Raw genomic sequence first — 144,179 nt, 5'->3', positions numbered from 1 at the left:
TGGGGAGCAAGCCATGTAATCACTCATCAGCGCTTTCCCAAGCTCTGAAATAGGGCCAAAAAGCAAAGAAAAACCCAAATCCCCTAGACCCATATTCACTTTTCTACCCCACAGACAGACTGTGTGAGTGGACTGATGAATTTCTGTGAAGTGCTCAGAAACTACAGCATTGGATCCTGATGGCAAACAGCTATAGAGACCCACAAAGCGATAGACACCCCCAATCCCACACCCCTACACACAGGGTCACATACAACATAGGAATCTGGATTCAGTTACAGTGCTCAACATGTCAGGATATCTCCTGTAGCCCTTATTTAATGCAAATCTTTGATACAGTACAATAAAGCAGTCATCCATAGTGATTTTCAAATGGGCCCTCTGATCCTGAAAAAGCACTGTGAATGATAAGTTATTCTTCCCAATATCGCTAAAGTAAAATTTACCTCTTTTTTCTCCTTTAGCTCTAGCCAGCAGCAACTGTTGGCTGCTGATAGCTACAGACAGCACATTTCCCTTTCAGGAAACAAATATTGTTTTATTTTGTAGAAAAAAATATCCCTCGTAATGTCAGCTATAAAATACAGTAACTGGTCTTCAGCAATACATTGAATTATACACACCTAACTGTATTGGAGACTATAAATTCATCAGATGGTGCAGGCCAGGGGGCTTGTGGAGTGGAAGGGATTTGTCTCTTGTGCCCCTCCAGGGAGAACTGTCACCCTAGCGCTGAGATATGGCTTGAGCGGTGGCTCTCCAGGGGCAGAAAAGGCAGAACTTGCTGAGTCTGTTTGCGATGTGCTTATCTATTATTGACATTCATATCCCATAATAACTCAGGGAATAAAAATAGAAAATGTGCCCACTCAAAACGTCTTTGGATCCCAAAATGACAAATTTCTACTGCAGGAAAGAGAATGATTGGATTCCTGCCAGCCCAATCCCCCTGGGCAAATACCATGCCATCTTCTGTAGTAAGTTTTTAGAAATGCACACTATTGCTGGGATGTGTCAGAAAACGTAGAAGAAAATAACAAACAGTGTTAGTGTCACTGACATGGCATTAAAACCTACTAGCAGCTGTTCAGCACAGTTACGTCATGCACAGTGATAAAGATGATTTTTTTATGTTTCCCAGTATTTACTACTTTTTTTTATCTCTGTTTTGGGGAGTCTGGTTCTGTTACCTTACTTCCCATGACATTCTCCTCTGACCTTTTGTTCCAGCTTCTCTAAGTACTATAAGGTGCCCTCTTAATGGCTTTTGAGCAATATTTCATATCAAGTCAGCTTTGTGTCGACAAAAGAACCTTAAATTTAAATCTCTTTTTTCACTATGCTTTAACAGAGAAAATGAAAATTAACATGGAATGTAACAAAACATTTTTCAGGCTAAAAAAGCAGGTTCAGGTTTTGTTGGGGCTTTCTCCATCCTGGTGAAGATGTGTTTCTATGCTCTTTTATTTCCATTCTGGCTTGCATTGTAATTCCTAATCCATGTCAATTTTGAATAACTAGTTGCCAGTTAAAATAGAATATAGTATTTTTAACATGAGAAGTATTCTATATACTAATGAACAGCTTTGCTTGATGGAACTTTCTACGATATTTTTTGCAGTGTCTACTGCTACTTTACCTTCCTGTACTTCTCCCATCAAGTGAATTTCATTTTGAATAGTTTTGTCAAGACCAACAAAAGTTACCTGATATGAAACCTCAATAAAATGATGAGACTGTTTCTTCTGTAGTTGCCTTTTTGGAAGAGTTTTAGCTGCCAAAATATGGATCACATCAGCACACAGCTCATGTAACAAGGAGTTCTTTGGTCCCTAATTTCTGTCAAGCCTATCTGACTAATTCAGTGGGTTCGGGCCAACGTTGAGACTAAGGCCTTATTGCTTTTAATAAGTCATTTTTCTTATAAATGTATGCATCATGTTGATTATTTTTATTCATAGAATTTTCTTAGAGTTCTGTGCCCAAGACATACACATCACTCATTACATGATAATTGATACATTATACTTGTTATAAATTATGCAAATTTGGGGACAAATTTGATCTAATGTAGTCTACAATATTAGTTCATGAAATGATAACGTTGGGTTTATAGCCCCTGCTGTATGGGAAGCTAGTATGTGGAACCAGAGGTGTAAGCTAACACAGGGAGAAAAGCACAGTAGACCCCTAATTTCAGTCTATGCTTCTCTATCTTAATGCAAACAATCAATCATTATAGAAGAAAGCATGATACTGATCCTTTTCCCACTGAGGTCAAGTAGTGACTTTGAAGTGAGAGGACTAGATTCACTGATAGAAATGACAGACAATTAGTGTGTGCTATGTTTAATTGGAATGAATGCACTTGATTATTTGGTTTCCAATAAAGCAAAATAAATGGTACATAAATCCATTAATAATGAAGAATCTTTGGTTGTTTCTTTGTTGTTATTTTTGATGCTCAAAAGTGGGTCACTTGGTATGTGCATAAACAAAGAAGATAAATGGCTAGAAGAGGAATGAATTTTCCATAACCTGATTAAAGGATACGTCTGGCTCCTCAGAGAATGTTACAGTGCTTAATGATTTTGTTGCTGCTATTCTTAATGTGTCTAATGTTTGCTGTTTAAGAAAATAAAGAAAAATGTTAAAAGGTTGCTCCAGAAGGGAGCTGTCAGCCAGGAGGAGGAGACAGCCTTGTTTAGCCAACAAATTCTCCACTGGTAAACCAAAGAGGGAGAGGAGACCCCTCCCACCCCTAGTCCAGGGGAAAACCTCACTGGATCTAAAACAAGGGGCCAGCAAACTATGCGATGTAACCCCCAAACCCTGTTCCCCTGGCTGCAACCTGGAGCCCCAGTTGGAGCATGTATGGTGCAAGCTTTGGGTACATGTCCCCAGTACCTGGAGCTGGGGAAGAAATACCAGCAGCCTCAGTTTAGATGTACCCCTATAGACCCAAGATGCCCCATTTTTCAGCATCTTCTTCCTCAGAACTGAGTGTCATTGCTGCTGAGAGCCAAATCACCCCTACGCTGGACAGGACCAGACCTTACGCACGTGGTCTGACCTCGACCTTGCATCCTGCACCTAGGAAACCAGGTTCAGCCTCTTCACTGTTTGCCTTCTCTCAATTCGTATACAACAAGAAATGAGTCATGGGCATGGCGCTGCTGCCATGTCCAAGCCATTGAGCTGGCAGCTCCCCAGGTGGGTTGCAGTCCTGTGGCAATGCCTCTGCACTCCCCATCCCTGGAAACTCTTGCAAGGAAGAGACCAAGGACAACCTGCTCTTAGCACAACATGCCATTTTGTTGGTGCTCTGATACAAATTTAGATGTGGATGTCCCTGGATCCCACTGTTTAGATGCAGGCTCTGCAGCCTCATCAATTCTCATCCATTCTTGGTATCAGCATCCCCCAGACATTGCACAAAGTTCACTTCTCTCTCTAGCTGCTTATCAAAATCCAAGTGTTCCCAGGAAAATGCTCTTTCGGCAGTGGCTGTGAGACTAGACTTAAAATACTAATGGGTTGTGTTATTATTTAGTACAGTTCTGCGCAGTGCAAACTGGGGGAGGGAATTGGCAGATGCTAAGAGATCATAGCAACAAAAGTTGAGAAAAGATGCATCAACAAAGAAAAGACAGTTACCGAGCCTGAAGGGCTTTCTGCCTGCCAAATTGTTAAAATCTGCTAGAGGCAAATGGAGCCGTGAGAACTTCTGAAAGAGAGGCACAAAAAAATCCACACAATATCAAACGAAGGTTCCTTTTTAGTATGAAATGACAAGTACCTTAACCAGAGCAGCTGTTATTAGCGATCCCCGCAATGACAGTTAGGAGGATGATGACAGTAATAATATACCTTTGAAGGATAAAGCCTTTATTAAGGAAAAAATAAATAATTTAATTCCTAGTATTTCTCAGTAATTTGTCTAGGGTCACATAAAGGTTGAATTTGACTCTCTTTAGAGTAAATACCTTTCAGGATTCTGCATCTCCTTAAGAAAAGAAGCTTTATTTATTTCCTGCAGATCTGTTTGCACTTTGCATAGTTACTGCCATAATATCATCAAGCTGGTCTTTGTTAGCTAAGGATCCTTTTCACATCACACACCATTTTAGTTCCCATAACAACAGAATACATTTGTGATATGGAAACTCAGCTTCTCTCTAGTCTTTTTAGATTGTTTCCTCCACTTAAAAAGAAGCTTGGAACATGCTAGAGATTTGTGCAGACCTGAAAAATTGTGGGAACATGATAAGTGATCTGATGAAAAGTGCTTAACTTCCATATTTAAACAACATGTTCAAGGGAAGTGACAATTTCAAATGCCTGCAGCTTTTGGCATTGGTATAGGCAGACATTGCTATACCATATCTGCATTTTCTAATTAAAATATGAACCACATGTTTTTGAATGTGCCTTTTTAGATTCCAACAAATTCGTTGTGCATTTATGAAAACACACAGCCATACCAAAGTTGGCTAGCCTAGCAAGGTTTATCTTCAGCCTATAGCTCTTTCCCTGAATTCAATACTGCAGGCACAATTTAATGCAAACCCAATTTATGACTTAATGCTCCAGGGACCATAGTGGGAGATTGTTACATTATTCTTTTCTAATCCTATTTGTGTTTTAATTTGCTAAGTCTGTAATGAGGTGCATGCCTTGAATAGATTCAAGATCTTTCACATTGCTTTTGACTTTGTTTAATATAATAGATTGTACAGTTTGCATTCAGAATTGAGGTGTTCCAATCAGTACTATCTCTTCATTTTCAAAACTAGAGTGGATAAAATTATGTTCTGAAAGTAATTGTATCCATGTTTTCTTGTTTATCACTTAATGGTTTATTTCCTGTTATAATTTTCTGCTACAATATGTGAGGTCACAAAAATCAATTTTCAGTGTACTCTGACTTGACTGTTCAAAATTATTCCCCAAAACACTCTGAAAATATTATGGAGAAAATAAAGCACTGGGTAGTAAGTGGCTGGCGGTACTGATTCTTTTGTATTATTGCTTCTTTGTATTTTTGTGCTGATGAAAGTCTAGCAGAAATATAGAGAAATGGAGTAAAATGTCAGCTACAAGAGATACTCAAGTGATGACAATCAACATACCTCTATTTATGCCAGTGATTTATGGTGATAAATCTACCCCAATATACCCAGAGCATTTTTGTTCTAAAATTTATTTTCTGTGATTCCAGTTTCCATGCCCCTACATGGAGAATAGAAATCCCATTTCAGATCATCTCTAGATTTCAACTTTGTTTTTGTTTGATTTCGAAGAGAAAGAAAAAAGAGAAAAGTCCACAAAATATTTAATTTTATTTTCATGACCATATTATAAAACATACTATAGCACAAAAATGGTACTTGAAAAGGAAAAATTCATCCAGAGAAGGAAGGAAGGAATGAAGGAAGGAAGGAAGGAAGGCAGGAAGGAAGGAAGGAAGGAAGGAAGGAAGGAAGGAAGGAAGGAAGGAAGGAAAGAAGGAAGGAAGGAAGGAGGGAGGGAAGGAAGGGGGAAGTAAATTGTAAAGTGAGAGATGGATGATGGAAAGCTATAATGTCGCAGTGAGCTGGATTCTTTTGGACTCTTTTATCAGACAGCATGCAGTACTAACAACCTTTTCCTGATTGGTTCTCCTTGCTATATCATACAAATCTGTCTTGAGTCCTCTTCCTCCTCTAAAAGTCATACCAGGATGAAATCAGGTTTTTGTTTCCAAATGCATGGTCAGAGCCATTTGTCGTTTTCTGAGCCCGGGCACTGTAGTAGTGTCTATTAAACTCACAAAATGTAGCTAGAGCAGCTACAGCATCACTGGTCCGAAATGAGCTGTGGGTAGACACTCCACAGAGTGCAGGAAACTGTGTTTGCAGTGATGCTCACCTTTCAGTGTTCAGTAGTGATGTCAGGTCTCATCTGGATGAATCCAGTGAGGATGTGCCCCCGACAAATGGTTTCTTGCAAGACCAGTCAGCCATCCCTCTTGATTAACTGGGTAATTCTTGGTACTTTCTCCCATGTTTTCCTTTCCTGGACTTCGTTTTGCCTGGATCTATGCCCTTGGGAACAGAAGCCAAAAAAAATCCAGGATTTTATGAAAATCAAAAGATAAGGGTAATCTTTACCCATGTTTTTCTCCCTAACGAATGTATCCATCCAAAACCTGGAGACTATTGCAACAGTACAGCACAATCATGCCTTACGAGTCACAAATGCACAAGTCCAGATATGCCTCGGAATAGTGAAAGCTCTTGTAATTGAATTTCTTTTTCAAGTATGCGTTCTGTTCATTTTACTTATAGCCTTGAGGACTAATAAATCAGAATAATGGAAAGCTTACAGAAATCTCGCATTATACTGAGAGCTGCTCTTAATTTGCGAAACCTCCACTCATGCCAACAGATCCTTCAGTTTCTTATTTCATCAAAGCAAGTGTGAAACAACTCCAGCCTTTCTCAAATTTCAGGAGAAGGAGAATGAGGGGTTTGGATTCATATCTCTGGCTCTGAGCAGATGACTGCTGGATTGACTGTTGCAGTTTGGCTGCAGATAAATGTTTCATAAAATTCTTGATTTTGGTAAATCCAGACAGCGGGAAATTCCTAAACACCTGTGAGGCCCTACACTGTCTGACGTTTTTGAGCTGTGAGAAATTATCTCTGGATGTAACAATACCATCTAAGAAAACTCCAGCTCAATTCTTGGTTTAATACAGAACACAAGGCCTGAAACCCTAGTAAATACCTTACACGTAAACGAAAGCAATCTTCATTTCAAATGGCTGAGAATGGAAGTTGAGTCTTATCAAAATATTTTTGGATGCAGTGCTAATTTGTTACAATGCTCCCACTCACATCAGGTAGACTCTGGTGATGATACTCATGAGAAGGACACAGAGAAAGCTATAATATATGGGATATACTTGGGGGGTGATGTAACATATACACAGACATAATTAATAGAAAACACACAAGTCTAAATGGAGGGTTTTCAGATAGTCATCATCATGGACTACAAGTGACCTTTGCAGTCCTTCTTGATCATTTGGAAAATAAAATAAACTCTTCATTTAATTACTGGTGCAATCCCTCAATATTGCTTCATTGAATCCAGCAGACATAGCAAAATGGCTTTTGAAATTGTGGCAGATGGCTCTCAGGAAGGGCTGCTGGCCATGAGTTAGAGGAGGAACCCATCAGATCCATGGGAGAAACTTAAAAATGACACTTCTGACTGACTCACTGCCTGCTCCCTCTATCCCCCATGTAGTGATAGGGTTAAGAGCACTGAAGCTCCAAATATCACTTCAGACAACATTAAAGGGTTAAGTGGCATCCAGCATCTAACCCTCAGCTGTGTGTGCTGCAGACAGCCAAACCCCCACCCTGTGTGGTTTCCCAGGGAGAGACTATGAGGACTTCTGAAGTGGATCTGTGGTGAAAACGAGCTGCTTGATTCCAGCAGTGCAATGCTTGAAACCTCTTCACAGCTTCCGCCTTGCCTAAATCCATCAGTGCCGCCTCTCTATTTCACTTTCACACAGAGCTGTGTCTCTCTACTCTGCCCTGACCGAACCAGGCTGAGAAATTAGGTAAACTTCTACACTGGTTCCCAGAGGGCAACCTTCAGACATGACTAACACACCACTGGGACCAGTCTGTGCTTAGCCGGCTACTTCACTGCTGTAGAAGATGCAAATTTGAATCTGAGAAAAGAAACAAAATGAATGCATGTTTCCCACTCCCTCGGTAAGTGTTCTGTCACCCAGCTTTTCTATAAAAGCAGGACAGGGTGCACTTTTCATATGTTGTCATTCACAAGAAAGCAGCAGCATCTACCTCCTCTTTGCTCCAAAATTTCCTATGAACCCCAGAACTCCTACTGTGTTCATTTCCTGTGCAAATGACCATTGGACTTTGATAATCCAAGGGTTTTAGTTAGAGCAGAGGTCAGTCTCTGTGTCTTGGACAGTCCTGGGCCAACTGCTGAGCTGTTCAGGATGGAAAACACAACCCAAGGGACAAGGGTGGAGGATACATGCCTTCACAGTCAGGAGACAAGTAAGAAGGTCTTTAGGCATGTGTGTTACACATTACTTGAAGATGGGCTTCAATCTGACTTAACATTAGACTTCTAATGGTTGAGAACCTCAGTTATACCCGTCCTGACTACTCCTTGAGTTAGCAGGGAGAGTTTGGTGCTTCCCAGAGCAGACTCACTTATCAAAGGAGACTCACTTTTGCTTTATGCAGGCACTTCAGGATGTAGTTCTACTTTTCTCTGGCAGCAGCACGGGTTTAAATTCCTTGTCCTTCCCCATTCACACTTGAAGCACACGTTGGCTGCCCTGGCCACTGCAGGGCTTGCAGATTGCCTTCTAAACAGGGACAGTGAACTCATGCTAAAGCAAAGTCAGAATTTCCCATGCCATTGCCTCTGTCATGTCGAGGTTTAGTTTTGACTTCCTTCTGCTCAGGAGTGTCCAGATAGAGTAATTATTTTTCTTTGATGGTAGGAAAATATAGTAAAGGAGTATGAGGAAAGGATGGCTTTTTTCTGCTAGTGTTTTACGAGGCATTTATGAGAGAACACATCTTGTTTATTGTAGGACATGCATATTAAAGCATTAGAATAAATCTGTGACTTGACAGTTGTCAGTGTGTGGTGAAGAGCGACCTCACAGTGACAATGCAGTCAGTAAAGCCTGTGGGACCCTCTGTCTAAAGAACAGAGAGTACTGGAGCTACAGGAGAATCCCCATCAACTGGCAGCAAAATGCACTTGGAAAGAGCAGCAATGCACATTTGTCCAGGGAATATTTCCCATTGTGGCCTAGGAGGGATGCAGCAGCCTTCCTCACCCCACTCACAGATTAGTCCTGCCCTCACACTCTGGGTCCCACACCCCAAGAGGGCCAGGCACCTCCACGGCACACTGCCACCTACTTCCACTCATACCACACCAGTAACAAGCACCTCTTAACTGCAGGTCACAGCAGCTGAGGTTGCTTTAACAGAAGGTAATCAGGCTGCTGCAGACCATGGAGAGACAGGCAGGAAAGCACTTCCAACAGTGAAAAAAACCCAACCAACCAAACAAACCAAAAACAGTGCCCACAAGATAAAATGTGTTCAGTGAGTAATACGGTGCCTGCATGCTAAAATTCCTGGAGGTAATTAGACTTCACTTTTGCATATGCTTATTGTTTAGTCTCAAGTAATTTTATCCTAAAAGTATTAAATATTTAGTTATAATTTCTTGAAGACAGAAAGCGTCTATTCCTCCACAAATAAAATCAGATATTTGTGTTAGTTCCTTTATATAGATGCATGTAGGAAAGTGTGGGTGTACATCTATACCTCTCTATTGAACATAATAGTGTGCTATAGAGGTATCTAACCTTACAGTGGTTATTAAAAAAAGACAGCTCTTAGGTGCTCTTTCCAGAAAGCTTAGAAAGTGGTAGCTGACCTTTGTCATGGCGCTAGCATGTATTAGCCAAAACAATACTTTAACAGTTTTTTAGTACCTGACTATATGTTCTGTTATAAGGAATAGCAAATGTTTAATCATAAATATTTTAATGGCTTCAGGGATTCATGATATTCAATGACTGTGTTAAATGATAATAATCACATCTGGTTTATTACTATAGTAATTCAGCAGCTTCTCTTCAGTAGTTATTTTTTATTGTATGTGCTGTGCTACTGTCATGGTCATTTATAGCAGTAATATTTTAAAGTGGCTCATTTGTTTGTTTAAGGACAGTTTCACAATATATTTCTGTATTAATATACATTTTGTACTATTATTTCCAAGCTGCCACTGGAAAATTGATCCTAGCTTGTTACGATGAGAGGGGCTGAGACTTGTGCAGAATGCCAACGCTGAGAGGGAATGACAGAGCAGATGGGTAGTGTACTGGTCTCCACTGGGGCTGTAATTGCTGTTGAGTTTTATTCATAAATGAAGGGGTCCATTAAGAAATAGTTAACTAATAATAAACATGAGGGGAGGATTTGAATCAGGCAGGGCACAGGCAGAACTAGAAAAAATAGCATAGTTAAACAGTCAAAAAGCAACCGGATATGGCCATTTTACACATTATTACCCAATAATACTCCAATTTTTTGCATGCTAGTGCACTTATAATGGAGGGACTTTTACTGAGGACACAAGGGAGAGCTGATTGATTTTGCTGACTGTTTTATTCAGATACCTGCCCACTCTCAGTTGCATCAGGGAAGTCTCATTTATCTTAATGGGATCACTCATGAGAGTAAAGGTTTGGAGGATCAAGCCGTATATCAGCACAAATGGGCAGAAAGTAGCAGGAGTTAGTTATCAAATTAGAAGAGAGAGTGCTCAAGACTGAAAAGACCTTCCCATCATTGTTTTCTCCCCTTGGAATTGTGATTTTCTAAAACTTTGTGTTCTGCAGGGTGATGTACTTCCTGGCCATGGCATCCTGAGGCACCTGGGATTCAAGTTATTTACCTGGAGAAAGCCACAGGAGAACACAGAGCACAATGGAATGTCTTGGAGGGTGGCATTTGTGAAGATGTGACAATGTCTCATGGAGCCCTTACAGCACTGGTGACTACTCCCTCTCTTCGCAGCCCAGCCCTGGAAGGTTTAGGTTGAATTTAAGGGCAGCAGAGCACCTCCTGGCCATGATGGCTTATATCAGAGCTTGCCTGGTGTATTGAGACCTTGCTTTGCATCTATAGCTGGTACAAAATTATTAGGAATCACATTATGAAAGATAGAGATAAAGGCAATTTGTAAACCTTGTTTGTGAAAGAAAACTGGTAGAGCAAGGGTTAACTTTCTGCTCTCTCATTTTTTGCTCCTTTCTCTGTGTTTCCCCTCCCTCTCCTGCTTTTAATGACCTGGTGAAGGAAGCTCTGTTTAGTTCAGCAAAACCTCTCAGCTATCCCACCACACAGGATGTATTGAATTGTTGCAGCAAAAGTTAAAAGGAAACTAAGGACAATTGTTAGTGCTTCTTTCCTGCCCCTTTTTCTAGTTGGTTTGATTGGTTGGTGGGCTAAGGGTAAATGGCTTTTATAGCATTGAATGATGAATGACTCTGAAATAGTCTGTAACCAGAAGTGCCGACTGACATGCTGCTGATTTAACTGACATACAGGGTTATGTTTGTATAGAGTCACTTAAATAAACATGTGTTAGGCTGGAGCCAGCTATGCCAGCACTACTTCTTTGCTTCCCCTCCACCCTCCATTTATCACTGAAAGATAATTATTTGATCTTCCTATCAGTCATTCATTATATTAATTAATTCAAATGTAATAGTTTTAAATGCCTCTCCATTGCTGTGGGTACTTTGTACAGCACTTAAAGCACACACATTATCAGAGGACAAAATAAATCCTCAATAAAAAGATACACTCATCAAATGGGCTCCTTCAAACTAGCAGTCCCTTTCATCCCGCAATTATCTCCTTAGCCTTCAAAGCAGACTCTCCCTAAATGCTCAGGAAAATAAATGGGTCCAGAAGCTTGACAAGGAGTTCAACTGTTTCCAGCTCTTACAAAGGAGTCAAAACAAATTCCTCAGAGAAAAATCTCTTCTAGGAGATTCCCCCTTTCCTCTACTCTTACTTACCTTTGTGCAACGCTTTTTCCTTTGTGGCCTTCTGTGAAGCTTCATCAAACCTTATAAAGGTCTTTATTCCTCTTTATGGCTTTTTTGTCTCCCAAGTGAAGTGCAGAAATAAATTCCCAATCTAAGCTTTAAAAATATATGTACTTGCTTTGAAATTCACACTTCTGTGTGATTATAGTAGGCAAGTCACTATGCAACAATCTGTTTTTAATGTGTAAATCAGGAAAGAGTGCAAAACCAGGATTAGAATTTATGCAAGAGCCCTTCCTCTGAGTAGTTCTTCAGCTTGTCTTTGGGATCCCTGGCTGACCTAACACTCAGCCAAACTTTATTGCAAGATTCAGGCATGCTTAAGTTTTAATAACTCACACATTGGAAATACATGGTTACTCAAAGTGCCACTGTGAGGTGGGATGTATTATAAAACTGGTTTAGCCTGCAAGGACAGATTCCTATCACAAGAGGGATTAAATGTAATTTAAAAATTCTATCAATTGCATTTACTCTGATTTTATTCTAATACTCGATTTGTTTATTTCCCATCATTATGCACTGGGAGTGAACTCTGCCTTGCCACAACCACTTTTCATAGCAACCTCCACATTCCATGGGAGGGCAAAAGATTATATACCCAAATTAGAGAAAGGCTGGACAAAATAATGCACTGCCTTGTTTGTCTTAAACATTGTCTGATATTGCTAGGTTTTATAAAATACTCTGGGTCTGAGTTACCACAAAGTCTCTCCCTTGGGTTGCCCATGGGTGAATAAAGTCATTTTTCAGACCATTCTACCCACACTGCCATACAAAGCAGAGAACAGACATTGCTAGTGACCGCACCTGTATTTTAATGCACTGCAGAAAAGCCTCCTAGCCCTCTCTGAGATACTAACCCACACCCAAGCCTTCAGAGTATTCCCGTAAAGGGCTTCCTAATCCTGGGTAGCTGGACTAAGCAGGAAAGGAGCTGGTGACTGGCTGCATTATGGCTTGAAGTCAACTGCTGGGCAGAAGTGGAAGGGGAAGGAGAAAAAGGAAAGGAAAGGAAAGGAAAGGAAAGGAAAGGAAAGGAAAGGAAAGGAAAGGAAAGGAAAGGAAAGGAAAGGAAAGGAAAGGAAAGGAAAGGAAAGGAAAGGAAAGGAAAGGAAAGGAAAGGAAAGGAAAGGAAAGGAAAGGAAAGGAAAGGAAAGGAAAGGAAAACTCTACAAAGCCTTCAGGGCTCCAACTGTCTCCTCTTTCACCTCTATCCAACTGAGTTAGAGAAACCCTTGCACCCAGCAGGAGCTTTCCCAAACTTACACCACCTGCTGCTTACAAACCTGTGTTTGAGATAAGTCAAATGGAAAGGAAGATTTTAAAAAGCACATAGTGGGTTTGTGGTATGAATCAAAACTGGGAGCAAATCGCTGTACCTGCTCTTGAGAGCTTTGGTTTCAGTCTTAAATGGCCATTTTATTATGGTAGTGGTTTACCCTTCTTTTCGTTGCTTGCTCAAGACACAGGGCTGGCTGTTGCCTTACTTTACTCTGAGCTTGCTTTAATGATGTCAGCCCATTCCTTGGAATGAGATTGCTAATTAACTCACCCCCTTCCCCTCTGTTGTCTGTAAAGGGCCTCTTGCACTGGAGACCTGAAGAATTACAGGACATAGCAGTAGCTGTTGCATTTAATATCTTGTCAGCAGTGTGACAGATTTAGCATACCCTCGTCTGGCTATTTGGATTCTGGAGAACACTGTATGCCTGATTTCTATCAGGTCTAAGCAATGTCTCATAGGGGGTCTAAATTATGGGACAAAACCCCTTTAAGGGAAAAGGAAAATGAATACCACCCTCTATAAATTAGATGGAACAAACAAACTAGTTGCTCAAAGTTACTGTACTCCTGCCAGGAGCCATAAACTAGCTAGCTGTGTTTAAGAAAAGTAAAAACTGTTTTTCCTAGCATGGAATAAACAGTCTCTGGGTTCTATTCCTAACCACAAATGGCAAATGTATGCAACTCTTCGAGAACCAAATTCTGCTCACTTTCCAAATTCGCTTAATCTCCAGTCCTCAGAGATTAATTAACTCAACGGGGAAGACAACACTGAAGTTGGAATAGAGGTGTTTTTGAAGTAAGTGCTGTTCTGTTCATCTAAAGAAGCTGCTCTGCTGAGGCCAGCAGAAAAATCTGCAATATTTAACCTAGATGCTCCTGTTTTCTAGTTTTGCAAGTCTTGATTTTAAGTAAGAGATCCAAGAAGTAGACGCTGGGCACAGACATGACGATCTTTTAAGTGGAAGCAGAAATGCTTATCTACCTCCAGAATTAATTGCAGAGATTTCTAAACAAACCACAGAGTGAGCACACATTCGCAGAGCACACACAGTATATATATGTCCTCTGGGGAATTAGCATTTTAGCTTTTCCATGGAAAGAGCTATTAGCTTGGACATAGCATTCATTGCTGAGTTATATGACAAGCGGTTCTTACTCTGTCCTAAAAGTCTCTATTGGACTGGTTTCAGATTTCCCTTTAGGGGCATCATCATGTTGTGCAGGTCAAACTGATCCACTACCCACCTATGTAAGCACAGCCTTGAGTATCTCTGAAGTGAAAAAGACCCACAGTAGTGCCAAATAGTGCTGAGATATGTTGGATGGCTTTGTGATGTGAATTGTGATTCAGCTGAGGCTTTGTGCAAGAGTACGTTTCTATTCGTGTCACATAGGTGAAAGAGAAGGGCTTCCCTCACCAATTTTCTGTGCTGCTGGTTAAAGATTTCTATTCCAACACAAGATTTGATAAAAAATAACCAGAATTTACCAGCTTCTTACTTGCTTCACACATCCACGTGACATATCTCTTGCCTGCACCTACAGGCCAATGTGTAGAGGGCTGCCACAGGCTCAAAAATAAAAGTATGCCTTCATAAGAGGAAGTGAGGTCAGTAATGGGCTTTTTCGGGGCTACAGACTCAATAATAGGTAATATAGTGTCACGGAATCACAGAATGGTTTGGATTGGAAGGGACCTTAAAGATCATCTAGCTCCAACCCCACTGCTATGAACAGAGACACCTTCCACTAGACCACGTTACTCAAAGTCCTATCCAACCTGGCCTTGAACGCTTCCAGAGATAGGGCAGCATTTTCTCTGGACAGCCTGTTCCGGTGCCTCACCACCTTTGTGGCAAAAAAAATTCTTCATTATATCTTATCTAAATCTACCCTCTTTCAGTTTAAAGACATTACCATTGTCCTATCACTACACGCCCTTGTAAAAAGTCCCTCTCCAGCTTTCTGGTAGGTCTCCTTTAGGTACTGGAAGGTTGTTAAAGTGTTTCCCTGAAGCATTCTCTTCTCCAGGCTGAACAACCCCAACTCTCTCAGCCTGTTGTCACAGGAGACATGCTCCAACCCTCTGATCATCTTCATTGCCCTTCTCTGGACCCTCTCCAACAGGTTAATGTCCTTCTTATGTTGGAGGCCACAGAGCTGGACACAGTATTCCAGGTCTCACCAGAGAGTACTAGAGAGGGAGAACCACCTCCCTCGACCTGCTGGCCATGCTTCTTTTGATGCAGCCCAGGATTTAGTGCACATTACTGGGTCATGCTGAGCTTCTCATCAGCCAGCACCCCTGAGTCTTTCTCCTCGGGGCTGCTCTCAATTCATCCACCTCCCAGTCTGTATTTGTGCTTGGGATTGCCCAGACCCATGTGCTAGACCTTGCACTTGGCCTTGTTGAACTTCATTAGGTTTGCATGGGCCCACCTCTCAAGCCTGTCAAGGTCCATCTGGATAGCACCCCTTCCCTCCAGTTTGTTGACTGCACCCCACAGCTTGGTGTTGTTGGCCAACTTGCTGAGGGTGCACTCAGTCCCATTGTCCATGTCACCAACAAAGATGTTAAACAGCGCTGGTCCCAATACTGACCCCTGAGGAACAGCACTTGTCATTGGTCTCCACTTGGACATCAAGCTGTTGACCACAACTCTTTGAGTGTGATCATCCAGCCAATTCTTTATACACCAAGTGGTCCATCCATCAAATCCATGTCTCTACAATTTAGAGACAAGGATGTTGCATGGGACACTGTCAAAGTCCAGGTAGATGACACTAGGTGTTCTTCCCCTTTCCACCAGTGCTGCAACCCTGCTGTAGAGGGCCACGAAATTTTTCAGGCACAATTTGCCCTTAGTGAAGCCATGTTGGCTGTCACCAGTCACCTGATTATTTTCCATGTGCCTTAGCACAGTTTCCAGGAAGATCTGTCCCGTGATCTTGCCAGGCACAAAGGTGAAGCTGACTGATGTTAATTTCTTTCCTGGTTTTCTGCACCTCCCACCCCTCTCTCTTGGAAATACGAATGAATTCCAATGTCGTTGAGGGAGCCTTAGTATTCAGAAGTATTTTCTCAAACGTTTTTATTGCAGCAAGGTTGCCAAGAGGCAAAGTCACACTCTATCCATGTCCATTTTTTTGAATCACCTGACATCAACCTGGTTGTCCTGGTTTCACAAGAGGCCTTGAGATACTTCTGAAATTGCAAACACATCTTGTCCTCAATACCTACATCCATACCCAGTCCATGGCTTCCTCCTAACTGATTCTTCAGCTGTGCATGGTTGAATTCTTGGGGCTCATCACAGTTCATTCAATCTCTCTTGACCTTGCCTTACCAACAGTTGTTCAAAAAGCCATTTAAGTGCTTTTGTGCCTTTATGAACAATTCTGCAAGCAAGCTACATTAGCAAGTGGTTGAGATGTTAACTTCTTTCAGATTAATTAGAAATAGAGGTTTGATCTGTATAGGCACCTTTGAAAATTCTCTTTGCACTTAAACCTCTTCACAAGCCAAAATACATATCAAAATCTAATCTACTGTGTCTAAACTTATCCAGTTGTAAAAAGAACATGGAGTTATCAGTTTTTCAGTAGGTCTTGGTTAACAATTAGGACTTTGAAGAAAAGTTTTGTCCTTCTCCATAGTACTTTTAACACTCTGAGTGTTCTTCTCAAAATAGTCGGTCTCACACTAAAAAGGAGAAACAAGAAGCCCCATGCTGAATGTAAAATTAATCAAAAGTTTATGCCTTGTTCCTTTTTCCCTGCTCTGTTATACTTAACATTGGTCCTTTCCTTTTTCAACCTTTTGAGCAATGCCAGTGTCAATTTTATCAGTATCCTGTGTATTCTCCAATCATATTAAAGAAAATCTCTCTCAACAGCAAATACACATCTGCATTTTCTCCTGCTTCTTGATCCATTAGAAAACTTGCCAACTGTTTGTTGCAAGTGAGTCATTTCACTTTTGAGGAACCATTACCTCATGTTTTTAACCAATACAATACGGAAAGCAACAAACTAGTATGGATTTCAGAGGGAACTTTTCAATCAAAAGCAGGTCTGGAGGTCAGCACCTGAGATAGGTGATTTTGTAGCACAGGATAAGATATTAACTCCGCTGTTTCGTGACATGCCCTCTAACCCACTGCTATCTGAATAAAACATGCCCTTTTTCAACATGTATTTCTTGGTCTTTGAGCTCACTTCCTTTTCTTGGACTTCATACTCTGCTCTTCACAGATTTCTTGGGAAAAGACAAAGGCAATAGGATTCCCCAACACAGAATGAAAAACATTTCTTCACAGGAAATACGAAATCTTGGTGTCTACACTGTAGCAGACTGCTGTGTGTGGTCATTCTGCCTTCTGGCTGGTATTGCACACGGGAAACAAATTGAGAGCTTGGTGATTGATGTGGGCTGCTGGATTTGGTCAGAGAAAAGATGTACATTATGTCCCTGATCTAACCATGGAGAAAAACTTTTAGTACCTCTAAAAAGTACCCAATTGCCCAATTTTGCCAAGGTAGTTTGACAGGTTATCTTTTTCATGAGCTATCATTTTTATCCCAAGAGCATGCAAACTGGGTAGCATAGAAAGGCATGTTCAACTGCATAATTGCTATTCAGCTGTGCAGAAAGAAAGTGGGGTGGGAAAAGGTCTGGTTGCATATCAGTGGCTTGGACTGGCTGCCATATCCAAAAGCCAGCAGATGGTGTATTTCTTTCCTTCTTTATAGAATCCAGTTTGCAATTAGCAGGAATCCTCCACGTATTCCGTAAGACCTATAATAAAAAGTGGAAGGGAACAACAATGTAATGAAGGTAATGTGGGCAGCAAGGCAACACTAGTGACCTCATCAAATGGTCACCTTTGCCTTTCTGGGAAGGCTGTGGCAGCTTTTAAAGTTTTTGAACAAAGTTACAACAATGTATTAAAGAGACAAATAGTTCTGTGCATCTGGTGATTGCAAATAAAGCAATAATATTTGTCATAGCAGCATGTTCCTTTTATAATCAGTTAGCTAAAAAGCCTGACAATTCACACATAATCATTTAACATATATCAGTATGAAAGCTTTTGTACCTCACTGCAATCTGTCTGGCCTGTGAACATCTTGTTTGGACTCGCAAGTTCTTCAGTACAAGCAGTGTCTGTACTTTGGACTCTGTACAGCAGAGCATAGAATATATTTTTGGTGTTTAAAAAGGAAATGATTAATATTTTCCCTATCTACCATACTAGGAATTCCAACAGATGCCATCAAACTCTCTCAACTAGTCTCTGCTAGCGCTAGTTCAAAAACCTTTTGTCATAACTGAAAGTTTTCAGCAAGAAGCACTGGGAACTGAAAAACAACCAAAAAAATCCCCAACCCAACCCCAAAAAACACTAGAATTTCCCTTAGAGTGAAATACTCCTCTCAGACACTGAAGTACAAAGGCCTTTAACATGGGAAAGTGGGATACTCCGAGTTATGTTACTGACCCTGTCCTAAAACTCCTAAAACTGAGATTATCATAAAATGTGTTCTTCCTAGGCAGCATTGAGAATGAAGCTACCCCTGACTGTTTTGCTACCATGTGCTGGCTTTCTGGAGTAGACAGGTCACAGTGAATCAACATAGGTATGGACTGAATGTATGGACAAAAATGTAAAGGAGAGTGATATCATGGTGTAGGGAGGAAAACTCCATCTTGAGACCATCATTCAGCAAACATTCTCAATTCCTGGTCATTCTACAGTTTTCAAAAGCCTGTGTGTATAGCTAGGTCTGATGTTCATCTTGCTCTGCTGTCACACCTTCCATCCAGTGAAAGACTCCCTCAGAGTACTCAACAGTATGTGCCACCAGACTCTCTGCAGGAGTGGTGGTGAACGCACGCTCCCCCCAGCCCACGCATGAGATGAGGACTTGTCAGAAAGCCATGTTAAATTTATACAAAGAGAGGAAGAACACAGATTTATCAGGAAGTCCACTGTGGTTCTTCACAGTGGGGCTTTGTCACAGACTTTTGGCTCAGCTCTAGCACTCTGGCTCTGGACATGTAGACAGATGACATTCCACAGTCCTGAACTCTTCTTTCAGTCCTTCAGTAATCAGCCTTACAGAGGGAAGATGCTACTGCCAAATGGTTGACATTTCCTTCATGAATTAAAGTGTTTGCAAGGTCTGGGTCTACACCTGCAACAATCTCTGCCTGTTTCTGTCCTATAAAGGGATGAAGGCAGAGCGGAGGGATTGGGGCAGGAAGCAAGCATATTTGCTGCGGGGAAGTCTTGTCCAATGTAACTGTTTGGTTTGGTGGCTTGGAGAAGCAAGACAATGGACAACTCTACAGAAATTGCAGACAGCTGAAGGGGTGATCTGCAAAGCCAGAATCAGAGACACTTCCTTGGACTTGCCTGGACGACCGGGGAGTTCAAAAGCCCATGAGACAGATGTGTGTGCCAGATAAAGACACACTGTCACTCTCACCAAAGCACCATCAAAACCGCTGTGTCTTTGTCTCTCTGTCAGGATTTTGATGGCAGGTTCAGTGAGAGCATAGGGGTGGACAGAGAGCTCCACACATCAGTACTTCAGAGTAGTACACACCACTACATGATCAGGTTTTACAGGTATCCTGGATGTCTCCAGTGATATATGCACCATCAAAACATAAATATACCCTTCTGAAGTGATTTTCAGCAATAGGAACCTTAAATCAAGTTCTTGAAATTATGTATAAGATGGGAATTTACACGTGTTTTAATAATGTCTCCAAAGTAATGCAACTGCATCTGAAATTTCTCCCATTAGGTGAGGGTTTTCCAGATAAGTGGTCTGGGATTCAGCCACGCTGGAATCAGCTCCCATGGCAGAGCCAAAGAGCAGATTGACAGCCTAAAGCTACATCCTTTATTTTCTGGAAATCTCCGAAACACTCTTCACAAATGAGATTTACTCGTCAGATTCTTGGAGGATGGAAATTGTCCAGTACAAACTGTGTTGAGACCACAGTTTTGCAACATTAGAAGTAAAAAAATAAAGCCTATACTCATGCCAACCTTGTAACCACACTGGCTGTACACTGTCTTTATTTAGAAGCGTAAGTCTGTGGTGGTTCAGTCAACCCAGGGGAACTTCTCCAGATTTATGCCTGCATACCTGAAAAGGTTTTGGCATGACATCTGTTGAAAGGAACAGAGGAGGACAAGGATGTTCAGAGTTTAATTTATATAAACCACAGTAAACAACTAAAAATTAAACTAACGCCTGAAACAGCCTCAGTCAAAACCTCCCCCTCCTTATCCTTTTCCTTGTGACATTTATTGCAGGGCCCTAGAGAGGACTGGAGAGTATGTGGTGATCTGAGTGTTAACACTGGAATGTAAAACATTTTCCAAATGGGTGAGGGGAGAAAGTTTTCTTTAAACATGTTCCAGGAACAGACCTGAGAAAAATGCCTGATCTGAAAAGGCCTGATGAAGAGTTAGCCTTTCATTAAACAGCATTTCCTTTGAAGCGGAAGAAGTGTATGTGATTGAGGATGCATTTTTGTCACGGCTGCCTTGGGAGTCACATATCCTGTGATCACTGTATTTTATTTTATTTTAATCTGTGATGTTTGACATTTTGAAGGGTTTGCATGTGGTGGACGTGATGGTAAACAGTCAAATCGCACGAGGAACGTTGAGAGCTGCCAAGTCAAACAGCAGAGCCGCATGGGAGGCTGAGACAACAAGGTCTCCAGTGATCTGTTGCTGGTGGTGGCAGTGGGGGCCATGGGCTCTCTCCTGCCTCTGGGTTTTGAGAGTGAATCAGGCAACACCAAAGTCCTGCCTAGGTTTAAAAGATTTTATCAGTACTGGTCAGTATGTCCAGTTGAAAGATTTTGCCTACAGTTTCCTGGAGGGAAATAAGCCATTGTGAGAAACTACACTTTTTTATTGTTTTTCCTACATTTATACATTTATCTACACTATGGCATTTTGCTGTGTCCACTAGGTGCATTTGCAAGCATAAACCTTTCATGACTTTTCATTTCTGCTTTTCAAGTATGTGCAGCTCTGTAATGGCAAATGCCAGACTTGCCTATCCTGCTAAACTAATTGCACTGGGGCAGCAATTTTAGCCAGTATCAAATATTCAGTTAAATGCTATTCAATTTCTTTGAACAGTCCTAATTGCAAACTAGAAGCTGTATTGATTAAAATACTGTGATTTGTGACCTAAGGAATTTTACTACTAATAGTTTGTGACCTTTTCTTTGGATTTCCCTGCCTTTTCCCATGCCTCTTTTATTTTCTGTGTCAATACACTCTTCCCAAATATAGTTCAAAAATTAATCAAAACACATCAGTCACCTTTATAAAGTCTATTTTCCTAATATTATTTGTACATATGAAGAAAATCCCTGCTAAGGAAAACAAAACAAAACAGAACAAAACAAAGCAAAACACAAATGGCTTACATATGCTGCTTTTTTCAACAAGAGCCTGTAGGTATTTCAAACCTGGGCCTGTGTTTTCAAAAGTAAATAGTTACGATTTAGAAGTAAATAAGTGATCAAAACTTGGGCCATTGACAGTGGTGGTAATGAGTGGGGACTGACAGAATCTTAAAAGTTTCTCTGAAAAAAAATTTCTTAAAACCTAGATCTTGCTAGCTTCTCTTAGCCTACATTCTCATGTTTTATGTGGGTTGACCTCAGATCAGGGAGCGTGAGGAAGAGGATGTGCCTTCCCTGATCAATGCCTTATCCCTGGGTTGAGGAGGCTGATGAATTTGGACTCTCAGAGAAGAAATGATTTAGGAGAGTTCCTCCCTGGGGAGCTTATGGAGGCACTGAAAGACATTGCAGAGCAAGCAGGATGGGAATGGACCTCCCGTGTTTTCCAGCCAATGACTTCTTAGCACAAGCATAACACATAAAACCTTTCACATAGTAATCCACCACATCGTGACAGCAGTTTGGTTTTGCCTGCTGCTGCTGCCATTGGAAAACAGTTCCAGGACCTCCCTGCGCTGCTGATAAGGACTTGCTTCTAATTTCCAGCCTAAATTTATTTGCGGCCAGTTTATAACCATTTGTTCTTGTGCCAACATGGTCCTAAAACTGAGCATTATCTATTTATTTGTTTGTTTGTTCATTTTTAGATCTCTTCTCCCTCCCTGTTGTTTACGCTCGACTTATTTATAGAGAGTGAACCTATCTCTTCCCAGCCATCCCTTCAATAGACTAAACAAATCCCTGTGGGACATCCACTGGTCCCACCACCCTGCACCAGCCTGAGGGTGTCCAAAGGAAAAAGAGAGGCTGAGCCAGTGACGCCCATGGCTGCACTGAGGGGAGACAAGATGATTTTGCTGGTTGTCTTTGTGCAAGCAACTTTCAAAGCAGTGCAACAGCTGCACATGCACCCTCTCAGCTTCATGTGCCGCAGAGAAGGCCCAAGGCACACATGCACATTTTACCAAGTATTACAGGCAAGAACTTTCAGCTTATCACTTTACTGGGCAAATCATACAAGCAAAGCACGACTGAGCAGCTCCGGGCTTGGCATGAATAGCTCTCAGATAAATCATGGTAGCGTGTGGCTTTTTTGACAAGCTACCACCAAAAAAAGCCCCAGAGCATTCTGAAATACTGCTAGAAGCAAACAGGGCTTGACCATATGTGACTGAGAAAGTTATTAATCTACTCAGAAAAACTTCTTCCACAACACACAGGAAACTATCTGGGCTTTTTTTTTTAAATGTTGTGGTTTGGGTTTTTTTTGTTGTTTTTTTTTTTTTTTTTTTTTTTAATAATTAATGAGTTAAACTGCAACAAATAGAAAAGGTTAACTGCTGTGGGATGACTAAGTCTCTTTGGGTTGATGGTTGAATAAAATGCCAAAATAAAAGCAAAAGTAAGCATCTTTCAGTCTGGCTGGCAACACAACACTTTGCAAGCAAGTTGTCGGGGTGTTTCTGACTCCCTGCCCAATTTTGCCCCTGACTGTTATACTTGCACTGCTGGGGGGCAAGCACAGGGACTGCTTGGTAGGAAGCAGCAGCACAACAACGTCTGACGGCTTAGGACCACAAGTGGGGAATGCTAGCTCGGTAACTCCAAGGTGTTTTCTGCTATAAATTATACTGAATTTACTGCACTAAGAAATTACCAGGTTTTGGAGAAAATTATAGGCAATGTGTCAGCTATAAATGATTTATGCATAATACAACCTGTACTGCAGAAACCCAGGGGGTATAATAACAAGACAAAAAATCATTTAATCTTGTATGTAAATTTAAGCAGGCAGGAGTTTGGGAAGAACTGCTTGTTTTTATTCCATCTTGTGTTGCTGCCAAGTAAAGACAGTACTTCAGCAGAAAGGCACTGATGTGGAACAGGTAGATAGGCTTGCCAATTTCCAGCAAGATACATTTTAAACTGGCTTTTTGGTTTCAGTTCAACACCCTCTGAGAATTGATTGGTTTCCATTTGACAAGAAAGGAGTCAGAAAAGCAGAAGACTCTTTCTGGGCTAAATAAACTCAGCATGAGCAATGCTGTCTGTGGGCCAGATGAATCTGAAACACACCCACATCCAATGAAAACCCCATTCCTCCCCCCTTATTCACATGCAGTAGTCTATTAATTCTTAGGAGACTCCTGTTGGAGTAAGACTGTAGGGGAGCAAAGAAACCTGAATCAGATCAGATCTGAAGAATCAGCTTCACTGGCAAACAGACACTTCGCATCAAGTAAGCATGATTTCAGATAGGCGGCCTAAGGCAACAAAGAAGTGGCATCAGGTTTTCTTCAATATTTTAAAAATAATTTGCTGATGAGCTGCAAGGAGCAAATCTGGTTTTACATAGCAAAAATAGATGTTCCTACTCCAGCTAGACCAAGCCCATGGGCACTGCAGGCATGCAAATCAGTAAGGCAGCTTGCGCCAGGCGCTCACTTTGTCAGGGGAACAGCTTTGGGCTGTGCAGAGGAGGCACAGCCACCACTCCAGCTTTGCTCTATCCATCCTCACTGTCCCTCTCACTCTAAAATGAAACAGAAACCCCACAGCTCACCCAAGCACTGCTCTGCCTGCTCTTTGTGGCACAGGGGTTGTTTCCCCATAGGGGAAGAGAGAGTATCCCCTTGCTCTGCTGTCACCATTGAGGAATAGCACAGGGAGAAGCCAACTGGTCGACATGGAGCCAAACCCTGATGCTCTTGTCCTTTTCTGTTCAGGTAAAACTTCCCTCAGTGGCTTCACTAAGGGCTAAGACTTAAAGAATGAGGGCCATGAAATATTTACCATTACTATACATGATAACAAGTTTAATGCATATCTATATGCAATACACACACACATATAAATGCAGTGCGTGCACACACACGCACATATATATGCAATGTGTCTGAGTTATGATAGCTGTGGGAGTGATTGCCTGGAATTGTCTGCCCATTGTAAATCAAATATGACAGTTCTATATCTGCATTAATGTCATTACTTTTTTAAGACTCTTCTTTCTTAGATGCTGGTATTTGTCTCACAGTCTGTGAGTGTAGGTCACACTCTTCTCTATTTTTCTTCTAGTAGAATAGCTACAGAGGAGGTTTTATCTTCTTCACAGTCTTGCAGCTGGGATCTAAAGAAGCCAAGGAGGGTGAGGAAGGTTAGGAGATCTCTGGAAGGGACCACCTAAAGTAAGTTTACAGCAATCATGCTTGTTACTCTATTCCAGAGAAGAGGACAGAACCAGGGTGAAATATAGAATTTGGCTTTGCAAGGGTAAGAAATTTGCGTTAACTCCATCCTGAAGGAAAATATATGTAGAACAGTAGAAATTCTTCCAAAGAGCTGTGATGCAAGAACATACTTTTCACCAACATTGTGGTGGTGCTGTTGTACCATGGTTCATTAATAAAGCATGCAGTCATCAAGGTCTAGAGGTAAAGCAATAACATACCACGTAATTATTCAGGAGACACAAGCTTACTACTGAACCTCCTCAGTGCCCTGGATACAGTCTGAGCAGGTCTCCGGGGCTGAGGTCCATGCTTGTGCTGAAGGCAGCCTTGGCATTTCCCTGCCCTGGAACAGGAGGGTAGAGAGATCTTTCCTTCCACTACCCAGCTGGTCCATCATCTCCCCTTTTCTTCAGTTTCATGACATTAAAAGATGCCTTAAAACTCAAGTAGGACTCTGCTGCCCTGCCTTTCTCTGCAATGGCCACCATGTTTTGTTTCTGCCCCTCATTTCTTTCAGATGAAAACAAAACACTGGCTTTTGAGTTCCACACTGGAGGATGACTGGGGTAAGTTTTACCACTTTTCAAATCTTTTTATCATCTTTTTTCATCACTTCTGTGGCCATACTGACCTCACTGGTTTAGGGTTCATCTCACCCCCACAGGAGAGATCTTACATTCACTGAAACTGGCACAACTTCCTCCATCCCAGAGCATTCACTCAGAAAAGGGAATCACTACCTGCCGTCTAAATATTGTAGGGTTGTGCCAGATGCATTTCCCCTTTATTTCTCAATCTTGCACTGAGAAGCATTTTCCTGAATATGTTTACACATTTCTTTAGTGATTTCTGTAAACACATCTTATATAAGAAGTTACTAATAACTGTGTGAATTGATTGGTGCCAAAAATATCATGGGAGGTTAGGGGAAAATGTCACTCTCATGGTGTGCTACTCACAGGCAGAGCCTTTCACTGAGGGTTAGAATGAGCTAATTATTACAGAGCTCTTTGGAGTAAAAGGGGCCTTATTTTTAACCTATTGAAGAATTTTGTGCAACTCTTAAAAACAAATGAACATCTGTAACAAGAAGCTCAAATGGAAACCTAAATTGGTTTACTCAATGTTTAACAGTTTATATGGTCAGGGAGACAGCTCAGGATAGAGCCAGTTAACAGACTGAGGTCAGAAATTAAGAGAACAAGAATTAACTTTCCATAGCAACATGTTTAGACAGGAAGAAAAAGATGTGGTTTGTGTTTAGTGAGCACCTAGTGAAATGAAATATGCTATGTATATGTGTTAGTATACCCTGATTCCCTGACTCACTCAATTTTCTGCTAAGATACCATAAAGCTGAGTTACTGGCCAGCTGCAACCAACTGTGCTGCTCTTTAAACATTATTATACTATTCTAGACAAGTAGGTAAAAAAAAGCCCAACACACGAGCTGCCTAGCATGAGCTCACCAATGCAGAGTCTGAGCACCAAAGGCTTCAGCTGTGGCAAGAACTTGGCCACAGTCTTGTGTTCCCAAAACTCTAATGGGAGCAGAGACCTTACAAGCATCATTTTTCCCACTTTTAAGCCAATGTCACGGTGTACCACATGCCAAGAGTTGTGGTATGTCCCCAGCTGAGGAACAATGCTGTGGTTTCTTCTCTGCTCCAAGATCATCACACCAGTCACAGCTGGGTAGAAGATTGCGGCACTCTGCTGCTCAGGTGTGCCTGGTCTGAGGTAGGAGACAACCACAATGCCCTGCATAAAAATATGGGATGTAGCTCATTCTGTGGGAAAGGCTGAAGAAGAAGCAGCCTGTTATGTGAGTTTCCTACTCAAAGTCTGAGATGTGCTTGGGAGGAGAAAAAGGTGCATATTGTCTCCATTGGAACAGCCAATGTATAGGATCAAGAACCAGCATCTATTTAAAGGCTTTCAACAAATAACCCCAGACTTCCTCAAAATGTTATTATCCTCTCACTGACAAACTGCTACTGATTTTTCTAGCAGGATCTGGATACAGGGACTCCTGGCAATATGGTGTTTAGGTCCCAGACAACTGAAATCAGTCAAAGTTCTGCTTTGTATTTCAACAGAAGAAGATTTAGCCCTATATTAAATTGGTTCTGAAAAGGGAGATTACCACCTAACTTCAGCCCAGTACATCCCAGTGTAGGAAACCTTGCATTTTTATGTTCCGAAGGAAACAGCACAAAGCACCGATTCACAAGTGCAAAGCATCAATTCACAAGACGTGCTCATAGGAAAGTATCACCTGTCCTGCACTCAGCTACATGCAGCATGAATATCCTAAAGAAAATGTGAATAGAATAACTTTGAGAATAATAATAACAACCCTAAGGAGAGATGTACTTGTCTCCTATGTTTTAAGGAATATGTCTATACTCAGTCTGGCAGCCTTCCCAAAATGTAGGCTCTTTTTTTTTCTAATTCTCATCAAATTTTACTGCATCTGTATGATATGCAATTAATGAGCCATAGAATCATTGAAATTAGAAATGGAAAAGATGCATTAAGTCATCTAGTCCATCCCCTGACAGTGCAGGATTGTTCCCTACAGTGTATTTTTATATTTTCTAATGCTCTGTACAGTCCAGATTTAAATGTCTCCAGAGATGGAGCTTCCACCAGTTCATTTAGAGTACTGGTCCATGTTCCTGTAGCTCTCACTCTCTGGAAAATTTTCCTCATAAGGCCACGTACATCTTCGTTTTCCCACTTCTTCTGTTTTAGCTTTAGTCCCTCTACCAACTCAAATAATTCCCCTCCGTCCCTGATATTTATGCTTTATGTCATCATGCTCTCTTCTTAAACATTGCTTACATAAACTGTCCGTAATTAGTTTTCATGCCTTACTTACATGTTCAAACATTTCCCTCCAGCCCTTTTCCCTCCCATTTTATGTTGCTCTCTCTGAACAACCTCAACGTTGTCTGCTTCCTTCCGATAAAAAGGCAGCAAAGGCAGGATTCTAGGTGTAATTTTTTGAAGTTTGTACAGGCAAATGGTGTTACCCACCTGCTCCACACTGTTCAATCACTGTGGCTCCTCAGCTGCCCTGTTGCCTTGAAAATGCATCTGTGAGTTGCTGCCCACTTGTACCCATATTGCAAAGACATGTTATCAAGTTGATTGCAAAAGCAAACCTTAGTAAGATCTCTGACTTCAAAATGTCCAGCATTGTTAAATGATACATCTATGTTGTCAAAAAAAAAAAAAAAAAAAAAAAAAAAAGAAAGAAAGGGAAAGTAAGAAGCAATACCATTTATTTGTTCCACAATTTTGAGAGGTTTCTAGAGACATTTTAAAGCTCTAGACTTTGTATTTATCCACTACATGACTGCAGGTCACCATTTTGAGATGGCAACCTGGTCTCATTATAAATTCTGTGAGCTTTGTCAAAAGTGCCTCTTCTTCTGAGCCCTTGACTACAAGTGAGACAAAGTTTTAAGGGGTGGGAGGTTTCATCATTGCATTTTAGGGTCCAGGGATGCCCAGAGTTAATCAGTTTTCCCCTCATTCCAGAGAGTGCAAGATCAAGCCTTTACTTTCAACAGTGAGACAAATGCTGAGAAGGGCTAAACCAAAATCAAGAGGCATAAAGACATCAAAAAATGCCACAGTGGTGATGGTATAAAATCCTTAATGGAATAAAATAGGTGGATGCTATAGCAACAAACCCTAGTCGTGGTATTTCAAGTGAAGTGATTCTTTCTTCTGCTCTAAATCCTTTTAATGTGCCTTCTATTGAATACCCCATACAGGTGGAATACTATAAATTCTGCTATCTAGCAGCACACACCGTTTGTATGAACACTTTATCCCAGCTGAGACACAAGTATTAATAGCAACACAGATCCTTCCTTTCAGCCCCTTCTCTTCCCTGGAAAAATTTATTTCTTCTGCCTTTGGCAAGACTTGCTCTGAGGGAGCTCCCACAGAAGGAACAGATACAGTGAGTGAGAAGTAATTCTAAAACCCTTTTTTATGATAGACATTTCACATGTAAAGCTGTCTTGACCTATCTGTCTGTTTCTCTTAGGCTATACCATTCCGAAAATTAATTCTTAATGAATCTTTAAATGTGTGAAGAGCAGAGCCGTGTGCTCTAGCAATAATAATTAACACAAGTGAAACTGTAGGCTTCTTAGGGCTGGAGTGAACATTTTTTACTTGTCTGAAAAGTGTCATCCACCTCTGTGAACTGAGTTAAATAACAATATAAAAGAGTAAATAACCTGCCAGCAGGGTGTTGTTCTACATAATCTCATCACTTAACTTTCCTGTGCATCAATCCTGTGCACATTTTCAGAAAAAAAATGGGATTTTTTCCAGTCATGGCTGGTTTTTGATGGGATCATATCAGAGCAGCCACACCTTGAAAAGACCTGCTAGGCCACCCGTTCTCTTTTCTGGCTCCAGGGCCAGTACAGCCTCTGGAATGGGACCAGCACAAGGACCGAGAGCATGTACTAGTGAAATAATTCACAACAACTGAAAGTGCCTGCATTCAGCAAAGCAAAGATGGATTGAAGACCCTTGTAGCTGACTGTCGTCCCTGGCTCCTTAGAAATGATTTCACCATGGGACAGTCCAGGTGGCATATTAATCAGCTCATTGTTCTTTCGTGGCTAAGTACTTAACAATTAATAAGCTAAATTCAAATATTTGTGCTAGTTCTGGTGGAATAATTTCTAAACTGAGCAACAAGAAACTCAATGCCAATGGAAGAAATTATCTAACCCTAGGAGGCAATCCCAACCTAATACACCTACAACCACGCTTGCAAACCAGAATTTCCTTAATAGCACTGTGATTCAGCAGCATTTCAGTGTTTTAGCTGTTTGTGCAAGTTGAGCACAAAGTAAAACTTTTCCATCCTTTCTGACACTTGTCTGCACTCTGGAATGTGCTCCCATTGTGTCATTTTCCCCAGGTATCAACTGCACAGAACTTGCCCTGAGACTGAATTCTCGCTGATTCTGGAAGGAGTCACAGGTCTGTGGAGAAGTGCCCTGTTGCTCTGAGGAGAGGATGAATGGATCTGTTTTTACCTAATATCCTGGCCCGATTCATTATGGCCCTGAATCAAAGGCTGAACAAGCCCAGGCATTGGGAAAGTTTGCATCTGGACGTCCCGCTCCCAGTTTTGCTCCCACTAACGTCAGTTAACACCACCGAAACTGTTGTCATCTCTGAAGCAGTTCCTGCTATACCGTATAATATTATACATACTGCAGATGTAAACAACATGACTCATTAGCACTGGCAAGGCTTTCTCTCCCATCCCATAAATGGCCTGCATTTACACCGGAATGGAGGGGCCAGCAACTGCTTCAATGGGCGGGTTTCTCAGGCTGCCAGGGCGCAAAGGTGGCACTGTGTATCACTGGAAAGCCCTGGCCTGGCCAAACCACCTCGGCAGACAAATATTTGTATACTTTAGCTCCAGAGAAACTGTGAAAGCAATCCTCAAGATTACCAAAGGCCAAGTATGAACAGAAGCCATGCTTCACTGGCAGTAGGAGAGAGGGGAGATGCGATGCTACAACGTTTCCCTTAAATTTTCTGATTATCCCTTTTACTTTCTCTACCTGTCAGATGACAAATGCAGCTTTTACATGGCAAATCTATCTATTAATTCCAAACCTGATCCCACTGCCAATGAAGGAATGAGGTGTCTGTTGCTAACAAAAGAGGCTGCCTACCTTTGAACTTCAGGTTTTCATGGGAGGGAAGGCTCTTTCCTACCGACACTTAAGTATCGATTTCATTTTCACATGTATATAAATGATCATATCTTGTTATGTGTATCTTGTTGTTGAACGTATTTCATAGATGATAGGAAACCGCTATGCATCTCTTCATGTTAATTCTATTTGAAATACTCCCAACCATCATCTTAAAACTCTGCTATCTAATAAGTGCAGCCAATTTATTGATAGTAAATCTAGGACAAGACAGACTCACATTGATGTGGGCCACAGGGCATTTAAATTAAACAGGAACTCTCCAGCCATCTGTGTTTTAACTTTTTTATGCCTTGATAATAAGCCCTGTTTAGAATAATTTGCTGTGGAAACTGGGACTTCGTGACTGACAGCGAAAGTCTGGGTATAAACAATCCAAGCAGGCCCCTGAATTTGCGAGAATGTCAGGCGAATTTAGACTCATCATAAAAGAATTCTCAGTGACTGTATTTCAATATGACACTTTTATGGTTTTTTATTTTCTAGCCCATTGCAACCCCAGAGCCTTGGCATGATTTATACAGCCTGGCAGTGCATAATCTTTTGTATAAGATATACAGGCCTCCGGAGGTTTAATTTCTTTCCTCACTGCCACTGACAGCATTTGTGCTTCCCTTCTCTTCTATTTTCATTTCTAATGAGATATTGGACTTTGCTCAGTGAGAGGTGATATTTCCACATTTGCAACCTGACAGGCTAAATCACCAGATCTCAATGGTGAGGATACAAACCCATTTAAACTGTGTCAAAATATTCATGGAGCCCCATTGATTTGGGCAACGGTTATTAGGAAGCTATTTGGAAAGTTCAGGTTTAATTTTTGGAGCTTTCTGCTGCAAAATCACTCAGTTACATCACAGAGAAAACGGTATCAAAAGGAGAAAGCCAAGTCCAGGATATTTTTTCAAAGCAGCAATAACCTTTTTAAAAACTATTTCTTTATGATGCATTTATAAATGTGCTGCATGAAGCAAAGTAAATTTTTCCTATTGCATATAAATGAATTATCTATCAAGCTGTAGGAATAAAAAAGCAACACGAAGAGAGACTGACACCATAGATTAATGCACCTCATTGTTACACTGACTTTTACCTCTGCCTTGCCTCTTAAATCTAACTGAAGCTATCGTGGTAGAAATTTGTTAGCTCGTACGTGGAATGAGTTCAAATGGTCTCAGCTTCGTTGGTGTTCAGAAAGAAGGAGAGTAGCTGCCGGAGACGGCACCTACAGCGCAGGTGTTTGTCTGAAGGGCTGTCAGAGCCAGAAGTGGGAAATGAGAGACCAAGGGGTCTCTGTGTTTGGGATGAGCTGAACAAACTGCTGAGAAGGAGGCTGGGACCTCCTTGAACCTGGCCGTTCCAGTGTCTAAACACTTTGAAACGTCTGGACTGGGCACTGGCAAGGGACCAAAGTAATTAGACAAACAGTTGTATGAAGCGTTTGACCTAGTGATACAACTTTTTGTCCTACCAGCTTGATTTATGTTCAAGGGCCTTACCTGAAGTTTATCTGCAAGCACTCTCAAAGACCACAGGAAGCCATTAGAGAAGGCAAAACATGTTCTAAAACATAATAAGCACCTTCCACAACTTCAGCACAATAAAGTGCTTTCAGGAACACTTTACAATAAGTGGGCTTTAATCAATGCTAATTTACAATGGAAGTTCTGTGGAACAGTATATTACACTCACATTAATATCAAATGAGTTAATTGTGAGAAATGTTATTACAGAAAATACCACAGGAATTATCAAGGCATTAGGAATTACCACACTGATTATGTCCTGACTGGAGGGCTTGCCACCCAGTCCTGGCTTTCAGACTTTTGCCTCTGGTCCCCTGCTGCTACCTTGAATGCTCAGAATTCCCAACCTGCAAAAAAAAAAATGGGCCAAAGGCCTGCTATTTTGCAAAAAGAAATACAGCAATAGGCATAAATGGCAACACCATGGCACATTAACTGCTTGACAGATAGCACAAATTCGCTGGTGTGTGTTGTTTTGTCCGCTGATATCCTGGAAACCAGAGGAGACAGCAATTAAATGCAAGTGCAGAACCTCACCTGAAAAAGTTGTAGAGCATGTTATGAGCCTCTTTGAGTTGTTAGTGATACTAATGCTAACAAATATGAAGTCTATATTAGCATATAATATGAAGCATCATAAATACATGCTGTTCTGAGGGATGCTTACCAAAATCGTGGCCTCCAAAGAAAGACAGAAGATATAGGCTTCCCCCAGGAAAACTTATAATTGAAATAGAGGACTCTAAAAGAAGGGAAAGGGCAAGTTTTTCTGGTATAGATCTGTTAGGACTGTAAAGAAACCAGTGGTCAGCAATGAGACGTGGCCAGCAGAGACACAGCCTGGCAGGGCGCTTGGGACCACAGCTCTTGTGAGAAGCAGAAACTCCAGCCTGTGCCAGGCTCTGAGTGCAGGAGCTATTGACTCACACAAACAGGAATATCACTCACCAGGTGATTGACAGCATCTTGCCTCTCTAAGAGTCAGCATTTCCTGACTCCCACTGAGTTTCTGTTGGCTTACTTAACCTCTAATTTGGAAAAGGAAAATACAGGCTGCTACACCACCTTGACATCTTAGCCCTACCTTGTGTAACTGTACCAGTAAAAGACAAAACCAACAACAATAAAGTCTTTCCACTGGCAGTTTCTTTGCCATGGAGAGTGGATGAATTCACTGTCTCAGCAAAATAATTCCTTTGCCATTATGAACTGTTTGTCCACTAGTGAGCTCTACCATTATAATCACCCTCACAAAGTCTTTGTAATGCTGATGCTGACATTTTAAGAATGATCCATCAAGGTCAATCATACCCATAAGGACTGTAAATTGTTTTTCCCATGTTGAAGTCAGCTAGTCATGCTGACCTACACCATGGAGAGAGCTGGTGGCTAACACCAGTCACAAATTCAGTCTGAAGAAGCTAGAGGAATTACCCCACAGGAATATTTCTAGTGACAGAACAGGCTTTGCCCAAAAAACCTTTCCTTGTGTCTTAATTGCCAGAGGTGTAAATGCATGGAGCAGATGCAAACACTTGTTCACAGGGGCTTGCTATGGATTATTACAGTGCTTTTACAGTCCAGTAGAAAGTAGTCTTTGTGTCTCCTTCCATTTTATTATTTCAAGGAAAAATTTTTAGTCATTGATTGTTATTTCACACTAGGAAAAGCCTCCGTCTTCCTTCCTTAGCTGTTGTTGAGTTTACAATGTTCTCAGATTACTGTGGTTTACATATTGCCTACATGAGTCTTGTACCTGAACAGCAAGCCTTGAAAATGCATATTGATTTTCCAGCACGAGCTCAGTGTGGTGGAAGGGTGCTAAGCCCTAGAGACACCAACTCAGCAACAGGAGCCTGTTCTCCTGTGGTCATGAAACCCAGCACTGTCTTCTGATTCACACAGCAATTTGGCATCTTCTCTTCAAACACAGCTTTTTCCTACCACTTCCTATACCGATAAACAATTAATGTTGATCACCTTCATTCCTGGCCAGCGGGACAAATATCGCTCTGGCCATACTCATCACTCTGCAAACCCCTCACTTGCACAGAGCTTGGCTGTGAGGAAAAGAGGGTTTGTCCACACTGTGTCATCAGGAAGAGGTACCGAAACTTTGCCACGCCACGAGCTGGGAAGGAATAAAAGGGCACTTTGCAGCCGTGAGGCTTACAGACCAGTTGCCAGACACAGCTGGCTCCGCCTCATGCACACCTGGACAGGCCAGGGCTGTGCACTGAGTGTTCACTGCATGAATCAGCTGGCCATGCTGCCATATCTCCTTCCAAATTTTTTGGTGGTTTTTTTTTCATGGAGATCCTTTACTTATCAGCCTTCAAGGCTCTATATCTTTCCATGCTGGTCCAAACTCTCAGGACTCACAGTGTCTTTTGCCTAGCAGCGCACCAAGCCAGTGTTTGGTCAGGGGAATTCAGTACCTCTTCCTAAAGCAATGGGTCAGTGACAGACCTCCACTTTCTCCTCCTTGACACTGTCAGTGGTGAGTTCAGGCGACTCACAGACTTGCCATCATTAGCAAGCTTTCTGTGAAAAAGTCATGATAGTAACATATTATGATACCTTAAAAAATGCTGGTAGAATTAGTTGTTTATAAGCCACAGGATATAAACAGCTGCATCACTGCATGTTTACCAGGGTGTTACTCTTCGTTGTTATCTATATTGCTACAGTGCCTACAAGCTCCAGACCTGGACCAGGTCCCACAGTCCTAGATGTTGAATTGACACAAAACAAAGTGATGGTGCCTTTACACTCCAAGTATTTTCAAATTACAAATTCATCCTCGCAACTCAACTTTCACTTCTTTCCTCAGAGGAACAGAACAGCCACCCAGCCCAGGTGCAGGGTTTATCTTACAGCAACAACAAACAAGCTCTTCGAGTTCCGCAGTCCAGCAAACTGGAGAAAAGATCCAGAAATCAGATCTTCCTCAGCATCTGCCTAACCCCCAGATTTGGTCTTATAAGAGTTTAGATACCTTCCCTCCTTGGAATCTGCAATGCTGACATATTTCTCTGTTTTTCCTCTATACCCATACATGAAGGTGTCATTCTTTATCAAGTTTCACTGAAAAATATCCCAACATCTGTGCAGAAAACAAGGGAAATTAATTACTTTGAAGACATGAGGGAAAACAAAAAGAAATCATATAAATACCGACATTCATTCAAAAAATGTGATATTGAAAACAATTGCCAACTGTAATAGGTAAGCAATGCCAGGAGAAAAAACTTAGGAGACAAAACACACACGAGAGAAAGAGACAATAATCAATATATTAATATAAAACAATAATACATCTGGTGCAATAAAGTGATACCGTGGGGAGACATGCAGTGCATCATTAGTATTCTGCTGTAATGAAACCCACAGCACGCAGTGTACATTAACTAGTGTAAAGTCTTTTCAGCACAGTGAATATTCCACCACTTTACTGGCCCATTTATTTTAACTGAAAGAGAGATGATCCTGTTGCCAAGCCATCAGATGGTAAAAAGGATATATTTGATGGATAATAAAAAAGAGTCTGCCACAGCTTTGCAAAATATATTTCTAATTTAAATGCATGTGGTATACAACACTCACACCATACCTGTTGGGAAAAATAAAGGTGGGGGTGGGTAAGACAGAATGCAAGGGAGGAAAGAAAAGGGGGGAAATATCATTTTAAATAAACAAAAAAAAAGTCACAGACATCACTCACATTTTTTTTCAACCTGTTCTTGTGATACAGATTGACAGCCCTTTTAATATGAAATAAATCAGCCAGGATAAGGAATGTCTCAGAGAACATACAGATTGAGCGCTGATTGACAGAGCTTCTCTGAAACCCATTCTGTTTGTGCTCGGTTTTTTAGCAGCTAACTTGAAAGGATGTCAGGTGCTTTGAAATGTTTCAAGTGTTTTGAACCCAGCAAACAATCGTAAAATGTGCTTATTGGCGCTTGGGCTGAAGCAGGAGCGCGATGGAGCTCGTGCGAGGACAATGCTGAGGAAGGCAGGCCAGGAGACATGAAAGCAAAGCTTTCCTCTTTCATTCAGGCACCGGCCAGCCGTCAGGATTTTTGGACCATTGTCAACACCCATACCTAGTTAGCATGATATTTTAAAGTGAAGATGCCGCGTATTGGAAACTGGTATCGTGCCTGGGGAGAGTGCAGCATCGCATTCGCTTTATAGACTTACAGTCAGTTTTAACCAAGGATGGGCTAGTCGCATCGCTGATAACGAGACATGACATTTTTAAAGTTGTGTGTCCAGTTTGTACCACTGCCATTTTCCTGTTATACTCAGACCAGTATTGTGCTTTGATAAGGTTGCAGATATTATGGTTAGCTGTCTCCTTGTATTTCCTGAAATGTCCTATGTCTGTTGTTATCTCGCAAAGCAAATACCAGCACATGTCATAGTCACACTGAGAGAGAAAAGATGAAAACCAAGCCCAATGGTATTTTCAGCCTATTTTAGCAGCACTCCCTTGAGAATGACACTTTGGGCTTGTATGGGTAATTTTTGTATGAGTGGTCGGCTTTTTTTAAAAATGGCTTGACATTTTCACTTTTATGCAAGGTGCAAAAGTCATTCTTCAGAAAGGAAATCTTGGGGTTCTCCCTCCTAGAAACTCAGCCCAGTGAGCAATAATGCGACAAGACTTGGTGAAAGTTGCTGGGTTCAAGCTCAGGTGCTTCACCTGAATGATTCAAAGCTCATACACAGGAGCTGAGAGAGCAACAAACCAACAGACAACAGATACACTTGCATGGTCCGCTTCTCAAGTACCTCAGAGTGACCCAGATGGATGAACGGTCCTTGTTCCAGGCTTTCACCTCTGTGCATGGCTCCTTCTGCCATGGCCTCCAGTTCTGATATGGTTGCTATTACCTCCATCTAGGGAGGTCCCTCTTAGCACCCACATCTCTCTGCATCTAGCTCCTCCAAACTGCAGATCCCCAGAATGTAGTTATTCTCTATGAAGTCCCTAGTTCACTCTCTGATAATTGTCTTTCCTACATTTGTGGAAGAAGACAGAAAATTTCCTATATACTAAAATAAAATCTGTGCCCCAGTAGTGAGAAGAATGGTCCTGTCATTCAATGTGGTAGCAGAGGAAAATAGTCTTTTAAGCTCTTAACCATCACTTTCCTTCTAGTCTTTGCTTTCTAAGTCCAAGTTGATCTCTTCCCTCATTGCCCTCCTTGCTTCCACCTCTGGGAAGGACATGAGCATCTCTACCAATATCCCTTGCCCTTACTGCCAACATCCCTAACCTGTACCATGCAATTCTCTGGCGATCACATCTCCTGGTGTATGCCCAGAAATGCAGTTCTTCCATGGCACTTTTAGCGTGCCTTGGGGCGATCAGGTGTCCTGTACAAGAGAGAGATATATGTGCACTGGCTGGCACTAGGATGAGTGGCACGTCTGATCTGTCAAGGGTGCGTCAACCTGTTGTGAATGCTCTGAGTGGATGGTCTGCACATGCACAATAATGGGAAGGTGTCCGAGAGACACTGTCTGCAATGGACCCAATACACAACGGCTTGCCCCCAGGGCATTGGATGGATTGCACAAGTTCTGCTGAAGAAGAAATATAATAGTCCTCTGGTTTTTGGTTTCAAGCAGGAACACCCTCCTGCCCCACGAAGACATGCTTAGTCACCTAATACAAACGACTTTGTGCGAAGCTGTTTCTACGAAAATGAGACAGGACTATGTACCACCAGGCACTCCCTGGGCACAAAGAGAGCTACTGAGTCCCAGTGCCCTTCTCCTCTCCCTTTCTTTTTTTTTTTTTTTTTTGCACAGCTACATGTCCAAAAAATTGTGCCTGGATTTTAATAAAAACAAAATTCCAGGGGAAGAATATTTTTATCTATATCTATAAAACCAACAACACAGGGCCTGCTGATCCACCTTGCCATTTTTCCCTCCCCAGGGCCATCCAGGTCACCTTCCAGTCTTCACAGACCTGTGGCTGTTAAATCTTACAACAGAGGACTCTTGGGATTCAATGGCAATATTATTGCTGTACCTTATTTCTGTAAGCTTACACTGAAGCCTTCACACTTCTGTGAGTAAAGGGCAGGAGTCAGACTGTAACTCTGGGAGCCATGTATTGATCCCTGTTTTAACAGGTGTTTCAAAGAAGATATAGTGTGCCCCTGTTCTCCTCCCAGCACAAATCACTCCCTAGCCTTCCCCCTCTCCTCTGCAGCAGAGTGCTGGTGATGCAGGAGGGAAGGCAATTCAAAACCTCCATTCCCTTTCCAGTCCTCTGTGTGGAAAAGGGGAGAGCTGGTGAGCCTTACCGTGCTACTCAAGGGCTCTGGCTGCCTGGGTGTCACATGCAGGGCTGAAGGGGGACCCTCTACGACTCTTTGTTTCCTGAAAAACAGCACAGCAGAGCCACAGGTCTTTGCCAGGAGACCTGAAGTGTGGGAGGGTTTTAGAAATCCCTGCCCATCTCTGTGCTGCAGGTATCTGTCTGTTTGCACCATGCACCTGTGGGCACCCAGCAGATGTGCCACCACCAAACGGATGTCACTTCGCGGGGACAGACAGCACCGCAGGCACCTTCTGCTGCCCATTCCTCTTTCCCTTTCTTGCACTAGGTAGCTTTTGTCCAATATTCCTATTACATTTTAACCTTGTAGCTGTTCATGTCCGTCTCCTCTGAGGTGATGTGAAGTTCATGTCAAGCCCGCATGGAAAACCAAAATGAATTTCACTTCCTGTACAGTCCCTAAAAAATCAACAAATCTCCTATTTTCCTTGCATATATATGCACATTACCCCTCCTTGATATTACTGTCTCAGCATCTACCTAACACTTGTTTTTTCCTTCCAGCCTCAGCAGTGACCCCTCTTGCTCACAGCTGCCAGAGAAAGATGTGAGCCCCCCCACCCCACGCTGTCAGTCATTTTCATGTGGAAGCTGAATGGCACAGGGTCACCTGAACATCCTCCTGGCCCTTCTCGCCCTCCAAGGGGTGACTGCACTGCCTGGCCTGGCATACTGGAGACACAGACCCTCACATCCTTGGCCGGGAGAGAGCATGGGGAATCAAAGCTCAGTTCTTCAAGAGCTGGCAGGTTTAAAAGGTAGTCCCCTGGAGTGCTGAGCCACGGTGCTGACAAGCATCAAATCTATCTTAAAGTTGGAAATATGATCCAGTTGGGAATGACTGTGATTTAATGCCATCCAAGTACTATGGGGCACACTTCTTAAAGAAACTGCTGTAAATTATTTGTGGCTAATTCTGTGTGGATGGAGTGCATGATATGTTCACAAGTACAAGAGCCCTGCTTGTATCTAATAATTGTTATATCTTCTCTGAAATTTACTGCCGATGTCTCAATTTTAACAATTTAAATAACAAGCTTAACCAAGCGGAACTAGGCGAAGGCAGGCTGGCTCCCTTGATGAAAGCAGGACAACTCTTATGTCTGAGTACATTTATACTTTGACATGAGCAGTGACACACAAAGATGAAATCTGGTTAAAGCTGCAGCTTTCTCAGCACTGTGACAGCTTCTTAGTCTAAGCAAAACTGTTTCCGAAGTGGGCATGGCTGCTAACTTTACTTAGAAGAATAATTAGGAAAAAAAAAACAACTTGGAGATGCAGGATTAGGGAAGATGCACAACTGGACACGGAGCAGCAGTGGGATCCCCAAACTGGCAGGGTGGCTGTGTGTTTGACGGGCCTGACGGGCTCGGGCAGCCCTGGCTGAGCTCCATGCATGACCGCAGGGCTCTGGAATGACTTAAGCCCCAGCGCAAATCAGGGGGGTTTGACAAAAGCACGTGTTGCAGATGCTGGAGGGCAATGTTGTGCATATTTCAATGCTATGTAGCATAACTAGTGATTATGGGGACTGGTCTGAGGAAGCTGATGGAGACGTTTAAGGGGAGCTTGTGTGCCACTGCAGAAAACTTGGAGAACAAGCTCTTCATTGTCCCTCGAAAGGAATAACCCATATGAGAAAAAAAAAACCTGCAAACCTATCATCAGCTTCTACTTGCAGAGTTTCTGATTAATTCTGATAGTAAGAGGAAAAAGGTAGACTCTCATTCTCCTTCTGCACAAGACAACAACACTCAATTCAAAAATAACACAGGAATCAATAAAAGGTTCCTCTAACAAACTATTGTCAATCCCACAGACTTCTGTCTCAGCAGATAGGTAAACGACATAAATAAACACATCTGTAGCTCATTGTTATTTATTGATAACATACTAAAAATCTTCCCTGAGCTATATCAGGGTTTCTTTACATTAACTATGTCCCTACCAACTTCTGGTTTCTTGGCTGGGAAACAGTTGGTCCTTGTTTGTGTATTCAGTGAAATTATGTTAATATTGGGTCAGCTATGTTTAAGGTTAGCATTGGGTGATTCTTATAGCAAAAATGGGGGAAAAGTAAAGGAGAGTCTGAGGTGAAGGAGAATAAGGCTTTTGCTCCTAGAAATGGTTTGCTGTTAAAATCATCTTGAAATACCTCTGGCAGCCAGTCCTGCCAGTAAAGCTGGCAGAAGTCCTGTTGTCGCTGTAACTTATGTGGAGTTCTGCCAGCTCTCCGAATAAAATAAATTACTGGAGCAAAATAATTATGTCTATACCAGGAGTTTTACTGGCAAAGGTTTATGAGTTGCTTGGATTATTTTTTTCTGCGTCTCTTAACAAAAGTAGCCAAGCTCTATAGTACAGTCCAAGCCAAAAACATCAATGGTGAGAAGGAATACACAGGAGAATAAGGAAAGGCTTAGTGAACGGGAAGAGAAATGAATCTGTGATGGGAACCAAAGATATAAAATGAAACAGAATGACAACTATTTTATTATTTTTATAATTCATTGGCATAATTGCTCATTATTTATTCTGGGCTTGAAGAGTCACAGGCACTAGCCAATCTCAAATCGTTCAAAGATACCAAACCTATCATAAGAAGGTAGGCTTTCCTTTAGGTCAGCTGGTTTCAATATATTAGCACAAGTAAAAGTTGGTCCATCAGGTTCATCAGCTGTCTGGTCAATTCCCCCAGCCTCCTACCATATTCTTGATGGCATATTTACTAAACCTCAGGTATCCATGAAATTTTCTTAGCCCAGCACTAGGTCTCCAAGTACCCACTTTAAACTGCTGGTAGCTGTAATGTTAGAAGGAAACAATTCCAAGAAGGAAACAATTTTCCTTGGAATTAATGTCATAGTTTATGCAAGTCTTTGGTCCCTTACGTGAGCCATTCCTGCTTCTGACCAGCACCTGCAGAAGATGTGTTTATACTAGGTTAGGATAGACAGATAGATAGATAGACAGACAGACAGACAGATAGATAGAATAGTGAATGGCTTCCAGAGTTTCTCATTGCCTCCCATGATGCCACTATGAAGAAGAGAAATGACTGCAGTAATGAATTCTTTCTTTCCTGTTTTTGCGCATAAGAAACTCGTAACACAGATATGTTACAAGCTTTGGTTTACTCCATAAAAAATACACTCATTTCGTTCACACCAGAATTCACGAAGACCAGGTTCTTACAGCCGTGTGTATTGTATTGATGTCTGAGAAGCTGTAAGCTCCAGCCAAAGCTTTTCTTACAGTCAAGCATTAGGGCCTGTCTTTGTGTCCCTTCCTTTCTGATCCTTTCCCTTCCCTTCCCTTGGAAAAGGGAAGAAAACTGACTTGGTTTGGTTTGGTTCGGTTGTGTTTGTTTGTTTGTTTGCTTGTTGGTGTGTTTTGTTTCTGGAAGAAAAGCAGTTCCCTTTCCTGCCTGCTGGGCATCTTATTGCTTCAGATGTGCTGCCTTGATGAGGCGCTGGAGAGGCACCAAAGCCAGCCCGGAGGTGGGAATGGCACAGCACAGCACGGCTGGAAGCAGTGTGGCAGGACCAGGACTGATCCCTTCTGCTGGAAAAAAGTGCCATATTGCTCAGCCATAACATTACATCCCACCTCATGTCTTTCCTATCTCTCTTTGCAAAAGGTGTAGGAGCTACCATACTTCTGATGTATATTTGTCAAATTTGACTGACAGGTTCAAAATAGTTTGGGTGGGACTCAAAACCTACACAGCCAGTGTGGAAACCCAGTTAAAAACACATACGTCTGGACTTAACATCACCTCAATCCTGTAGATATGAGCATGTTCATATGCATACTGTGAGCCACAACTTTGCTCTGCAGATTAACTTTAGCATAATTCTGTGAAAGTTTCAGGAGACCAAAGTATTTGTTTTCTTTCCTTTTTTTAAAAAAGAGATTCACTAGAGTATGACATCAAAATATTTGTTGTGGTAAATTTAAATGGCAGTCACTGAGTAAGCAGACAACACTGGCTAATGTATACAGTACCTTTTTATTTACTTGTTTCTGACACTAAGGTTTTTATTTGGGGTAGTTTTCTTTTAAGATCCTTCGTTTTTATTCTCCTGTTGATCTGAGTTTATGAGATCCCATCAGTCACAGTAAATTTCAATCTGCTGGGAGACAGCCCTCAATTCAGACAACTGTAACAAACAATCAATAAGATTATTTTGCCTTTAATGATTCACCTGCGTGAAAATCAAAACCTGCTCTCTTCATTAGACCTTGCTATAAGCATAATCTTCCTTCCTCTCTGGATGTTTTCACAGCTGACGAGACATGCGCCCGGGCCAAGAGCCCCTCGGAGCAAGGAGGGAGTGTGAGGGCAGAGCCCTCCATGGTGCAGCCCCCACCATGCGTGGTCCAGCTGATGGAGGGGTAAAACCACCAGGCAAGGGTTGATGGTGGAAAGGAGCTTCCACAGCACATCTTTCCCCGCTGTATATTAACTCTCCAGGTCATCCTGCAGGAAGCATGGAAAATGTATCTGCTTATCAGCACAGCATGCCCGTTAGGCCTCCTTCATCCTTTAAATTCCCTTAAAGTGCATTATTGTCCACGGTGCTTACAGACACGGGGAAGGAGAAACAGGCCTTTATACTTATGCTGGCTTTTCCTTTTGTTTTCAAATTACCGTACAAATCTCCTGACTTTTCATTTTGTTTTGTTGGAACAGGCTGTGGCCCTCAAATTCCTCATGAGTGTGAGCAGCAGGTCTGGCCTGCTGGCCTGGAGTTACTTAGAGAGTTTTACTACTGGGGAAATATTAGCTGTTGTTTCTTATTAATATTTTGTGTTAATTCATTTTGTTAAAGAAGAGCAGCAATAATTTAGAGCAAAATATTCTGGAAGGCTAATAAAGGTAAGAGGCCAATTTTCCCTCCCCATCATGTAGTCCTCAGTTTGAAAAATGTTATGCCAATAACTGCAATAATGTAGTAACTCAAAGGAGAAGCTGACATGAGGCACAGCTGAAATCCTTGTTCCAAAAGTCTACAGCAAAACACTGACTGTCCTTGTGGGAACATGATTTCAGACAAAAAGCCATTTCTGTTATTAATACATGCTAAGGAACAGCTGACCCCGAATCAGAGATGAACCTCAGCCAGAAATAGGAAGTAAAAACATTTCTTCAGAAGTTGACCGCAAGTTTGGTTAGCAGAGATGATAATTCAGCCTATAAACCTTTTCCAGACATCAAACAAAATGCAAAAAAAAAAAACCCAGCAACACATGGAAAACCAAGATAGGACAAAAACAGAAGATAACTGTCTTCTAAATCAAAAACTCTTGCTGCAGTCATTGCTCTAATGAGACAAGGGTTTAAATGACCACAGCAGAGGTGCGTGTAAGTAACCCTGGTCTGAGCTTGCTTTTGAAAAGCAGCAGTAGGGTCCAGAGATGCAAAACAGGAAAAAAAAAAGTAGCTGCTCACAATTTCTAGTTTAGCCAACTCTCCTTTTTTCCTCTCACTGTTTTGGCACTGATGACTGGTATGTCATCTTTGTCGGTCCACAAAAATAATTCTTTATAAACACACTGAATAATAATCACCAGGGTTGTAACTTTACTGACTACTGTGTGTGGCTGTTTGCATGAGGGAAAATTTGACCTACTTAGCCCCACTCTAAATTATTGGAAACAAATTGAATTTATAGTTCTTTTATGGTGTAAATACACACATAAAATTTTGAGATGTTTAGGAAAACTTAATAGCAGAGCTTTGTGTAGCAGCTTGCCTAGACAGCACAGAGAGAGACCACTTCTCCTGTTCCTCCAGAGTTTACACAGAATACAAAGATTCCTTTGTCTTTTCTCGCCTTTGTCTCTGCATTTGATACAAAAGTTTGTTGGTACAATCTTAAAAAGAAAGGGTTGCTTTTCCAGTTCGTCAGAATTGCTGTATGAACACATTTTGTACTGAAACCTTAAAAGCAGTTGTGCTTTTCACTTTTGTTCTTTCATTATGTGAGACTCACAGTTATTCAGTATTTTATTCTCATTAGAACACTGCTTGTCACATATTTTCACCAGAAACATTCATCACCAAGGTCAAAGGGTGAATATCGTGATCTATTATGCTTAGAGGAATCTAATGAAAAGGCACATAATTATCCAATTTTAAGAGAAGCATGTAAAAAAAGAAGGGGGGGCACTTACTATAATTTAAATTGTTTTGTTTCCCTGAAGCAAAATTCAGCACCTGATTGACAGGACATAATGATAATTCTTATTGATATGGTGATGTTAATTGTGTAGAGATATTTAATAAGTCCCATATTCCTGAGGTAAATGCATGCTCTTAACCTGCACCTGAACCTGATTTTTGATGCAGTCTGAGGATGAGGCAAAGATACAGATAACTGAGCACAAGTGGATTTTCAGTCTTGTGTGGCAGAATGGAAATTGGAATCTTCAGAACCTATTAGGAGAACAATTCTGCAGTTGCTCACACTTTTATAAATTATGCTGTATATGATGCTAAGACACAAAGTTGGGAGTTTCAATTGGGGAAAATTGCCATGAATTTACTGCATCTATAGGAGTAGGCTTTTTTTATGGCTTTTTTTTTTTCTTATTTGTTTTCCCCACAGAGGGGTAGAAAGCCGTTTACATTTTAATAGAGACATACTTAAATAAGATGAAAAACATTCTGTCACCTAACCCACTGACTGACTTGTCCTCTAAAATGTGGGACAAATAGCAGAAACAATAGACACAACAAAAATACGTAGGGCAGAAAGCTTCAAACAGCATAGTCATTTAAATGTATTTTACATTCAGATTTCCAGCTTGGTGATAGCTACCAGCTGTAACAAGAAGAGTGTGGAAACAGTGAAGCAGTATCAAAGCGTCCAAGAGCAGGAGTGGGTTTCAGAAAGAAACAGGTTAGGTTATGTTTCTGGATTTCCCTCGAGGACATGTGCCTTGACATTGACTAAGTTCTTCAACCTCTTTGTGTACCTTAGTTCTTCTGTCTTTGCAATGGAGAGGTTTCTTTTTTTTTTCTTTTCTTTTCTTTTTCTTTTTTTTTCTTTTTTTTCTTTACCACATGGAATTGAAAACACACAATTTGAATAATTTCTTGGGATTGATCCATTTGGGGCTTGATACCCCCAAGATGCTGAGCACTTCAAATGCTCATCTATATTTCAGCACATGCCTGCAGCTCACTGGGACCATCCGTGCATTAAGTACTAAGCACATGCTTACATGCTCTGCTGGAAGGTGCCCTGAACATGCTGCTGGGGGGAGGCTTTGGTTCACCATGAGGAATGCCAGAGGGCTGCCTGTGTCACGCACACCAAAATTACAGAAACTGCTATCCTTTGCTGCTCAGCCTCTTCTTTCAGGAGCCATACTGTTGACACCTCGGGCACTCAGAGGGGTGACAGTACCTCTCACTTTACGTTGCCCACACAGGAGTATCTGTAGATGGTTCAACAACGTGCTGATGTGTGGTGCAAGATCACATCCTCTCGTTTTCTGGGATCTGATAAACTCGGCTTTGCATATGTTCACCATAATGGACTGCCTGAAAAGCTGGTTGTCATGTCTGAGAATGGGACCAGGTCCTAAAGACCTGGCTCCGATACCTGCCGCAACACCTGGTAGCACACTCCCCTGCAGTAGATGCCAGCCCAGCTCACCGAACAGGCCTGTACTTTGCACTCTCAATCCATCAAAGGCAAAGAGAGGAGCGTGGATGACACTTATCCAAAAGAGCCAAAGGGCTTGAGACCTCCCAGCACAGTCCTCTGCTGGCTGCCTCTGCTATAAACTCGTGTGTGGGGGTGTGTGCGTGCTGCCCTACGACTGTTTATTTCTCTCTGGGGGAGGAGGAGGTGGGTTGGGAAGCCTGGAGCTTGCTCCTGACCACCCACAGAACAAAGGCAGGGCTGTCCTCCTGAAATCCAGGACAGAAGCAAAATTACTTCCTCCAGAGAAAGGTGGAAACAAGGGAGGCCCTGTGGCTTGGAGGGGAGCTGCAGGGTTAGAACGGCTCCCTGGGGTGCTCTGGGTTTGGTGCAGTGTGTGTCCCATCCTGTGCTGGAGCACTGCCTGAGCACAAACCCGAACCCATGAGGAGGGCAAGTCCCTACCCTTCAGGTTAGGCCACATGCCTTTTTCAGTTTCTGCAGTCTGGAAATTGATCCTGTTGATGTCTTCAAGTCACAAAAGCTTACAATTTAGGAACCAGACTTCCACTAGGATAGCAGAAGTGACCTAAGGAGCAAATGAGATTAATGAAACAACTGGGGACAAGCACAAAATGAGGCAAGCAGCTCCAAATGTTATGTGTATATGCAGCCTAATCACAGAGGAGAGGGAGATAAAGAGAGTTTTAAACTGAGTCAAACACCCATAAAATAAACCCCAAATCACATTTCTAAACATTAATAACACTTTAAATAAGCTGCTGTAAAAATGCCAAAAATGATATATTAACTTCAAAAATAACATTTACAGCACTTACACATAAAACTAAAATGCATTTGTGGTCCACTGTGTAGTTTGCTCATTAGATGAGCAGCCAAGGATCAATATCTCTGCAGGACAACTGCTAAGAATGGCTTAGATAAGATAATTTCAGCTTCTATTTTATGAACATGAGCAATTGAGCATCTGCCTTTTTAAAGTAGTTTGGAGATACCACACCTAACAGCCTCCCAGCTTTGGTCTGGTTTTCATCATATGTTATAACATGCAGGAAAGAAATTATTACGTTTTAAATGTGCATCTTGCAGTCAAGTATTTCCTTCTTAAGTGAAGCTATCATCAAAAGATGCTGGCAGTCTAGCTTAAAAATATCTCTCTGGATAACAAGACAAGAAGTGGACATTTTGAAGTGAAAAAAAGCACTTAACTAAGGGCCATGGAGGTCAATGAACATGGGGAGGGTAACTGCACCAGCCTTCACCACTTCACTGAGAAATCATAGAATCATGAAATCGTAGAATCATTTAGGTTGGAAAAGACCCGTAAGATCATAGAGTTCAATCATTAAAATGAAAACAGAGTATGAAGTATATTATTTTTGTAAAGAGCTTGTCTTTAACAGCCTCTCTCTTCAGGAAAAAAAAGAAAAAAAAAAAAGTCTGAAAATGAAAAAACAAAGCTATTTTGGCCACAGAACCATCAAGCCAAGGACAATAGATAGTGCTCCTGAGACTGTGCTATGAGTAATGTTCACTCATGCTTAGACTGGGAAAAAGAAATGTTAAAAACTCTATTTCACCTTCATTTTTTTTCACTGATTGTTTAGCAGGGTTATGCTTCTTTCCACCAGAACTGGCATATCCGTCTAAACAGCCCTTCAGATCAAATCTGTAAAACACTGGGCATCTTTCTACCTGATGAGAACATCCATAAAGAAGTAACAAATATAACTAAGGGACAAAAGGAATTGATAAGTACGGAAAAATCATCAAATAAATTGGTTTTGATCTTGAACTGAGGATCTGGAAGTAAGATTTGGAAGACAGTGGGATTTTACTATATTAGATACATTGTAAGTGAATAAAGGCTCTTAATTATTTGACTTGAAGGTGAATGGGAGGGAGTTACTACAATGAGAGATATCAGAGAGCCAAAGAAACCAGTTAGAGACTAGAATATAACAGTTTGCAGAGTGGCAAATCTATAAACAAGATTCTTAAAGGTATCACAGAGTGGTCCTATGAAATTATCTCCTTGAAATCCAGCTACGTGAGCAATACCTGCATTTAGCTGATAGGGCTAAGGATGCACCTATCTTTTGGTAGCCCACTTACTGAATTTTTCTTTCCATGAAAACCAGTGTGGAAGCAGAAGAGAAGCCAGTACGCAGCCTGTTCTCACATATGTGTGAAACGTATCAAGACTCAAGAACTTTGATATGTTCCTGGGTCCATTAACATAGATGCAGTTCCAATTGCCATCTGAAAAGAGAAATGGGATACTGAAGAGGCTAGAGGATCCTGAAACAGACAGTAGGGATTTGCCCAGTAACAAAGCCTGACAACTTCAGGAAGGACAAATATCCACTGTGGAAAGAAAGTTACCAAGAAAATCTTTCTACAGGAGCTATAGGATCTTTGACAGATCAAGCAAAGTCATTTTTCTAGGCATGGTTTGTTGTACTTGAACAGAAGCTGAATCCAAACAATTCTAGGTCTTATGGCAGTGCTCTTCTCTGGTAAGGAATCTGCTGGATCTGATGAAAGAAGTGGAGTCACCAGCTTAGCGTGGTCCCACAGACATGACCAGGTCTGCATAATGGTTTTCTCACCGCCAAACAAGAAATCCAAAATTCAGAGTCCAAATTCTCATACATGTTATCTTGTGTAATTAGCACAAAGTGTCTCTAAAGTTCATGGATAAGGTCAGTGGGGAATACTCCCTGTGCAGTGACAGTGTCACACAAGTAGCAGACATGGTACAACACCTTTCTGCATCAGCTTTGCCTGTGGTTCCATGACTAATGAGAACGGACATGTCAAGATGGGTTCAGGAGGAAGAGGTGGATGGAAATAAGGCCTAACACGACAGCACTGTATTACGCAATACAGCCCTTTTGCCTTGCTAGAGGTCCAGCTGTTATAAATGAACCCTGACCTGGAGCACTCTAAGGTGCTGAGCCGAATTTAAGAGAGTGAAGAATTAGGGTCTACATCATACAAAACTTGTTTCTCCCTAACAGCAGCTCACTTTTGGCCATGGAAGGGTGTCAGCTTCAAGGCTGGAGAGGAAGCCTTCATTAGGTACAACATGACATAACTAGGTAAATCTGTGTAAGTGCTGGCTGGCCCAGCAGTTATGCGAGGTGTTCAGGTCTCTGCTCTGTCACAAGCTTCTCATGCAGCCTAGAAGAAGCTAGCTACCTGCTGTCCTCATTGCTCCTTCCACAAAACTGGGACAGCAATCTTTTCCCTTCTAAATGGATCATACAGCTGCAGAGAGGATCTTCTACTTGATAGTAAATTTGGAGGAGGACTTCTTCAGATAGAAAGTTTTCACAAAAGAGTTGTGGTGGAAATCCCATCATCTGAACTGTTTCCAGGCAGAATGAACATGGCCTAGGAGAATCCTGTCTCAACAGGCTGTTACAAGCAGGCTGAAAATTAAACTTGCGCACCTCATAGACTATTCTTCTGTGCCAATAGAACAGATCAGATAACTTTGATTTATGAGAAGCAAATCCTGAGAAGTGCTGGACATGTCTAACAAAATGATGGGCAACGCCCACCCAGAAATGTTCCTGGGCTAAGAAAACTATAAACTCAAAAGTGAAGTACAAGAGTACAATGAAAGGCAGATAACAACAGAGCTGACTAGTCTTAAGAATCATGTACTGAATCATGTACTGCATTCCCAGCCAATGCCCTCCAAATCATATTTCACTTTAGGAATCCCTTTGCTCCCGGGATTAGTTTAGTCACCTCACATGTCACAGCCCAAATCCATAGGGACCAACTACCAAAATAATTGTTTTGACCACGTGTCATAGACTGTAAGCTTTTATCACAGTAGCCTGTGTACTTGTGGCATAATAGGAGATTAGGACTCACTTGAGAAAGAAATAGCTTGTCACTCCATCGATCAGAAGGTCGCACAAGAGACCAGCATTGCCATCATGTTGGAACAGGGGTGAGTTTGAGGAGGGACAAGGAAATTACTGCAGCTATTGAAGAGACATAGATCACTTCCCAACTCACACCTGGCCAGCTACTTTGACCATCAAGTTAAGGCAGAAAACAGTATGACAGATTGAGGATATGTCTATGTCAAACTGCGAACTCCATTTTGTTCTGTGTAACCTGTTTTGTGTCAATGCCTCTATATAGTGTTGTGACCTTCATTGAAGAATGTCACCCACGTTGGACTGCAAACTCATTTGTAGATTACAGCATACATTTTACTGCAGAAGCAAACAAGCTGTCAGCCGTGGAAAACTCTTTCCTATGGGAACAAATGTATTTTAGTGGATTTTGTCTTTGAATACCTCTCCCCACTACTGCTAAGGAGGAGATTGATGGTAAAGCCTGGAACAAGGAGTATGTGGACAAAAGAAAGCAGAGTGCAAATGCAGGCAGGATGGAAGAAAACTCACCAAATCTTGGGTTTACAATTTCCTCAAGATCAAACTATAGGAGAGCTGTGCTCAGGATTTGTGCTCTTTCTAGAGCGATTTGTTAACTGCGAAGTGTTTGGTACTAAGAATATCCTTCCCTCCTGGTCCACTGCTCTTGGGATGCTGCTAGAGCTTCCCTGCACATGGAGCCTAGGGAAAGGGGCCTAAGCAGCCAAGGAATCAGGAAAGTAGAGGAATTAATTCAGAGATGCAAAGACCATGCTGTTGAGTGTGCCTGTACTCAGGAGATCACACCCACAAGGCCCAGAACTAGGAAAATACACCAGTTTCTAGAGATCTATCTAGCAGATTTAGAGGAAAATATAACTACAGAGTGTTTCCCAAGAGGGTAACTAGCCACTGCAGATGGCTCTGATCATTGCCCCTCTGCCTGTGCACAGCTCTTTTCCCAGACTGGGCATCCAGAGCAAAAGTAATGGCTTCCAAGATGAACCAAGAACCTCACCTTGTGCTTGTGTGAGGAGGGAAAAGACATTTACAGACTGTTCAACAAATAAGACAGATGTACTGTCTAATTGAGGGGGACTGTTTGTAGATTGCCGTGCTGGCCGTCACAAGACATGACTACCAGGAGACATTTCCACAAAATGCTTTAGGACAATCCATAAGCTCTGGTCCTCAGGAATTTCCTTCTGCCAGTTGTTCTGCCTAAGGACTTGTGAGATTTGCCAGCAAAATCTATGAGGGACAACTCAGAAACTGCTGAATGACATAAAGAAGAAGTGAAACAGTCCCTTCTACTGTAGGATTTGTCTCCCTGGTGTCCCTGCTAGGAATCCCAGCCATTACCTGTGAGATTGAGTTGAGATTAGAGACTCAGAATTTCCCTGTTTTAAAAGTCCATTTCCATTCTCCTTTCTCCTGCTATCGAGGAAGACAGAAAACTGCCCCCAAGCCAGAAATGGTACTGGGGCAGTTTACCCAGCACAGACTAGGAATCCTTCTGTTCTTTTACCATGTCTGATTTTGGTTTGACAGCTTCACAGAAAAATTCCTGGGAAGAAATAGAATAGTCATGGCAATTTCCTTCCTTAATTTTAAAGGCCCCCTATATCAAATTAAAGATGGTAAAATCTAGACCTTTATTTAGTCTCTTTCTCTGAACAGTGGTGTCTATGTAAGCCAGAGACTGAAGGGAGGCATTCAGTGGCCATGTCAGAAACCTCTGTGTGTCTTCTTGTCAGATGCCCCGTGAGAGAGAAGTGCCTTTCATTGCCAGTCTAGTCCAAGCAAGAAGAGGAATAAGATATATAGAGAAATATAAACAAATAAACTAACCACAAGTCTAGATGTATATTTTTTTAAAAAATTTCTCAGGTGTTTGTGCCCAGGCACGTGGAGTCTCCAGCTATGGGATGAAATAGGAAGAATTTTTTCAATCCACAATCACATACCCAAACACTGCCTAACTAGTTAACAATATGTGAGTTAGGAGAAACACTACTGTCAGATGTAATACAATGAAACAAATCACATTTTATATCCTCCTTCATCTGAATATTTCCCCATCATATTGTTTATCCTTGAAGACTGCAGAGTTTAGGACTCTGAGCTAGGATGTGCTCTTGGTGATATTTTCTGGAATAGAAGAAATGTTTTTGAGTCTGTCTGGGTAATTTGAGGGTTTTACTTCTCCCATTTGTACCCAAGGGCATGTTGCTGCTGAATTCATCCAGGGCAAGAGACAGCCAAGCAGGCCTGTCATCAGGACACTTCAGGTTAGCTAAAGTAGTTGAAGGATGTAGGCTGAGTAAAGGCAAGAGAAGGCAACAGAAGTTCACTGGAGCAAACTAGTCATAACTGAGCAAAACTTCTCAGTGGAGCAAAACAGCAACCACGTATTTCAGCTATTTTTATGTCAAAATACTGTGGAACAACACCTGTACCATGTTCCTCAGTGCAGAAGAAACATACAGCATCTATATGAATGCTATATGAATAGCCTGTGGTTTGCAATGTGGATGTATGGAGAGGTACGTTTCCTTACACAAATTGACACAGAAGGTCATGTTTGACAGGGATTATATGCCCATGACTGCTGACATTCTGCTGGAGTTGCAGAAACACATATGTTTCTTACAAATTTGTTACAGAAAAAATGTAGCAGAGTCAAGTTCCAAAGCTAATCAAGCCGCTGAAAATATGGCAAGCCTAACTTATATATATACACATATATTTTAAAAAACAAACAAACAAACAAACACAACACAAAAAAACCCCAACTGAACAAACAAACAAAAAAAAAAAAATAGACCTACTAGACATGATAGCAGTGCCTACAGACACTATACATTGAAGCTGTTTTTAGCCCGCTTTCTTATAATCTGCTGAGCATATAAGATTTCTACACATGCTGCTGCTCCCTCTGTAATACTAATGTACACTGGGAGTAGCACAATGCCAAACTGTGAATGTACAGGACAGAAAGGAAAACTCCCTTTTTCCCTCTTAGCATATTTGCTGAAGAGCTGAACCTCACTGGACTGGATCCAGCCCTCACTGAAGGGAATGGAATAGAACAAGCAGTGCAGCCAGCTGGACTGCTTGTCCCAAACCAGGCAAGATTTGGCAGCCTGAGGATGGACCGACAGGGCAGGACTATCTCTACAGCCAGGGAGCTGCAACCAGAGGGCATACAGCGCTCTTTGTAGTACATGCACTTTAAGCTGCTTCTGAACATATTCCCTGTTTCTCTGGAAGAACCGGTGTTTTATGTCCTCGAAACATATACCTCATCCACTTCTCCTTCCCTGCCACTGGACCAGAGGTTTTAGCAGTATGATTTATCCAATAATAAAGTAGTGCTTGGTCCCTGTTTTCTTCAAATGAAAATCTTCTTTACAAACTGAAGGAAAAAACATAGACTTGTCATAAACCACCACGAAGTCAGGGCACAGATTTAAACTTTGTTTTTCTACTGCTTTTTGCATGAAGGGTGAAGCGTCAGCCTTTCATTTGGATATCCTAACTATGAGTATTAAATATTAACTATAAAATGGCCAAATGTTTCATGTTATTCAAACTAGACTGTATCTTCAGAGCATCTTCTGCTTTTACATGGACTTTTACGTGAATACATATAGAGATGTATACATCCATGCACATGCCAAAAGGTAGATAGACACACATTCAGGCAGGCATCATTCATTCTGCAAAGACTACACATCATCTGGGGTCATTCAGACCTACTCCTCTGTGCAAAAATATTGACCTATGTAACTGAGGACTCAGCCCTGGAGGCACTGCTAGCACAGCTGCGATTACCTTGTGTTTCCCCAGCCATTGCCAAGAGGTGCAACAACACATGATGGTGTTTTCAATCTTGAGTCCCACCCCAGGAAACCCATTGAGCCAGGAGCATGCACGCTGGACATCTGTGGCATGGGGCAGCATGCCAGTTATGGGCACTGGCTTACAGCCACCCTGCCGGCACCCCAGAGAAGCTGGGCTGCTGTGCCCTGCTCCCAGAAGTTTCTCGGGCATCGCTTCCTTGGAGTGCCGCCTTAGCCGTGGTCTGACACAATGCATCTCGAGGAGCATTTAGGCTGTGTGCATTGCGCATTCAACTGTGGCCACTTCAAAGGTTCAGCCAAGTATTTTATGGCCATGGTAAAGAGTTCTTATTGATTTAAATTGCAAGCCTGGCTCCCGTCAGCTTCACTTGAGGGCAAAAATGCAATAAAATATCCCACAGCAGAGAGACAGACACGTCACATTGAAAATCTTGAAAGATTCTTTTTACTATAATCACCTTCTAGGTTTTGGGTTATATTTTTTTTGTTTGGTTGTTTGGTTGTTTGGTTGTAGGATTTTTTAAGGACAAGGTTATCTTAGAGGTTTATCCATTTCTACAGATCTGGGAGGGGCTGCCTCTAAAGTCTGTCAGCAGATTCATCCAGTGACAGGCATGAACCAAACCCCATGGGGTTTGGGTTTTTCCCTATTTGTCAGACACATGCATAACATTGCTGGGATGACATTGATGCATTGGCGAACGTTAGCGTGGAGTTGTAGAGTTTGGTCATGAAACAATTTGCATATGCAGCAAGCAAAGCCCATGCAACTCGGGGGGATGCAGGGGGCCCATCCCTGCATCCTCAGGATCTGCTGTCCACCAGGGTATCTGAACTGGGAAGGCCCTTCCACCTTGGTACAGTTTTGAAAAAGGAGAGATATTGTCAATTTAGACCATTGTTTATTGTCTTCTCATCGTGGCGATGCTCCAATGCAGCTGCAAAGCAAGTCTCCTCTACTGGGGCGGTGCAAAAATCAGGCGATACCTTTTTGTGTACTTTACAGGCAGTTTCTTTACAATAATTTACCTGAAATGCACCCGAGGTGAAGATAACCTCTGGACACATACGGAAAATAGCAAATGACTGTTACATATCTGACATTTGAAATAACATGTTTCTGGAGGGTTGACATTACAAGAGTCATTTCACTTCAAAATGTTATTCCTAATGTAATTTTTTCAAATTCATAAGAGGCGCTTGCTAGGATTCAGCGCAGCACTGGAGTCACTCGAAAGACAGAGGTCAAATTCATTTCATTTCTTTTATGTTTTCCTCTCCCCGCTAGATGAAACAAATGATTGAGCCGGGAACGCTTGGCAGGTCGGTGGCTGTGCGCGACGGCGCCGTCGCAAGATCGATTTTCCCGGTCCGGGGGGCACGGGCGGCATGGCTGACATCTGTCGCCGTTGTCATGGCAGCCTGCGGCGCGGCCGGGGTCAGGCCTGACAGGGAGGGCCTCCCCGCCTCCACCCGCCGCACTTCAAGGTTAACAGCCAATGGACCAAAGAAATAGGCAATTATAGTGCAGTCAATTCTGGTTAGGGAAATGCCGGAGAAGTAAATATATCTGATCAGCAGATGAAAATGAAGCAGCCCGGTGCTGTTGATTGGGGGCGGCAGTGCCCGTTGGGCATGGGGCTGCACCCTCCCAAGCCCAGCACCTGCCTTTGCTCATCTCTGGCTCTGCCTCAGGGGCAGAAGGCATAGAGGGCCGTTTCCCTCTTTCGCCCAAGGGTGGTCCCTGTCTGCTGAGCGAGACCTGCTCAAGGGCAGCCACCACCAGCCTGGTGAGGGGCCACCACCAACCAGGAGAAATTCTCCCTCCCAGTGAGCCACCCCAGCCTTTCTCCTGCTTGGGCAGCTGGAGTCGTGGGGTGACCTGCTCAGGAGATCTAAACAACTGCATCATTAAATTATACCTCCATATAACTGTATATATATATATATTACAATGTTGATATCTTTTCTGCAGGTGGGCTTATTGTAGAATAAAAAGGGGGCAGAGGGAAGGTGAGGGCTGTAGCAGTAGCTGAGCAGGAGCGGATGTTGCCCGCCCTCAGCACTCAAGGCAAACCAAGCCACTGCCACCCACAACTGTCCTCCAGGGCCCAGTAAGCAGAGCATCTAAGCTCAGCACCTTCAAAACCTCACAGCCTGTCTCAATTATGTCTTCCCATCTTCCCCGAAGAGAAGGGTGAATACAAGAGGCTGTCTCAGAGCAGCTGTGGTGCTGATAGGGGAGAAGGAGGCAACCAGCTAGATCCTCAGGCTGGTGAGGTCCCTGAGCCTCCAAGTCAGCTGTAACATTTGGGGAAGACACCAAAATATTCCCCCCACGCAGAGCAGCAAGGTGTCAGGAGTTTGCACACAGACACATCCAAGTCCCCACAACACATCCAGCCCATCTCTGCTCCTCAGAGATTTTCAAGGTGAGGCTATCTGTTCTGTACCTGCTGTCCCTTGAGTGATGGATGTCTCAGCTAACTCTGGAGATCCCCCAATTAGCACAGCTCTCCCGCTGCTGCTGCTGAAGATAGCCCAAGGATGGTGGGAGACAGGCCACCTTGAGGACAGGGACTAGCTTCATGGGCTGTCTCTGCTTGCCCTGTCATCACAGGCAGACTGGAAACACTTTCCTCCACCTCTCAGTGCCCATGGAAAGGAGGAAAATCCTCCTGGTCTTGGTGCCGCAGAGGCTGCTCTGGCTGAAATGCATGCACCAGTTCCCGCACCTCAGGGCACGAGTCTGCCCAAACCACAGCCCCTTGTCAATCACCCCCAGCTCCCAGAGGGATCAGCACAGCAGAATGGGGGCTTGTTTGTCCCAGCAGCTGCAGCTCCTCCAGAAAGAGGCTATCCGAATCAATGAAAACATTCAGTTTTAACGACCGCGGAAAATAAATCCCTCAAGATCATGAGTTTGTTTCAAATGATGGATCAAAAGCAATACTGGCATTTCCTTCTGAAGAAATTTTCCCAGCATCTCGGAGTGGTAGCAATCTTTCTGCCTGCACTTCTGACTTTAATCCAGAGCTACAACTGGAACAAGATGAAACATTCCACTTCCAAGAGCACAGAGAACTAGAGCTAATATAGTGAAGTTTTCACAATCAGCCCCAATTCTGAATCGTGTCTGTGACTCAGGCTGATTTCATAATTTCTTTCTGCCTGTTTCTGTTTCCTCCCCAATCACCTACAGTGCTCCTGTGTTCCCCCTGCTGTGCTCAGCCACGTGTGGACTCGTGTGGGGTCAGGGCAGGGAGCTGAGACGCAGCCTCACTCCTCCAGCCTCTGCACAACAGTCCAGCCGCTGCTGCTCTGCTGTAACGGTGTACGCAGCTCCAGAAAGCTTCTTGCTGGCATTTATGAGACTTGACTCCTAATCTCTTTGGAATCACTTTTTGGATTTGTCTTGCACACAAAATAACTATTTTCTTTGTGGAGCTTTTGCTTCTAAATAAACTAAAGATTGGGGACCTTTGCTCATTTGTTTTGTGGGTTTTTTTGTTGTTGTTGTTGTTTGTTTCCTGAGAAACCTCTCTTCCCTAAGCAACCTTTTCCACCAAAAATGCTCGCACAGAACCCAACACTGTTCACCAGACTTGTTATTGATGACAAAGGGAAGTACCAAAACCTGAAGATTTTTTCTTTCAGTTATTAGTGTCCCAGCTGTTATCCTGGTCTGAGATTCTCTTGATCTCCTGCTGCCCTGCTAGCTTTCTGTCAAACTCCTCAGCATATTGCGTGGGTACCAAATTGTTTGACGTTGCCCCTCAGATGCCCTCTGGACCCATTACATGGCTATTAATGTCTCTATGTTACCGTCTCCATCTGCTAAGGAATTACTTTCAAAGTATACTGTGTTTTCCCTAAGATCTCCCTCTGGTACGTTAAAAAAGAAATATTTATTCCTAAGAAGGTCACCACCTCTATTTAGTCACCTGTTGAATGGGTCCAAGATGCTTTGATTGCAGACTTTCTGGGGCAGGGCTTGTCTTTGTGTCACTCGTAGATACTCAGCACCTGCTAAAATGATCCTGTGCTTCAGAGGGAGTCCTCATCTATTACTGCCGCAGGAATAATAAATACCAAAAAAATACGCTTCCCAGATCTGGGGTCAGGGTGATACCATTTTTCCCCAGTTTGGTCACATTTGTTGTCCTACAGAAAGTGATTCATGAAGTAATTTAATTTCTCAATCCTTTATGTGATCAACGCAAAGAAATTTATAATGCCCATATACTCTGTGGAAGGCAACAGTATGTTGCAGCATTTTAACCTTTTAAATATTCTGTATTTCAACTGGCTAGCCATCCTACCCCTTCTGCACACTTCACTGCAGCTGTAAATAGTGGAGGGAAAAGAACAGACAGCCAATCAAATTACAAAAAGCTGAAAAGGTCAAAACTGCACAATTTACTACTACCTTTTCTAAAATACATGAGGCTTTAGGATCCTATTATTTTCTCCTGAAACGCTTAATTAAAAGAACCAAAAATTATTTAACAGGAGTACATTGGTGGAAAAATGAGTAAGGCAGACCTTGTAGCAGACGTGTCACCAGCGTAACTGTTTCTTTATGGTCTTAATGTCAACTACTCCTGTTTTTCCCCTGTTACTAAGAGCCAACGCTGCAGCTGCCTTCCTTGATTTTCTGTGGAGCATCCCAGAGACTGGCCAGCCCTCAGCTCTCCATCCTTCCTCTGCTTTTGACCTGTTCTTACAGGCAATTCAGTGAAAAACTGGTACTTTTCTTCGGGGAGATATATTTTGCAAACACATGGAGTTTGCTGCACAGCTTCCATCATACTGTAGACTGGAGGACACTGATACGTAGGAAATGAAGAAGACAAGAATCTGTAAAGAGATATGGCACCCCTAGACTACACTACTGCTACAAGTGCATTCACTTGAATAATATGCATCAAGCCCTCTTTTAGACTGTCAAGATAACATTGGAAAATGGCCCTCCCTCCACATTTGTAAGACCACCCTTCATAATGCAAGACAGTTTGTTCTTTTTCCTGGCAGGATCAATGCCTATAGCATTGCACTGGCCTCGCCATCCTCTCCCCCTGAGCTGTCCTTCCGTCCATTGTAAATAATTCAAACAATTCCTGCCATAGCCAGAAAACAGCGTCACCCCTCTCTCCTCCTTTGAGCATGGAGAAATAGCTCAAGGATGATAAACTGCCACTGCTCTGTCGCCCCCAGGTGTGGGCTGCTGGCCTGGGACTCTGCGAATTGCAGGCAGAAAAGTCATTTTTGCTCTGTGTAGCTTATTCAGCCATTTCAGTGTGTGGAAAAGAGACTTCTGCTGCTTTGCCTTTTCAGCTGACTGTTCTTTTCTGTGAAAATGCTGGCAAATAATCATTAGGATGTATTTGTTCTGAGATGTCTTGCTTTTTTCTTTCTGTTGAAATCACATTTATGTCATTGTATACATTTTTGCTTGGATATTTTTGACAGAAACTTAAAGCAAAAGCAGCAGAAAATGAATAGAAGATAGACACTTCCTCTTTTATGCCACATGAGAAGCAGAGGGAAAAAGGATGAAAATAAATGTAAAAGGTGGAAAGGGAACAACCGCTCCCCTGCTTTTCCACAGCCGTTCCATGGAAAAGTAAGTTTAAAGAGTACAAGAACAGTTTTTCTTCTGACAGGCAGTAGGCATATTTTCCTACTAAGGAAAAAAAAAAAAAAACAGTAAGGGCATGTGGAAGTTTACTCATTTGGGTGGTTTTTTGGGGGGGTTGTTTTGTTTGGTGGGGTTTTGGGTGTTTTTTTTGTTTTTTTTTTTTTCTTGGGGGGGGGGCGTGCTGTTGTTTGCTTCATTGGGTTTTGTTTTGGGGGTGGGAGGGCGGTGATTTGTTTTTTGTTTTAATTATAAACTTCAGAAAAAGGATCCCCACTTTTTTTTGTACCTGGCCTCTGTACAGTCCTTGGTAGAGCAGCCCTGGCTGTGATCATGCCCTTATAGCACTACAGCTCTGCACCAAGGTAAGAAACTGTCCCAGCACCAGCGCAGCTCAGTAGACAACTCCCACCTTCCTCCAGAGCTGAGTGGTGGCCCCAAACACCTAACTGGGAAGGATATCACTGTACTGGGGCTTGGATGGAGGGACATTTGCTCATATCAAGCTGCCTGAAGCATTAGCAGGCTCCTGACTGTTTGACTGAAGTTAACACCAGCACTGCATGTCGTTCATGTGGTCGCAAAGATGGATGTCAGTCACACAGCATGGATGCCAGGGAGGAGGCAGCAATGCATAATCCCATGTCCATGCCCAGGGCAGAAGGTATCACAGGCTGCATCAGGCTGGTGGGCAGTGATTTCTTCTGAGGTTACCTTCAGGACATGAACTGTGTGAGGGTTCACAACCATAACATGGAATAATGCCATTGATAGAAAGATAACATTTCCATGTTTCTTCACACACAAACACATCATCTTTCTATTCACTGAGCTCAAGCCATTGAAGAGACAATGCTCAGGTAATCTGCTTTGTTAGAAAAATATCTTAGCCTCAATTTAACATGCCTGGTCATGGAGAAATGGCCCAACTCCTGGTAAATCATTCTAACGATCTGTCACTCTCCATGTAAACATTCAAGTGTTTACATGATGAAAGGGAGTTTCTGTCATCTACTTTTAACTTGTACCCATTTCCTTCTACTTCCTACTTCACTTCTTTGTGTTTTCTGCTTCCTCATCTCATTTTACTTTCAGCTATTGTTTGTCTTCTTCTTTACCCTCAGCCTCGCTTCCTACCCAACTTCTATTGTTTCTGTCTTCTCAGTCTTTTTCCTTCTCCCTCTCTGTTTTCTCCTACAACATCCTCCTTCTTCTGAATTTAACTGCTTTGCAGAATTTCACAATATCCAAGTACAACTGTGGCACAAAGCCGCCTGTGATCTAGTCACCAGCAATCTGTCGCTTAACCATAATGAAACCCTGTCACAAACAAAATCCCATCATAGGAGAGGAATTTCCTGTATGGAAATTATATTCTTTTGGATGAGAAGGGCATTTCTCCTGTGGCAACTCCCCTCTGACACCCAATTCTTTGCAGAGCCCAAAATTGCATTTACTTCAGTATAAAAGAATGCCAAACAGGGCCTTCTGGGGAAGGAAGAAGTAGTGCAAACTACTGATAATCAAGATAAATCAAGCCATGACGTAGAACATAAGCACTACGCTCCATTCAATTCAGCGAGGGAGCTCAACTTGTTCAGCACTGTAGGTTATTTTCCATTTGTAATTAGAGCAACAAAGAAACAGCCTTTCCCTGTTCTGCTCCATCAGCACAGCCCCAGCAAACATCCTCATTTTCAATAACTCTTCCCCTTTATCTCACTCTGCCTGATGCCTAATAAGCTGATTGCTATTTACTTTGGACCAACAGCTAATCTGTTAATGATTGATTTTAAATTTTTGCAGCCATTTGTCTTTGGCAGGACTTGAGAGTGTGAGCAGCAGTCTTTCCTACCTGATGAATTGGCTTTTCTTTAAAAAAAATAAGATTTAAGTTAAAAGTCTTCACTGTTGTGTTTTGCTGACAAACAGCTGCCACACAGTGAGAAAACCTTAGAAAAAAAAGGATAAATCTTCATCCAAAAATTCATCAGCCTTTGAAATCACCAGCAAATAATATAAGTGGACATTTTGTTAATAGTTGTGAAGGGGTAAAGACCTACTTATGAAGTAAAACAGAATTGTACTATAAATTCACAGGGTTTAAAATTCTTAATTAACAAAATTGATGCTTGTAACGAGGACTAGCTAGGGAATAAGAACTAATACAGCTACTGTCCTCCAAACTGATCTAAATTGTATACCATATGATATATGTATTACCATGATATATGCCTAGAAGTGAATTTCATTTCCCATTAAAGGACTGCCAAATAGACAGTAGTTATTTTAATTGGTACAACACAGCAGCACGATGCAATTTAATCGTTGATTCTAAAAATGGAAAAGTGAATAATAACAGCTTAGCCTGTATATTCTGAAAAGAATAGGAAAAATTCTATACCAGGAAGCTATGTATATTTATAAATGTTGTTTGTTCAATGAGCCACTTAGGGATAGGCCCTTCAAGGAAATAAATCATGCTTAGAGTGCCTATAGTGTGTCTCACCCATAGATCTCAAAGTGCTTTACGAATCCAGGCAAGTTGTGTGATCATCGTTTTACAAAGGGGAGAAGCCCAATATCAAAAAGATGACTTCCCTAACACCCAGAAGGATCCAGATCCAGAGCTTGTTTCTGGAAAACAATCCCAATCCAAGAAAGCAGTGAAGCCAATTTGTGCTTAACTAAACTATTAACAAGTTCTAACAATAAATGACTTGTAATCAGTCAATGCCCATTCTCTGTATATATCTGTCAATCTTTAAAGTTGTGTATATGTGCATGTACGTATGTATGCATCCAGGACTGAGCTACATAACGAGGGATAATCTGACAGGAACAAGGAGGCAGGTGCTCCATCCCTTTTCTGACAATGGAGCAGCAGGGAAGAAGGAGGTGGTTTAATCCTCTTCAGTCCCACACCACAGCTGAGCTACCACAGGTAGTCTACAACAGACTTGAGTTAGGAAAGCCTAATAACTACTCCCATGTAGTCCCAAAACCAGGAATTTGTGAGCATGGAATTTCCAAACACGGAATTTGTGAGCAGCCATTGCTATATACATATTTTGCATAATTTGGCCAGGACTGATGAGTTGTAACCAAACATAAACCCTATATGTACATCCCAAACCTCTTAGCTTCAGACTGAGTTATCCAAGCCTTAGTATCTTGCACAAAAATGTTGAACCTGTGGCTAGCTTAAAATGCAAAGCAGCACTTTCTCAAATAAAATGAACACCAATGTAACTAATGCAACATTTTGGTAATGCCAGCACAGGATAACAGCCATCTCTACAGAGGTTTTGTGTTCTACTGACTGGCTGTGTAATTGCAAAGCACCGAAAAGGAAACACCGAACTGTTTGAAGGATAGAAGCTCTGATCTCATTAATATTTTAGATACCACAAGATGTGGAAGCTCTATCTGCCGTCAGCAATATTGTGGAGAGAATCAAGGCGACTTGGGAACAGGACTCATGGGCCTCCACAATGGTCTATTGACCTTCTGGTGAAGCAGATACCGTGTGACAGAGATTGCCTATCTCAGCAGACAGGGTGGAAACAGGAGAAAGTGTTAAATATAACCAGGTAGACAGTGATGAATTGACATGCTGAAAAATCGAACGCTTCAGTAATCAGCCTAAGGATCTGATATCAACAACATTTTTCAGTTTTGTCCGAATGCATTGAAAGGTGTAGTTTAGCAAGCTCACTTCTTGTTGGTAAGACCTTTCATCTTTATGCAGGTTTTCTGATTGGATTCCAAGACGTCATCACTGGCCTCTGTGTCATTGCGGTTCTTTGCATAGAAAACAGAGAAAGCATTTGCATGAGAGCAAAGTGGCCTGAACAAACCCAGAATTGGAGAAATGGCTTGACTTGCAATCTTTGTTAAAAAGTATTACCTTTCCTTACTTCCAGTGAGAAGTTAGGGCCAAATTCAGTCCCAACATTCACATGCATGGTCACACAAGGCCTTTAAGCTATTTCCAAAACATGCCTGTGATCCTGATCCAACATCAAGGAAATGTCAGACTGAGAAATAAGGGATCTGTCCTCAGCCTTTGTTACGAAGTGGAGATGACATTTATCTGAGGCATGCCCCACAGCAGTGCTCAAAGGGAGGATATGGGCAGGCTGCAGGTGGCCTGGAGGAGCTGGTGGCCATAAATGTAGTTTCCTGAGTTATGTGTCCAGTTTGAGAGGAGGTGACATTCAGGGTTGTCTTGCCAGGTTGGAGGTGAATTCCACCCCACAGCTCAGATGAAAGCTGTTTACTGAAAACTTGACACAATGAAATACTGCAGGTATATTTAGCACTCAGAAGCTTTTGAAACTATAATTCTAATTACAGAAGTCTAATGAATGTCTTTATGGCTTCATTAAATCTTTGGGATATTTATATTATCCAAAGAAATAATCTCCATCCATTAAGAGTGCATAAATCCTGAAGCAGAACTTCAAAAATTGCTATGGATATGCCCATTTCATTGCAAAACACATACAGAGAATTTAAAGAAATCCATTAATAGGATTATATACCTTTCTTCTAAAATATATTTTGAACATAATATTTTATTACAGAAATCTGACTGCTAGCAAAGAAATGCAGGAGAGGACATTCTAAAGTAATTACTCAGATGGTCAAATGGACAAAAATTATTCAGCTAATGTTTGAAAGATCTTCCATAAGGCAAAAGTTTAGCATAGTTTTCATCTGTATAAAGAAGGCAGGTTCCCTTCACCTTAAAATTAAAAGCTAGGAGTATAAATGTCAAAATCTGGAAGTTTAAAAAAGAAAAAAAGGATATTTTTTGGGGTTATATTTGTCTCAGGCATCTGCACAGGAATTAAAGGTTCTTAGTACAGCTATAAATTGCACATGCAAAGCACCAGTTCTGCAACAAGATGTGCAGTTTTTATGGGATTGATTCTGTTACCCAGACAAGGGGTCTGATGCCACCTAAGATGCCCTTGTGCAGCTGTGTTAGCCTCCAACTGCCACCCCAGGTGGGCACAGGTCTCCCACAGGTCCTGTGTCACCCCAGACAGCCTGAACAGACACCTAAAGTGGCCAAGGACATCTCCAATGGAACAAGACAACCGTGTGTGGATAACTGAGTTTCTACCCACCCATCTACATACATGTCTCATGCAGCTTTATCCCAGAAGATGTGATGTGCCTCAGTCCCTCGGGAGCTCTCTTCTCCAGACACCCAATGAAAAGTGGGTCTTACCATCTGAGAAAAAGAAAAAAAAAAAGAAAAAGGTTCTGAGGTATATATATTTGCCTGAGACACTGCTTTGGGATACCTAGGGCGAAGAAAATTCCTCAACAGTTAGCTTGGGTGAGATTTTTAGTATATTTCTATATTACTAGGGACTGTCAATAATGCTTCAGAGCAAGATGTGCAAGATGCTCATTCTGGTTAGCTTAGAAATTATAATTACTTTTTAAGTTGCAAATACTGTGGGCAGTGTAGGAGTTCTTGTCTCTTTAGGTCATTGAAACAAGACTAGATGCTTTTCTGAAGGATGTGTTTTAACAGAATATACTTTAGGATATTTCCCTTTCTTTTACCAGTGGTGAAAGACAGAGAAGATTTTCTGTGCCTTCTTAATTTTTTTCTTTTTTTTTTTCTTTTTCTTTTCGGTGTTTCAGTTTCATGACGCACATGTCTACAAGGGAAGGAGTGAAGAGGGACATCGGCCAAAAACAGATATTGGCTAAATGTGGAGCTAAGATTTGTGGAAGGAAAGTTCTGGAGCAGAAAAAGTCTTTAAAATTATCAAGATGGGTGAATCCACAGCATATATGCATGCAGAGTGTGCTAGAGATGTTTGCACTGGTAATAAAGAAATGCAGAGTTTGTCTCACCTCAAATCATGTTCAGTGACTTCTCCCTAAATGCAACAAGGACATAACCCCAGTATTTGGGATCCCTGAAGACCAGTCTAGTCATCAATAGTCAGCTGAGATGGGCTGCTTAAGCATTTGCGTGGAGGTAGATTGTGAAGCAGCTAAAGGTCGGTTTTGTGAAGAGCATTTCCAAGAAAGTATTTTTGAAGACTATGCAGTTCTTCTTTATTCTTCTTTATTCCCAGTACTTATTTAGGAATTGTCCCCTTTACTTCTGCCTTCTGTAAGCTGTGTTGAGTCCCAGCCTGCAGCCCAAAACAGGTCATCCAATATCTTAATTTCCTGGAGTGACTGTACTTTGCTGTCCAAACAGGAGCTAATAGGATTGTGAGTACCTTAGCATTAAATATCATCTAGCAGTTGACTTTCTGCGGCAGAGAGTTGAACAACTGCATATGATTTTTTATGTTTCCTATTTCTTGAAATGAATTGTTAGCATGCTGAATATTTGCCATAATTTCTGTTTCTCAAAATCTCCATACTTGTCAAAAATGGTCAGCACTTCATGGAGTGGGGCTTCTAGGAATGGGAAGAGACTGGAGTAGTTTACTCTTGAAAATCAGCTACTAAAATCCTGGGAAGGGGAAACTCTTACCTCATGCATTAAAAATTATGGTAATTGATCAGACATTCCTGATCCTTTTGAATATGATTAAAGTAATGGTATGTGTGCTGTAAAGAAAGTGGAATCTTCCAATAAAATGGCAAACTTCATGAATCTTGTCATTCCAAGAATATAAACAGAAAAAGGTATTTTGGATTTAAGTTCCCAAACATTGATGATGGTATCTGGACCTGTCTTAGTTCTCTTTGGGTCTCAGTATTTTATCTCTGAAGATAAAATGGGGTCAGACTTCACTTTGTATGAAGATAAAATTATGCAGAAGATGGAAATAAGCTTAACATTCTTAAAACGCAACTTTTCTTTTGACTGCCAGGAGTCAAGGAATTTAAACATAGTATATGATCATGAAAATTTTTAGAATGAACGTCAGTGGACCTTAGAAGGCAACATATTGCAAATTTAAGCAGCTTTTCACCAAAGGAACCAGTTGTCAATGTTAAGGTATTCATTTAAATCATAATCACAAAGACTTTATCTCTTTTCCAATTAAATGTATTCAGAGTATTATGAGTTTCTTCTGAGAGAGCTCTGTGGGGTTGATGGGACTCCAAATTTAATTGTACATTTAAAATTTTGTATTTTCTTTTTCAATCATCTTCTGGAATCTTCAATATCACCTTTATTTATTAAAAAATCAAGCTCTCCAACATATTTTTCAACTCTAAACACAAACCTACTTACAAATGATAAAAATTATATGGCCCACTCTAAGTGCATTAACAGGGACAAGTGTTCTGTACTTCGCAACTGCTGTTCCAGCGAAAGTTTCCTTAGGTCCTCTTCTAATGGGAAAAGCAGAGAAAGAAATGTGAATTACTACAATCTGAAAAAAAAAAAAAAAAGATGGGTTTGCACACATACAGCTAATTTTCTTTGGCAGAAGTTGTATTAGGTTAAATTTTAGAAATTTACTGCAGAGCCTAGCATCTTCTAGTGCCTTCAGGTGGAGCTGTGGCCAGACCCACTGAAACATCAAATAGCTTAATCCAAAAGTTATGTGTTTAGATGGATGTATGTCCAGTGAACATTTGTTTGAAGATCCTTCAAGTCTTAATACTCAGGACAAACATCGGTTGTGTTTAGTTCTCCTTCTTCTTCCATGAAACACCCTCATAACACTGTGTGTAAATGGTACATCAATCTGGTCACTCTAATCCTAGATGAATTTTTTGATGTTTATAATCCTGTCCTGTGTCAAATTTGTCCTATTTAATTTTGTACTGTACCGCCTCCAGTTTCATCCTACTGTAGAAATCAGTTTAACTTTTACCAAAACTCACAGTAAAATGCAGAGAGGTTATGTAAACCAGAAATAATGTACTACTGGGACACAAAAAGTGTCTTTCTTACAATTCACTAAAGCTATTCCTCCTGTACACTAAAATCGTGCCCATGTTTCTTTCCACAGCAGCAGCACGCAACGTACCTGTGGCAGGTGCCCTTTTCCTGACCTACTCCTTTCCATTTTCTCCTGGTGCTCCCATCACATGCACAGTGTTTGTCCTGGCCTTTTTCTACCAGTCATCTTTGTTGAAGAAACAACTCCAAGATTTAAATTGCAAAATCAACTCAGAAATCTCCTTTGAAATATCTTCTTTAGCAGGTTCAGAAGGAAAATTCACAACACAAAGTGTGGCTTAGACATCAGACTCATTTCACCCACATGGCCAGGGGTCCTGCTGTTTGGATGGGATCAGGTAGAACCAGCCATGTGGAGAAGATAGACAATCATGACCCTGAGACAACCTTTTTATATCTTCAGTCTATTGCATTTTTTGTTTGATTCTGCGTTTCCTGGAGTTGCATTTGCAACCTGATTTTTTTTGCCATTTTACCTTTTCCTCTGCTCTAGCAATTCTAAAGCTTGAGTAGCTGAAGGTGAGAGTGGTGACCCAGGATTCTGCAAACGACAGGCAATTTCTGGAGAATAAACACTCCCTAACACTCTTCTTACCTGTCTCTGAAGGCATTCCAGTCTTTTTCACTTGCATAGTCTTCATGGATGTGTCACAAGGACTACACAATATTAATCTCCAACCTGTTAAACCGTTACTGTTGGGGTTGAGACATATTAGAAAAGACTGTGTTTTGATCCCAGCTGCACAGGTTTACCAAATCATTTAAACTCGTTACATCCCAGTTTCCTCACCTGTGCAAGGGGAGGTTTACAACTGCTGGAGAGGCATATGTAAGAAGCAAGTCACAGAATAAATAGGCATTATTGTAGTTTGGGTCTTCATTTCCCTTTCCCTTTTCTCTTCACTAGGAGAGCTATGCTCTTTTACACAGGGAGTTGATCTGTACCCAGAATGACTATTCCTCAATTTGAGCCCTGGTACCCTTGATGACAGTGGCAAAGCTTTAGTGTGAGAATCCTGCTCTGTATGAAGAAGGATATATGCACATAAAATGTATAAAAGTGCATTTGTCCATGTTTGTTTTTTATGAACCTGAGTGTGCACATACATATACAAACAGAAGACACTCAGACTACAGAACTGCACTGTTGAAGACGTTCCTCAATTGGTATAAAGGATGAGAACATTTTCCATGTTCCTGTAGCACCCAAAAAGGTCAATATGACTTAAGTGGGACAATTTTGGATCTTCCATTAGGAACCACAACAACTCTGGTCTCAGTGGATCTGCACAAGACACTGTCATTATCCCTGGATCATTGACACGATAGACCAAAACAGCTCCAGCCTATCGTGTCAATGTGCACTTAGGGAGTTCTTAATCCATGGATCATTGGCATATGATGCTGTAAAATCTCTGTAGGAGATGTTATGGTGTAGCGAGTCAATGCACACTTAGGGACTCCTCCATTTGTGAATCATTTACAGTGCATCGTGCCAATTTATACTCAGGGAACCTTTAATCTGCAGGTTGGTGCATTTAGAGTAGCCCTGCATACTGGAAATACTTGTAGGGTAACGGTTGTAGTGCATACGTAAAGTTCACTTTCTCAAATAAATTTCAGTTTGCTCAAAAAGGAGCTCCCAAAGGTGTATGAATTCCACTGGCACAATGATGTGTCATGCCATGAAAATTCGTAGCTTGCTGAGATTCTAGGGAATCTTTCAAAATCTCATTGTAAGAACAAAGGCCAAAAAAAAGCTGCTGCTGAAACCTGTGTGGTTTTGACCCTCCTGTAATTTTTTAAAAAATGCTTGAACCAGTCTTTTTAACATGCTGCTTACAAAATAAATTAATCCCATGGGCCTTCTGTGCTAAAGGATCATTGATCATTTTCATAAAAGCACAGAAAATATCCTTTTCTGGAAATAATGAATGAGCTGCTGATCCAAAAATGAGACTATTGAGGCAGCTAAATATTTACCAGGATGATGAATTTTTTTAAGTGGTCTTCAGCTTCGCAAGCCACATTTAACAACCTGCAGATACCTAGCTACCTAGTGACATCTGCCCATCAAGCCTAAAAGTCATCTCTTGCTCTTGCAGGCTTGTAACCACAAGTGGGTCCAGCTACTGAGAGCAGAGAAAAGACAGCCCTCCTTTTAAATATCCATCCCCCAAGTCTTCATCCTGGTATAAATCACTGTCATTCCATTGACTTCAGTGGGTTTATGCCAATTAACACCAGCTGACAGCCTAGCCCTATATTTAGTAAAAGCTAGTTTCCAAGGCTAATGGGGTTGATTCAGACCTTTTTGCTTACCAGGCAGCTTTGCCACAGGGATTTTTTTTTTCCAAAAATGGACTTAAAAATTACCAAAGGCTGGTTCCGACTGCCTTGTTATTTATGACACTCTGTTTTTTTTTATGAGGACAAGGTAAGTCTGCAATGCCCTTTGCCAACACCTTCTTGACACTAGTAACCATGAGAGCTGAGGACCCCATGGCTGCTGCCTCCCTCCCAGCTATGCGCGCAGTTTGCACCACACTCTGCCCTTCCTCAACAAAAAGAGCATGTGAAATATGAACGTGCAACCATCAACTCCATGTTACTTAGAAAATCTGCCTGAATTTGAAGTCTTTCTCTTCCGTTTGATCACAACAGCATGCCACCAGACGTTCAACCTGGGATTAACGTGGTGCCTTGCGGAGCGCTCCCTGCAAATTCGGCAGCACTGCTGCCGGGGCACATGTCACTCATTATCCGCCAGCCCGTGATACCCCGTGTGTGCAGGCAGCATGGGCACGCATGGGTCAGCCAGGGCGTGCGGGCAGCTGCAGCTGCCTGTTCCCTGACTTGGAAACAAAAGCTCTTGACAGGGGCAAGAGTGCAAGCAGAGCTGGAGCCGGGGAGGCAGCGAAGCAGCGATGCGGGGAGGCAGTAGATCAGCTGTGGGGATGGGGGGAGAGCTGGGGGCGGAGGGGGATGGTGAGTAGTGGGGGGAGAGCTGGCAGGTCTATTTGAATATCAGGCTCTGCCACACTTGGGGCTCCGCTGACAACTTCATTACCTCCACATATAAAAATGACTGCAGGGTAATGCAAATAGCTTTTGCGCCGTACACTCGCCTGCATTCTGTGTGCCGGCTGCAGGGCCGAGGAGACCAGGTGATGGAGCCTGGAGGCAGACGAGCTTTTGTCCAATTTAATAGGATATCTCTTCAAGGTGTAATCCTCCCCTCCCACTCCCTATGCATTATGGAGTCCAGTGACCTGGCTTTTCAGGCATGGGGAGGAAGTGGGGGCTGTCTCTGGCTTGACCTCATCTGTCAATCACAGGAGAAAGAAAGCAGGAGGGAGAAGAAGGGAGGGATGCCTATCTATCTATAAGAAATTTCTAATGAATGTTAAGCAAATTTCCTACAGCCTGACATGGTGATCTAATTAATATTATAGAAATGTCGACGGAATATCATTCCACAGATAGGATTTATCACCTTGAACTGCTGCATAACTGATGGTGAAGGAATAGGCAACCCCATCCCCCCTGATGCTGATTAAATTAGACATAAGCATCAATATGTTACTTATTGGAGACTAGAATTTCATGCTATTACTCTTCAGTTAATCAGAGAACTGTATCTTTTTTTAAAAGATATCAGACTCTCAGTTCTGCTTGTCTGATAAAACAGATGAAGGGTTTGACTATACGACACTTGCTGTGAGGGGGAAAAATTCAAAAATAAATCCTACCTAAAGCAAGCTGAAAGATCCTGTCATGACCTTGACAAAGATCATCCTGAATGCACTCAGCTCAAAATTCAGGGTGGTGTTGATTCAAATGAAAGGAGCTGCAACATAATATTATAGCCCCTTTATTGGGCATAAAAAGAGTGGTGAGAAGGAGGCCTGCCATTCATTTGCCCAAGATGCTTGGAGACAAGTCTCTTCCTGCTATACAAGATGCACTCAAGCCTTATTCCCTGGAGCAAGGGCATCTGCAAGTGCCTGAGAGCCACTGGGGCTGGGGCACAGGGCTGCTGCCTCTTGCCTGAACCAGCCACAACCCACTGGGCTCTGGTGTACCAAAACCTAGAAGTACAAAGTGAGCCTTAAGCTCTTCTAGTGAGGGGTCTCATTGTTATGAGGGCACACTCACGTGTCAGTAGCAAATTCCTCTTTCCACAGGAGTATGTAACACCTCAACTTGGTTTGTTGTTTTTTTTTTTTCATTAGACTTGCCTTTGTTCAGCCTTTATCATCGTTCCTCAAAGGATATGCGCAGAGAACAGTTCCTCTTGGAGAAGCTTTGTTTCATGCTGAATGATGAGGGCATCTCGGCACAGGAACACCACCAATAATAACAGTAGTGGCTGAAATAACTGATTTTTCCTTTATGTCTTTAATGCCTAGCAGGAATGATTACACCAAAAAAAAAAAGGGAGTGGGGGAGAGGGGGCAGTGCTAGCTCTCACTGTATTTTGCAATGACGTGGCTACAAAAGAAGGTAGAGCTGTTCCAGGACATGTAACTAGGTAAAATGGCATGAGTCCAAGCATAGGAAAATTGTCACAGAATATCAGGAAACATTTCCTCACAGTGAGGCCTTCAGTTGTGTAATGGTCACCCCAGGGAAGTGATAGAAGTCTTGGAACTCGAGTAATTTAAAATTAGAGTGGGTAAAGCACAGGGGAATATCCTGTTGGGAGCAATCCTCTATTGATAGTTGAACAGGCAGAGTCACCTAATTGGTCTTTTCAGGCAGAAGTGGGAGTCTGTGATGACTGATATGTCCCCTAGGCATTAGGTTGCAGAATGACCATTTTGCATCACTAAATGCCTGTTCCTGATTTTCTGGTTGGGCAGTTTAATGCATTTCTAAGCTTGACTAGCAGAGATGAATATTGTTGCATCCTATATGGGGCATAAAAATGTTAAGCTTGAAAGAAGCTCTTATGGCAGATAAGAGGATTTGTGATTCTGATCCAAAACGCTGTGATTGAAATCTAACAGTGTGATGCAAAACTTAATGAATGGCTGTCAGCATCCTTTTGCTCAGGGTTTGATTTCACAATCCGTTTAATTTTGCACCGCTACCAATTGCAGCAACCCTCCCACCTCATGGCACCGGCAACCTCTGTCTTCCCATCTTCTCCCTTGTGCCAGCACTAGCAACTGTGGGGCTGCATGGTCAGCTAGATCTCTCAAAATGAGAAGTTACCCTGCAACACCCCCAAAGACTACTGCTCAGCCAAATCAGCTCTCAGAGCAGCTGCCTGCTGAGCTGGGTGGATGCTGAGGCCAGCAGAAGCGAGGGATACAGATATGCAGCTTCAGGTTGGGGGCTTTCAGTGACAGCCCAGACTTAGGTCAGCTTCTGCTGATCAGCAAATCCAGTCCTTCTGATTTTAATGTTTTGAAAAAATAAGGCACAGCTGGCATAAGCACTTTGCTGTGGTCGCATGGTCAGTCTTCAAGAGCTGTATCTACCTTGGGGTCATAGTGTGACGACCTCCCCACTAAACCCCCTAGCAGAAGTCAGATCCAGTGTAGATGCATAGCCTGGCGTTCAGCTCATCTCATTCAGCAGCCAAAAAGTTAGGCTTCCAGCCTGAGCTTTCTGCAGCCCAAGAAGAGAGCGGGTGTCTCCAGAGGGTGATTCACCTCCTGTATCTTAGGCTTAGCCTCAAGCAGCAGTTTCAAGCTGGGATGAATCTCAATGACTGTGAAGGGAGCCCAGATGACTAATTCAGACTAGATATCTAATTTTCGACAGCGAAAGTGAGCTGGGGTGAATGCCTATCCTTGGATATAGAGAATTAGCCCATTAAATGCTTGTGCTAATGATAAGCTTCAAAATGATATTGAAATATTGTTTTAAATATACATTTAGCAATCAAATCTTCTTTCAAAGAGGGAGCTCTGAAAAATACCTTTTGGGATCAAGAAATGTTCTTTGTGGTCCCACAATGACAGTTCTCTGTCTAAAACAGGTGTTTCATCTCTCTCACACATTTTCCTCAGACCCCAAGAGGCATAAACTTGCAGATTAATTTTGTTTTGTTTTGTTGTGGTTTCTATTTATTAACTAGAACATTTTTTCCTTCTGTCAAAAACAGAAGCAGCTTGATGACAAGCTAAGGTGAAGGGATGGTGAGTGACATGGGCCATAGCCCCGCTGTTAAAGCCAATTCATTTGGCTCGTATACTAAGAGAGGAGAGACTCACACCAGATATAAGGAGGAAAATTTTTACAATGAGGGTGGTGAAACACTGGCACAGGTTGCCCAGAGAGGTGGTAGATGTCCCATCCTCAGCAGCATTCAAGGCCAGGCTGGATGGTGCTCTGAGCAACCTGATCTAGTTGAAGGTGTCCCTGCTCATTGCAGGGGGCGTTGGACTAGATGAGCTTTGAAGGTCCCTTCCAAATCAAACAATTCTGTGACTCTATGATTCTATACCTCCAGGTCCAGGCACAGCCTCACAGCTCCTTGCTCAGGTCACTCGCCCTTGGCAATATATTAAGGTTTGTGATTGTGTGGACCAAATCACTCATGGGCCAAGAAATACTCAGAGGCATCACTCTACTCAAAATAGATGGTATCATGACTGTTACACCTGGCTAGAAACCAGGACCTCTAAGCAATGAACTTTTATGTTACTTATAGGAAGACACACATTGGATGAAGACTGTGGCTATGTGACCTACACTAGTGCAGGAAATGGGACACAACACAAGCAAATACTGCACAAATCACCCATCATTTTGAACTGGCTGTGTTTTACCGCCCTAATAGATGTACAGTCACATTTGTTCTTGTGTATAAGTGTTCATTCATCACCTTTAGTCCTAAAACACCAGGAGACAAATATGGTGCAGTTCTTCCTTTCCAAAATATATAGGAACTCCTGTGTCCTAAGGAAAACAAGATGTGCAGTATAGCATTGGCTTTAAACTACACAAAGCTACAAACACCCTCTACTTTGATAGCTGTCTGTTTGCAGCATGATGATAAAGTGCAGCTTCCCAGCACAACTTAAAGACTGCTCTTATTACAGATGTAAAGCAGAGATGAGGAAAATGTATAGCCATTTACTAACATACTTAAATGATGAAATACAGTAGGAGAGAAATGATAACTTTCCTTTTCAGCAACTTCTCTAACCTACACTAATGAGTAGACTGTTAGGGATTTTCTTCACTTAGCATTTCTCATTATTAATAAATTTTGCACTGACAACTATAAAGTGAACACTTTGGATTTATGCACCTAACCTAATTACATATGCTGCATGCACGCATTTCATTATTTACTTGACAGATTCATTCCTTGATACCATAAATAATTAAAGAAGGATCAAATATTAACAATCAGATACATGTTAATTCTCCTCAAATCTGTGGAAACAAACACATTTTGTTTTCTGTTCAATAAAAATAGAATAAAATGCTTTCATTAGAAGGATTTTAAAAATGGGTAAAGTTTTTGAGTGTCATTTTAGTTTTGCATAGAGTGAAAATTTAAATGTCCCGCTGCTTTCCAGTCCCTTTACAGGAACACATATAGCAATTTCAATAAGTATGAAAGGTTAGTAATTCCTTTTTGACAGTTTCTAAATGAAACATTTTGGTTTTGTGTTTGTCGGACAATCTTAGAGGGAGGTGCCTTCAAATGTTAAGTCTGATCCTGTCCCCATGAATGTCAACAACAAATTCCTACCGACTTCGGGTAGGACAGCAACCATCCTATTATTTCCTATACACTAGTGGTTCAGTTTTTTCCAGCCTAAAAACCCAAACTTGCCCCCTCCCACCAAGCACTATCAGCTGAGCAAGGGCCTGATCCTGCTCCCTGGTGAGCCCCAGCAGTGCCCAGCATGAGCAGCAGCTCCAGGGTTCAGCCCTGCTTTGAATAACAGGTACAATTCTGCTCCTGGCTCTTTGTGCCACTGTGTTACGTCCTCTCTGCAAGCATCCCACCCCAGTTTGGGTGGGGTTTTCTGTAGAGAGTGTTGCACAGCAGGAACCAGGATCCTGCCAGGTCCCTGTGGCCCCTCCTGTGCCGGTGGTGGCTGGGGGATCAGAGCTGCCCTCCAGCCCCGGGAGCCACTTGGGGCCTCCAGCAATAGGTCTCTTCTCAGAAGAGCTACTGCTTAAGCTTTGAGTTATAATTAAATCTTCAGGCGAATTATTTGTGACGGAAAGCTGCTCCCAGTCACAAACCCATATGAACTGTCCTGCCTGCTGTGCAATTTAAATTATGTTTAAATATTTTTATACACATTGTTCAATACCTCCATATGATCAAAAATATTCTCCAATTTGAACAAATTTGCTTTTGGATATCACATCACACAATTTTATCATTTTAAAGGTGTTAAAAATTCATAGATTGCCACATTATTCATCATGCAAGATTAATGCCAGTGTGACAGGTTTTGCAAAGAACTTTTTTCTTTTCTTTTTTTTTTTTCTAAGTGCATATACCATATCTGTATGAGATGTACCTCGGTTGTTGAATATTGATTATTCACATCTCCTTTCTTATTTCTGATGCTAAAGAGAGAATATTAGGGTGTGATTGTCAGGGTTAGTGTCTCTCTGACCTACACATGTACTATTAATAATTTATGAGTTGATTTGAAATAGATCTCTGTGAAATGAGCTGGCAATAAGCAGGGCTGTCTAAAATGACAAAGATTCAGAACAGGCCAACTCATATACATCAGCTTCCCAGTTTCAATCTGAAAACAAAATGAAACAAAAACTCAATATGCCTTACGCAGTAGTTAGGGATTTATTATTTGAATACACCAAGCAATATCACTGCTCCATATTAAAAGTTATGTCTGAATGATGCAATTGATATATTAGTCAAACTTTCTAAAGCATTATGCTTATTCAACTATATAAATATATATATATATGATGTATGAATGAGCAGTAAAAGGTATGGGAATCTGCTTGACAGCCCTACAGTCACTTGACAAGCATCCACGTACAAATACAGAGCCAGCTCACAGATTCCTAATTCCACTTAAGAGATGCCTCCCTGAACCCAAACAGGATAAAAATAGCAAAGGTCAAGATCTGCAAAGATAGCTGTTGGATTGGCTTGAGGTTGTCTAACATCTAATGGGACCTCTTCAACAATTAGTATAATTGGGTGGTTTTTTTGCTTTAAAACCCTTCTCTTGCACTTTGCCTCTTCATTGAGAAAGCAGCCCTGCTGATGTCCACAGACTTACTGAGGACACCTGGCTTGCATTTAAGAGGCATCTTCAGGAGCAGACCTGGAAGAGGTAGCCTGTCTCCCGATCACTGACATCAGACACATCCCGACAAGTGCCTGTGGCAGAGCTGCACCCCAGAGGAGCCGCTCATGGCGGGGAAGAGTCTCCGCTGGCAAGGGGCGGTGGGAGCACAGAGTGTCCTGCCACAGCAGGACAGGGTGGTCACCCTCTGGGACCACCCAGAGCAGGCTTGGGTGAGACAGCAGCAAGGGAGACATGGCTAAGAAAACACAGCAGGGATGCCACTGCTTTTCAAAGTAGTGACACTGACCCTCTGCCAGCTCGCCCAGGAGAAACACATTTAGCAAACTACGGGCCTCGTTGCCTAGCATTAAGATTCTCTCCATCTACCTTCTTTTCTAGACCACTGGGCTAAATGTGTTAGTTGCTCAGTGACAAGGTGCATTTCTGGTTTCCTTGTCAGGTGCACTGCTGAGCCCTTAACCTGGATGGCAATATGGCACATAAGGAGTTCTTTTTACATATGATATGATATGATATGATATGATATGATATGATATGATATGATATGATATGATATGATACAAAAACAAATGGGGAAAGTAAATTCTAGCTGATTATGCCAGGAAGAAGACTGTTCCTTAAAACAAAAACACATAACAGTTAGGCAAAATGAAACTAGATAATACCTCATTACAAATCTGAAATAAAGATGTTCAAACAAGGAAATTACATTGAGCAGCACAAGCTAGAGCAGCAGAGAGCAGTGTGTCAGAGTCACAGGGGTGTTATGGTGACACAGAGACAATGAAATGGGATGACACTAGCTCTTCTTGGTGGGAGGTATTTGTCTGCCTCCTGGGAGTTTTGCTGCACATCCTTGGTAGGAAACCTTTCCAGCAAAAGTGGCAGCAAGCCCTTTGGAATTCTTATTAATATTCTTCCTGGGTGATGCAAAGTGTGCTGTAGACAGGAGACAACAGTTGCCTTACCATAAGCAAGGGAAGAGCAGGGGCCTAACACCAGTGACTGGCATATTCCAGTAAAACTGCATTACTGGCATCTCGGAGCAAGAAATTAATCAGGAGTGAGAATCAACTCGTATTCCCAAACCCAGCCAGCAGCTGAAGCGGTTATTTATTGTTTGCAGTGCGGAGCACCAAACACACGCTTCCCAGATAAATCGGAGGGCAAGGTCCTTGCCCTGAAGAACATACAATTTACGCAGCCGACCCTGCAAGATGCTGTGGGCCCTCCCAGGAAGAATGGAGCAATTTCATCTCAGGATCATTTTGGTGCATCTTAGGAGGTCTCGCCTCTCTTGCTAACACAAATGGTTCTTCTGACCTCAGGGGATGACTCCTGTAAGTGAAGATGGTTTAGTTGTTAATCTGTGACTCGTGAAAAGTAAATTCCTTTATCTGCCTGTAGAGTTTCTGCATGTGCACAGTATTAATACCTGCCTAACAGAGAGGGGAGCTTGAACTCCTCAGATCTATCAGGGGAGCTGCAAAACATTGTATTTTCAAGTGGCAGAATTTGGCAGGTGTTTCTCTGTGTGTCCCAAAGCACCATTTTTCTGGGAGGAAATCTGGGCAGAGCGAAACAACATCAAAGTAGTGCAAACAGGGAATAAGCAAGATCTGGTGACCCCCCACAACTGGTGACATCCCCGACACCACCCACAGCCGGAGCGTTCCACCTCGGTTGTGGCAAGAGAACTTGAGCCGGGGCCCCCTCCTTGTCCTCCCTGCTATGGCAGACATAGAAACAGAGAACTGCCAGAGGACTCTTCTCTAGGAACTGCATTTCATGTTATAAGGCCAAATCTTTGAGGTCACCTTGCCAAGTTATTCCCACGTAGGAATTAGGGCACTGTCTTCAAAGAAATTCCAGGGGGTGCTAAGGGTGATGGTCATGAATGAGTGCAAGCACATCACCACCACGGCCATGAACTGACTCCCCAAATCATTTTACACTAAATTTAACTATACTCCCTTGTGTTTCACCAGGAAAATCCCAAGTACTCAGTGCCCAGGCCAACAAAATGCTTTGTGGACTCCCAAGCCTTGAAGTAGCCCAGAATACTCCCCTCCTTACAGGATGCGACACATCAGTGCACATCCAGCTCATCAATCCAATGCATCAATGAGTTTGCCATCTTCAGAAGGAAACGTAAGCCTTGTCTTTTTACAATGGCTTCAACATCATCCAGGAACAAGAAAGGACAAACTAAACCAAGGAATTTCCTAATGGCTCTCTTCTGTGGGAAAGAGGAAAGATAACATTGTATGTCTGGCTTTTGGAAAGGACAAGAACTCTCTTATTTACAAGCAGTGGCCTGTGCTGATAAATGTGTTGTAGGAAGCCATTGTGATTAGCAAGAAATGGGGTGGGAGGGAAGAGCCAGTAAAGCTCCAGGCACAGCATAATGCTCTATTCTTGGCACAGTCTTCATGTCCTGCTCAGAAGTCACCATCACTTTGTACAAACAATGCAGAATCAAGGATAAGCTCGTAGATCCTTCTGGTGACGCGTCTCAGTCATCTCCCCAAGAAAAACACCTGGTCAGAAAGCAAAATATGAACCTTGAAAGATCCTGCTTGGGTTTAATTAAATGGGTTGTTGCAATCTAGAAAATTCTGTTTACCTATAATGCTTGTATTTGAAGTCAATTTTTGAGACTAGTTCTTACGGAAGTATGGAAGGCCAGGTGACACATCCCATCATCAAATTACATTCACATGTTGTGAGGAAGTCTGCTGGAATCAGCTGAACAGGCACTACACCTTTGGCACGGGAAGTTTAAAGCCCAGGTTTGCAGTGCTCACTCACACGAACAGTCTTTACTCATGCTAACAGTCACAGATTATTTTAATAAATACTGTCATGGATGGATAAGTAAAGACTGAAAAATCCGGCCAAAATAAACCTTTCCTGTAGTTTTTAAGTCAACATCAGCCCTGCTTCCTTTTGTCCAGTTCTGATGATACCATCTGATACCAACAAGACAGCAGCTCTTCTGCAAGTGTCCCTCAGAGAAAATCCTGTCAGTGCTGCTTTAACCAATCCAAACAAGGTACCCTAATTGCCTCTCTCTTCTCACCTTCTGATTTTTAGTTAGTGAGAGGAATGAGTAATCCCCTTTTTCCAAAATAGACATAAATCTCTTCCCTTAATGCTGCAACCCAAAGGATAATTAGCCCCAAATTTTCAGATGCAACAGATGCCGGAGGGAGTTTGGTTTCCTAGTGCCAGAGTGCACAGCACTTGGAAGGAAAAAGCAAATTCTTTTCAAGTGTTTCAAGTCAAACATCAAAAACTGGGGCCCCTCTGCTACCTTTCAGGAACACTTTGTGCTGACAGCTGGGGCAAGATTTTCACAAGGAGCATGGCACTTTGTCCCTCCCCGCAGGTAAAGTGGTGGAACCCAGCAGTGGGAGGATCCTTTTTCCTCCCTTATCTGCAACAGATGCCCTGGACATCCCTGTGCGTCACCTCACTGTTCCTCAGTTTCCCCAAATGTAAAATAGTAGATCCTGTTTATTGCAAGGCTGAATTAATCCCTCATTGAGAAAGGCTTTGAGACTCTGGACAGGAAAGCTTTATCATAAACACAGACAAATTATTAACTTCCTATATCCAGCCTGTGAAGCGCTGACTCTGGTGCCAAGGGGGAGCTTTGACTTCCCAGCAAAATCCAAACCACCCAGGAGCCAGACTTGCTTTAAGACTTCCTTTTTTGTGTGACTAAGCTGGCAACATTTTGATGGATATATAATCATATCCCACCTCCCTTCCCAGTGCCTTAGATCATTAGAAGTAGCAAGAGTTGTTGGTCTATAATATAGCAGAAAATAGCAATAAAAGATTCATATCAACAGCACCTATAAGGTGTGGGGGGGGAGGGAATTGCCATATAATAAGAAGCTATCCTGTTGCTATATAGAGGTCACTCTTCCAACAAAGTAATTTCTTGGGGCTAAGTAATACTATCCCAAGGCGGACATTCATAGGGATACTTTGCTGTCATAGGACCAGGTCTCCCAAGGCTCCCACATGTCAGGGGAGTGATAGGCTCCTTCAGGGAATGAGTCTGAGCAACTAAATTTAGTCAGGAACCAGCTTCCCTAGGCTGATGTTAGACTTTGAGAATAACTCTCCCCACACCCTAGGTGCCTCAGTCTCATCGTTCAAAGCACAGAGCCTTCAAATGAATGTATGAAGTAAAAAACAGTGTGCAGACACCACTGAGAACATGGGAACACTGGACTTTGTGGGTCAACTCCTGTCCCATGCTGAGGGCTTGAAATTCTCCCCAGGTAAATGAAAGCCCAGTTTCATGGTGAGAGTGCTGGGTGAAGACCGAGTTGTATGTTACTACCTAATAGCCGTTGCCTCCAAGGAAGGTAAAAGCTGGGTCAGACCAGCAGTCCTTGTCACTCTAAATCTGCCCTTGGACAGAGGCCACCAGCAAGCATCAGGAGAAGGCTGCAGGGGCAAAACAGGCACAGAGTGATGTCTCCCTCCCTGGGGTACCTGTGCAGCTCTCAGCCTCACACTGGCTTCACAGGGAGAAAACCACAAACACAAAAATTTGGCAAAAAACACGAAGAAATAGTCATGTATCCAGAAAAACACAACTCAGGGAGCGAGCTGCTAAAATATCACAGGGGATAAGGACCCAAGTGAAGGATGTCCTGAGGGACTCAGGGCTCCATTTTCAAGCGTTCAACACCCTTACCTGACCAGGCTTTTAATAGAGCTTGGCCACCTATGGCTGTTGGCTTCCTTTTCCTTGCAGAAACCCTTTTAAGAATGTATTGCTTATATAGGAAATAAAATGGAACCAAGACTTCTGATGCTCAGCTCAGAGGTGTGAGTTCTGAAAAATCACCAGTGCTCCATTTCTGGAGCACAAGGGGATACTGTTCTTTTAAAACCGTTTTAATTACCTGTGTAAATAACATGAAATAAGAACCTATGAGAGGTCTTAGAAACTGGAAATATATGGCATGTTGAGAGCACAGACATATGAAAAATAAAGGATAGACTTTGTCGTCCACTTTATCCTCACCATTACTGATCATTACCAGGCCCTGAAGACTCAGGACTTAATGTAAACGTAAGTACACTGAAAACTTTTAGACTACTAGGAAATATATCCAGAACTTCATCTATCAATTGTCTTTCAGAAACAAAACTACATTTTCACTGCATTTGAAAATTACTGTTTGAAAATGTTCTCTACTTCAAATAAGGTATTTTTCTTTTTTTTTTTTTTCAGGAAAAAGTAACTATAGCATACTCACAAAGGCCACCTATCAGCTCAAACAACAATGTCATTTTTAATCTGAGTGCCATTTGGAAGACATAAATTTTTCACCTTCAATATAAGCAGCACAAAGTTTTTTCCATTGATTTCAGTTGAATCAGCTCTTGATATTTCTTAACCACTTCTATTCCGAAATTTGCATTTAGTATTTGCACATAGCTTAAACCAGGCCTTCTGTGTTGGTATAAGTTACAAAATATCTGCAGCAAAGATATTTTTGTCATGAACATTCAACTGTGGGTTTTTTCCTTATTCGGTTTTCTATATCATGTTTTTGCTTTGCTTTCTGATTAACCATCAAAGAAAAAAAACACTACAAGAATCTGGAAAAACACCCATCTAAGCCAATGACTGTTTTCTTACTTACAAACAAAAAAACCCTCAACTAGTAAATACTAGTAAATATAGATAGTAAATACTAACTTTAAATTTGTGAGCACCCAAAATTATGGGTGTCACAGGGAAGTTCTACCGCTCAGCCATATTTTAAATATATCCATGGGAAGGAATCAGAGAAAGTGCAAATACTTAGAATTATAATATCCAGTTAAACTTAAAAATGCTTTGTTTTGTTGTTTGAAATAATTCTAAGCTCAGGCATATGCTGGTACATTTAACAAGGAAGTTAGCTATGCCTGATCAACATTTTAACAAGAGGAACGTATAAGCAAAATCTAGAGCTGCAGTAGTACCTGAGCGGTTTGCCACTCTTGATTGTTAAAACAAAAGAGACTACATGAGACAGTGGCTGAGGTGGATCTGTGTACCATCATAAATGGTAAATTATTCCCCACCTTTGGGGGAAATCTGAGCTAGGTGGCATGTGCAAAATTTTTAATTTATGAGTAGAAAATAAAAGATTTTCTTTGAAGGAGCAGACTATTGGTTTGGGTTGGTGGGTTTTTTGTTGTTTTAAATCAAGGAGATTAAAACTGTGATCCAGATTATTAGCTGATAACTATGAGAGCAATGTAAAGGCTACCACAGAGCTAGGTCTAGCCCCTCAAGAAGTCATGGTAGCCTTTCTCCAAAGAGTTTCCAGTTTGGTAAGGGCAGATTTCCAGCATCACAGGGTCAACCCTGTGGAGATTTCCAAACTCAGGACTGAATGTTCAGGTTGTTGTACCAGGATTCATATAACCATCTTGATACAATGATGGGACACAAGGCCAACATGCACATGGACAGTGCTAACGAGAGGATATGAGCCACACAGACAGGCCTTATTTGCTGCATTTTATTTTTAATCTGCATTTGCCATTAGTCTTCACAAACAATTGTGGATTTACTGTAAATTCCTTCTCTTTTTCATATTTTCTCCTGGTTATGATGCAGAAAATGACCCACAGGAACAAAGAGTAGATCTAAGTGATGAAGGAGGGAAAATGTTCTACTACCAAAAAGCACAAAGCAAAGAAACTATGAGAAAAGGAAAAACATGCCTCCGTCTTTGCAGGGCATTTGTCACAAGAGTAGGTAAACATTTTGAGGGAGAAATGTGATGATGCCTCATGGAAACCTTCTAAAGCCATTTCTAACAACTGTATTCACTACCAGGGCAGTCAGATTGCTGGTAGAGAAAATAAAAGCTCCTGGACTGTTTCTGTACAGCCTGCGCTCGATGTTATTACTATTACAACAATGCCTAGAAATGGGATGAGGGCCCTCCCCAGCCAGGGACTGTGAAAAAACATAGTGAGGAGTTGTCACAAACTAGAAGACAAAGCGAGTTTTCTTACTCTTGTCTTTGTACGTGGCAAATTGAGGCACATCATGTGCAGAGTCACCCCTGCCACGGCTGTGTGGAGGCCTGTCCTTGCCCCCAGACCTGGCCCTTACCTACCCTGAGCATCATTTTCTCCTCTGGGGAGGACATCAAGGCCCAAGCTGGAAGACAGGTACCTCCTGGTCCTCTCTTCCCCAGGATTACAACCCAAACCCCTCTATCTCTAAATCCCTCCAGCCCTCGGCAGCTTCTAGCCCACTCCCAGAGCCTCTGCTGCCATGGCCCCAAGTGCTCGGTGGCTGCCAGGAGGCTCCATCTGAAAGTCTGGCTGAGAGGCACCAAGGCCCACACTGATGCTGTGGACCTGCCCTTCAGGCACCTTCTCTTTCCACCATGCCAGGGCTGCCTTCATGACGCTTTCATTGCCATGGGGCCAGGAAAGTCACACTCCGGTGCCTCTGCTCTCCAGGGTATGTCCCTCCTCTCCCTCCCCTGCTCTGCTCCATACATTAATATATTTCTCACTTTTTTTTTTTCCTTTTGGTATTTATTTTTTTTTCTTTTTGCTTTCCCATTACCCCTTTAATGCAGAGCAGGGCTGCTGATTACAAAAGAGGCAGCTTGACTCCAGCAATAGGTCTTCTTCACTAATCCTCACTGTCATGGAAATTCCAGCTGCTACAAGAATAAGAGGCTCAATCCATATTTGCCAGCTCTAATATGAAATCTGTCAGGGCCCAAATTAATGAGTTCCAAATTCCTTACATCACGATAACAGGTTAAGACTGGTCAATTAATTACATAAATCCTTCCCGATTCATTGTGCATTTTCAGGCGAGATTGTGTCTTACATAACTGGGTGACACAAGGCCTTTTGGCTCTTGTTGTTCCGCAGAAAGGCCTCCATTTAAGTGCAGCCTGCCTGCCACAGAGGCTGCTAAATGTCACGCCTCGGCTTGGCGCCGACCCCTAATTGCTTTTGTATAAAAATATATAAAATTCAATAAAATAAATTATTTTTTAAAATTGCAGAGCCGGGTGCTGCCGTACCGTGGGGGCTGGTGCGTGGGGGGCGGCGGGGGCTTCCCCGTGGGGAGGCAGGTGCAGCACCCCCTGCCGCGGCTGAGCCCCATTCCCCCCGCGGTGGGCGCGTCCCTGTTTTGCCTGGTTGCGGAGCGGCGCGGCTACGGGAGGGGCACAGGGATGAGGGGTGAGGAGCGGCAAACCCGAGAAATAAATGAAAAATACGTTATCACCCCGCGGAAAGCCGCGGAGGTCAAGCGCGCTGCCAGAGAAGGGGTGGCCGCCCCGCTCCGCGCCCCGCCCGGTGCGCGCTTCTCGCTGACCCACAGCGCCCCCTGGCGGCGCGGCACGGCCGGCTAGGGGGGGCGCGGTTTGCGCGGGGGAGGTGGTGGGAGGTAGCCCGGGACGCAGCTACAGGATGCCGCGGGGGGACGGGGAAGGATGCGCGGAGCCGGTCTCCGCGCCGCCCCGTGGAGAGAGCCGGGCCGGCGCCTTCCGCGGGTATGCGGCGGTGCGGAAGCGCGGGGCGGCCCGCCCCCTCGCCCGCCCGCTTCCCCCCGCCGTTGCCACGGGTCGCGGTTGCCACGAGTTACCGGATCGAGGCCGGGCGGCTCCGCTCCCTGACAGCCGCCCCCCTGCCACCGCGGGGACGCGCGGGCACACGCGTGCGCGCACAGCGCCGCCGCCATCCGCGCCGTGCGCGGGGGGGGGCGGCAGGGGCGGAGCGGGGCGGAGAGGACGGCGGCCCAGGTAAGGCTCTCGCCCCGCTCCGCTCCGCGGCCGGCGGCCCCAGGGCAGGGCCGGGAGGGGATGGGGCGCGGGGAAGGGCCGGGCCGGGGTGCGGCGGGGAGCGGCGCTCCGGCCTCCTGGGGGGCGACCTGCGGCGCCGCTGCCTTTCCTTTTTTGTTGTTTTCTTTCCCTTTTTCCTTCCAAGCGCGGTGCCCGCTGGAGCGGCCGCTGCCGGGCGGCAGAGCCCTGCGAGCAGCCGGCGGTGCCGCTCGACCTCGGAGCGCCGAGGAGAAGCGCTCGCCGGCCCCTGCGCGGCAGCTCCAGCCGCGATCACACACACGCGCACACGCGTGGGACGGGTGGCTCGCAAAATTAAGAAATCATGGGCTTAAAGGAGAAAGTTTTATTTCTGCCCTGTTTTATTTTATAAGGGCGCTTGAATTGTTTTCTAAGGAGGTTTTATTCCAGAAGGCAAAGAAGCAACGTTAACACGCTACAGCGTATTTTTAACACCCTAGAAGAGAATAACTGTGTCTCTCCTAAAGCATTTAGGCCTTCTATGGAAATAATGAACTCGATACTGGAAATAATGATTTACGGTTCTGCAACAGTGTAAAAACGTAGCGGGTGAAAATCCCCTGCCTTAAATTCTCCCTGGGCATCAGCACCACTCCTGCGGTTACAGAGAGATAGACGAGTTCTATTCTCCTCACCCCCGAGCATGCTGACTTAATCTAGACCTTGTATTTCACAGTAGAGCAAGGCACGAGTAGTATGTAGATATTAGATATTGCTCTGCAAAAAAAACTGAATACAGTACATGTCAAAAAAATACTTGGACACAATTTTGCAGAGTTAGATGGTGGGGAATTTGAGAGTGGAAATTTCCTCAATGCTTATAAAACCGCACTGCTATTTAAATGGAAATTATTTCCAAAAGATAATTTTTTCTCATATTTCTTGAAAACATATTCCAATGACACTGTAAGTAACAGGTTGCCTAATACTAGTTTACAATATCATGAAGTTACATTATAGAATTTGATAGCATATATGGTGAGTTATTTTCAAGTGTTTATATTAAAAAAAAAAAACAAAACATGACTATATATATATATACACGCATATCACAAAAATAATTGAACAGTAATTACACATGGTAAGTCATGAACTGTTTAGGAAATTTATATTGAAATAAATCTTACTGGCAGGTTTAAACACAAGATAGAAAGCAGTAACTTGTTTTATTTAATCACTTAAAAATGAGAATAAAAAGTTACAAGCAAAAAACTTAAGCTTTTGGGTGCAGAATTATTGCAATTAGATATAAATTAGCAATAGTAATTAGATGATATTATAAACTAGATATTAGCCTCTTTAAAAAACTAGCAGGAAATATCAGCATTATTTCAAAACTAAAAAATTTGAATCAAAATACCAGTGATCAACTTAATCAAAATATATTACATAGTGTTGAAAAAAAAAAAAAAATCACCAAATCACTGAAGTCACAAAATACATTAAAAATAATATTTTTTACATTCAAATTTCTAACACATTCAGATGTTCCAAACTAAACACTGTCTTAAAGCATATATATGCAGTTACAAATGGCTGATACACAAAGACAACATACTAGAGCACAGAATACTTTTTCTTCCCCTTTAATAACAAAAAATCCAGTAGCACTGGCTATACCAGCAACATTCAAAAATAAGTATTTAAACAAATTTCTGTGAAAGCTGGGAAGAAACTTGTGTTATAGCGGTCTTAGAATTTTTTGAACAGAGTGACAAAGTAAATAACAGAACAACAACAGAACTACTAGAAAACAAATATTTATTTCAGAAACATCTTCATTTGTGAAACAGTCACTGACATACAGATAAGCTCCTAGAATGAAAAAAAGAAAAAAAGCCACAAAGGCTCCCAAAACTTTTTATTTCTGTTATTTTCATTGAATATCGAGGACTTGTTAGTAGGCCAGAATTGTAAAGTGCTTCAACAGTTTAGCTCAATGTTTTAGAACAAAATAAAAAACCACTAACCTGACACTGTGTTAAATAAAAACACTAATATTTTTCTCAGACATTATTCCAGTTTTGTTTTTATATTTTCTCCTTCTTTTAAATAAATTTGCTAAACACTTTTTCTTGTAACGTGCTATCTTTAAAAAAAAAGTCAAGTCATCAATATCTCTGCCTGGCAATAACAGCTATTTTTTAAGCTACTTTGAGTGATAACTTGTTGCTTTAATTAAATATCACTTTTACATTAAAGTAGCTTCGCTGCTAACTCACACACAAGCTGAGAAGGTGACTATATCTATTTGTGCAATTCAATAAGATCAAGAAAAAAGAAACGTATATTTATCCTATAAAAGTGTTACCATCAACAAAATACAGTGGCTTAAAGTAATTACCTAAGAGATGTTATCCTCAGGCTATTAAAACATGTTTCTAAAATTACACAGATTCCCAGCTGGATGCTTTAAAAAAGCATGCCCACACACGCCTGTGATAACCTTTATTATCTGACCATTTAATAATCTATTGCTTCTGTAATTCACATGCTCCTTCTTTGAAAAACTTCACTGAATTCTTAAAAAAAGGGAATTACCTATCTACATATAGTTATATCTATTTCTAGGCTGGTAGCTACAACACTGAAGTTCATCAGAGCTTTGCTAGGGTGATCAGACCCCCGAGCTCTTTTTAATAGCAGTTAAATGTCAAATATAAATACAACACCACGATGAAACATATTCCTTTGACAGAATCTGGGACAAGACACTACACAGCTGCTGTTAACAATAAAGAACAAAACTGGCATTTAATCAAAATAAACGTTGGTGCTTACAAAGTTGTGTTCAAGTCTGCCTTTTATTTGTGAAAAAGTCGATATTCCAGCATTTTAACTACAGCCACAATGAAATCAGCAGCTCCTGTTAATCCCAAATTGTGGAGAGGTCCACATCTGTACAGCGTGTTATAGCTATGCGATTACCATCATCTCAAGAGATGGAGATACTCTCCATTTCAGCTGCTAGGCTAAAACATATCTCCTGGCATCTTCAAAGATACGTGCCTAAAATAAACCTTCTGAAAATAAAATCCTGGCTCTAGTGAGGTCGATGTAAAATTCAGCCACTGGTTTCAACGAACCTCATCCAGGATTTTCACCGGGAATGAGTATCCTTAATTCCCTGGGAACACAGAATCTCCAGCAAGCCTAGAAGTGATGTCATTTTTATTAATATTTCAAACTTCTAAGCAACCATGCTCAAGAATTTTGGCCTTCAGTTCTTATGCACGATAAGACCAAGCTTTCCATAAACATTACAGAAAGACCAGAGGAAGATGTATTTATATCTCAAATTGTCAGCAGCATATAGTTTGTACAAATGTTGTTTTGCTGATGTTGCTGAGCTACTTTAAAAAGTTAATACCTTGCAGGGTATGTAATTTCATCACCAATGTCAAATGACTTCTGAAGATGAAACTTCTCTGATGCAAATTACAAAAAGATGCTTTGAATATATTTGATATGAGATACCAACTTTTAAGCTAAGGAATCAAGTTACCTTTATTTTCCAGATTCGAGACATGTACTAACTAAGGGAAATATTTTCACTGCCACATACGTCAGTAGAGCATGACTAACCCAATACTGAGATTTTAATAGTCACAAAAACCTAAATGTGATAGGTAGCATATAGACCTGAATCAACAAACATAATAAATCAAAGAAATAGTATCAAGGTCTGTTTTAAAAATTTTCTGAGGACATATGGTTGTATTGACAACGCGCCTTTTAGATACGTGTTACCAGCTGGCCGTGTTTATGTAGTACAAGTAACCAGTAAACAGAGTAGAAACTGCTTTGTGCTGTCCTTAAGATAGCAATACTGGAATGATTTTTCATGATTCTTCAGAAGCTGGACTTGCTTTACAGGCACATGAAATGCTGTCATCACTGGGTCCCAGCCTGGAGGATGAACTGCAGAAAGGAGGAGAAGGGGAAAAAAAAGGAGGGAAAAAAAAAAGAAGGAGGAAATTGGTTTTCACAACACACTCAAAGCCTGAGTAACAGAGGAGAACTTTAATTATCTCCAGTCACAAAGAGAGACAGGAAATTTGGACTTTTAATTAGCCATTTGGAGTGCAGTTGGATATTTTTTTTAGCAAGATAATTTAAACGCGAATAATTCAAGTCTGACTAAATGAAATTCACATAATCAGAATGCAGATAATTGAATTTCTACTGCATTCATTAATTCAGTGTGGAGGTGTGTGTGAAGACTTCTATGATGAGCTGTCACAGCTCAATAAAATCTCAGTCAATTAATTTTTTCATTATCTTAGTATTACATCAACAAAAAAGTGAAGCATGCGCATGTGTATGTACATATATATAATCCCAGAAAGTAAGGAAAAGCAGAAATCACCGATCTGAGTCAGAGTCCGCGTCGTTTTTTCCTTGTTTTCTCTCTTCGTCTTCTATAGGAAAACGCCTGTTCAAGGAGGCGAACTTATGAATCGCATCAGCAACAGAGTATTTGGTCTGTCCAGATACACAAGCCTCCATATCCTCTGGGCTTAGCTGGGTCTGTAAGAAGAGGTGAAGCCTACTGTCTGACAGCAATAATGCATCTTGCAGGATCCTGGAAAAAATTAAAATTAAAAAAAAAAAAAAATCAAATGCTTTTATATAGATACACATACATACAGATATTCTAAAGTGTTTTACCAGAACAAATTCTAGATGCTGTCCTGCTTTTAAGTTTTCAGATGAATCCTGACTCAGGAACAGAAGGTAATGAACATACTAAAACGATTAGGTGTGTGTTACTTTCTTATTACATTATTTGGAATTTTAGGTAAGTAAAAACACAAAGCTAATAGTTAGGCACATCTGTTATTAGAATAACTTCAAGGACGTTTCTTCCATTTAACCATCTGTTATTACCACATGGATCAATTAATGATTTTTAGGCAGTTAGAGGCATATACTCTTATGAAAATTTGGTCTCCATTTGAGAACTTTTTTTTAACTACTAAGCTTTTCTAAGAATTACAAATGACCTCTTTTTTGGTGGGTGAGAACTTCAGACACATGCAATGTCAGGACTCTGAAATACCAGTAAACAATAGAGCCAACATCACCAAGAACCATTTACACTTTTACAAATACGTGTACATGTAAGCTGGAGCGACAATGCCAATACTGAACACTGATTTAAATGTGCTTGCAAAATTTTTGTGGGAATCTTAAATGCTAGTTAATCCCAGCTATTCTTTTCAAAAGTCAATTTTAATCTTTTGTTTATATGTATTTTAAATTAAGTCTTAAAATAAATTCAGCACAGTGTATTTACTTAACATCACGTGAGAGCAAAAATACAATACATTCCAGTAACACAAAGTTGTAGAGATACTCTTACAACGACTGAGAATTGAGGATCATCATTGCTACTTTGGAAAAAATGCAACATTGCTGCAACATTTCTCTAAGGAAGGAATTATATAATACACAAGCCCTAGAATGATTAACAAAAGACTCTTTTGTTTATGTGTAATTTTACTCATGTAATAAAGTCATCAGAACCTACGACTGTGCCAAACAGTGCTTCACAGAAAAATTATTAAAATATCTTTATACAAATCAAAACTATTAAGTGTTAATATTTAGGTTACAGTTGTTACCAAAAAAGTCACTGTTATGCAATAGGAAACAAGAGATTATGTTAATATAAGAACTAGTAAGAGCAGAAAGAAATATTGCATTCTATAGGTACTCTGACTAAAATGAAAAGTATAACTAGTTAGTTCCTTCTCTCAAATAAGATTGGTTGTGTGTTTAGACTGAAATGCTTTAAAACACAAATACGTTCTGAAAAGTGTTCTCTAAAGCGGCCAATATTACAATAACGTTTATTAAATATACTGAGGGATTTCTGGCTTCATCTAAGCCTATAAAAATCTGTCAAATTAAAAAAAGTAATAAGAGATGTGTAACTGAAAATGCGGGATATTTGTGTACATGCACATTTCATTTGTCTAGGTAAACACACACACAGTCTCAACCAAATAATTCAAACTTTGACACCTTGCAATGAGGAAATGTCTGCAGTGGCCCTAATGATCTACCAGGTGCGTTTGAAATTCAGTCTGAGAAGGACCAGATTTCGCTGAAGTTCAAAATAAGCACACTTTCATACCTAGAGAAAACCTTTTTAATATGTTCTAAATTCTCACAATTTTACTTAAAAATCAACACGGCAAATAGACATCTGAAAAAAAAAAAAATCAAATCAATGCACACAGTGTATTAATATAAAAAAAAAACTTCTTTGCAGTCTAAAAGAAACCAGCAAATGCTGCGTAAAAATTATTCAAAACACAGGATTTACAGGTCTATACACCTTGACAGCAACAGCTTCACGAATACAGTTTGAAAAGCCATCATTCAGCAGCCACTAAAAGTGGATTTCAGCCTTGACTCTTGATAAACATACATTCCAAACGAACACAAACAGTGCAACAAAAAGTAAAAGAAAAAGTGGCATTCCATGCAATAAATCCACATTTATAGTTTGCGCACTTGGGGGGAGTAAATACTCTCCTTCCTCTTTAGGAAAAAAAGAAAAATAACATGCTCGAGTTTTATTGTAGAGTAAATAGCGTTACTGTTTTTCCTAGGCTTATGAGCACAATGAGTGGATGCACATTTTTACAATTTTAACATTTGCGTATCTAATACCAAGTAACCCAGAAAAAAGCCAAGACGTTAAATTCTGTTCATAGCATTTAGTTTCACAGATTTTCCTCTTGTCGTACCTTCAAAAGTTTCCTGTCACCCAACGAAATCACGAGTAACTAACTGTTCATGAGATTACGCTACACTTACAGCTCTGTTGCTGTTTGAAATGTATTTTATTTTCTTTATAAAATAATGGGTAATCTTTAAAATTGATTTTAGATGGTTTGAGGCATTACACCAGAGAAGTAGTGAGCACTAATGTCAATGATATTGGACACAAATTCATTTTAGCTTTATTTCATGTCCAGTACAATTCTGCCAAGCCTTGAACTGCTAAAGCACTGTTATTAACTCAGCAGTAACCTAACACATGGAACAGCAAACAAAAGTGATAAGAGTACAGACTGATCAGGACCTCAAGGCTACTGTCCTTTTTCTGCAGCTATAATTCAATTTCCAATTTTACTTTACATTGGACTCATTATTTCACAGTAATTTTCTTTTCTGCTTCACAGTGCCATCTGGAGGTGAAAGGAGTGAAGAGAAACCAAGGCACAGAAATGGAGAGATGTTCATAAAGCTAATCACATGCACAGATACATATATATATATATATATTTATGTTCACAAAGAGGGGAGGGACCAAACACTCAATGCCTATTTTGCAAATCAGTTAAAACCATCCTGAAAGCAAACATATGAATACCTTTCACTCAGTCATACCCTTGAAGCATTTATTCTTTAATTAAAACAAACAAACACAAAAAACAAACTTTTGCTTCTCCCACCCCCTCTGAACCAACAGATTAGATTGCTTTTTCATTGCATCCTTTGAGCAATCAAAGTGAAAAAGAAATTCTGTGCTATCCATAAGCGTTATGCTTTTCTGTTCAAAATACTTCTTTTTTGAGGAAATAACCACACATTTGTCTCCAGATGTTACTAGTTGCATTAAGTGCTGGCACAGCAGTTGCTCTCCAGGGCTTTCACTGTCCTGGGGACTTACTGATGTAAAGGGCTGTACATCTAAAAAATACATTTGGCTCCAAGGAGTTTAAGAAAAAAAATACAAAACTCCACCTAACAAATTAGAAAGGCAGGGAGAAAGGCAGAGTGTCATAATATTAATACTCAGATGTCTTAGCAGAGGCTGAATGTGTGTGCAGCTTCCACACAACCAGTAGCACTCACAGTGCTTCCCCAACAGCTTTATTACAGCCCACGTCAGTGCAAAGCTGCGGCTACAGCGATGTAAATCAGCTCTTGCTGCCATCGCGCTAATGGAAGAGTCATGGCTCATGGTGATAATTCCTATAAACTGACTGGCCATATTTAAGAGAACAACAGATTTTCTATGCACGCCTGGAATAAGAACGAAATGTTGAATCCTGCAAGTCTTGATCCCATCAGTAGTCATTACTTGTCAGAGATCTCACTCCTCTCGGCCAGATTGCTTACATGCATAATTACTACTTACGTGATTAAGAGGGCTGCAGGATAAGGCTCTACATTGGAATTAGAGATAATAAAACAATTTTTTATTCACGGCCACGTGAATCTTTGTAAGCCTTCAATAAATGCTTGTGATCTCTAGACCCTTAAAAGAAGCAGGGCCGAAAAATGTCACTTCACAAACAAAATAATATAATTTTTAAGGAAATGCTGGATACTCTACGAGGAGTATTTCTCCTTCCCTTTGTTACAGTAAGAACATTTACAAAAGACAAAACATGTGTTTTGTCTTATTTGGACAAGGTCCAAAATCTGGTTTTCTTCAGCATGATTTTATTAGGTATATTATACACTGCTCTGCTGGAGAACAACATATGGCTGAACAGTACAACTTAATCCTAACTAAAGATTTCCTGTGTCTACTGTAACCTAATACAATGACAGATGCACACTTGCATGTGTGTGGAAGGTTAACACTCCGATTTTGTTTTCGACAAATTTACTCTGCCCATTTACATCATATAATGAGAGCAAGGGGAAGAAAAAAAACAGAGGCTGAGAGGCGGGGGCTGACGGCCTGTGCTGGGGTGCCCTCTATTGAGCATCCAGCCCCTCAGCCCCTCTCACAAATCCACAACAAAGCCCCAGTTTCCCCTTAAAAAAAAAAAAAAGCTGCACTTCCTCCTGCATTTTTCATCGGGGGGAAATGTTAGTGATGGGAAGCAACTGGGAAGCAACTGTTGGTCACCTGATAATGCATACATTTAAGAACGGATTAAGTGACACACATCTCATAGGCATTATTCCCTCACCAGATAGGAAATACTAGCAAGGCTCCATTGGAAAGAGGCAGCCATCACTCTCCTGAGGAGATCCCACCTTCCCCACAGCCACTGATGCTCTCGCCTGAGCCCTGGCAAGCCCTTGGGAGCCCATTTTCGCCTCTCCACACCCCTGAGAGGGCACCTGGTGGAGACACCTGTGGGAGAGTCCTCTGACCCCGCACCAGCTCCTGCTTGTGGGACTGTGGTAGGGAATCATGGAATAGTCTGGGTTGGAAGGTTGGAGGTTGGGACCTCCAAAGATAACCTAGTCCAACCCCCCTGCAATGAGCAGGGACATCTTCAAGTAGATCAGGTTGCTCAAAGCCCTGTCCAGCCTGGCCTGGAATGTCTCCAGGGATGGGGCATCTACCACCTTTCTTGGGAACCTGTGCCACCCTCATTGTAAAACAATTCTTCCTCATGTCTAGCCTGAATCCCCCCTCTTAGTTTAAAACCATTACCCCTTGTCCTATCACAACAGACCCTACTTAAAAAGTCTGTCCCCATCCTTCTTACAGGCCCCTTTTAAGTACTGAAAGACTGCAATAAGTTCTCCCTGGAGCCTTTTCCAAGCTGAACAACGCCAACTCTCTCAGCCTGTCCTCACAGGAGAGGTGTTCAAGCCCTCTGACAATTTTTGTGGCCTCCTCGGGACCCTTACCTCTGTGAAGATAAGGCAGTATGAGAAGGAGGAGGGCAAAACCCCAGCCATCTCCAGAGATCATCTCCGCCTTAGTCAGCCAAGATTTGCATGGCTGCTTTGGCACCAAGTGATCCTGACACACAGCCATCTGGGGCAGCAACACTGTGGATGCCCTTTGTCTCCTGTGGATCCCAGCACTGCATTTCTCAAAACTACTAGTTTGTCTTCCATCCCATCATGAACTGCATGTTTGAAAACCAATTGAAGACTAATCCTTTTTCCTGAACCACGTAATTTTTTGGGATCCAACTATACTCAACAAAAAGCTGTCAGTGACTGAACCCAACTTCACCTAAAATGGTTTTGTTAACTAGTTTTCTAATAAGCAAGTATGGGTGATCTTCTGTGAAGGTAATCTAAATCCTGAAGTTAAACCTGTATAGCTACAAAAGGATGGAAGCAAATATGATCTTACAGAAACTAATATCAAATACTGTTTTAATTTTGATCTCCAATTTAAGAATAAACTTTTCCTCTGAGTTTACAGACATCCTCAAAGGTATGAGGCTACTTACCAGGAAAAACACGTAATTTTCCTTATTCTTACAAAGTAATTCATAATTGAAAAGGGACTAGCTGACTTCCGTTAATGCAAATGGGCTCTTGAAATATTAAATTATGCCTAGACAAGAAGTGAGCTTTACAGGTCTTCATCAGTCAGAGATAATAACCTGTAAGACAAGCAGGTCTTGCACTACATTTGTGCCGTAAAGCCAAACTGAAATGGTACACCTGTTTCTAGATCTCACCAAACTCTAGAGTTCTGCTTTAGTTTCCAGATGTTTGCCTAATTCTCACACTACTTTGTGAAGCACAGGGAGGCTTCACAAAGTCTCTAAGTATGCACCTTGCCCCGTGCTAACTCGTTCTGGAGCGATGCCGAAAGGAGGACAGGTCCACATAGGCTCGAATCCCATTTCTTCCCACCGCCAGAAAGAAACAGTAGCAGGGCTGTGAGTTTGTGCACAGTGATTGCTGTCATTGCTGGGGTGGACAGAGCACTTGGCTTTGCAGTTCCGGGTTACACTGTCCCAAGCAACTACTTTCTTATTCCTTTCCCACCATCTTTCTAATATACCAGGAAGGTCCTGCTTCCCTTGGCATTGCCAAACTGCAGAACACGCAACATTCAGACCCAGAGCTTTACTTAAGTTAAGTGTGTGTATATCTACACACACACACACACACATTTGTTAATGAGTCCCACAAATTCAATTTCAGAGAAAGAAATCATAACCTTTGGTTCAGACTCTCAAAAAATGTGGAGGAAAGCATCATGGCAGCCTAGCTGAACCAGTAAAAAGATCTCTTCTGAAAGCAGCAGTAGCATAGATATGCCAGCCGGCAGAGGGCAATGCTACAGCACACAAGGTGCCAAGACAATTCATTACAACACAACTCTTTCTCTGAAAATTCCTTCCAACTATTTCCCAGGGCTAAGAGAAAGCTGACATCTTTCTAAACAGCATCCAAGTTCAAACATTTAAATCATCACCTTACAAGAGAGATGCCTCTTTTCCCACTCCTGGACTAAGAGCAGCAAGGTCAAACATTCCATGTGGTGTGCATATCTTCTGCTGTCAGTATCCATTTAGGCTACAGACATCCACAAAAATGGAGAGTGGGAATGTGTTTTAAGAGAATCTACCTCTCTGTTTTGCCTTCTGAAGCACAGACAGCGCTTGCAAGTATTTTGATGCTGAAATACTGTACCTTATTACCAGATTGGCCTCTTTGCCATTTTAAAATGAGAGTTGATATTGAAAATGCAGCACAGTTAAGCTACAACAGCTCAGATCCAGAGACATGAACCATCACTCCCCTTTGTATGCCCATTAATATCATTGCCTCTAGAAGCACAGTTACTCTATTTCACCATTCTTCTTTCCTGAGGTGCAGAAAAAAACCCCTCTGACTCTTTTCTGGTTTCCCTTCCCTGTCTCACACGCCTTCAAACAGTATTTATCAGCTATCCTTTTGGCCACAGATCCTATAACTGTACATGGAACTAACAGCAGTTAGTTCTCCCTGACTTCATCCGTTAAGCCTAACAAATATACCTCAGGACCAATGATTTGTTGTCTGATATTGAGGCTTATAATTATAATACACTGATGGGAAAAAACAGTGGGTCCAATATTCCTCTACCCACTGATCACAAGGCTTAAAGCCTATTTAAATTATTTGCCTTTTTTCCTTTGCTTATGCAGTTCTGATTCATGGAAACATTGATACTGAAAGAAGATGAATAGCCTCTATTCACACTTTTTTAGCATGCCCTTACCCCAAGCAGTAGCTAAAGAGCCTGCAAACGTGCACACAATTCCTGCCCCCGCAGCTGTGAGCAGCCTGCTCTCACACCAGCAGTGCCAGGGCATAACGAGAATGACAGAAAAAGCAGAAAATTACACCAAAAGGGTCTCTGCCTCTGCAGAAGGTGAAGCAGTTACAGCAGTGGGACTGGGGAATGCAGAACAAACTCATACAGCCCTCCCTTGTAACGCAGGTCAGGCTCTAGCTAAGTCTGATGAACTATATTATACAGACTGCAGCTGTAACGAAAATGGCCACAGCTGCTAGAGCTTGTTTATGTTAGTGGGACTGGTAAACAAAGTAATTGGCATTATAGGAAATATCTGTGTGAGGAGATCTTGCTACAGAATACTCCCAGGGTTTTAGCCCACAAAGACATTGATTTTCTGTGAACATAAAGAAGGAGAGTTCCTTTGTAGGAGAATATCTAGCTCATTCTTGAAAGCTAGAAATAAACATCAGAGTGAAAGATCTCCCAGCGATAGTACAGAATTGGAAAGCGACATAAATCCAAAACCACTATAACCAATGCAATGAAACACAGTGGAAAAGCCGCAGTTTAAGTTTTCTTATAACCAGAGCTGAAGTCACGTGCATGAAATATGACTGTGCAAATAAAAAATAAAACCAAATGTGTAACCTGTAGAAATGGCCACACGGTGGCTCTCAAGCACCAGAGATGAGCTATCTTAAAACAGAAAACTGATGACATCATAAAAATGCCACCTCTCTAGGATAGGCAGTACTTACTTTTCCAGGAATTCTTGCAGGCCCTGTCGGCGATGGTCCACATGATGAGGATTGTTCATATTGAAAAAGGGAGTTTTAGAAGGCAGTTCAGGTAGCTGTCTTTATAAACAAGAAGCAAATACACAGTTAAAACCAAATGTGAAACAGTGGAGAAATACGCACTAAGCAAATGCCAACCCTGAGCATATGAAAAATCTCAGGTCATGTTCCAGAAGCTCATGAAATCGAACTTGGGAACATAAGGCTGAGAAACCAGAGGGTTTCTGACACACCTCAAAGGGAAAAATAAACTAATCTGATTTTTCTGGTCCAGTTGTTAAGCCTGCATGCATGTCTGGCTGGGTCCCTTATGATCCTTGCAGAACCTAAACACATCCTAAAAGTGCAGAGAGAAGTTACATACACCTATGATAGATTGCCATTTCTGCTACCTTTGCATAGCAAAAGGAAACATACATCCAATCTGTTACAAATTAGAGGGGGCCTCACCAAACAAAGGCCGTCAATACAAAACACATTTTTCTGTGTTTAAAGCAGAGAAAAATGGCTTGTACAGAATAAACATGTGCTAGTAAGAAACACAGGACACTTTCCAGCTCTTATTTCTATAATTCTCAGAATTAAGATGAAAAAGTTCTCCCCTTCCATGACTGACAGATTATTAAACAGCCATATATAAAGTTGCTCACATAAGCACCGCATTGCTCTGAAGCCTCTGCCGAAGCCAAACGAATTCTCGAAAGCGTCGTCTAACACAGGATGTTTTCCTTGTAAAGCACATACTGTTTGTCTGTTGGGAAATAAAAAACATTTTACTTTGTAAATCAGCTTAAGCTGAAATGCAAGCATGGTATTTAAAACACATCCAAGATGCCAATCCCCCAAACACCAATGGAAAGCTTGGCATTAATTCACAATTTAGGTTAAGGGCTGTGCTTTATCTCAGACAGGACTAGTGACAGTTTCTACTGTTTCTTAGGGAAATATTCGTCATCACTTTTTTCTTTCTTTTTAAAAGCAAGGGATCTAGATTATGGTACAACTTGCAATAACAAAAAAAGATCTCAAAAAAGTTTCAGCAGATACCGGCAGTCTTTGCAGGGGAAAGAAAACAAAACATCATGTTTAGCTATTCTGGTTATAATCCCATGAACAGTTAGCTACGTAGAGTTCTTCCAGTGTGCAAGTATACTTAAATCAAAGAAACCAATGTGACTGCTCTCCACAGTAGCAGCACTTGGAGATTTGCCCACAGAACACTACTAGTCCACTACAAAAATGCCAATTCATCAAAAGAGAAACAATTTGCAGAAATTAGATGCTTTTGCCAAATTTTCCTGTGGAGTGTACACCGCCCAGACAGGACTCCATTACAAATCTGCCTGCAATCCAACCCACCTTCAAACACCTGCCAGGAGGCACAACCCCTGGACAGCCACATGATGCAGATGGTAGAAGGCCCAAAGATGCCAGCTTTTTGGAATAGGTAATTATCTGGGATACCTCACAGTTCAAGATGCCAAATGCTCTAGGAGCTGGGCAGAGGGGAACCCAGCTGGTCTAAGAGCCTGTCAGACCCAAGATTTTGAATCCATTAAGAAGCCTGGATGGTGTGGTGGCTGCAGTCCCCCCAGACCACTTGAATACTAGGGCAAGAGAGGCATGTCAGAATCATAGAACAGTTTGGGTTGGAAGGGACCTTCACAGGTCCAACCCCCTGCACTGAGCAGGGACATCTTCAGCTAGATCAGGTTGCTCAGAGCCCTGTCCAGCCTGACCCTGAATGTCTCCAGGGATGGGGCATCTACCACCTCTCTGGGCAACCTGTGCCAGTGTTTCACCACCCTCATTGTAAAAAATTCCTTCCCTATGAATCTCCCCTTTTAGTTTAAAACCATTACCCCCTGTCATATCACAACAGGCCCAGCTAAAATGTCTGTTCCCATCTCTCTTATAGGCCCCTTTTAAGTACTGAAAGGCCACAATAAGGCCTCCCCAGAGCCTTCTCTTCTCCAGGCTGAACAACACCAACTCTCTCAACCTGTCCTCACAGGAGAGGTGTTCCACCCCTCTGATCATCTTGGTGGCCTCCTCTGGACCCTCTCCAACAAGTCCATATTTGGGAGAACAATTCCCATTATGCCAATGCAGTAAGAGCATGGAGGCACCTCCTTTGTGATCTTGAAGCCCCCGACGTGTGGGGAAAGACCTCCCCTTCTGCATGGAAAGGTTGTGACTATGGGTCAGTGCTGACAGGCCGGTGCACCTGTGGCTCCCTGAGAAGGACAGTACCAGAACTCTATGATCTGAGAAGTTCTGGACATGGACAAATGATGGAAAATGACAGAATATTGCCTCATCCTAAGTGTGGCCAAAGTGGAAAAAAAATTGATGAAAGCAAATGATGTCATGATTCTATAAATAGCGATCCTAAGCGAGGCCCGGTGAGCTCTCCAGCGTCACAGCGAGATGTCACCTTGCATCCCCTTCCGAGGTAGAATGCTGCTCAGTCACCTCACAATTAATGGACACCACAAAGTCGTGGGCAAAGATAGATTTCTCAAGACTCAACAAGCACCTGTTGAGAATGCCAATGCATTAAAGTGAGTAATTCACTAAACTCGAAAGGGAAATTTTGGTCACAGGTATACTTCCACGTATACTCAAATATCCACGGATTAGTACGTGACTTATAAATTTGTATGTGTGTGTTTTTCTCTACATACCTGTGTGCATGCCTTTGTGTATGTGACCTGATTTATCTCTTTTTAAGTAAAGTGTGATCCTCGCTGTTTTTGAATACGTGATCAAGTCCCTGTTTTGATTATAATAAATCCCACTGAATTGCTTTAAATCACTTCATTAATCAGCTGTTGATTGAGTGCTATTAAAAATAATATATTAAAAGCTTGTGATCTACCTCAATAAATTTCAAATTGCTGCTAAATAAAAACTGTAAAAAAACTCCATCCGTGACAGATGGCAGGACTGACCTAGAGCCTTGGTCTCTACGAGCCCTGGCATAGTGCTGGTAGGAAAGTTTATCAGATTAAGAGATGCTCAGTGCTGAATGCTGAGATGCTCAGGTCTAAATGACATAATCCTCAACTTCGCAGTCACTGAGAAAGCTAGTAATATAATTATATACAGAAGCACCAATGCCTGTGAAACAGTTCTACAGCACCCATCTCACCAAACTTACAAACTTTACCGGAAGTCAAAAATATAATTGCTTTAGAACCAGTACTTAAACCATATTGCATTAAGCCCTGATTGCCACACAGGAGAGAAGTACTTGTCACAATGGGCATTTAATAAGCCATCATTTAACTGCTTGTTCTCATCAGGCTGAATGCTTAACACTCCCACAAGGTAAGGAAATGCTTTCCGTCTTCTGCCACACATAAACCATGTAACTCAGTCCTCTCAAATTCTTCATCTGATACTTGATATACTTCACAAATTTTTTTTTTTTTTACATTGCAATTAAAATCTCTGGATCTAGATCAGGGGAATTAGGATAACTACTTCCATACATCATCTACCAAAGAAGAATAATCAACAAAACAAAATGACATATAGGACAGATTGAAGACACACAAGAACCGCAATTCTAAGTGCACTCCCATTAACATATTGTAGCCTACACACATAAACCCAAATGTAGTTACTTGATATATACAAGCAGCACTAAACTAGCATAATATGAATGTCAAGGTACACTGAAAACCACATTGCAGCAACCAAATAACTTGTCAAAAAGAAGAACTGAGGAGAATTGAAAGTACAAATAACCAGATAATTACTTCAAAGTTGTTTTTCATTGAATACCTGGACATCAAAATTCTTCTATAATGGCAAGACATCACTGACTATGACTGTCTTCTAGCTGATAAGTAAAGCTGAGAATATCACTGTTGCAAGACATTATGGAGTGCACGTGTGTACACAACACCAAGTTCAACTCCCAGCTTGGCCAGACCCACTACACAGCTTTTGGCCAACACACCTTACCTGTTCCACTGCATCTCAGTCATTAAAAGGAGAATAATACCCTCCAGCCCCCCAGAAGTGGTATAAAGAAATTCCATTAGTATCCCAAAGAGAACCCTGGTGTGGACAGAAACAGCAATAAGAGCCCAAAGAATCTGTACTGATACTTTTATACTTACATGAATAAATATCTCATAGTCTATATAAGAATGCCACGAGTCTTCTTTCTGTGTCCTGGGGTCTCGCACCAGGACAGTTACAAATTCCTGCAAACGCATAATTAAAAAAAAATTAGAAAATAATCAAGTAATTAATTTCAGAAGACTAAGGCAGCCTGAAAGACGCTCTTGAACAGACTCTCTGCTGTTTCACAAACTACTGTGCTCAGATTAAAAGCTGAACTGATGTTTTATTGAATTTTGCAACCCTGTAAAAGGAGAAGCAAAAAGCAATGAATCATCTGAGCTACACCACATGTCCGGGAAATTCCTTACCAAATTACTAGCTGAAAAGGAATATTTCAGATTAAGTAATACTGTAAGAAGTCATACACACTTCATGCATGGGAGATTGGGTGATCTCAATACCTACAAACTAAAAACCTAACATTCAGAGTCACACATGTAAGCAAGAACTAGGCAGGCATTTTAGGCTTTTCCCACCCTTGTAATCAACATTCACAAAGAACATGTCCCAAACCTGCTCCATGTACCCAATACTTACAAATAACATTTTATTTACTCCTAAATTTCTCTTTGTCATTTTATCTATGCTATTTTAAAATAAAGAATTCATACCCATTGACTTCAGGGATCTGAGGTAAGTGCTCATTATCACCACGAAAAGCTGAAGAACTGCCTTTTTCCTACGTCCCAAATGACTTGCTCCAGCCCAGTAGAAAAGGATGCAGCACTGTTAATTGCCTTGGACACAGATTTGACACAGGGAATCAAGGTCTCAGGCCCAGCGCCCAGGGTGCCACGTGCCACATACCCTTCCTGATACACCAGGAACTTAAGTCACAGAGTGCAGCCAAGGATGCAAGACTTGGGCACTGGTACCTCAGTCTGCCCATCAACCTGCCCAGGGAAGCAACACAGCTGCACTGCAGAGCATAACTCCCCATTTTTGGGAAACAATGATAGAGAGTATTTGTTGTAGATGTTGTCATATCTAGTCTATTTCCTTGTAATTCCTACACTTATGTAATCATTTAGAGGGATCCTGAAGGTGTATGAGGGGTCTATGGGCATCACTGTCATGTAGCCAGGCATCACTAACAGGAATTGGAAGAGGCTGAAGAATTAAATACTCCTGAGTATCCTCAGTAAATGGCCATGTGAAAATTTCCACCGTTTTTTTGTTGTTTTTTTTTTTTTTTTAAAAAAAAAAAAAAAAAAAGAGGGAGAGAGAAAAAAATGCAAAAAGCCTGCTGAACCTGCATGTTCATAATAAAATGGAAAAAGTTTCTTTAAAATAGGAAGGTTGAAAGTATCCCTAACTACCTTCTTTTCCCTGAGCAAATGAATAGGCTGCCCTACTTCAGATGCTTAAATAAGCTATTCACACAAGTAGCTAAGTCAAGCACTTAAACAATGACTCAGTTAAAAAAAAAAACCCACAACTGTATCATTTTAAGCGACAGATACATTCCTCCTGACAGAAAGGCATTGCACAAGATCTCCAGGTACAGGAATCGACTGTGGGAGGAAGGACAGTGTCTGTGGTAAATAACATGCTTTTTTAGTACGCCTTTGCATAAATCGAGAAATTTTGAGCTGTAAAGCTCTCAAAATGTGTCTCTCCATGTCAAACCACAGATGTCAGAAACGAAACCTTTACTCTTCAGCCAAATTATCTGCCCCTCACAACACACTTCAGTGTGTCACCAGCAGCAACCTTTGATGGACTGACAGGAGAATAAGGACAACCTTGAAATGAAAAGATATATATTTTTCCCAAACGGTCACTGCACTCTGTACATGGCAGGGAGGTGTTCATGGTCTGGATTAAATCATTTACTACTGTGATTTCCAGGTGGTGCTGCTTCAGGGATGGCCCGATGGCTGGAGAGAACCCATAGTTTTATCTCACTTAGCCCAGCTCCTAGTCACAGGGTGTTTTCTGCATTATTTCTAGATACCTTTTTGGTGTGTTCCACAAGAACCCTGGCAAAAAAAGCCTGTTTGATAGGCTCCCACCACCTCTGCTGTGTCTTTCCTTGCAGTAGAAGGCCAGATTCTCCTCTGCAGCTCTTTAACCCCATGCCAACGTGGCACAAGAGGAACAAATGAGCAGAGGTGTAATCACTTCTACCAGCCGAGGGTCATGCCTTTACTTTTACAAAAATGCTAGTGGGAGACATGAGGCAGTTATTCCCTCTCCTGAGCAGATCCTGAGCAATGTGTTGAACAAAGGAGAGGAAACCATTTTTGGTTGTTTTTTTTCCATCTGCCTCACTGTCTATTATATTTGGCATACATGTACTGACATAGAATACTTTCAGACCCACTGTAACTTGTATTCATATCCATAGTCTTACGGTGTCACAAGTTTTTGTCTTCCCCAGTCTCCTATATCCCTGTGCCCTACTCATCCCTAGAGCTGCAACCACTTCTCCTAAACATACTTTCTTTTCTTTCCTGAGCTCTAAATGCTTCTACCCTGAAAGTGGAAGAAGAGGAATGACACCAGGCAGGTCCAAATGAGAGACTGCTCTCCCCTTCAACTGCTGCAGCCCAGAGTCACAACTGCAGGTATCCTGCTCATAACCTGACCTCAGTCCCATTCCTCTCATCCACCACCATACTTGCTTCCCATCACCCTTCCTTTAGTCCAGGTTGCCCAAATGACTTCATTTCCAAGCCTTCTATAACCCTCTCCCTTGTACAGAATCAAAATAGTCTTCGTAGTAAAATGCTTCTTTCAACCTCTACTATACCAAAGTATTATGATTAAAAGTTATTATTGAATATGCTGTGGGTTAGCTACGTGTTACCTTGCAAATCATTCCTGACCACATGATTTACACAAAAAACTCTGTACACTTTTAATTTCCAACTAGTCACTGATTTTCAATACTGAGGAAGTCAAGCACCCTGCAGACTCTGTCTATAGAAGACAGGAGACCTGCTGTACACACTGTGGTAGGCAGGCATCTGGGCAGATATATATCACTGACCCAAGAGTGAAAATGATCTGTGGTACAGCAGAGGACCTCAGCAAACTGTAGCCCTCACACATCAGCTCTGATTTGAAACACCATGATTTCAGCAGAATACTGTGTGCTTCTTTTATTTTTTTCCCTCCTTTATTTACCGAAGAATATAGAGGCTGAGTTCAGAGTGAAGCAAGATAAACATCAAGCAACTAGAAAACAAAACCAAAAATGTACAGCCTTTCTCAAGATCTATGGTTACTTCCCCTGTAAACATCTTGAATTCAGGAAGCATTAAATCCAATTCCCATCACAGTTCCTCCTGCCCTGAAACAGTGGTATTGCCCAGATAGACTATTCCTTCTCTTTTGACCTTTAAGCCTTCTCCAGGAATCAAGACCCCACTGGGACCACAGTATTGATTTAATCAAAGCATCCCTGACTGCCCAGCACAGATGCAGATACATTGCCAGAAAAGGTGTTTATACCTCCTTGCCCCTGTAAATGTAGGCTTGTAAAGGCCAATATTCACATATAAAATACATTAGGTTCCAAGTAGTGTTAGGTGGCAGAATATTCCTCTGGGAGATTGCTGTTGTATGCTGAGTCCATCCTGCATTCCCTGGTCAGAAACCGTCACCAGATTACAGTAGTTTTGGGTAGTAGATTACAGTAGTTTTGGCCTTTCTTCTCTGTATATACTCCTTCCCTTCCCACCTTGCTATAAAAATAGGATACTTTCATATGCATGTCTATCTTCAAGAAATGCACTGCTCACCTAAGGGAGGTGCGGCTGACCTTTTCCTCCCACAGCCCACACAAAGACTAACTTCATCTTTTGCCACAAGACTGCATTGCAGTCCAGCCGGGCAACCTGGGGAAGCAGAGCCTGGAGAGAGACAAAGCTTCAGGGACTTTTTACTTTCATCAGCTGTAATCCTTTCCAAGGTGTCTTCCTCCCCCACACAGTTCTGCTTGTTTTTTCCAGAATTGCAAATCTAGCTGTTATGCCACGTTATATATACTTTCTGTGTTTTTGAGTGGGTTTTTTTAGTTTTGGGTTGGCTTTTGTTTGTTTTTTTTGTTTGTTTTTGTTGTTGTTGTTGGTTGTTGTTGTGTTTTGGTTTTTTGTTTTGTTTTGTTGTTGTTTTTCTTTTTTTTTTAATTGAGGGGCACAATACTTGCATGTCTATCCTGCATTCAAGAACAATATGTGTTCTGTAACCCTTAAGTAACAACAATTCTTTCAAACCCAGAACTTGCTGCTGACAGTTCAAAGTGTCCAAGCTTGGTCACAGAAGCCTATTGCACTGGGAACAATACAGACTCAACAGAAAGCTATCAGAAAAAAGTGGTATGTCCATTTATTCCTTCTCCCTGGAAACTCCTAAATTCATACGCAAAACATTTCCTATCCAAACTGCTATACTTTTGGTATGGATCCCAGCTGCCACACTGGCCCAAACATCCTCATGAAGAACTTCAAATCCACCTCAAAAGTAGCCATTACTAAAAAAAAGTAGTCACAACTGTTATACTCAATGAGCAGGAATCAGCGGAGCAGCACCTCTGGCTGGATGTGTTTACAGTCCTATGCAAAGAACATGAGTGTGACAGCAGAGAAAAAGGGCAGCACTGAGGTGATGTAAACATGAGCACCAAGAACTGAAATGTTCCCATTTGGATTTGCCTTGAAATGAAGAATACACCATAAAAGTAGCTGAAGCAAACACAAGAAGTCTTTATATTTTCTTCCCCCCGTCCTCCCCCTTCTTCTCACATCCTTTCTGCTGCTGGAAATATTTCTGCACAATGCAATGGATTGGTCAGACACAAGGATAAGTCAGAAGTTCTACTGTATAGAATTTGACCACAAAACCTGTGTGTTTCTGAGAAGTCTCTTTTTAACATTTTCCTATTAGGAAAATAGGAAATCTGACACAGAAACATCTAATTTTAATATGGGGGAAAAATCTACAACAACGAGGAGGAATAAAAATAATCTCACATTGGATGATTACTTGCATTAATCATTCCAGTTGCATTTTAATTCAAAACTCTGCTCAGGAGCATATCAGGTGATAACCTCATGCTCCATGGAAACACTGTTACACATCTGATTAGTCAATAACCCCCAAAGAATCATTTTCCACAAAGCTTCCGAGAAAATCAGTTTCCCATCAGGTTGCCTATTGGTAAAAGGATCAACCACAAAGAACGTGAAGCTTTTCATGCTGGGAGCATTGGCATCTTCACACATGTTGAGTAGTTCAGCTAATAAGAGACTAACAGCCAAGACAAAACAAGCTGTTGAAACTTTGAATGCTCATCAGGACTGAGCAAAAGAGAATATGCAAAGTGTGATTCTTGTGGTCCACAAATCTCATAATTAGAGTTCAGAGCCAGCTCCAACCACTATGTCCTACAAAATACCTGAAGACTGATGGGAGAGAAAACTAAAATCCAAGTCCTTCTTTCCTGTCTCTGAGCCCCTTATGCAGAGAGTCACTTACTCTCCTTCTCTCTCATCCAATGAATATTTGATTCTTCCATGAAAATTTAACAGAAGGAACTGGCACTGCATCACTCCAGAATATTCTGTAGCCTGGCAATTAGAACCATGAAGAATACAAACAATCTGTCCTGGTTCACGTGAACCTTAATGAAATTCAATTCACAACGACCAAACTAGAATCCTTTTTTATTAAAGCTCAGACATTACTTACTTGTTTTTCGTGTTTTGGTGTCATCTTCACTGTTCTGTATTACAGTAATAATCAACCTAAAAACAAAACAAAACATCAGATTGGCATTTAGTAGTTATTTGAAGGTCTTTATTTATGTCTTGATTCTTAAAACTGTTGACTTACTGTTTAGACTTTACGCATTTGTATTGTGTGGAAATACTCACTGTATGTCCATAATTGTAACTTCCCTTAAGAAGATAACAGGAAGACAAACAAGAAATTCAAGGTTTTAGTGACCAATAAATCCATCTAGAGGAACTGAAAAGACTGATAAGAGAGGCCCATCCTGCCCCAGAAAGAATTAACGATCAGGATGATTGCCAAGAAGTCTGAAGTCAGCAAAAATCAGTGGTAACTAGGGAAAAGGTAACGATGGCAGGAGGAGATCATGACCTCCAACTCAAAAAACACCCCCTTCTCAGAAAAGCCCACTACTCACTGAGCACACAGAGAAGTATAAAAGCAAACTGTACCTTTAAACTGAAGCAAGCAAAGTTTGTATCAATGAACTTCGAAGAGTTATAAAACCATGTATCATAGAATTATAGAATAGTTGGGGTTGGAAAGGACCTTTTAAGTTCATCTAGTCAAACCCCCCGCAATGAGCAGGGACACCTTCGACTAGATTAGGTTGCTCAGAGACCTGTCCAATGTTAGAGATTATTAACAAGATTTTGGAGTGACTAAAAGTTGAAATGTATAAATATGTTATGCAGCTGACTTCAGGTATGCCAGTTCTGTGGTTCTACCACCTCGCACCTGACATTGTGCAATCTCATAATAAAACAGTATCTCAACTCTGTGTGTATATTTGGCTGCTTGCACACAGAGCAAGGAACCCCTGCTTTGGGGATAACATCATCAATTTTTCTAGACATAAGCAGACAGTGCCTCAGTGCCATATACACCAGAAAATATGTTTGCATTAACTACATTTAAGAATTCATTAATTTTAAAAATTAAGTTATAAAATCCCATTTTAGAAGCATGGGGTTTGTCCCTTTCTGGGGATATTTGTCATACATGACAGTCCAGTGATGCCTGTCCATCTCTGGAAACTGGTGCTTTTCTTCATTGCTCCAAGAGCTGCCCCGGAGCTCATCCTTGCCCCCACCTCCCAAACTCTGCACATCCAGCATCCCCAGCGCACAAACACAGCCCAGGCAGGGCTGCCCACACCTGTCTCCCAGGCACCCAAGCACAGGTCTGCGTGACTACGGCTGAGGTCCAGAGATGCTAAAACAACATCTGAGTCAACAGAATCCAAAGCACCTCTCAACCGTTTCTCCGAAACGGAGATAAGCGGAGAGACAAACTGTTCGAATCCTGCAGACTAGCAAAAAACTCAGGCTAAATTTCACAGTGTCTGTGGTTTTAAAACCTCCACATAGGGAAGTGTATAATCTTATCAAATAAAAAAAAAAAAACACAAACCCACACGTAATTAACCTATCTTTTAAACCCTCTCTTTCACTGGAAATCCAAATAAATTTCTAACTACTTCTGCAGTCCCGTAAAACAGTGGGTTTGCTCAGGACAGGTACCTGCACAGGAAGAGCCAGGCAGCTTTATTTAGTTGCTAGTTTGCATACACACCACCTGCCTAAAAACAATTGCCATGGGTAACAGGACTTGCAGTTCGCCTTTCCCTTTTACCCCTCTGACATGCCATCCAGCTGCTGCCAGCTAACACCTACATTGGCACCCAGCTACAAAAACATCCTATTGTCTCCTCAGCTGTTAAAATCCAACCTCCTCTTTTTAAACCAAGGGGACCTGAGTGGGATCCCTCCTTCACCCTGGGAGCACGCCTCCCTACAGTGGCACCGTGGTCAGGATGGATGCCACTCGAGCAGCAGAAGCTGAGCAAAATCCTCCTGTGCACCCCTCTGGGCAGGTACCTTGCACTGGAAAACGTGAATTTGCAGCTTTCTTAGGCAATTCTTGGCATCTGTTGTTGGTCAGCTGCAAAATATTCACATGGGACTAGGGAATGTCTACGATTTTGGAGGTGGTTTGCTAAGGTTTAGCAATACAGAGCTTGGAGCTGCTCTTGTTATTGTACAACTATATTTAGGTCAATCCCAGCTAAGGACTGCTGGACACCGCACCCTTGCCCAATCTCTTACAAACACATCTAACTTTCAAATTAGAACTCCACCTATTTTAATAAATTGGAGCACAAAGATAAGCACACATATATTTCTTTGACCAGGAGACTATTTTGGAATAAACACGTCTTCACCAAATTTTTATAGGATCCATTAAATCAAAATAGGATGCTCTGTCTCCAAATACAAAAGTCCATACACTGAACTTCAGACATCCTCAACAGTGTCATCAGTATGGTTTCCACCTCCGTAAAGATAAGGCCACCATTCCACCTCTGTAGCTATCATGGTGCTGATAAAAGCACAGAGGAACACTGAAAACACACTTTATTTTTTTCACTCAATGTATTTATGCCTAACTGGCGTATATGGTCCAGGATGAAGGTGTAGAAGAGCACTCGGTCACTTCTTGCTGCAACAGGCTCAGCAGTGCCAAGCAGCCCTGCAAGAGGGAGGAGGAGCCGGGCAAGAATTTGGCTCATCAGTTATCACTGCTGTTAATACAGAAGTATATTAGGAGAATTCATTTTAGCGAAGATAAATGGCTTTTACTTCTCAGGAGAGCACAAGCCTACACCACAGAAAATACTGTGCAGGGCTCAGGGTGTTAGAAGAAGAAGGGCTATTTCTGCCTGCTACCTCTCCTTTTTGGGTGCAGCTGTAAACCTATACAGTTTGGGGGCTTTTTTCCATTTCTGCTCTGGTTGAATGTGGTTTTGTTTTTTAAATAACTTTTTTTTGTTTTTAATATACCTTTATACTGTCAGATTCTGCAGCCTCTTTCTCTCCTGTCTCTTAACTGCTTAAGTAAGAAATTACACAAGCACAATATATCTCATACCTGACACTGTTAGTGAACAACAGGGCTGAAATAACACATTTTGTCTTCTGCTTTCTAATGGCCAAGTTATGTGGTGGTGCAGGCTAGAAAGAACAGTTTAAACTCCAAAAAGCCATCACAATTTTAAATATTTAATGACTAAAATAAATATTTCAGGACCATACATCATTTTTTCATCAAGTAATTTGAAAAAAAATGGAAATACAAGCCCATCAAAGCTATCTTTTACCCAGAAATTTCAGCAAGTCCAAGATCACCCCAGTCATGCTGCAGTCACTTACATACACACTGAATGCAGCATTCTGTCTGGCCACAAGGCATGTATTTTAGGACTTCTTTAATGCATGTAGAAGTTACTGAAGCAGAACCGTTCAACTGACTGCTTAAGAAGGTGACATTTTATCTGTAGAAAATCCCTACCCAAAATACCAGTGACAGAGAGAAGCAGCCCCCAGCAGACAAACAGAAGGTTGCTGGTCTTTTTTACTCAAAAAAATTTCCACTGACAGAAAGGAACCAGGGCTGGCAAAAAAAGATTCAAAAAAAAGGCAGTGGCAGATCAGTGGTTTCGATAAAATGCTTTCTGCTGTGACTGGGAAAACAACCCTACCGCTTTGAGTAAGCGTTCGTTCTACTTCCTATCTACTATCAGTACTTCTATTAGTTTCATATGCTATTAGTTTCATATGCTTAATCACACCAGCTCCTTGCAGTACATATTTTTGACGGTTCTTAATTGCATAACCAATGAAACCACCAGGGAATGGCTCCACAACTGCCAACAATTACCACTCAAAAGCAAAGAGATTACACAGGATGACTCGCTGTATTTCCTGTAGCCTAAAAAATAAATAAATAAATAGATAAATAAAATCAGAGGGGAACCAAACCCAAGTACTGCAGTGCTTTTCTCACAGTCAAATAGATAAACTGCAGTGCTCTTCTTAAAGATAATAGATAAATACTATTAAGAATATTTAATATTTTAGAGTCGATTTTATCTTTTAAAAATCTAAATTAAAATAGATTTAGTACTACTAGGGAATACTATTTTGTCATGTAAATTGAATGCTCTTAAAGGAGGAAGTAACTTCTCCCCTACGCTCCCAAACCAAAAGACGAAAACACAAGCAGCACCACAAACAAAAGTGACGACAGCTTGCTATAAGGACCACACGAACACAAAAGTGAGCCTTCCCGGCTGCCTCATTTGTAGCTGTGTTTAGCTGCACCGAAATTCTACGGTTTCTCTCACTGCTGGGCAGTGGTCCACTGATTCCATGTGGACCATGTTTTGCCTCAAGCATTAAATGCTAACCTTCAGCTCAAGAATTATCCGCTGACCCACCTTGGGTTATTTCTAAACATATAACTAAACAACCACCTTCAAGCTTTAATGGAGAAGAGTGGTTTATTTTTATACCTTGGTGATGTTTGAAAGTCCTATCCAGTCACAAGCAAAGTTGTCAGCTGCACATTCAAGGTTGTTCCCATCATCAGTATCAAAGGAAACTTACATTCAGGGATTCAATGTGACCAAGGCAGATCATAAGTAAATCTCTAAATACTTAAAGATCTTCCCTGCATTTTATGTTTTGCTTACCTTAACACTCATAAAAATGTTGTAAGAATTTTAATCTACAGCCTGCAGAAGCTTCAGCTACATTAATACATGGAGTTCACTACCACAGAACATGGCCTGCATATACCCAACCGCGCTATGTTCATGAAATGCAAGTCAACCATATGGATTTGCAAGGAAAATACACATGCAGGAGGTAATGGTGGGAGCGGGAGGATATAAAGAATAGAGCTTTCATAAAAGAAGATGCTAGCTCTGGTGAGTTGAAAAAAAAATACTATAATAAACTCAATAACAAACTCCCATGCTAAAATAGCGCTTAGATTTGGGATAGGATAATGCAAATTTCTTTTGGGGAGAATTTACTGTATTTGCAGAAGGTTCTGGACTAATTCAGTCACTGGCAAGGAGAGTCACTGCTGGGGAAAGAGCATCTCCTGCAACTCCTGCATGGAGCAGAGGACCTGGGAGATGCCTGTGCCACTGCTGTTACAAGGGAGTAGGAAATGGAGGAGCTAAATCCCCACTTAGTACTAACTCACACCTAGTCAGAAGTATGGATTAAATATTATTACAGGTTTCAAATGAAAGGATAAGTAGAAGAAAGCAACGTTAACTTGTCCATGGAACAAAACTGCCTGAAATCATAAGACCAGACATACTATATGTATCAATGGAAAGGTTCATCTAGTCCAGCAGTGACTTTGACAGTGACTCATATCAGAACCTGAGAGTATAAGGAACAGGGAAAATTTTGAGTGCTTATTCCCCCGTTTTGAAGACAATAATGTGAAAACTATGTATAGGTAGCATACATTTATACATATTAAATGTACCATTCTGTGATGCCAAGCTGCCCACATCATAACATAGCCTGGCATTTACAGGAACTGAGTACATGGCCATCACAGAACTTCTGCTCTTGTTGATGGGAAAAATCTTATTCAAATGCTGTTCCCCAAGCAGGAATTTCCAGTCAATCCAGAGTAACTCAGCCTCAGTATACACAGATAACCTCCACTTCACTCAGTCCAGTTTAATACCCGGTGTCAACCCAGCTGTCCTCATCAGAGGAGTCCTGAGTTCCCTTCTGCCCTTCACTGTCCATGAACAGGATGGTGAGGACCGAAACTGGACTGTGCAGGTCACAGTGCTTGCTTGCTTGCTTCCTTCCTTCCTCCCATCCACCCTGCTGGTCATCCACCTCGCCCTCCTCAGCAAACCACTGTGAGGGTCTGCCTACCAGAAGCGAAAAGAATGTGAAAGACACAAGCGTTTTCATCTAACCTCTGCACAGCACTCAGGTGTCTGCAGACTGCATAGTGAAGTCAACAAAATGAAGTACCCCTTGAGCAAATCCATCTCAGTTTCCAGGCTCAAGGTACCCTTTTAATCGGTGTTGTATCACAGTAGCAGCAGAATCACCTCGTTGCCAAGCAGGAAACAAGCACGCTGTCTAAATGGTTTTTAAAAGAACAAGAGCTTTCCAAGCCAGCGACAGAATTCACACACCGTCCCTCCAACCACAACGCTATGTACAAACGCACTGCAGAAAAATCAAACCTTTGCAGCTATGTTTGCAATTCTGACTTCCAGACACCACTGCCAAGATGCTGAGCTAACTCCTCTTTTCCCAAAGGATTTCACTCTATTTGGTTATTAAATACTTCTTTATGTCCACCAGGTATAAGACAGCTTCTCTTTACACACTATGTTATCATTTTTCTCCCAGTCAGACACTTCCTCGTGCTGCAAGGAAGCTATTAAGACCTGTTTTAAGAGAATGAATTCAGTCCATTAAAAACAACACAAAACACCTATAAAAGAAATTTTCATTCATTTCAGAGGAACTTGAGAATCAGAGAGTTAATCAAACATATTAATTTCCCTCTCTCCTCCAAAATAAATACACTAGGTAGATTACAGTATCAGGTGTGGGTCACACATTTCCAGTTACAATGGTATTATATCACGATTTGAATTGTCTCAAGTTAATATCATATTGCTGGACAGCAGCATGACTCACACACTAAGCTCATCTGAAACCTCTAAAAGCCTAAAGATAAACAAGGAAGAATACTAAGAAATATGTTCACAGTAAGAGAAAGCATTAGATGTTTCTTCACTCTTTTTTCCCCCCTCCTTTTTGCAGTCTCAAATTGCAGATTTATGCTCAAACAAAGGACTTCATGCATATACTGGAGTTTCAGCAGGTTGCTGATCCTAGAGCAACTATTACTTTTCTCCCATTAGAAAATACTGGTAAAGCTAATACTGGCAGATTAACCATTTCTTAAAAGACCATAGAAGGATAATTGTGGATCAAGACACTGAAAGAACAGCATGTTCCAGTATTTGTCATGGTAATTAGTTATTACCCAGGCTGGTGCTTGCCACAGCTTCTGCAGACAACTTGGGACCACTCAAAACTCTCCTGCAGCTCCAGCTCCCACGTTCTCCTGCCATGTGAGCCTACCTCTGCTAACTCTTTTCAAACATTACAGTGCAGAAAAAGTACCTTAAACTACACTAAGTGATTTTGTAGCGTAAATAATTGAAGGTTTTATTGCTAGGGCATTTTCATAAGGTCAACAAAGAGATGAGGCAGTCTTTGAACTGAAGCACTGATGACCTCCAAGGTGAAGTCCCAGTAAATGTGCTTGCTCCAGAGGCCTTTTGAGATCCCCTGCACTCAGAGAAACTGATTTCAGAAGAAGCAGCAACACTGGCAATCTGGCAAGTTCAATCATCTTTCAACTACAGCTGTCCTCAACACGGAAAATACTGGACAGGCACTAGACTTCTCGCCAGTACTTAAACAAACAAGATATTTCCCTTTGAAAACAAAGGGAAAGAAGAAAGTAATTTCCAGGCTAAAATCACTTGCTGACATAGTACCCAAGTACTTTTCATTTTGAAAAAGTACTTTTCCAAGTCAAAGTTCTGTTTATTTACAGAAGTGGTGAGTGAAGATGTACACACATACAATTTGTGTGTGCACAGCACATCTGATTAAATACACCAACAAGAACCAGCAACATAAAATCATGGACAGACAAGCCGTGCCTAAATATTTTTATATGATGCCACTTACAAACAGCACATTAGACAGCTGTTGCTTTTACAGGCTGGATTACAAAGAAGGGGTTTGTAAATATACACTGAGGTACCAGTATTTCCGAACACCAATTAAAATCCTAAGAAAAATCTCAAATGCTGCTTCTGTCAAAGGGTTCATCTTCTTATAACATAAGTTTTTTTTTTTCTTCCAAAACTTCATGTTTCTTACAGGAATTAAAACATTAAAACAAATTAAAACAAATTAAGTTGCCCCCAAAAAATTACCTTCCGCAACATATCTCTCTGTAATAACTAATTTTTATTCATCATGGCAAAAGAAGGGCTGATGGCAGCTGTATCTTTCCTGCTGAGTAAGCAAAGCAGGTCAGGAAGAGACATGAGGGCTTATTGCAACATTTCTTTCTCAGTCTCTCACATGCAAATGCTGACATCACCTGACCCTTTTCTTTCTGACTCACTCCCTGGAACATTTTGTATCTCATATGCCAGAAATTTCTAATTTTTTTGCTCATTTCAAATGTTTTTGATCTATGATATGATTTTTCTCTGCTGTTTGAATTGCTGTTACATAGGAGTTCTGTTTTAGCTTGGCTTTCTTCCTGCTACGGATTTCCTTATTGTACCAAAACAGCTATTTTTGTTATGCACCACCTGGTCCTGTCTAGGAAGTGCTAGTGCTTGGCCTTGTCCCCAGAGAGGAAAGTGAAGCAAAAGTGATAATCTTGGCCATAACCTCAGAATTAGAAGTCTCAGTATCATGAAGTGTGTCTGGGGAGATGCCTGGGAAAGACCAAGCTCAGATACAGTCAAAAATGAAATGAATAGTTAAGTAATAATGTCCTGAGATAGATCAATCCCAAGCAGTCAAGCATTCTCTATAATTGCAGCTCAAAGCATTGGTGAACATAGGAAATGTTGTAGCCAACACAGCATGCTCAACAAGCATTTTGATCAAATCCAGTCAAATTGTTGCATCTCTTGGGTCATCTTAGTTGACCAAGCCTATGTGGGATGATTACAATGGTCCAGCTGGATCAGCCATCCTGTCTCTCACACAATAGCAATTAACACTTTGGGCTTTCTTCCCTTGAAGAATTAATGAGATGGCCCATCGTTACTGCAAAACCTTACTGGCGTTACATCTGTGTAGCTGCATTCACATATTGTACTAGTTTATGAGGTGGATTTATCAGCAGTTAAATTAACCATTCAAGAATGTATTAATAGTGATTTCAACTGGGCAGGTTGCTTTTTCAACAGGCTTTGTTCTCCTCCTCAGCTAACCTGTGCCAGTGGTGTGAAAACAACATTTTGGAAGTAAAGAGCTTCCAAATAGTGTTACTCATCACTTAAGCAGACAATTCTGAGGGGCGAACAGCATTTGGCAGGAAGATCTTTTCATGAGACTAACCAACAAGAAAATCAGACTGAAAAATCTGTGAGTTATCTATATCCACTGGATTTTCTGCTGCTCATTTCTTTTCAGCCCACTAAATGCTAAGATGTGATTTTGGGTACATTCACCCCAATTATGGACCCTGCTGTTGCACCATGACTTCATAAGACTGGCATCAGCCCTTGGCCAACTCACAGCATGGGAGGCAGACTTCTGGTACAGAAAACTCCTTTCAGAAGTTGTGACAGAACAGCAGGAGGCATGACAAGCACATAAAAACAGGAGGAAGAGAAGAAAAGCAGTACTTGGGTTTGATGGCTCTGCCATCACAGCCAAGTCAAAAGAGTTGCTGGCCAGCCTGGACCTAACACTGGCTCAAGGTCAAGCAGTAAGAGGAGCAAAGGTAGAAAAGTTCATGCCTGCAGGACTAATATGACCCACTGCTTGCTTTCAGTGCCCAAACCCATGCAACAAATTCAAGTATGCCACTAAGTGGTCTGAAGGACTTTTTCTGCCTTCAGCAGGAGAAAAACTCACTGAGCAGGTGCTGCCTAAATGAGAAGAATACACAGATTTAAGTTCATTTTAAATCCAGTTTAGACTGTATTACAAACCTCTTGGAAAACAACAGTCTGAGATTAAACTGGTTTAAGCTAGTGGTGTTTAAATAAGGCTTATTCTAGGTTCACTTAAATATATTTACTTCAAGGAAAAAAAAAAAAGCACAATCCTGTCTTAAAAAGGACCAAATGTCAATTTATATAATCACACCTTTGGCTAAAACAGCTGAAACCTACACATTATGTATGGACATATTTGAAATCCTACTTCGTGGTCCTAAAGGCAAATCTATAATAGACATCTATCATGTGGCTGGGACCTGACAATAACCAAGAGATCCTATCCAGCCTTACCGTTTTGCAGAAACACAACGTTGCTGTGGGGATGACGGCTTTTCAGTCCACAGCTACACACACATCTCGGAACAAAACGGCAATCAAGGCAACCTGGAGTTAAAAAACAGCCCAGATAAGGTAGGAGCAGAAGGTGCCAGTTACCAAACATCCTCCGCAGCTGGAAACCCGAAGAGGAAAGCCTTGCTGCAGGTATCCAGCCTACCTGGTCACTGCTGGTAGCCTTTCTGCAGAACTGATGCGACTGGGTCGCTATGGACAGTGGAGATGGAAATAACCATTGCTGACGATACATTCCGCTTTATAGGTGAGTTTCAAATTCTGCAGCACAGACAAGTGCTTTATATGCTTGGAAACAGCCCTCAAGGGATAGTGCTGTCCTTGACAGGGTCTGTTTTATTGATCTAGCAGGAGAACAGGAAGGAGAACGATTGTCATCTAGCCTAAAAACACAACTTTTGTAACTGTAGAAGCTATCAACTGACTGCTGAAAACCAGAATTTACTCTGTGTTAAAGAGAGAATAAGGCTGTTTGAGGTTTGAACTAGTTTAGCTGAGCTTATGGGGAAAAGACAGCACTCCTTAGAATTAGGCTTTGCTGGAAATCCAGTGAATGGGTAATCATATAGACCCAACCAAACAATTTTCCACACTGCCAACAAATTTATATTTCAGATGTCTGGGATAAGTCAATTAACACCCAAGGTTAAAATGACGGAAGCTCTAGTGATTTTCAGGTGCACAAAATAACCCTGCAGTGTTCAGAAACACATTAGCGGTCATCACTGTCATGGCCTAAGAGTATATGCAAGACAGTGCTCTAAGTAGAGATAGTGCCTTTTATGACAAAGAAAATAAGCTCTCAGATTCAGAAAAATAAATAAGCTCTCAGATTTGCAAGCTCTTCTTCAGTTATATTTCTGTGGCTGTACATCCCAAAGCCTAATAAAGATATTTAAGGTGAAAAACTTGCCTTGGTCAAAGATCTGTGGCTCTGAAAAGCCTAGAGAATATAGAAGAATCATTTTTGAAAGAAAATGATTGCTTATATCCATATGCTATAGTACAGCAAATTATTTCTTGAATCTTTTATTTAAATTCAAATATGGAATGGCAAAAAGGAAGGTGAAATCCATCTGCTGATTGAAGCGTGAAGAACACCTTTATGTTTTCTTAACGATAGCCCACAGCATTCCAAATACTCCTTACCATTGTCTTGCATTAGTTACAAGTTTGGTGCATGTACTAAAGGGTAGTTTTCCTGGGAAAGCCAAGATGCTCTCTTTGCAAGCTGAACTATTAACACCTACTTACTGGGGTTTGCATTAAATCACTGTGATCCAGCTGTGCAAAGCTCACTGAAATGCCTCAGCTGGGAAAGAATCTTGTATCCCTACTCTAAGGTTTAGCCTGGGACTACACACCTAGTGTGGGTGTCCTCTTCCTGGTCAGCAGGTCAAACAGATCCTCCTTCCAAATCCACTTGCGATGACACGTTAAATAGCATCAGAAAGCTTCCTTGTGGATGAGAAGAAGCCCAGGAAGGTTTGTTTCTGCACAAGACTTTATGTGTGTCAAACAGTTCTTCATAAAATCCTCAGTGGGACATTTTGGCTATAAATCCTCCCTCTGATACTTGGATCTTACTGCCCAAAACCAATTTCATGGTCTGGGAGGTGGAACGGCTGTTTAAGCCAGCCATCTGGCTGCTTTCCTCACCATCTTCACAGCAACTCCCATCCTCAACCACCCAGAGAGGGGGAAACAAGGGGCTTTATCTCATCTGGAATGAGTGATTTGCCTTCCTGTCTACCCAACAACCCTGTTAATTCAGCTCCATGTAGTCATACCAAAGCAAATCTTCACCGTGACCAGACAGACATAACAAGTGCAACGTAGTCATAAATTCTTGGTGAGCAGACCAACTGGTGTCACAGCCATTAAACACTGGTCTCATTATTTCATGTGTCCAAAGACATGAGGATATTTTTGGGCCGTGTTCCTCCATGCTATGGGAGACAAGGCTACTACATTTAGCTGTTCTCAAGGCAAGCATGATCGCAATGACATTACACGCCAATGTGACTATGTATACACATGTGAATACGTGACATGTCATAGGCTCTGGCATTATCAAAATGCTCTCCAGCACCCATGACCTGCAGCTATTTTCCTCCTCTATGTAAACGCTCCACTTACCACCTCACCTTTTAATGCCTCATTAGTAGAAATTTGTTTCTTCTGGGAAGAGGCACGCCACTCTTGGGAAAACAAAGTCTTCCCCTCCGGGAAGACAGTGGAAGATCTCATTAAAACAGGTACCTAAGTTTTGACTACTTTAAAACCACACATCACTACTATGCAATTAAAAAGAGGAGACTGTTAGAATGCACGAAGTTTTAACCTGGTGAGTGCTGTTGTACACATGGGGCAAGGTAGGTAAGCAGTTACAGCTTCCCTGAGGGAAAGGAGGGGCAGGAACTTGAACTTGAAGGACATGTTGGAAGCACACACTCAGAGGTTGGTGTATATTACTCATTGTTAGCTCCCTAGTAACAGATGTTTTGTTACAGGAGCAGGATATCCATTTTGCTTTGAGGCACGGGATACCTATGAGTGACCATATCATCCTAGGCAACTCTGGCAGAGAAGAAAGAGAGAGGAAGAAGTAGTTTTCTTAAGCCACAAGTCCTTTAAATGCCAAGAAACAGGAATGTCTGTGTACCACAAAAAGCCAGCATGGAAAGTAAATGGTGTTCTCTTTACACACAAGAGTTAATGGAGAGAAAATCCTCCATAACAAAAGCTTTGTTGGTTAATTTGTTCTCAAACAAATGAAACTCATCAGTATACATCCTGCTAGACAATGCTGTGGCAATCCATAACAACAATCACATGAAGATGCTGGAGCAAAGAGAAACTCCTTGCAAACCCATTAAGTCCTTCCTTTTGGGCCAGGCCCACAGGCTCACGCTGAGTCAAAGACTTTTGAGAGGTTTACATCTATTGATAAATTCGTCTGCCATACTGTGAGACATTTTGAAATAACTCAGGCTGAGATGACAGCAAGACAACGTACAATACTGGTGTGCAAACACCTTGAGCAATACCTGCACAGCACCGATCTCAGGGCACGGCGTGTTTAATTATAGCCTTTTGGCAGAACAGAAGAAAACAAGCAAGGGTGTAGGATGTATGCTATTTATGTGGCCATCTCCTAAGTACTGAAGGAGTGAGTATAGTGGGGAAACAAGCGTGTGTGTGGATATTTGTATAATGCCCAGCAAAGTCCAAAAGGAAACTGGTTTCTGGGACCAGAAGCCCTGATGGCATTAAAGGATTCTGTGAAGACATATCAGTAATTAGACCTCAAGAAAAGAAATACTATTTTGAAGTTCTCCAAGTTGAAAGAGGATTACTGGAGGAACGTGATGCAAAATGCAGGACCATTTGAAAATATTTTCTTGAATTATGTTCTGTTAAGTCTCCCACTGATCCCTTTGCCCTGCAGAAACCTGGACAAGTAGGATTCAGATAGCTAAACATAAACATTCATTGTCTTTGTGGATGCTCACAAGGTGCCCTGCTTACTCTTCAGCTGCTGCCCAAGAGGAGGGTGGATCAACTGTAGGTCATATGTCAGGATGCCAGACCCATCCAGATGTCTCGGATCCCCTTGGACAGCCCCCTTGAAAGGCACCAGTCACCCACATCATTGCCACCAACACATGGCCAAGCTGATGGACACTGCACAGGCAGCACTTGGGTGCTACACATAGTGCAGAGGGATTGCTTAGAAGACCCTGCTCCATCCCCAGCACCTCCCACCACAGGGGCTAGTCTGGGCTAGAGCTATTGCAAAGGGGTTCCAGCTCCAAGCTGTCCTTGCAGTCTCTCTGCTTGTTCTTCCCCTCCCACTGACGTTTGATCTTAAGAGAACAGAGAGCTGTTCACCGAGCGTGTGATTAAGTTAGAGCTTCTGCCAACAAGGAAATCACAATGGCAGGCTGCTTTCTGTGAGCAGAGTGACCCCCTCCTCCAGCCACCACTGAACTGACATTATAAGCTTTCTATTTTTGCTTCCCTGTTCTTCAACATCTATGTAAGTCCAAAACATGAACATTTTGTAACCATATGAACTAATCAAGGATTCCTTTTGGGGTTTTTGTTTGTATCCTCCAGGTTAGGGAAGAAGACTGCTTATGAAAAGCATTTCTATTCTTAAGGAGCATGTAGAGATTTAGCAAGGAATGCTACAAAGATCCAAAGCCAAATACTACGCACCATACTTGTGCACGCAGTTCCCTGTAGTTAACAAGCAACTATAGCATGATTTGCTTCTCTAACCCAAGAGTTACCCTGCCAAGCAGTCAAGAAATTCCTATAGAATGCAGAGCTTGTGCTTTCTTCTTAGCATTTTTAGTATCAGAAGAACAAAATAAAGTGCTGAGGGTTTGTTTGTTTGAGATAAAAGATGTAAAATGTTTAACAATAAGGAAAACATTTAAAAATCACAATATCCTAAGTTAACCAGATTTCTTATATTATAGTTCTCTGCTTACAAAAACCAAAAGCTTATGCATGCTACATACTCCATGCATGGAAATAAGATCCATGGGATACATAGCAGAAACATGATACACCTATCCTATCTACCTACTTCCAGGAGGCAAGGGATGCCTCCAGCATCCTTTTCACTGCCAAAGGCTGTAGGGCAGGGATAATAGGCAGCCAGGGGAAGAAGGAAGGGATGCAGCAAGGAGAGGTACTCTAGGTCTATTTAACTAGGAACAGGATGCAGGAAACTTCAAAATGATAACTGCCATGACCCCGCTCTGTGTGGGAAAAGATATTCTGTAACAGATTAATGTGCAGCAGCATGAGCCCTGTAAAATAAATAAATGAATGAATAAATAAATAAATAAAGGAATGTAGCTTTTACCCTCTACTCTTCATTGCTGCTACCTTGCATCAGTCACATCACCAGTCCTGGCTAGATGGTGACAGTTCATCAGGAGAAGTCATATCACAGGTTTACTAATTGCTGGTTGATTTAATGCTCCACCACCTCTTATGCCTGAAGATTTACTGAGTTTGACCCAAATCCCCACTGGTTTTTGCTCCCTATGGCACTGTGCTTGGGGAGGAAAATGCCAGGACAGTCGGAGAACCGCTCACATCTGACCCATCACAGCACCATGGGCAAGCAACAAGTGCAAGAGGCAGCTTCAGCAGGTACACCAGGGCTGGCTACAGGTGCTGCCTGGAGAACAGCTGTTCTTCAGGAGTTAACATGGAAAACCATAGCTGAAATCAACTTCTAAGTGTATTAAAAGATCAAAGCAAGAGGCCTCAAAGAGTAAAGGCAATGTTTACCCAGCTCTGCCTGCAAGGCAGGGAACAAGGGAAAAACAGAAAGCCTGCTGAGATAGGATCTAGGCAATATTTCATGAACCACAGTATTGCGGTGAAGTGACGCTGCTTCAGCTTTCTGCTGGGCTATCCCCAACTGATGGTACCACAAACAACCCTGACTGATTGTACCATAAACATATCTTTAAAGAAAAAATAATAATAATTTAAAAAAAATCACATCATTCAAATAAATTACTGTCTTATTTAAACACAAAACCTACTGCAGCAGATTCTGTCCAAATCCAGCTAATTTTAGGAATTAGTATCTGCAAGCTGGCAACTACTGTTTTGCAATGGTACAGAAGCACAAATCCTTATTTCCAGTAGCTCACCTGATAACAGTTAACTGTAGTTAAACTACAGAGACATAACCAAAATAGGAACCATTACACCAATATAATTTATAATGGATTTTCTATTTCTATGAACATTTGAAGGTACTTTATTAAACAAATATTTCTATATTCACAAATAGCATCTTGGTTTTTATTTCATGAGTTCTCTGTGATCAAAGACGACCTTTTTGCCTGGCTTTGCACAGCTTTTACCATGAGGTAAAAGTAATTTAATGAGGCTTCTAGGTTCCACTGTCTTCTATAGCATTGGAGAAATTACATTGTTGGTAGTAATATTTACAGAATGTTTTTCTCCATTTTTTTTTTTAAAAAGTACTTTAGTTATTTTGCAAATGAAATTTAAAATCATAATAAATTATAATAAAGCTCACATGTATTATAAGCCCTTAAAACTATAGGAATGCACACATGGTGCACCAATGCAAGTTCCTTAAACTGAACTTCTTTAAAAGGTAAATCTTCTCAGATTCAATATAAAATATACATTATGAAAAAGAGATTTCTGGATTTCAAGTCAAGCATTAGAAACATTACATAATAACGCAGGCTGACAAAGGCATAAAACATTTTTTCCTCTTTTATGCAATGCCGGTATTTTCATTTTTTCTAAAGGAAGTCCAGTTTTGTGTCATCCGGGAAATCTCTGCCTTGCGTTACTTTTAGTTTCAGTTTTTCCTAGCATGACTGTCCTCTTTGCTTGAGCTATTTTCTGTCAACACAAGAAGCAGAGTGGAAAATGATAACTGAGGCTGCTCTTTTCCTTAGACAAGGGGTGGACATGTGCCCGGTGGGAGCTTCAAACACACCCAGGCGTGCCAGACCCCAACCCTCGGTGGTCTGGCTCCACACCTCCCTCTGCCTTTACCTTTTCACCACTGCTAGCAGAATTAGGCAATATTTAACAAAAATTGCCACATCCCCAAAGGGGCTGTGAAAACACCCAGCCCGTCACGCTGATCCGATGACGACCGCGTGTCTCTATGGGGCAATACCAGTCAGTGGGTGTGAGACAACAGGCAAACATAGGTATTTCGAGGAAGAGCGCAGGCAGCTGCCCCTGTCCCTCCCTGCCTAATTCCAGCATGTGGCCCAAGGTGAACCCAGCAACTCAATCACCGGAACTTCCTTTGGTTTATAAAACAGTTTTAACTGCATACTGTGTTTTCATAGGCTTTCTTCAGATGTACCAAAAAATGCTCAGGTTGCTTAATTTAAATAACACATATCATTTAAGAATAATAATAAGGCAGTCTCTTGACTAACAAAAAGGTACAACAAATACGATGTATTTAATATAAAATTATGCCACTGTATACATTATATGACATACATTGTATATTTATATATTATTATACACCATAATATGTATGATTATATAATGTATACGGGTAATACTATAATGTATATACACGCAGAGCTTTTGTACATCCACATAAAAGTCATGGTTGCCAAAGGTGATGGATTTGCTTCAGCAAAACAAAAAGCCTTAGTTCAAAACAGGATTAACGGCTATCTCAACGGAAGTTTCTTACTGCCTGGCGTTAATCATTACTCGGAATAGTGATTTACACGGCTGTCAATCACTGCGGAGCCCCACATCAAAGATCAGCGGAATAAACATGTTTTAAAAGACAGAAGAGCCGAGCCCTATCACAGCCGGCAGTTCTGCAACAATGCTGGCTCCTTGGACCTGGGCTTTCCAAGCCCTTGCCAAACCCTGGGTTATTTTAAAGAGCTCAGGCAGCGCCTCACCGTCACCCGGAGGACGAACGGTTCGACACTCACCCAGCCGCGCCGGCGTCCGCAGCCGCAGACAGACCCGCACGGCCCGAGATATTCCGCTCCGGGCGACCCTGCCGCTGCGCCGGCAGCCCCGCCGCGGCCGCTCCGGTGCCCCCCGAGCCGCCCCCGCCGCACTCACCGCCCGCTGCCGCCGCCACCGCGCACGACACCACCGCTCCCGCCACCGCCCATAGGCCGACAGGGGGCGGTGCGTCACCAGCAGTGGGCGGGGCAAAGGAGCGGTCCCGCCCACCTCCATCGCCGGGCGCCACACCCCGGGGACCCGCCCGCGGGGGCTAAATGGGGGACGGTGGTGCGGGGAGAGGGACCAGCAAGGGACCGGGGCGATGAGAGGCACCTCGGTTCGGGCTGTGCCGCATCGCGGGGTGCCGAGTGGGTTTCCCGACGGCTGCTGAGTTTTTAAGCCCTGTGTTCTCCACCTGGGCACCCGGAAATGCAAAAAGCGGCTTTCCTCAGAAAGAGTTAATTAGGAGCCTTTCAGTTAAGGAGGAGGGGAAGGGGAATAAAAATTTGAGTTGATAAAGTGAATTAATTATTATTTTTTCAAGGTTAAATAAAATCTCTCCTTAAGGTTTATTTTCAGCTTTTATTGATTTCTAAAGAAATTAAGATACTAGTAAGTTTATTTCCTTACTGTTGTTTGGTTTGGTTTGGGTATTTTTCAGCTTTTCTTGATTTATAAGGAAGTCAAGACACTAGCAGTTTTGTTTCCTGTGTTTTTTTTGGTTTTGTGTTTGTTGGTTTTATTTTGTTTTCTTTTATCTAAATGACATCTTTGATTGCTAGACAATAAAGTATCAAGAGGGATTTGAAATACGTGATTTAAATTGTGTGCTAGCACTTGGAGATAGTCTTGGAAATAGTAGGGCAACTTAATGCTGCATCTGTGATTCTGTGATCTCTGGAATCCCTGGGTTTCAGGATCTGGCTTCTGAAAAGGAGCTTCACGTGCTTGGGGACATCACTTTTCCATGAGGATGCTTGTTTCTTGCTACTAAGGCTGTTCTTGTGAGCTGAGATTGTTTCCAGAAGAATAAATAAAAGCGCCTTAGGAAATATCCACTAATGAGAGTGGAAGGAAAAGAGTTAATTTTCTATTACAACAAAAAATAGTAAGGGTTTCTGCTTCTGAAGAGCCTGAATGATCTTTTGTTACCTATGTACTAATGAAGAATAACAGAAGAATCTGAGCAATGTCTCCCATTTTAAAAAGGAGAAATCACTTTAATACTATTAGACATATCTACTTCATTTCTAAATCCTGAAAAGCCTTTTTAGTCTTTTTTTAGTCTTTTTATGTAAACTATGGGCTGATTTTTCCCATAAAGTATTAAAATATTAATGAGTTCTAGGATAAAAATTCTAAAAGAAAATAATTATTATTGGTTTGTCTTGAGTACTCAAAATCTTTCATCTGATAAGAGCTCTTAAGCAAAACGCTACAGAGACAGGTAGAGATCAATATGAAAAACTATTGATTCGTACATAGTGGCAGAACACAGAGAATTACAGGGATGTTACAAGAGGTGTACACAGCAGCATTTTTCTCAAAATATTTGCTTTTTGGTAATGGTGCTTCAATATCAGTAGTGGCTGAGACCCAGTGTGAGTGTAGACAGAGCTCCAAGCAGCTGCTGACGTTTGTGCTGTAGAGATGGTTTTTGTGGCAGGATGGTGAAAGCACTGATGCTGAACATCACCTTTTTTGTTACTAATGCCAGATGCTGTGCTGAGCGGTGGCTCTGAGCTGCCATCCTGTCAGAGAAACAATTCACAAAGTAAGGCCGGCATAGGAGAAGACCCAAGGAAGAATGAGGCTAACTGACCATTATATTGCTCTCTGCAGGATTGCTAGTATAAACTCATTTTTACAACTCAGATTTTTTTATAGTCTACCACAACAAAAATTGTTATCAATGAGATTTATAAATCTCTTTTTGTTGCTGCAACGAATGTGAAATAATGCTATCTGAGTCACGCAATTTTGCCAGCAAACAATCCTAATTAGATATAGTTAAATTTAGCAAACAGAGGCTGTACAGACAAGTATTCTTGATGAAAAATAAAAGAACAATTATGACAGGGAACAAATTTTTCTTTTGGAGAAGGTCTGTTCAAACTTCCAAACTGCTTATTTGTAGGACTTCAATCCTTAATTCCTTTTCCACAGTTTTTTTTTGTTCTGTCCAACTTCAGTGTCATACTGGATTGCCACCTATCATAAGGATACATTGTGCAGATATATTCCAGGAAAGAATGGAGATTGGAAGACATCAGACCTTACTAAGACGACTGTTTGCAGTGAGCAGCAGCATGAACATGTGAATGATGCTCCTACAGAATTTTTCTTCCTTCTTATTTTTATAGGAGAGCTTACATCAAAATGACTGAGTGCCAATTGTCACAATATCCACATTTTGTGGTTCTGAAATAGAAGATCTGTCCAAGACCTCCTTGATGAATTTCCTCAAAAAAGTGGCTTTCTTTTTCCATCACCTGCTTTAGTCAATGCACCCAGTTTTCACTAGCACAGACAAAATTTTCCTAATCTCAGCCATCTTCACTGATGCTTTTATGTTCTATTTTATGTTCTACTCTCCATTTATTAATGGATTGCAGGGGCCATATGCTTCAACTCATTTTCTTTCTTGCTTTTGCCAGCAACACAGGCTCTTGGTTTGCCTTGTCTGGTGACAGATCCAGAGGGACATGTTGGTTACTGCTCAGAGCATCTACCACCAGACCCACTGCAGGGGAAATGGCTATCAGCTCAACAGCAAAATTCAGGATTATTGAAGCTGCTAAATTAAAAAAAAATATAAAATATAGCATCCTAGGAAAACAACAGGAAAGACTGAGGAAACAGAAGAAAAAATAGGGAGGGGGGAAAGAGTGAATGAATGGAAAAAGGGGATAATATACTGAGGAAAGGGACAGATATCACAGGTAAGGGGGAGTTTCAGAAAACTGGTGTTGCCAATTCAGTTCTGTTACCCACTGAGAATTTGCATAAAGGAAATTCCTGTGCATTTTCTGTGAAGCTCTCATGCTATTTTTATCCAGCTCTTTCTTTTTTTTCACACCAGCAGCACTGAGTGCTGACATGATGTCCAAGAACTCATTTTCATAAAGGTTTTTTGCGAGCCTTTCTCAGGGTGCAGCTGTAGTGCTGGTATGAACGATGGGGCCTGCTGCTTGCCTTGGCTGACCTGCTGGTCTGAAGACACTTCTTTCTCCACGCCAAGAACCTGCCTCTCAACACTGTGATAAACTGATTGCGCTTCAGGGAGTTATTGAATCTACATAAGGTATTTTCTTCATGTTTCAGCCCCCCCCAAAAAAGGGAGGGGGACAGGCACTTTATTCCACAACAACCCTCTTGAAATTTCCACTGAAATAAATTATTATTCTGCTACCTTGACATTAGTTTGACTTATTTCAGAGGAAATCTGACACAGCTATGGCTGTCCATTTACTCAGAAGGGCAAACTTAAGCATGCCTTCATCATTTGTTTCAGATGAGGTACGTATCTTTTGAAGCATATCTCTGGTTGCCCTCCCTTCCTGCTCTTTGCTTCAATTTGTGGGGCTACTCCAGAAGACACAGAAGAAACGTTTAACCTGAAACATAACCAAAGTCTGCACTCCAACCACTGATGAAGCCAGGCTGGAACAAACCCTCCGGAGCATGCAGAGGGTGAAGGTTCGGTCCTCCATACAAGCTGGTTTGCGCTGCAGAGCTTCTCCTGTCGCATCCCGCTGCTTACTCATGTAGACGCAGCCTAAGTCGCAGAGTGATTAAAATGCTGGTTCTGTTACCACGTGTTTATAATCCCTCAGCTATTCCATTAGACTGGAATAAAGCTCTGCATCCATAAATTGCTACAGGACTATCTGGATTCTGACTGCATGATGACATTATGAAAAATTTCAGATACAAGGGAAGATTCTTATATTTGCAAGGTATGTTTCTTCGAACTAAAAAGCTAAAGAACAAACACACATGGCATACTATAGACACAAAATAAGAATAACTGTGTTTTTAAGGTGCTCCTATAATTTCCCTTTTGTAGCTAAAGAAGGGGGAAATCATACAGCATTAAGCTGTAGTGGAATTCTTGGGAAGCACCAATAAATAATGACAGGAGTTGTGCCACTGATTGCAGTTCTAAAAGATGCTCGGTGAATTCATGTTGTGGAAGGTGCAAGCATTGAGAAAAGAGTGAGGAGAAGAAAGGGAGGAACTCTGCAAATATTTCTCCTTACTGGTTTGTGTTCTGTGGTGGATTGTCCCTCAATCGTGTTGTCACGTTGTATTTGGCAAGTGGTGATTTCTTTGTAGCTTGTTTGCAATAAAGCATGAAATCAACACATTTGCTGATGTCCTGCTAATATTTTTATCCCTTTGCCAAGTATATATAACAATAGCCAGTTGAACATACTTAACTACTCATATCTGTGAGTAGGACATTCCCTCAAGCAGCTTGAGTGGATGTTCTGATATCTAAAATTGCTGGAGGAATGAAACTCTTGGCCTTGATTTGTCCATTTGTGTGAGCGTGGCTAAGGGAGGAGTTTTGGTTAGAACAGGCAAGTTGTCAATACATTGGACATTTTAGTGCCACAAATGTAACAGCTTTAAACTTGATTTTGCAAGTGCTGTGCTCTCATATTCATTAGTATCTGGTAAGTTTGCAGCCTCAAAGGTGCCTGGCTTAGAAAAACAGAGTCTGCCCAAGCAAAATTGGGTCAGACTGTGGGAGGGAGAGGATTATTTGGATTTGCATGCAATATGAAAAAGGACTGTTTACGTGGTGGTTTTTTTTTTTTTTTTTGGCCTGTAAGTAGCTCCAGTTTTCTGTATTATATCTGATCTGAAGACACGCTAAAATGGAAGTCCCTGCTGCTTCTAGTGAGAAGAAGAAAATTATCAAAGAACTCTCTATGCCATCTTTTCAACCTGAGCAGAAGCCAAATGCCTTGTTAAAAACTGAAAACCATAAGAAAGAGCTATGATCTATTGCCACACACTTGGTGTTCCAGAGAGTTGTCTGGCCAACTTGCAAGAATTGCATGATATTCTACAGTGAAAATAAGCAAGGATGAAACAAACAGGAATATGTTTAAAGGGACTCCTCCATTACACATTTGATAGAATCAAAGGAATACAGAGTTTATTTCCCTTCTCCCCTCGAACTTTGCTTCTTACCAGGTCTTTCTGTTATCCTCCGTTGATTTCTAGGCAATTTTTGTTCTGTTTTGTTTCTCTAAGTAAGGCTTAATAAAATAACATGGAGACACTATGTTTATTTGCATGGATCCACCAGACTGACAAATTAAAATCAGCATTTGTGGCAAATGCTAGAGTAACAAAATATACAGCCCTCAAACTTTGCTTGATATTTATGATTATTTCAGAGAAAATAATAATAGTGTAAAGCAGTGATTGGCCGGAAGAGCCTCAGATGCTGTTTTTCCATCTGCAGTTTCTTACTGGTTGTGTGCTGTTTTCTTGCAAAACATTAGACCTGAACAATATTGTTCTTGAAGGGGATTCCAGCTGAGTGTTTATTTCCATATCTCCCAGTTTCCCTTCCTCCCTCTGGCCCTTTGTACTGGGATGCAAGGCACAAAGGCCAAGGACCTGGCTGCCCTAATTTTCCTGCCTACACTGGGGACCAATTTGTCCCTCAGCTCTCTGCAGTCATTGCAGATACAAACATCTCCTTCAAACAATTCAGATTGCCTAGGATTTAATTTCTCCTCTGAAAGCACCTGTGCCTTTAGTGTCTGGAAAGGCAGCCAAGGGCAATTCTGTAACTCGAGTGCAGGGCATCTGGGTCAGACTGGCTAAAAAATGGTAGTTTTTTTCTTTTGGCTTGCAGAGGCTTGGCCATGAGCCGGCATTTGGTTAGCACAGAAAACATGCCCATTGAATGAAAGGCAGTGTCTATGTGGACTGCTGTCTACTCCCCAGCATTGTCCTGATACATTCATAAAAAGAGGTGGAATAAGAAGACTTGCAATAATCTCAGTCCAAATATTATCAGTTAATAAGTAACTTTCAGGTATTTGTCTTCTGGTTTTGTTTTGGTTTGGTTCAGTTTTTAACGCAAAGAAACCCCTGATAAATTCTCTTGTGCCATTTATTCCACATCTCGGAAGAAGAAAAAAAAAATAAAGGAAAAGAAAAAAAAGAAAAAATTGAGTATTCTTTATAAACTTTAGAGGTCGTACATATGTATTTCCAAATAAGCTTCTGTTCCTTTGGCAGATTACCCCACAGTTCTCACCACACTCCTGATGCCTTGGGAACCTGCATTTTCTGCTGGTGGCACCCTAAGCCTGAGGGACAGGTGGGTCTGACTCAGTGAGGTGACATCGTTGTCTTCTAGATAGTATCTGTACAATGACTTGCTGAGAGAACCTGTGGGCAGGCAGAAGGAAGTTAGAGTAATAGCAATGGGAGCCAGGGGCAATGTTAGTCATTTTGATAGGCATTTGGGTTGATACTCTTTATCTCAGATGAGCACAGACAGGAGGGATGGAGCTGGTGGTGAATATTTTAAGAGAAGCTGTAGCAACGTGTCTACCGATGAAGTTAGAAGATGAACAGCAGACGTAATTAGAAGAAGCAGGTTCGGAAATATCCAGACTTACTGGGTCTGGCATTAGTGACAGTGGTTGTGTTACTGGGGAAGAGATCTCTTTTCCTAACAGCTGGAGAGTGTGCTCTTGTTCTAATTACACACTGAATGAACATTTTCCATCGGTACTTCAATGGCAAAGGGTCAGGGCTTACTCCTGTGCCAGAGACGTGGCAGCTGAACAACCTACTGTGCAGAGTTGCACCAACTCTGCTGTTGGTTCATGTAAATGCCATGTAGTACAATCTAGTTTAATGGGAAACAAGAAAGATTTAAGCTGAATGCTATAATATCAATTTGCCTTCCCAGTGCTCTGAGGTCGCACCGATGGGTGGCTCCCACCAAGCCAAGGAACAATGGGAGCTTGTTCCCTTGCTTCTCCCGCCATTACCCACCCTTGGCCTTGCGGCCTGGCTACAGGCAGGGTTTGTGCTGCTCTAAGTGCCTTTTAGGGTGGGTAATCTTTTACCAGGATAAATATACTGGTACAATTGCTGGTACTAATGTATTATGCTGTTTTAAAGCTAGCTCACATCAGTACAATTTTCTCTCTTCCTTAGTGCAGGCATAAGCTTATCCATACGCTCTCCTAACGCAAATTTAATTAACTTTTTGACAAGGCTTTATTATTTTAGACACACCTATATAGTTAGAGTGGTACTACTCTTATGTGGTGGTATGACTCCCATACATAGAAAACCTCTAGTACAGCATTTAACATGTCAATGGCTGTCACTTTTAATTATATCAGTACCTCATTTCTGTGAATAAATTTTAAAAGTACACGTGGATGCGACCTACTGAACCAGCTGGCTTGTTAAACAGAGAAGATAGGCAAGCAAAACCATCTGCTGTTCAGAATCCCCTCTTGACGCTGTATTTTAGGGTGTCTTGTTTAGTTCTTTCAGCAGTAACTGAAGTGGATCAGATACCTCCTACTGCCTGGCACAGCTACATCAGATAGGCTTTGCTCTCCCTTTTGCCCGTATTCTGTCCCTTTCTGACAAGTGTATCCTTTGCCTTTAAAGACGTCACAGTGGAGAAATGGTATTATTTTTTTCTGACTCATTCTGAAGTCTCTATGGAATAAGGAGTCACATCCATGTCATATTTGAACTTTGAATATAAATTATATCATATGCACTAGTGTATTTGAAAGAGCTTTTTGATTGTCTTATAAACATCTGCAAGGCCATTTATGGTCACAAAACCACGTTGTAGGTCGTGAATGGTGTGGGACTACTGTTGCCTCTTTGCAGCTGGTAGCTCAGACTTTGTGAGCCTGCACACGTGAGTTGCAGCAATAGCTCAGCACCGCAAGCAGCTTTTAGTTATTACCTCATAATGAAGCCATACAGTCTGTTGTTCCATTTCCTTAATTTTGTACATTTACAGTGAAGGAGTAGTGTACTTTGGATTGATCTGTAATAAGGTGTTTACTGTGAAACGATCTGAAGTGGGAAATTCAAAGCCCAGGAGTTCTCCCACCCTAGTCCCTCAAGTAGACGCTCTTATTTTCCATGATGGATGCCTTTGTTTGCTTTTAACATAGTTCACTTGTCATGTGTATTAAGCTAAATCACACAAATGCATACTTATTGCAAAAATGTGTCCCCTCGGGCAGCTGCTGCAGAACAGGTACTCTGCAGTAGCTGTTTTGAGCTCTTTCCTGTGCAGACAAGCCCTATGGTGTAGATCATTGCTTTGTCTGCCCTTAATGACTTCATGTGAGGTTTATTTGTTATATTAGGTGCTTTAAAAAGCTCAGGCCAAGGACTATCTGAAGTGTGCCTTAATTAGACATGCTCTCAGGCATCTGAGTGACTCTTTATTTTCCACCTGTGGCTTGATTACCTGTTTCTGATTTCAAATTCTGAAAGCATTTGGTATTATTTTTTAATTACCTCATGAAAACCGGTGCTGGATATTAGTGTAACTTCAGCAGTGGGAAGAGTGGTATGAATTTCTTAGTTAAATCATTTCAAAACTCATTGGTCTGACCTTAGGATTTGTTGGTATAGCACTATTCCTAGGGAGGTTTGTAATACCTTCTGTCTCAGCTCAGCTTGTGATGTGGGACTAGATCTACCACGCACTTGCTGCAATTTCAAATAAGTATTTCCATGCTATACTGTGCAGCACACTCTCACTTCATTAGCACAGTTAAGCAAGAAACCAAAAGTCTTCTTGCAATAATTAATTTTGTCAGAAAGTTTTTTTATTACTTAAGTAAAATAAAATAATTTTGCCCCTGTGCATAGAGACCACAGTAGCTGGGCTTGCTGGTGCAGTTATACTGATTACACTCTGATTACAGATATGTTGTGTAATATCTGGAGAACAGTTAGAACTGAGATTTCAAGGGAGTACACAAGCAACTCTCCCCTACCCATAGCTCTCACCTACCTTTTCAGAGCATGTTGTTTCTCGTGTCTGAAAGGGTCCAGGTCTTGATATAACGACCTCCACTCAGACCAGTCTCAGCAACTACAAAATCCATTTCTCACCAAGTACAGGAAACAGAAGGGCATGCAAATTTTAAGTAAGAACCTGCTGAGCTGTCTTAATAGTGAGATATGACTCAGTCAGGCACAACAAGATGAAGTTTGTTCCATATTTATGCTTATTCAAAACAGACAAAGGCAGTGAGCAGTCTGGCAGCTGTAATTCTGCAGCTTCAGATGGCAAGTAATACAAAGGGTAGTAAGGAAGAACAGGAGGCCTTCAATTGTTTAGACTTCAGTTTTCCGCTACCAGAAAGTATATTTTACATTTGTAATTCTGTCTTTGAAATCTACTCCAGTGCTGACGGCTTTATGTACATCCACTGACCCCACAAACTCAAGGTTCAGTACTGCCTTAAACTTCAGTTTTGCCTTTGCAAAGTATTGCCTATCAAATCAAGTTACCTCTTTTTCAAAATGCAGCATCTCTTATTTTGAAAGCATCTAATATTCATCATGGGAAAGAGTGAATTACTAGGAATGAAGCCTATGATGGTCTCGGTGCTGTTTCTTGCAGTTGTGTTAAGAAAAGAGAAATGCTCCATATCTGTTCTTTCCACATAACCACTCCAATATACACTATGATCATTCCCTCCATATGGGTGAAGTGGTCTTATTTATTTACATCATTTTTCTTCAGCTACTCTTCTACATCCCCAGCCTTGCATCAGAAGGTCAGTTCTGTGAGTCTAGTCCAGAATTTACTGATGTTATCACAAAAGGAACAAGAATGTTTCAGTAGGTGCTGCTTCAACTGCTGTTTTAGCACAACAGCTTTCTTGGAAAGATAGTGATTCATCAATGTGTGACCTCTTAACCAATTTTAAATATCTGCATTTTGCAAAGTCCAGCTGGTGAGAAGGTTTCCCAAATCTATGTTTACCAGCATTTGCTGTGGTTCTTCTGCTGCTCTTGCACATACGCACAGCAAGGAAACCATGTACATTGCTACATACAGCTAGTCTGCAGTCACCCACATCTGCTCCCTCCTGCTACTCCAGAGCTGTTCTGGATCAATTTAAACAGCTTCTGTCTCCTGTCCAGATGTTCAGCGAAATCATTTGGAAGCCAAGGAAGCAACCAGTAAGTTGAATCTTTAGGATGTCACATCACCACCAATGCAACTAGCAGCCATGAAATCACAAGCAGGAAGGTAAGCATGTCTGTCCCAAAATCAGCTTGAGAAGCTGTTCTTTTTATCAGATCTACCGGCAGGTTAAGAGAGTCCTCTACAATATCTTTGGCAAGGGATTTAAATTTTCTAATTAATGTTACGTTACATATCTATTCAATTTAAGTTTAAACTTTTTAAGCTTGATCATTTAGTTGTTGTTCACCCTAAAAATATATTTGCAAACTTCAACATGGATCTTGCATGTCTGCCATGGGATAAAGAAAACCAAAGTATTTTTATTCAAACATTGAACCATATTTTAGCAGTTAATATTGAACATTTATGTTACTACCTTTATTCCCCAGGCCCACTTACTTCCCTCTAAATGAGCAAAACATCCTCTTAATGGAGGCACTAATCTCCATGACAGCAGCTCCAACTGCTGATCTGCTGGCAGCAAATAGATAAGTCACTAGAAAGGAATCAGCACAATTACATTCCTGAAGGAGACATCAGTGCCTGGAACCATCATAAGGGAAGCTACTGTTCATCTCTGAAATTCTCTGGCTGCTGCTCACCGTTCCATTCTTGGGACTATCTCAACCCAAGTGGAGTATCACAAAGAGATGGCCGTACAGAAGCAGCTGCTTTCATGATCCCCCTTCTCCAATGCTGTCCACGTTATGTCACAGTAGCCAGGCCAGTGGCATCTTCCAACTCTTTAAAGTCATCCACAAAAATTTGAAAATGGCACCTAGAGTGTTAGCATCAAATTCACTGTGGAACACTGAATATGGAAAAACGGTACATTGTTAATTTGACTCCAATGCTTTGCATTCCAGTAGGCTGTCAGCTGCATCCTATGGGGCAGTCAAAAGGTACATAATTGCAACATAGCATACCAAGTGTGAATTCCTTGCAGTTACACGGGAAAACCCAAGTGTCCCCTCCCAGGCACCAATGCCTTTCTGAAAGGGTAGGAACAGACTGCAGCAATCTGCTGTTACAACACAACAGCGTGGGGTTCCTTCAGCCATGAAACTCTTCGAAGAGCCGACAGGGGGATGGCGTGAGGGTGACTGTGAGACCAAGACACGGTTCGCATCTAGCACAACCAGGTGTGTTTAGAGATCTGCTGTGGTTCTCCATCATTTTCTTCTCACAGTTTCCTGCTCAGCCCATGCAGATGTAGCCACTCCACCTGCCAGGGCTGGATGCGGGCAGCTGCCTGACTCCCAGCCTGCAGTGCCACCTACTGAATCACCACCACCATTGCCTAGGGCAATTTGGTCAGGGTTTGTAGATCTAGGCACAGCATCTGAAATAAAAGCAGCTACACGTGAGATATTTTCATTATGTGTTACATCTAACAACACATTTAAATGTTTAAGCCTAGCAACTCTGTCTTCAGCTACCCATGAAGGAATAAACCAGCTGTAACCCAGCAACTAATTAAAAAAAGGTAGGTTTAACTAGTTTTTTTTTCTAAATTGAGAGGATAGCATACATTTTCTAAGCGGTTATGTGCAGAATAACAGGCATGGCACCTGCAGGTCTGTGACAATTAAAAGACACAACAGAATTTCAAAGGGAAGCCCGTGCATTCTGCTTTTTATCTAAGGACCAACACTTATTACTCTACAAAAGCAAAAGCTTTAGGCGCCTCCACTTGGGTCATTAACACTATGATTACTGGCACTGGAAGGCACAAGTGTTTCTCAGGTGACTGGAAGCATGATGGCTGCATGCTGCTTCAGCTGGTTTTTGTTCTACAGAAACGTTGCATCTGGTCCAGGCTACTTCTGGTGCTCAATGACGGAGGGAGTAAATGGGTTTTCAGTTCTCAACCCTCCCAATACATTTAGTACAAACAGCATTTTGAAGTTCTGGGAAAACCAAAGTCACAATTCATTGTCTGCCTTTCAGTTGATATTTTAAAAGATGGGGTGAAGAAGTTCAAGCAGCCTTTGAATTTCAGACAGTGGATGAAAATAATAAACTTAGCAGTCTTGTGTTGTCCAAGCATATTGGTTCCCATATAGTAGCCTCTGTAACTGTATTTATCCTGATTGGTGTAATTCTCTTGGCCTCTTTTGTAATGGCTTGTCCACAAAAATTAGATACATTTTTAGTTTGCTGACCACAGTATGTACACACTAAGGAGGAATTCTTATTGCCCACAGGACAACAAAAAACAATACAAATTAATATAGTAAGTGTTAGCGTTGCCTGTAGTTAAGAAATGTGTTGATGCATTTCTCAGTATTTTTCTCTGTTTTATTTGGGTTTACTGTAGCTATTTAGCTTAAACTAGCTTTTGGATGTCATTAAGTAAAGAGAAAAACACCAGCTTTCCATCATCGATTACAGAATACTTGGAAATTTGCAACTTAGCCTAGTAGGACAAACATCACTGGGATTGCATTGAAAACCACAATTTGTAATTTGCAATTTATTAAGGAAGCAAGTCCCTTTTATTCACCTTTATATATGTCTCATGTATATCTTTGTAGTATCTTTTTCCTTAAATTTCCTCATCTGTAGAGTTGCACTGACCTATTTCTTCGTCAGATTTTATGTTACAGTTAGAGCAATGGGGTGGTTGCCAAATACAAAATCCTGAATTCACAGAGGTGCATTTACTAAAAATCAACTGTGCTGACTTATCAAAATCAATAAGCGTTCACCAATAGCATCCAAAACTTTAGATTAATCAGACACAACAGATGGAATCATATAGAGTAATCAGAAATGCTGCTCATTGAAAGCCAGCGATGCTCTTGCAACAATTGCAGAATGTCTGTGACAAGAGGGTGAGATTCTCCCTTGAATGTCTGATTTTACTGCCTTAACAGGATTTAAGGCTTAGTACAGCAGTCAGAATATGGAGTTTAAAGGTTCAGCATACAAAGTGATTGCTTTCCTTGCCCTGGAGAAAAAATTCTCCTTCCAGGTTTTACAGGTATACAACTGTTTGTTTCAATTAATCAAATAAACGGAAATTAACTGAAAACCCAAACTGCAACTCTGCTCATGTAATCCAAAATGAATTCCTTAAATGATTTCTTACTTATGTAAAGAGACTTCCTTTATGTAACTATGATTTCACCAATATACAATCTTCTGAAATATTAAGACTTAATAAGACTTATTAAGATAAGATTAATGCTTATCTGCAGAGGTTCTTTTTTCGTTTGTTTCAGGTCAATCGTTTAAAATTATGGTAAACAATCCACTGAGTAAAAAGCTCTGAATTACAGTGCAGTGATCCGTGGGGTCTGGTAGAATGATTACACCTCACCTACTGAATTATAACGGCTCCATTACTGTGGAGATGTAGAACTGGTCTTGTCACTGTCATGGTTACCCACGGACTCACACTATAAGTATCAAAAGCAGAGATATGCAGAGGTTTCTGCAGCATAGGCTACATTTCGGAGAGGTTTTCAGGTATCGTTTGTTTTCCTCACCATACCATCTGCCTCTCTTCTTACCATTCCTGTCAACATCTGTATTAACATTGATGCCGTGCATTGATATAGGAAGAAAACGCATTAAATAACTACAAATAATCCCCTTGGTGATTGTCATAAATCCGTTTTACCTGTCAAGCTGGTGAGAAGTTGGGATAGAAATATTTCCACCGCCTATGTTCTTCTGCTAAAAACTCTTCAGCAAGAACTGAAACATAAGCTTTAAGCCTGTGAACTCTGGAGTATCATGGCATTGAACAAAAATCACAAGCTTCTCAGCATGTAAATATATTATGATGAGTCTCTTATGATGCTCCTTATTAGACCTTCCTGCTTGGAGGAATTCTGTGTACGGGGGCTAAGCCCAATACTGATCAGAGAAACTACTTCCCCTACAACTAAATGTGTCCTGTGAAGCATCTAAAAGGGATAAAACCAAATGAAGTGAGCCTTGGAAGGTCTAAAGTTTCAGCTTGAGTAAACATGTAGAAAGTATAAATTCTTGTTTAAAATCTGCTAAGTATGAAAAGCTGAGCTGTGACTTGCAGGAGAAGTGTGCTCCTGGGAGATTTCTCTTCCTTGTTCTTCTCCTTTCAGGTAGAAATGCTGTGACAAACAATTTCAGAAGTTAAGCCTGAAAAGCAGTGGTCCAGTATGAAAAATGTTCAGGCAGAGCATCAGTTTGCTTCGATACATATGTTGTGTCTATGAATAGCTGCCTCTATATAAATCATCACAAAATATCAAACCAATGCAGAAAACAAACAAACAAAAAAGGAATACATCTTGGATGAAACTTAAGTTCTACTTCATTAGGAGCAGGTTAGTTGATACTCAAAATAAAAATAAAAATAATGAGAAGAATAACCAAGGTTATATTTCAGGCTGTAAAAACTCCTACAAATAAAGAACTCAAACAAGCTAAACCAATTCTGAGCCTAGGACCTTCAGCCTAATGAAGATGATGATGGAGAAGGCAGCGGCTCTGTGTCACAGTACACAGCAGAGGCATTAGCTGAAAGAGACCATTTCTGATTGAAAGCATTTAATATAGAAACAATTGAGAAACACACACACAAATCACCACAATCTTCTTTGCATTATGATTTCCCAGAGCAGACATGTACCTTCAGATGTGCAAACAAATAGTCTCAGTTCTGGAATTTAAAGTACCTTCGAGTTGGGAATAAGGTGGAGATTTGCTCACCTCTCATCCAAAGAGAAAAAAATGTGTCTTTGCTCTGGTCGGGCAATGGTGCTTCGCTTACAGTCCTGTGGTATTACGTTGCAAAAAGTTTCCACATCCTATCTTGAGATGAGAACTATCTTTAGGATTATTTTCTAAAAATTCCTTGGAGAAAATTAAGCAGTATCAGTGCATTTGTATCTTAGACAAACTGGTGAGTGAGCCAACTAGGGAAGGTGCCCCACTGGACCTGTTGTTTGTGAACAGAGAAGGACTTGTGGGTGATGTGATGGTTGGTGGCTCTCTTGGGTATAGTGATCATGAAATGATAGAGTTTTTGGTTATTGGAGAAGTAAGAACTGCTACCTTGGACTCACACAGGGCAGAGTTTGGCTGGTTTAGGAGCCTGGCTGACAAAATTCTTTGGGAGGCAGCTCTGAAGGGCTAAGAGTCCAGGAAGGCTGGACATTCTTCAGGAAGGAAATATTCCAGGTGCAGGAGCAGGCTGTCCCTGTGTGCCAAAAGACAAACTGGTGGGGAAGAAGACTGGCCTGGCTGAACAGAGCTCTGGCTGGAACTTTGTGGGAAACTACGGCGGGTCTGTGGATTCCCTGAGGGGGAGCATGGGAACAGAAATTAGCCTTGAAGATATTAAGGTGTACCTGTGAGAAAGAAGGGAGTAAAGGAGTATCTGGAGATATTAAGGTGTACCTGTGAGAGACAAGGGAGTAAAAGAGTAACATTGATGACAGCAAAATTAGCCAATGAGATGTTACTACTGCAACTTGTAACCAATAGCAAAAAGACACATGAGCTGGTGAAGACTATATAAAAAAGCATTTGTGGCAATAAATGGAGACTGCTGTTTGTACTTAAGAACTTGGTCTATGTCATTTGTCCATCTCAACCGTGACAGAACTTGGGAATAAAAAGAGAGTTTATGACATTTGGAAGAAGGGGCAAGCGACTCAGGAGGACTACAAGGATGCTGTGAGGCTAAGCAGTGAGAAAATTTGAAGGGCCCAAGCCCAAATAGAACTCAATTTGACTACTGTGATAAAACACAAAAAAAATGTTTCTATAAATAAATTTACGACAAAAGGAGGGGTAAGGAGAATCTCCATCCTTTGGATGTGAGAGGAAACATGGGGACAAAGAATGAGGAAGAGGCTGAGGCACTTAATGCCTTCTGGGCCTCAGTTTTTAATAGTACTAATAAAGACTAGTTGTGCTCCATGTACACAGCCCACAGAGCTGGAAGATGAACAGGGAGCAGAATCAAGCCCCCATAGTCCAAAGCAAAACGGTTAGTGACCTGCTACACCACTTGGACATGCACAAGTCTCTGGGTGCAGTTGGGATCCATCCAAGGGTGCTGAGGGAGCTGGCACAGGTGTTCACCATGCCACTTTCCATCATTTATCACCAGTCCTGGCTAACTGGGGAGGTCCCAGTCGACTGGAAGTTGGCAAATGTGACACCCATCTACAAGAAGGGCAGGAAGGAGGATCTGGGGAACTACAGGCCTGTCGTTCTGACCTCAGTGCCAGGGAAGGTTATGGACCAGATCATCTTGGGTGCCATCACACAGCACATACAGGACAACCAGGCAATCAGGCCCAGTCAGCATGGGTTTATGAAAGATAGGTCCTGCTTGCCTACCTTGCTTGCATCAAGAATAGTGTGGCCAGCAGAACTAGGGAAGTGATCGTCCTGCTCACTGTCAAGGTGAGGCTGCACCTTGAATCCTGTGTTCAGTATGGGGCCCCTCACTACAAGACATTGAGGTGCTGGAGAGAGTTCAGAAGAGTGCGATAAAGCTGGTGAGAGGCCTGGAGCATAAGTCTGGTGAGAACTGGGGCTGTTCAGCCTGGAGAAAAGGAGGCTGAAGGGGAGACCTTATCGCTGTCTACAACTACCTGAAAGGAGGTGGTAGCATGGAGAGGGTTGGTCTCTTCTCCCAAGTAGTGGGTGATAGGATGAGAGGAAACAGCCTCAAGTTGTGCCAGGGGAGGTTTAGATTGGATATTAGGAAAAATTTAATCACAGAAAGGATTGCCAGGCAGTGGAACAGGCTGCCCAGTGAAGTGGTTGAGTCATCATCCCTGGAGGTGTTTAAAAGACATGTAGATGTGGCAGACTTGGTAATGTTAGATTAATACCAATAGCTGATCCTAACTTTCTTTAATATGCCTTTTCTTTATAAAGACAGCACTTTCTGATTATTTAGCCTGCTTATAAAATCAAACAACAAGGCCCAGTGTTTTTTGACAAAGACTTTGAAGAAAAAATACAGAGATTTCAAAGAGGAACTCTATGCAGAGGAGTGCACCTGAAACTAATTTTGGGGAAGAATCAGACATAGAACCCAGTGATGCCTCTGCTGGCCTTGCAAATCTGAGGCATTTGTACATTCAACCAAGCAAACAAACCAAACCCTGCCATCTAATACCATACCCAGAGGGGCTATCTTTTTACCAGATTAAAATAATATTGCAGACACGGCAATGAATAGAAGTACTTGACCACTTAGCTAAAACCATTATCTAGTAAGAAAATCCATCACAAAAGGCTATTGCATTCTCAAACACCATGTCATCAACACAAGCATCTTTAGACATAAGAATATGAGCTCCCATCTGGCAGGTGCCATCTGGACCCCTGAGAGTCGTGTCCAATTCTCTCACCATGTTAATAAATCCCAAAGTGCTTACAAGGAAGAAAAGCACCGCTCCTGCTTGCATGGGGGTGGATCAATTACAGGCTCTTTCTCTCGTACAAGTGCTTTAGTTTTGCTTGGCCTACTTTTTTTTTTTTACTTAAACCATCTTCAGTTTATCTGAAATGAGAGCCCAGACTGCTCTGACAGGAGTCCCTAAAAAGGATTTTTGGAGACTGAAGATTTCCATTGGAATTTCAGAAGGATCTGATGTTACCCAAGCTGATGGCTGGGACTGCCCTCTAACAGGAAGGGGCAGAAGCAAAGCTCAAACCTTCTGCAGCCTCTTTCCAGGTCCTGCTAAGATGACGGTACCACCAAACACTTTACTGCAGGTGCTGCACATCCTCTCGAGTGTTGCCACAAATAAAGGGTGGGAGAACAGCAAAACACTCTCAGGAGGAACTTTCCTGTGAACAGTACACATCCAAGACAGGATAAACCCCACAACAGCTGATCAGCATATGCACTCTGCTAAACAAAGCACTATGTAATGAGCTAGTGGAGACACAGCTTCACAAATCAACAAGGAAAAACGTGCCTCCATTCGACCCAGCACCATTTTGGTTCAGGAACCATTCAGGTATTGCACTTCAGCTTGCACTACAGCAAGACTTTTCATTTTGGGGGAGGCACCTCAGAAACAAATTTGGGGGCATCTGGCTTGGCTGCTAGTCCAAGTTTGGAGGTCTGTGTCAGCAGAGTAGATATATCTTAACACAAGCAGCTAAATTCAGAAGTTGAATTAAAGGTGGCACTTTGAGAAGAAATTCCAAACAGAAAAAGGACACCAAAGGTAAGGAAAGTGCTGAGGATGTTCAAGAAAGCTCTTGGATTGGAAAGGAGGGCAATCTTTCATAGCGCAAGAGCCTAATTCAGGTGACTAAATAAGA

The 144,179-nt window shown here is 41.6% G+C and overlaps 1 protein-coding gene across 5 annotated transcripts; it reads right to left on the bottom strand.

Annotated features, from left to right (window-relative positions):
- Positions 1-86,655: 86,655 nt before the first annotated feature.
- SNX10 (sorting nexin 10) lies at positions 86,656-125,896 on the bottom strand. Of its 5 annotated transcripts, none has more exons than XM_065051363.1 (8): positions 125,762-125,832; positions 118,070-118,162; positions 108,124-108,179; positions 102,420-102,506; positions 98,937-99,037; positions 98,248-98,346; positions 89,891-90,106; positions 86,656-89,442 (listed from the first exon to the last, which is right to left on the bottom strand). In XM_065051363.1, exons 3-8 carry the CDS (start codon positions 108,145-108,147, stop codon positions 89,364-89,366), a joined length of 606 nt encoding a protein of 201 aa, XP_064907435.1. In that variant the 5' UTR covers positions 108,148-108,179; positions 118,070-118,162; positions 125,762-125,832; the 3' UTR covers positions 86,656-89,363. The 5 variants fall into 5 exon arrangements, with proteins under 5 accessions (XP_064907435.1, XP_064907436.1, XP_064907437.1 ...); XM_065051364.1 differs by having other exon boundaries at positions 125,626-125,763; XM_065051365.1 differs by lacking the exon at positions 118,070-118,162 and having other exon boundaries at positions 125,762-125,854.
- Positions 125,897-144,179: the final 18,283 nt, after the last annotated feature.

This window comes from Columba livia, chromosome 2, assembly GCF_036013475.1.
Source record: "Columba livia isolate bColLiv1 breed racing homer chromosome 2, bColLiv1.pat.W.v2, whole genome shotgun sequence".
Taxonomy (NCBI): Eukaryota; Metazoa; Chordata; class Aves; order Columbiformes; family Columbidae; genus Columba; species Columba livia.
Note: the sequence above shows the minus strand (reverse complement) of the source record. Positions and strands in the feature narration are given on the sequence as shown.

Bases quoted from the DNA above. Each gene is read 5' to 3' on its own strand.
- SNX10 (XM_065051362.1), bottom strand. From the start codon at position 125,881: ATGGAGGTGGGCGGGACCGCTCCTTTGCCCCGCCCACTGCTGGTGACG. The intron at 102,507-125,761 runs GTGAGTGCGGCG...ATGCGTTTGCAG, and splicing joins GGTGGCGGCGGCAGCGGGCG to GAATTTGTAACTGTCCTGGT. The intron at 89,443-89,890 runs GTGATTTCTGCT...TCCTTTCTGCAG, and splicing joins GCGGACTCTGACTCAGATCG to TTCATCCTCCAGGCTGGGAC.